The sequence below is a fragment of the Mytilus californianus genome, unplaced genomic scaffold, assembly GCF_021869535.1.
Source record: "Mytilus californianus isolate M0D057914Y unplaced genomic scaffold, xbMytCali1.0.p SCAF_5, whole genome shotgun sequence".
NCBI classification, from domain to species: domain Eukaryota; kingdom Metazoa; phylum Mollusca; class Bivalvia; order Mytilida; family Mytilidae; genus Mytilus; species Mytilus californianus.
The window spans coordinates 109165160-109307113 of record NW_026262701.1 but is presented as its reverse complement, the minus strand read 5'-3'; the positions used below and the strand labels follow the sequence as shown (position 1 = coordinate 109307113).

The window sequence follows — 141954 nt, the reverse complement described above, 5'->3', positions numbered from 1 at the left end:
AATGGAGAAACAGAACAGAACAAATGTACATGCGAGTTAAACTGCAAACACTCAAATGTTCTAAACGCAATGCGCAATATGAACTACTGTGCTTGTTATTTCTCTAGCTGTTCTTCACAGTATACCATCATTGTACAATAAGAGTTAATGTGATAACATGAAATGTCCATTGTAATAACTCGTACAGGAGACATTTTAGGAATAAGCATTTTCAAAATGAAACTGAGAGAAAAATTCCATAAAAAATAAAATATTCAGAGAGAAAAATTGCATAAAAAAAAATATTCCAAAATGAAGACCCCCCCCCTAGAAAATCCAGTCCCTCTTGTATCTTCTAAAATTGCACATGGTTTTCAAATTGTATTAAATAGTATATCAGAGTAACATATTTCGATTTTTTTTTATCGGAAGTCAATAAACTTATTTGCTGAAAAAAGTACTATTTCTTAATTCTTTTAGGACCTTTTAGAAATGATGGGAAGAGTACTATACTCATTGTATCAGAAGAAAAACAAACAAGAAACCGTTAAAAAAAACCAGGCAGTGTAACCCGCTAAAGCAGAGGAGGTGCTTGTTGCCAAAAGGACACAAAAAATGTATACGAAAAAATAATAATTAGAATGATAGTGATTTTCAGTTTGTATTCCCATTTCCCATAGAGATTTTTAGAATAAAAAAAGATATTTCCTAGTTTTATACTGAAAAATGATGTAGTTGACCCTTTGTCCATGCTGTCCATAACTTCTCCCGTTTCCCTTCTCCGACCATGATAATCGAAAACATTATATGAAGCCAAATATATATGGTAGGTAGGTAGGTCAGATACATTTTTTTTCAAATATTTTACGTAGACAATCTAGGGGAATGTTCTGAACTTTAACGGTGATTTACCAAACATATCTTGACTTTATCGATGCTATCAAAAATATGTTAGGTATGAATTGAAACAAAGGGAAGTTAGAAAGTCAGAATTCAGAACTATATATTTGCTTTGCCTAAAACGTAAATACAATAATATGAGTAAGGGCAGTTAAATTGTTTACATGTGGTAGTGTTGTCTAATGTCTCCAGTTCAGAGAGATTCATCAGTCATAATAGATTTTAAAAGGTTTCATTTTGACATGAGGTTAGATTACAGGAAAATTATCTCACTTCTCGCACAACATCATCAATTATGTATAGTTTTTTTAATCGACACATGAAACGATATTCCGGAAGCTTCGTTTTAATCTTCGTTCGAAAACGCTATGCCGCCTACATGAAGATTTCGTTGTATTCATCAAAGAAGAAACATTTGGATTCCAATAATAAAGTTCCGCCGTATGGAAAATACACATTATTGCTGAATTAAGTTGTGCTTCTTTGAAAATGTAAAATTGGATGAAAATCCGCACTTTTGTACTCAGTTATATCATAAAAGTTACAGATCAAGTTTGAGTTTCTTCTGGACGAAAGACTTTTGCTGATGTTTTGGCCAACTTTTTTGTGATTTCTGAATCAATTGATCCGGTCTTCAAATTTAGTTTTCGTAACAGTAAACTGCTTTTAGTTTAAACAGATGCCTCAGAGATTGGGTTCGGTCAGCAGTTGTAAGTAATGTCCCCGTCTTTAAATGAATATTCTGGCCCTAAAAATAATAAGATGAAAATTCCCTTCTACATTAGTAACAACATACTACGATATATTAGGAAGTGTAACATTATAGCAAACGCAGTACCATCAGAATGCTAGTTTATAAAATGTAACAGTACCTTAGCATAAGACAGGCAAGACCTATGTTTGACAAAAATGTCGGAGAAAGTACATGAACGAAAATCAACTGTATGCATTATCTCCTTCAAGCTTAACAAAAGATATCCCACATGCTTTGGTCATTCTGAAAAAAAACTATTGCTTCTTTGATTCAAGTTAGATGATACATAAAAATAACATGTGATAGCGAAGGTAAAAAGAAGCAATACCCTAGCATGATTTGAAGTTGCTACATGTACGTTGTTTCAGAGTAGAAGTTGACAATGGGGTACAATTAAGGACAAGGGGATGCTGAACGGACAGGAACCTCTACAGCACCTAGTGAGCTTTTATCATCATTGTGTAAAACCTTTTCAGCACAAAGTGGGCTTTCTGCATCATTTACGACTCCCTCTTTCAAGATCCACATATCTTTCTCTAAATGTAATATAAACGGTCAAAACAGTGACCTTCACATTCCTGCTTTCAACATGCATATGTAATGATATTTTAGTTGGATCCAAAAATGCCTATATATGACAATAAGAAGATGTGGTATGATTGCCAGTCTGTATCTGTATCACCTCCTTCATAGTAAGTTATAAAAGGGCCCCGTAATGACAAATTTAAAGCAATTCAAACGAGAAAACTAACGGCCTGATTTAAGTACAAAACAATTAACGAAAAACAAATATGTTATACAGCAAAAAACGACAACCACTGAATTATAGGCTCCTGATTGGGACAAGCACACACATAATGTGGCGGGGTTAACATGATTGCTGGCGCCAATTCTTCCCCCTAACCTGGGACAGTGTTGTAACAGTTCGACATAGGAACAAACTATAAAAGTTGAAAAGGGCTTATCTCATCAGATCGATACAAAGCACTTAAAAACCCTAACAAAACACAAAAGACACAAAGTACGGACCAATAACAACTAATAAAAAATCATGTGTCTAAGACTAAAATATCAATCAGTACACATCCAACATCTAATGGATTTAGTCTAAAGACGTCATTAACAATCAGAGAAGAACATGATTTTGTGCAATGTCAATTATAGGTATCGACAGATTGTAGAACCGTGAATGTGTATAACAATGATATTTAGTTTGGTCTTAAATTACTGATAACAAATCAATATTTATACCGACAAAAACAACAGGTACAGACTTCCAAACCAAATCTTTGTATCTATTGGATAATTTAGTGAAAGATTTAAGTAATTTGAGGTAACGAAATTCTTGACTCAATAATTTACCAGTAAACATAAATTACGTTGATTGAAATCCAAAAAGTCAATACAGACACGGGAATAGCGAATAAGATGGTGCAAAAGGAACATCACCTTCCAAAAAAGGAAAATTAATATTAGGAAACGAAAAATCGTCCCTGTTGTCGTAAATTTTTTGTAGGGTTTCACGTGTAAAACTAGTGTTATCAAATTTATCAATCAAATGCAATTTAGATAGATCTTTACTGAGGTTGGCCATAATCTGCGAATCATAACAGTACAGGAACAAGTTTGCTATTAAAGGGGCGCAATTGGAGTCATTGGGAATACCTACAACCTGTCAATAAACTTTATTGCCGAAATGTACATAAATGTTGTCAAGAAGAAAATGTACAGCTTCAATCATTTCATCTCACCTCCAGTAAGTATATCTAGCATATTTACCTTTCTCATTAGAGAAGAAGGCTTTATATGAGTTTCAGCAAATAAATTTGCAATCAGATTTTTCAAACGGCCATTTAATTAGATAGGGAAACGTTTGTTTGATAAGATTGTGTGAAAGTGTAGTGTAAGGAGTTGAAAAATCAAAACTGCCAACCGAATCAAAAGGACCATCCAAAGCACGTAATTTAACTAAAACATTGAATTTTTACAATCTAACAATAGTAAGTTCCACTATTTTCATATATTTTATTACAAAGGTTAATGATCATTTCTTTGACTAGTTAAAAGCACTTAAAGATTAGTTGTAGACCACTTACTAGATGCCGAAATGAACCGATATATATTTTACGTTTTTGTGTGTGCGTAGTTTAGGTAACCGATACATAGTAGTACGGACTTTCAAATGTCAAGAAGAGGCCTGAACAGTGGTTACGATAATAATAAATATGATCCTTTAATATATGACTCTCTGTGGAGCAAACGGACCTGGGTGTAGAAGAATCTATTTCTTTGTTAAGAACTTCCATGAAGTATTTACGTTATACCACGACCACAGTGTTGACTGCTTTGTCGGCCGGTACGAAAACAAACCGCTTTGCAAGTACTTGATGTGTGTTTCTTATTTTAGAAATAGGCGTCTTATGTACACTTTTATTTATTGCTAAATTATTTTCAAAATATGATATTCGAATATCTACAATATTCATACATTCATTTAAATAACAAACTTCAGATTTTTTATTTTGCAATAATACAATTATAAGGAAAGTTACATTTTTCATTGATTTATTAAAAATTATTGAATTAAAGCATTGAGTATTTGAATAACATCAACAATTTCATTCACTTACATAGAAAATGTATCATAGGTTTCATGTCTGTGGGAGAAATATGGAAGATGACAGTTTTTCTTTTCTAATTTGGAAATAAGACAAATAAATTTGTTTAAGAGATCACATTTCTCGTCCTCCTTATAAACGGTATCACCAATCGAATGCTCATTAATAAAGTTTTGTAGGAGTGGAATATATACAAGTACCTCTTTATGATTTACTCCAAATCCTTTCATTTTCTAAGTACCTCATTTGATAAATTAGCATTTTCATGTTTTCTACTAAGTTTTGGAATTTGAAACATCGTCATAAATTATATTATATATAAGTCATGCAATCAAATACATTTTGTCATATTAAAAGTGTAAACTAAAATAAAATATATATTGCTGACATACAATATAGTGTAATTTGCTTTAGAAGTGCCACGTGTTTAACACTAGAAACATGTGGGAGTTTGTCAAACAATTCTACAACTTGGGTGGGAATGATTGACCAAAAATAGATATATTGGAGGAATAAGCAATCCAAATTACTGTTTAACAGGTCAAGCGATAAACTTTATCAATCAATCACTTACTCATTTCAAATAATAAGTTGTTTCATGCATAATCGATGAATAAGAAGTGATTAACCATTAAAAATAGCGATGACCGTAAAAATACCGGTTAACCGATAAGAATAGCGGTAAGTCGATATATGAATAGCGATTAACCGTTAAAAATAGCGGTTAACCGATATATAAATAGCGATTAACCGATAGAAATACCTTTTGAACCAAATGGTACACACTAGATCGCAATATAAATACATGGCGCGAGCTAAAAAAGACAAAACTATCGCACATAGGGTTAAAACATAATATAATTTAATTTGGATGTAACACGTCTTCCGTTTGGGTCAATTATGCTTTCGCGTGAATCGGTCCGTTTTTGTTTTTTTTTTTGTCTATTGGAGACCAAGTTTTTTTTCGAGTAAAACTGTTATTTCTCAACTATAATTTAGTTTTATTCATGATTGTAAAACATATTTTTAATCGTATACAAGTGTTGAGAACATAGTTCTAAACGACGCATTACATAATTTCATTTCACGTAAAATTAAGTTTTCACCTTTTGAAGTTTTTTATGCCAGTACTACATTTAAGGTTCATCATAAGGTATTGATAAATATGGCCGTGTTTACACCATAAAACTTACTCTAAGTTTAGACAAACATGTGGATCTAAAAATGTTTTGAGGCATTTGTATCAGTCTTTGTACCAACTTAAATATAGGAAATACAAGAAGTTTGTGACCCGTTTAAAGCATCGACATGCTGCTAAATAAACCATAAATGATTATTGATGGAATGGTCACTGATCATTGAAGCCATTTTTATTTGTGGGTATGTGTTCAATGTTTGTCATCGCAAGAATGTACGCACGTCCCGAGCTGATCATTTACCTATATTAATGGTGATATTTATCAGATTTGACCATTATTAGGCATATTTCTTTTTTACTAGTTTTATTCGATGTGAAACATTCTATTCTATCCAACTTATGAATTTTGAATGTCCTGCGGTTTTTCCCTTTTATACAACGTATCGCCATTGCACAGAGCTTTCTGATACGCATTTACACAATCATGTTTAAAGCATGGTTGCCTTAGTTACCTTAACCTCCTTGTACATTTGCTACCTTTGGAATGGAACCACCACTACATAAATGTAAAAGACATTAAGGGGCAGTTTCATGAATATTAGTACATATACTACTGCATTTTACCTGTCAGAGTTATGAATAACGTGATTACCACAGATTAATGAAGTATTTAGAGCGTTTTATATTTAGAAGTGAGCATTGTATACAAAATAGGATTGCTTGTTATGTTAAAAGATTATTCTATTAATTTGTTTAAAACGAATTTTGAAAACAAATTTTTATTTCTGCCATACCACATCTTCTTATTTCTACTAAGTGCTTATAATCTGGTTTAATTTATATATTGCATATTAAGTATGGTATTATTGCGTGAGTATTTCTGTATTGGCCTGCTTATTGGTTCTTTGAACTGGAACTATTCATTTATAAACTGTAAAGTAATTTTAATAAACATTACTATATGAAATTAAAACAAAAGATCCAAACAAGAAATCAATCAAACAGAAAGAAAGAGAAAAAACATATTAAATTCGTCTTAATTTATAAGCTGAAAGGTCAAATATCTGGTGCTGTTTTGAGATATCATCGTTTTCAGTTTCTTAAAGCTGAGGATTTCACCCACTATAAAGTGTAACAACTGATATTTAGACGCAACACATAAATAATAGGCGAACACGTACTGCCATTACATGAGATACAGAAGGAAAGGAAATTAGATATACACACAATCGATAATGTTTGTGGTACTACCATATACAAATTAGATGATGTCACATGATTTCAAATGAGACAACTTACCATAGATATTAATATGACCAAAAAACAAAGAAGTGAACAAGTACAAGTCACCGTTGGACGTTCAATAATTCACAGTCGAGTCTTTGTCCGATTTGAAAGATAAATGACACCACCTTGTAAGAATACGAGAAGCGAAAGTAAAAAGACTAAGATCAAGTGACAGAGTAACATCTATAAATACGAGGTCGACACGTAATGAGCTTGCGGTAAAGTTCAGAAACAACAGACTCGTTGCCCAAAACTGCGAAAAATAGAGTGCATGCTTTCAACAATCTTACCTTAAATACATGTGCTTGTCTTCATCATGAGATAGTTGCCACACTGAATGTTAATGAACGATTTTGGTGTAAAAATGAAACCGCGTCTTGTTTCTGTTATTAATTTTACCATTATGTCTTCGTTTTTAATGTCGGAAAAAAGCTCTTGTGAGATTGTGTTTTTCTATGTTTCACAAACCTGACTTTGATAAAAGTTAATGTTATCTTATCTTTTCTATTCGACGACAATGTACATTAAATTGGGTTTCATATCGTGCGATCTAAAATCCAGAGACATTCCGACATCATGTATTAACGCTATCGAAATTCGGCCAATACGAAAACAATCATTATTGGCCGAGTTGACAGTTTTGTATGAAAAGACGTTTTTTTTCATATTTAGTCTAATAAGAGGGTAGTGAGTTAATTAACAAATAACAATATAGCCGGAATTTAGTATCGTTATTTTTTAATTTCTTATATTAATTTATATGAAAAACATAATTCCAGTTTTAGGTTGATGTGTAGTTTTTATGTGTACATATCATTGATTCTATGCAGCTGTTTGTTCCAACCAAAGATTTTTGGTGTGCACTAAATAGCTTCAAATTCTCATATACTAAAAATTACTTTTGCAATTCATTTCAATTAACCTTTTATCACGTCACAATAACAATCCGTAGATGTATGCATGCTTAGTTGATACAAACTTTCCAACATCGGTTAAATCGTCATGATTGATTGATTGATTGCTTGTTGGTTTCTTAACGTCCAGTGGCAAATATTTCATACATGTTCAGCGCGAGAACAACTTATAAAAAAATACAATAAGTAGGTCCTGCAATAGAGGCCGTCCAGGATTAAGGTCGGGAAATTTGGACTGCCACTGGAAAAAGAGGGTATATTGGATAGGGGCAGTAAAAAACAACAGGCTACATACAGACACTCAAAGACTTGTTACAAAGGTTCTTAACGTGCAGAGAGCGTTGCACTCTTTCTACATGAGGCATCAGATTTAACGTTCCCATTCTGACCGGACGTGGCTGCGTACTTGTACATCCCGCACAGCCAAACGGATGTCCCACTTTAGCAAGGGTTTTACCGCCGGTCGGAAGAAGACCAGTATTGACCTTATTTCTATTCCCCAATCACCCGTGGGGGGTAAAGCATTATGAGATCAGTGATAGTCTGAGTCCAAAGTGATTTAGGCCGAGTCAGGCATTTTTGACGTCACAAAGCCACGATCGGCATTTTATGAAGAGCTGAGTAGAGTAATGTAATTGGGTATTTCACTTTATAAATCAACACGCATTTAACGGCGAAAGTAGAACTTCTCTTTCTTTCAGTAAGAATTTCTTGTTTAGATTTTTTCTAAAACTTTATACAGTAATGTTTGAAGAATGTTATTATATACAGGTTTGGATTTCTTTAAGCATGTATACATCCATTAGACGAGGGACTATTCAACACCCCTTGTGTAGTGTTTCTAATATCAGTTTCAGTTGGCCGGTTTTGACAGGAAATGTTGAACAGCTGATCTCTTTCTTGTTTGGTAATGGCATTGCTATTCTTTCTATTAAAGCTTTATATACAGTGATTTACTTTATTATAAATTTAATAAAAAAAAACGTATATATCATTAAACTACCACATCGTTCATTAGCTTTCTCATTGTCATGTTAGTTATACTTTCCATTATCAGCACCATACTTTAACCTTTTATCATCCATTGTCTATATCATATTCATATAAGCGACGCTTCCCATTATAAGCTCCATGCTGTAATGTATATTTCGAACTTCATGGAACTGGTTGTCATAGCAACTGCCTGTTGTTTCGTAAATGATCTTCAGACAATGATATGTTACCTTTAAAAAAGATCACATTCAAAACTCTTCTTCTGCTTTCATGATTTCAAGTTGTCAGTTGGTATTATAGAAATTTGAATGGACTTTGGAAGATTTCCGGGTTTATCTTCCTCTGTATTATTGTTCTTTGACTTAACATAATGAACAACATTGTTAATAAAAAGAATCATAGATCCAACCAACATACCAACACCACCAATGTAAAATGCAACGTCATACCGTCCATTTATATCTTTAACCAAACCTAGAATACAAGAAATACAAATATCAAATTGATGCTGGAATTTAAATGTGCAGATTTGTTATTCATTATCATTTTCATCGTCGTATTGTCTAGGGGAGAGTTGAGCACTCCCTAACATGTTTAACATCGCCACACTCTGTATGTACCTGATCCATGTCAGAATCTTGTAATAAATCAGGCCTTTAGTTTTTCCATTTGAATTGTTTCACATTTTGTCATTTCAGGGCCTATTATAGCTGACTATACGTGTGGCTTTTTCTCATTATTGAAGGCTACGGTGACATATAAGAGTTTTAATCCATGCCTTTTTGATCATACACATCTACTTCTTTAATATAGATAGAAATAAAAAGGGAGGATTTCAAGCACAACTAAAAGAAAAGAAAGGATATAGGTTATCCATCCATGACACAAAATCAGTATGTGCACAGCAAAAAACACAAAAAGCAAATGGAATAGATTTTCCTGTAAAATTTTGCGTCTGTGCCATGTTTATTTATGCGCTCCTATTAACATTTTGTACTTGTACCAAGTCGGTCTATCTAAACCCGAATCAAGACCGTTAGCCAATATGTTTTTATGTATGGCCTTTTTTTATTTACTTGTAATTTGTTGGTGGTTTGCTTTTTGCGATATGCAACATACCGTGTTTTTTATCATTGTGTTCTTTTTTTTTAAATTTCTTTACTAGCTGGTGTTTTTTTGTATTACTTATAATGTGATTATACATACTTGGACGTGTACGCTCCCCATTATTACAAAAAGAGAGAGGAACAGTCTTGCTTTAGTTATTAAATGAAAATAGCACTCGTCATAGGGTTATAATGCGCTGGAAAGTATAAGACATACCACGAATTAAAATTACGGTAATCTTGTACTGAATCTTTGAATGCTTTATTTTAATGTCAAAGCGTGTCTCTCTAAAAGCTACTCATCGGAGTTAATGGAACAAAATATACATACCGGATAAAGGAGGTCCTATGAAAACACCAATACCTTGAAACATCATCAGGATCCCATAAGAATATTTAAGTTTATCCCTGCCTAGAATGTCCACGATGACCACAGATTTCTGTGCCGTGTATGATCCAGAAAACATGCCATATAACGCACACGCTATAGCTAGTTGAGTAAATGTTTTGACTGACGGTATCACAAAGGAAACTATAACAAGACCGAACATTAATGCATTATAAAGATATACACGGTATGGTCTAACAAGTCCACAATCAAATATAAAACCAGCTATTATCTTAGCAAAAGTGTTAAAAACAGAGGTAATGGCTAAGGTATATTCTGAACTAAAGTTTCCAAGGACGCCAATCTCCTCAGAAAATGCTGGTAAAAATACAAAAGCTGATTGTTCTGCCAGCGATGATAACAACATGGTTACACAAAAACCTAGAAATCTCATTTCTTTCAGTAAAGCAAAGTTAAATATTGGAGTTTTATTCCCATCAGCTATATCTTTCTCTGTGTTAATTTGTTCTTTAATTTCATTTCTTAGTATCTTGTTCTCAGGAATTGTTACAGCGACAGAAGACATATTACAACAGTTGTTATTTAATTCTGGTCGGATACGTGATCTGTAATGATATGAACAAATTACATATAAAATGCACATTGAAACAAAAATAGTATGCAAGCATGAAACAATTTGGCGACTTTCAAAGTTTAATTCGTGACATGTTTTAAGGTAAATGTTTAGTATGTCCTTTTTCTACTTATACTTCACAAAGGATGTTTGTTCTGATTGTTGTTTGAAATATCCATTCTATCGCATGGTGGGTTTTATTATATTCTTTTCATCCAAATAGGCCAGTGTTGCCATAACAAAAGAGTCTTGCTTTATAGCTGTTTGCTTGTAACTTCCTATAACGTCTGCTATTGTTAAAAGATATGACTATATATATACCTCGTATCTGGTTATTCATGATCAGTATTACTTATAAGACACATTGTATTAAAAGATTATAGTAATCTGCATAAAAAATAATAAATACCCTTTATTGGATTCACTGATCTTTTTGGTAACAGATAGAGGTCTCATCAGTGCTCCCATTACAACAATCTGTAGAGCGATTCCTCCCATTAAAATAAAGGCTCCTCGAAAGTCAAAATATCTGAACAACAGGGGTACCAAAAGGGACATTGCAAACCGGCCGACACCACAACCAGAAGCTGCAACTCCAGTCACAATACCTTGTTTTTTCTTAAAGTATATGCCTAGCATAACTATGGCTGGACAGTACGCAAATGATCTTCCGATCCCTGAAAATGACAATTTATCTTATATTAATTGAAATCTTTTATTATTGCTACTTGAATATGTTAATTACCACTTTACGCAGCCAATATAATATATAACATTTATTTTAGTTAGCTTAACAAGAAATGTGAAATGAGTTTGTTTATAGAGAGCTGCATTGTTTAGCTTGGGTGAAATACTGCTTTCATTATCTTAGAAATACACTGTTTTGTTTTTCATAATTATTCTCTCAAGCGCCTTCTGTTTCGTTTATATTGATCTATAAAGTAAGCTGATTTGATCATAAGAAAGAAGCATCATAAAGCTTATGTCATTTTATATAAAATTGTTGGTTATTTCAATGGATGAAAATGGGAGATCTTTCTTTTTTTTCTGTTTTGTTAAATGAATTCACAATTTGTGTAGACATGGGATGATTTACAGCTCGGTATATATAGACACCTGCCTATTGTTGAGGACTGAATATTTCTCTCTAGATGTTTTTGTTTTTATCAATTTGATTTGGCGTATGGTCGCTGTCTCATTGACGTATACCCTACTTCCTTGGGGTGATGGGAGTGCACTGTTTCTCTCCTAATTCTTAATTGATTACTTTAAAGAGAGTGTTTATTAATAAAAATAAAAGACAAAGGTTACATTGACCGTTCCTTGATTTACCATCTCTATAAATAACAAGTTGTTGATAGGTTAACCGTTCCAAGAAATGATCGACAATAGGGTCAATGAATTAATGTTTTATTTTAATTTATCATTAGAGTTGTAGAAATTGTATGACGCGATGATTTAGTCAAAGTTATTGTATTTCAGGAGTATATTTCGTTAGTTTTATTGTTTTATTTTAAAATGTTTTCAAACCTGTGGATCTTAACATTCGTTGACATGTATGTACATTTAGTTAGTTATTTAATAATAACATACCACAAAATATTCCAAAGCTAGTGAATTCATAAATAACATTTGGCGATAGCCCTGTCGGTACTATAGATAACGATAATAATAAACTTCTAAATATCCAAAACTCAGGAAGACATAAATAACATTTGGAGAAAGACCTGTCGGTACCACAGATAACTATAATAACAAACTTCCAAACATTCCAAAACCGAGGAAGACATATATAACATGTGGTGATAGCCCTGTCAGTACCATATATAACAATAATAACAAACCTCCAAATATTCCAAAGTTTAGGAAGACGTAAATAACATTGGGTGATAATCCTGTTAATACCATAGATAATGAAAGTATCACTCCACTGGCCATAATTAGAACTCTCTCTGTAAATCTATTGCTTAAACCACTTGCTAACGGACCTGCAAAAATAAAAGATAATAATACCAATGTGATCAAAATGATATGTTGGATGTACCTCAATGAGACAGCAATCCCATGCTAAAAAAAAACCAACACAGATTTATCAAAGGACAGATGTTTATACAATATGCCAAGCTTTAAATTGTCTAAGTAAAAAAAATAATAATTGTTTGCTGCATAACTAAAAAGTGATGTGGTGTATACGTAAATGAAAGTCTACATTGAAGCAATTTCAGTAATTGAAAAGGAAGCGACTTCATTTAAATATTTTAGTTTCTCTGAAATATTTTGAAATAATAAGTTTTTTTGACCGAAGTGAATATTGTAATAGCCAAAGGATAAACTGAAATAATATAGAAAGCAAACAGCTCATGAAAAGTCTACAGTTATATTAGAATATAAAATGCAGTAAGATTAGCAACTAAGTACATGTTTGGTTACGATGTATGTCTTGTTAACTTGATTATGAAAGTGTTACATCTTGTTTGTTTTCTATATGTTATATTGTAGATTTTTTAATGTCACCCCGTTTTCAATCTTCTACGGTCTTATCTCATTGATGCAACACTTTATTGACAGGTCATTGCACACGAGTATGAAAAAAAGCGTCTTGCTAAGTACCACAGACAAACCTGAAAAGAGTGGCACTCTGTGTGAAAACTTATCGTTGGTCACTAATTCGCTTAATGAGTTGCAGTTTCAGATGATTTCGATCAAATTGTTAAAACTAACCCCAATATAACCATTACGTTGTTTCTAGTTGGTGTAGATCATACGTGCTTCTCGTGTATTAAAATAGAAATATTCATCATCGCATAATAGAAAGGGATCAAGCTCGAAATGCCTGTGTTGTAAGTTAGTTATTACTATCATACCAAGAGACAGTCTTAATGCCGTTGCCAGTGAACCAAGCCAAGCTGTTATTGCAGCCGATTGTTTGTACCTATCTGTAAATTTTAGAAACAGGATACCAGATGCACCGTCAAACCCTGGAATGTACATAAAAACTATAGACATTTCAGCCTATATGAAATAAAAACACATAAATAATACTGCATAACAAAGAATGCTAACACTAGTATACCAAGTAACTTTAAACTGAAACTGTTATTTTTATCTAAACACCCCTTAAAAGACTGAACAATGAAATATTTAGTCATGTGCAGTCTTTCAGTCAAATATGAGACTTATCTACTAAGGTAAATTCAGTATACCGTTAAGAGAATTCGCTTTCAGTCAATTAAGATGTATTCGGTCTATGTTTAGACTATTCAGTAGTTGTTATTTATCTTTACAAAACAACAACATACTAAATTGACTGAACAGCTACTGAACAGTATTGAATTGACTGCAAGCCATATGTCTGAACGGTACTGAATTTCCAACATGAAAATTTCTATAAATTTACTTAAACTCTTAACAAGACGTTACAACGTTTATAGATCCAAACTTTTCTGATGTTGTTAAGATCAAAATGACCGTTTAATAGTAAAATCTGTTTAGGTCTACTATAAAAAGTGTAAAAGGTGCAAGTTAATGAATTGTCGTAGAAATTTTTTTTTTTTTCAAAATTCTAACTGTACTGGATGATAACTATTCAAATACGATTTATTTTTCAATTTGTCTTAATCAGTTAAGGAATTTTGTACATGATGGAATCTTTTAATGAAGGTTTATAACACTGGGATTACGATACACTCAATGCTGTAATAATAAATATTCTTACCAATTACAATAAATTGTATCATAAAACTGCTAAGTAAAACAAACCATCCCCATCCGCCATCTGGTACCTCCTTGTTTTTAGATTTATTAACGTTGTCGTTCTCCTCGAGTGGAATGAATTCCTTAGATAATAGAAACCCAGTCCAATGGTCTCTTAGGTTTTTATGATATCTTGATGTGTTTATAAAATCGAAGCTCCTACTCCTCTGTCCATGTTGATGAGGATTTTTGTTAACAATTGCGGTATCCGCGCTACTTTTACTTCGTTGTCTAACTTGAGTTTGACTGGAATGCTTTTGATTGAAAGATTTAGAATCGCATATATATGAATTATTTATTTGTCCTGAATTAACATCCATTGTAACTTAATTAAGTTTGTTTTTTTATATCGAGTCAAACAGCTACGACAAGTTATCTTGTGTTTAGGATTTAAATAATTGAAAAAAAACTTTATGAGATATAATTTATAGACATTGCTTAAGTTCTGAAAACGAAATGAGTGGATAAAAGTTGATGTAAACAGAAGTATCAGTCAACCCAAAAAAACAATGTTTCTTCCATGTAAATCACACGACTTAGATGTAAAGTTTGGTTCAAATATTATTGACATGGCTCAAAACTTCCGAGACAAGATTTACAGCAACTCAGTGACATTCTTGTATATTGTTAACAAAATGTGTCGTATGTACATGAAAATATGGTAAAGTTTACCTTTGTCGTCACATCTTACGTAGCTTTTGTCAACTTGTATAGTAGTATTACGTAATATAACAAGTAACTAGCAACCTATGACAATAATTTCCAAAATTACATGAAGTTTAAGTAGTTTACAATTCTGTGTTCCAAGGTCAACTCAAAAATATTTTTCACAAAGGATGACAACTTATTGTTAACATTCTGGTACATTTAATATGTCAGGTTTTAATCAAATAAATTCTTAATGGAGAGGAAAGGATAGGATGCATCAATTCATGACACAGAATCATCACTACATTCACATTAAAGAAACAAAAAAAAAACAAAAGAGCAACGCTTTACTTGTTGTTTTTTTAATTTAAAATGACAGTGCGGCCTTTAACATTGGAACAAAGACTCTCCCCTCACTACAGTTTGAGGACAACCCCGTGTACTATTTTGAACCGAATGATTTGCTAAATTTCGATCCATGCATTTAAAAATACAGCTGCGGTAGATAATCAACAAATGTTTGATGTTTTCCTGCTTTGTATCGATCTGATGAGTTAAGCCTTTTTCAACTGATTTTTATAGTTTGTTCTTATATTGTGCTGTTACACCACTGTCCCAGGTTAGGGGAGGGTTGAGCGGTCACAAACATGTTTAACCCCGCCACATTTTTATGTGCCTTTCCCAAGCCTGTAGTTCAGTGGTTGTCGTGGGTTCATGTCTGTCATATTTGTTTTTCGTTAATTATTATAATTGTTATAAATTAGGCCGTTAGTTTTTTCAATTGAATTGTTTCATATTTTTTATGTCGGGGCCTTTTATAGCCGAATATACGGTTTGGGTTTTTTCTCATTGTTGAAGGCCTTGTGGTGGCCTATATTTGCTTAAATCCACTTTGGTGGATAGTTGTCTCATTGGCAATCATATCTCATCTCCTAATTTTTATAAACATTGAATCATGTCTAGAAAATAAATCCTACAAATGTTGTCTGTCATAAATAACCCGACATTCAGACTGTATCATACGGATACAATGCAAGCATTTAGACAACACTGACCACATCAAAATAAATGATAGATAATTGTGCAATCTGGAAATTGCGTAAGAATATGACAAATAATTTGGGTTAACTGAAGAACAATTCCAATAAACAAACTGGGCAATAACGAGAAACTACACAACAAAATATACATTTCTTTTGCTATCAAAATTGATTGCAGGTTTGTATCTGATACGCCCCTTAAAAGAAAGTGTGGATGTTGAAAAATAATACACATTTTACTGTCTACTGTAAAAACTAAAAAAATCAACTGGAAATTGTTCTTTTTGTAGATTTTACTATTTTTAGAAGATCGTTGGCGTTGATAAAAGTTATTCATGGGCATACTGTATACCGTACCATTGTATAGACCTTGCTGAAATCCTTCCTTGATACGATCTGTATAATAACAAGTGAGTGGAAAACAATAGAAACGTATCACTCCTTGGGATTATGGTAAAAATTAATCAGTAGTTTGTATACCTCGGTTAGCAAAAACAAATGTATATTGAAGTCACAATTTTTTTTTTAGATTAACAGATTAACAAGTTTCATTTGAAATTTACCTTTATACATATTCTAGTACCTTCGTTACTAATCAGGAAAACATCATTAAAATAATGATCTAAAAGGTTCTCTAGCTAGCCGACAGCCCATTCATCAGTCCGCCTGAACATTCACTCCCAATAGCCAGAGAAAAATTCCAAATGAACCGACCACCATCTAAAGTAAGTAAGAATATTACATAAAAAGGATATGGCTAATTAGTTAGTGTATATCTCCTGCTATACCTTTTGGGTGAAAATGTAATAACTTTCCCGATGTAAGATGTGTAATTTTGAAATTTTTGGTTCACTTTACGACATTAAAACAAAATGTTGGTGAGAAATATCGTAAGATTTTAATTTTTCAAAATAAGTATTATATTTCAAAACAGACAAGGTGATGATAACAAATGTTAAACATTTTGTAAGAATTTTAAAGTCTATGATATTTATAACCTTAAGTGTTGATGTAAGGTTACGCTCGATCAGAACATATTCTAGCAAATCGTACAAGTTGTAAAAGGTATACATTCTTGGATGTGCCAATAGAAACATTGCCATCTAAAAAGGAAAGTTAACTATGGCAAAGTTGGAATCATATCTTTAGTCGTTTTAGTTATAATACAAATTTCCAATACAATGACATTTTTCGACATAACTAACCTATCTGAAAGTATCTAAGCCTGTTCGTTAAAGCATGTTTTAGCTAATATCTTTATTAAAAAACTTGTTTTAGGGAAATCAGTGTTAGCATTGCATGCAGTTTGATATCTACTAGTTATATGGTACATAATTGTCAAATATAAGAGTACAAGTGGAAAGCCTTTGGATTTTTTATAAAAATTCCATATGTTTAGCATTGAAGCAACAAAAGGTTACATCATCCTTATGGGTATAAATAATTAATCTAGTTACCGGTAATCAAATGCACCGATCATTACTTGGTTATTTCATTGGACCCATATATTTATTTCTCAAAGGTGAATTCTTAAAATTAAGTGTGAAAAAATAAAAATAATGATATCTGAAGCTAGATGGTATTCTCATTTTTTCTTTTTCCAGTTATAAGGTTCAAAACAGGAGTTCCAAACACGCCGGAACGAAAAAGGTTTACATGACTTACCTCTTTTATAGCATACTTCTATTATTTATTTTGAGAAACTTGTCAGAGGCAAAAATTCAGAGCACTGATGCATCTATCTGATAGTACTTTGTCATATTTCCGTAAAATTTTATTAAATGGAATTTAAGTGGATGTATCTTCAAAAAAAAAAATACACTTTACTTAATCAGTCATTTTGTTTCCTTCTGGTCTTTTTAAAATTATAATGATGTTTGGGTTCTAGGAAAAAGTTAAATAACAAAGGAGGAGAATGTACACATGTATCGTATGTGTAATATAACGTCATTGCTCGCAAATTGTTTTAATGAAATGTTGTGCGTTTAATTTACACAAATACGTATGAAAAATGGATATGTATGAAATGCTTGTTTGCAGTTTTGTTTAGTAGGATGATCCTTTTAGTTTTATGACCAACTTATGATAGCAAGGGGATAGTATATTTTCTGGTCTGTGCGTCTGTCCGTTCGTCCATCCCGTTCTAAATATTAAACTTTTAAAATTATAGTGGTTAACTGAATATGGAGATGTGATAATGTGAGGGGCACGGTGTCTTATAGCCATATATTCTTGTTTCAAGTTTTTTATTATACATTTTCATATATGTGTATCATCATAACCGCCTCAGTGGTCCTGTGGTAGAGTACTGATCTCGTCATTGTAACATAATGATTCTGGGTAGGGTTACATATCTTCTTGCGAACTATTAACCTGTGAACTAGCACGTTAAAAAATTATGATCAGTGTGTCAGTCTCGTACAACGTCGGGTTCATATTCATCTTCTTGTGCTGGATATGCATCCTGAAACTACATATGCAATGAACACTTATGGTCCTTCATCCTGTTAATACATATATTTTATCGTTGTGCAAAGTTGTGATCTTCTACACTGCATTTGGAACAAAAAGGTCGAAATGGAAACGAAAGCGTGCCGTTTTTGCTGGATTGTGCATCGAAATTTTATTTTTGCTCTATGTTTCTTACTTATGACACACGCAAGTGAATGATTAAGGCAGTAAAAACAAATTCGGTGACCCCCTATAAATTAGAATAAAGGGATAAAATACAAAACCTTAATGTACTTCAATGGATATAAAATAATTTTCCTGGAAATGTCATTTGTATTTGGACTGATATAGCATTTTAAAATGTCATTCCCGTTAAACAAAACAAAACAGATCAATCCATAATCGACCATACCTTCTGAAATTCAACCTATATAGAGATTTTGTTTTATGAAAAAGCTTCTCTTTTTAAATTCCTTGGTGGATTAATATTTTTTGTTGTTGAATATATCATTGATTCTATACCAAAAACTGTTTCTTGTGCTTTTAAATACCCCAGAGTTCTCATCTACTGAAAATTACTGTTGCAATTTATTTCAATTATTCTTCCATCACGTCAAAATAACAATCCGTAGATTTCAAGTTTATGCTACTTCTTTTTTATGTTTTTACAAGCAAGACTTTGTGTTTATAACACACAGGAAGGGAAAGTTAAAAACAAAACAATTGGTAAACTTTCTTTAGATATATATAGAATAGGATTAACAAATGCATACAGCTTTCACCAGGATACATTTTTATTTGTATGTAATTCGAGATTTACGAAAATTAGTTTTCGAACGTACATGATGGAAGTTCATGTCACACGTACCGGGATTATACCTTATAAAGTTTCCGGTAACACGTTAAAGAAAACGTACCTGATGAAGGTTGGGTAACACGTTTCGGGAACATACTTGATAAAGGGTCCGGTAGCACGTACCGGAAAATGTAAATTATCAAGGTTCCGGTAACACGTACCAGTAAACGTACCTGATTAACGTTCCGGTAACATGTATCACAGACGCACCTGATAAAGATTCGTATACCACTTATCAGGAACATACCTAATGAAGGTTCAGTAAAATTTATAAAAAAATGTACTTGATCAAGTTTTGGGTAACACGTATTGGGAACGTACTTGATGAAGAGTTCGGTAACACGTATCGGGAACGTAACTTATGAAGGTTCCGGTAACATGTATCGGTAAACGTACATGATAAACGTTAGGGTAACACGTATCACTAACGCACCTGATAAAGAATCTCATAAAACTTATCGGGAACGAACCTGATGAAGATTTCTTGTAACACGAGACGTGTCTGATTGGGTGTCTTGTAGAACGTATCGAGAATGTACCTGATGAAGATTACGGTAACAATTATCTGGAACGTACCTGATGAAAGTTCCAGTTATGCGTTTCGGGAACGTGTCTGATGAAATTTTGGTAACATGCACAGGGAACGTTCCTGATGAAGATTCAAGTTTTCGTATCGGGAAAGTATCTAATGAAGGTTCCACTCAACACATACCGGAAACGTACCTGATGAAGGTTCTGGTGGAACGTATTAGGAACGTACATCATCAAGGTTTCAGTTATCGTTTAGGAAACTTACCTGATGAAACTTTGGAGAACACATTATGGGAACGTACTTGATGAAAGATCCGGTAACACGTACCGGGAACGCACCTGATAAATATTCCGGTAAGACTTATTTGAGACGTTCCTGATGAAGGTTCCGGTAAAACATATCAGGAACATGTCTGATGAAGGTTCCAGTAATGCTTATCGGAAACGTAACTGGTAATGGTTTCAGTAACATGTATAGGGTACGTACCGAATAGAAGTTCAAGTAACTCATATCTGGAACGTACCTGATGAAGGTTCCGGTAACATGTATGGGGAACGTACATAGTGAAGATTTCGGTAACACAAATCGGAACGTATCTGATGGAGGTTACAGTAACAAGTATCGGCAACGTATCTAATGAAGGTTCCAGTAACACGTATCGATAAAGTTTCTGATGAAGTTTCCGTTACTGGCATCGGAATGTAGGTGATGAAGGTTCCAGTAAACACGTACCGGGAACGTATCTAATGAAAGTTCCAGAAAACACGTATCGGGAACGTTCCTGGTTAAGGTTCTAGTAATACGTATCGGAACGCTGAAAGTAACGATTATCATATTTTAAGCATATTGATTCTGATTAAAATATCAACTGCGAGTCCCAATTAGAAGTTTTTTGTCGAGTTAGTGCTTTAGTAGCTTATACTTAGATATCAATAGGACAAAATCTGAAAAACTATTTATGTGTTTTATATTATAGAATTATTAGTTTTTTCTAATTCGTTTTATCAGCAAACCGGAAGATAACTTGATTACTTCGGGTCCAACTTACCAATGTTAGGCAAAGTATTATGAGGACAGTTATAAGTCACAAAGCCGTGATAAGCAATCTTATGAAGAGCTGAAAAGGATTATGTAAGTGCTACACTCCACTATATAATCAACGAGTATTCAAATTCTATTTTCTTCCTATTTGTTAGAGCTTTCTGGATTTTTTTAATTTCATACAGTACTATTCCAAGAGTGTTAGTATTTAAAGGTTTGGATTCTTTATCTGTATAAAAAAACCATGGACAAGGGACTTTTCTAATTCCCCTTGTGTAGTGTGGTTCATGTCATCGTCAGCTGGCTTGTTTTGACAGAAAATGATGACAGCTGATCTCTTTCCTGTTTGGTATGAAGTTGCTATATTTTCTATTACAGCTTTAAATAAAACAATTTACTTCATTATAAATTTAATAAAGAATGTTTTATTTATATATCATTAAACTACCACATCGTTCATGTTTTCTCATCCTCACGTTAACTTCTCTTCCCATTATAAGCTTCATGCTGTAACTTTTTTTCATCCATTTTTTACCTCTTATTGATATAAGCGACGCTTCCCATTGTAAGCTCCATGCTGAAATCTTTAATCAAACGTTTAAATTAACGTTCTGATTTCATGGCAATTGCTGTAATAGCAACTGCCTGCAAACTCGTATATGACCTTAAGATAGTGGCATGTGACCGTCGGCAAAATTCTTCATCTGTTTTCATGATTTCAAGTTGTCAGTTGGTATAATAGATATTTGAATTGTCTTTGAAAGTGTTCCGGGTTTATCTTCCTGTGTATTATTGTTCTTTGACCTAACACAATGAACAACGTTGTTAATAAACATAATCATAGATCCAACCAACATACAAACACCACCAATGTAAAATGCAACGTCATACCGCCCATTTATATCTTTAACCAAACCTAGAATACAAGAAATGCAAATATCAAATTGGTGCTGGAATTTAAATTTGTAGTACTGTTACTCATAATAAAATTGTCATCGTCATATGGTCTTCGGAGAGAGTAGAGCGTTCACAATTATGTTTAACTTCGCCGCATTCTGTACGTGTCTGTTGTTCAGTGGTTCAGTGTTCAGTGTTCGGTTTGAGACAATGATCCCTGTTGAAGACCGTACTTTGACCTATAATTGTTAATTTTTAATACATTGTGACTTGTATGGAGAGTTGTCTCATTGGCATTCAGACCACATCTTCTTATTTATGTGTTTAAGTCATGCCTCTGATGAGAATTATGTTAATCTTGTACTAGGAGTTTGAATACTTCATTTTTATTTCATAGATTGTCTCCCCAAATTGTGTATAAAATTCATCTCATCAGAGTTAATGGAACTATACATACATACCAGATAAAGGAGGTCCTATGAAAACACCAATACCTTGGAACATCATCAGGATCCCATAAGAATATTTAAGTTTATCCCTGCCTAGAATATCCACGATAACCACTGATTTCTGTGCCGTATACAATCCAGAAAACATGCCATATAATGCGCACGCTATAGCCAGTTGTGTAAATGTTTTGACTGACGGTATCACAAAGGAAACTGTAACCTGACCAAACATTAGCGCATTAAAAAAATATACACGGTATGGTCTAACAAGTCGACAATCATATATAAAACCAGCTAAAACCTTAGCTAAAGTTATAAAAACGGAAGTAATGGCTAAGGTGTATTCTGAACCAAAGTTTCCAAGGACGCCAATCTCCTCAGAAAATGCTGGTAAAAATACAAAAGCTGATTGTTCTGCCAATGTAGTTAGAAGCATTGTTATACAAAATCCTACAAATCTCATTTCTTTCAGTAAGGAAAAGTTAAATATTGGATTTTTATCCCCTTCACATGTGTTAATTTGTTCTTTAATTTCATCGTTTATCATCTTGTTCTCAGGAATTGTTTCAGCGATTGAAGACATATTACAACATTTTTTATTTAATTCTGGTCGGATACGTGATCTGTAATAATATGAACAAATTGCATCAAAATGCACATTGAAATAAAATGATATATACGATTTTGAGATTTTCAAAGTTCAATTCATGACATATGTTTAAGATAAATGGTTAGTATGTCCTTTTCCTACTTATACTCCATAAAGAATGCTCGTTCTGAATGTTGATTAAAATATCCATTCTATCGCACGGTGGTTTTTATTTTGTTCTTTTCATACAAATAGGTCAGAGTTGCCACAACAATAGCGTTTGTCTTTGTAGCTGTGTGTAGCTTCTTATCAAACGTTTTTCATTGTTAAAAGACAGTGCTGTATATATATATAAAAGTCTTAAGATTTGCAACGGTACTAATATGAGATGATAATATACAAAGATGATGTTATAAATCTTGTTGACCAATATTTCGGCTGTATAAATAGCCTTCGTCAGAGTCAATGATTTTAACAGAACTATTTGTTTATGTAAAATAGCTCAGTAAAACAACACTCAACACTCCATAAACGTGGCTGCGTTTCATTCAGAAATTATTGCGAGATTTTTATTAATGCGAATAATGCGACTGAATGAGTATCGCAATAATAAAAACTCGCATTCTGATATCTGATACATACAACTGTATGCAGATTTTCCTGTAATCGCAATAATTCATCTCGCATTTCTGTCCATTCTTCAAAATTTGCAATAATAAATGCACGCAATAATTTCTGAATTTACAGTATACATTCAGTGCACCGTTTTTATTGGCTTTCAAATGAATTCCAATGCTCACGAATGCCACCGAAGCTGTTTTTAAGAGATGGGTTGTAAGTAAGAACACATGGAGTCCTTGGAACAAAGAAAAAAGGAAAAAGAAAAGGACTCCATATTTTTTTTTTTACCATCCATCTCTAAAAAGCAGCTTCGGTGTCATTCGTGAGGATTGGAAATCAGTTGAAAAGAATATATATATATCAAAAGTCAATACAAACGGTGCACAGAATGTATATATCAAAATTTGTAATTCGCAAAAACTACTTTTACATCAAATAATTAAAGTTCGTTGAAATAATGTCACTAGCGCTTTCATGCCTTTAGCAATAATGTATTCCATTCCAGTTGTGTCATGAAATTTACCTTTCGTCAAAATCTTTTTTTTTTGTTTTTTTTGGTGGATGCTGTTTACTGTTCAGGAATGTTCCCGTTGGGAATAATGTTTTGAATTTTTTAGTTTTTTGTAAAAATAGCAAGTTGGCTTTTATGACGTTGAATATGTCAGGATTGCACGGCTTATGAGTGCTTACAAACTAGGTGTCAGTTATCTTATAGTTTATATCTGTCTTTAAGTTTGTTCCATTTCCTAATATCAAAATATCCAGAAAGGGCAACCTACGCTCGTTTGATTCGATGGTAAATTTAATAAAAGGATGTAATGTGTTAATCAGATTGTGAACCTTCTCTGTTTTGTGACTTTTGTTCGAAATAATGAAGCAGTCGTCTAAGAATCGCTACCATTCTGATTTAACTTAGATTTTAAAAACTGTATCAAATTCATTTTCGACTTGTTGATACATTTAATCCTCTAGAAATCCCATCACGAGAGTCGCATATGTTGGAGTAACTTTTGTTCTTAAATTTGTAGCAGAGATCTGCAGATAATATTTCATATCAAAGAAGAACGTGTCATTTTCTAGTATGATTTTCAATGCTTCAATCAAAATTGTAAACAAAAATCTTTGGTCATATGATTCTAGCCAAAATTATACGGCATCTAGTCCTAGTGTGTGCGGTATATTGGTGTATAAACTGGTTTCGGCAAAACTTACCAATATTGCATTTTCTTCAACTTCAGCCGGTAAATGATTTAAAAAATCAAAATCATCACAGATAAAAGTAGGTACATATTGACATAACGGTTTCAAAACTACTACGTCATAAACGTTACCAATAGCAGTGTCATCAAGGATATTTTACATCGTCTTAACCTTTGAAATTTATCAAAGATCTAACGATATCCAATGGAAATGTCGTAATATAGTCTCATGATGCTGGATAAGCCAATCAAATCAACGCAGTTTACGTATCATTTTTTCGAATCACACTCCGTGCAGAGTGATACGAGATATATCTCTTCATGCAAGAAATAGATAACAGGCCACGACCATAAGAGAATGATCATTAATAAATAGATATGAAGTATATAATTTTTGATCAATATTAATCATAACACACATTGTTTTATAAGCGTACATTATTCTGCAAAAAATAAATAAATACCCTTTATTGGATTCACTGATCTTTTGGTTAATTGATAGAGGTCTCATCAGTGCTCCCATTACAACAATCTGTAGAGCGATTCCTCCCATTACTATGAAGGCTCCTTGGAAATCAAAATATCTGAACAACAGGGGTACCAAAAGAGACATTGCAAACCGTCCAACATCACAACCAGTGCCTGCTAGTCCAGTCACCATACCTAGTTTTTTCTCAAAGTAAATGCCTAACATAACTATGGCTGGACAAAAAGCAAATGATCTTCCGATTCCTGAAAATGACAATTTAACATGCATTTATTGATTTCTTTTATCCTCGTTCCAATGTGTAATTTAATCTAGAATAATAACAATTACACTTTACGGAACTACGTGTGCATCCAAACTGGATTCAATTCTGATATGATACATCCAGATATACATCGGATTACATAATATATGATTTGAATCTAGCATGCATGTGAACAGGGTATAAGAGTAACATTGTAACGCTGTAATAGTCGTACACATAATTTGTCGACGTTTTACACAACAAACAAAGTAATAGAATCCCATTCCGTATACACAAAGTCACTTATGAGATATAGATTATATGTTGTATTATTGATAGTTAGAAAACTATAGCAATCATACCACATCTTCTTATATTTATTTTTACAAACGGCAACTAACAAAATCAAATTAGTGAAAATCTGTCAAGCAAAATCATAAATGTTTTAAAAATTTTAAGAAAAAATACAGATTGGTTGATATTGAGATATTGAGATAGGATAATTGTAAGACAATTTTGGAACGTTTTATCAGTCCTCCTGTGTCTCTATTGCTTTGCTCAGTAGAGAGGCAAAATATACCAAAGGGACATTCAAACTCATTAGTCGAAAATAAACTGACAACACCATGGCATAAAAAGAAAAAGGCCAAAAGACAAACTCATCTATTCATCAAATAGCATATCAAGGATTTGTGATGTCCAATATGCTTGACCGGTACAACAAAGAAAAACTATTGTTTCGGCCATGAAAAAACATACAAATACAAAACGGTATATCGATTATCAGATTTTCCCCATAGAGATATTGTAAAATATCAGATGAGCCTATTTTCAGCTTTATACTGGGACTCGCAGCTGATATTTTACAGTATCAAAATGCAGAAACCATATAATCTGTATGTAATTACCTTTTTAAGAATATTGATAAGAAATGAACGTTTATTATTTCACATCAATGTTTTTTCTATTGTTTCATTTCATAAACTGCTTTGAAACCAGTGGATCTAAACTTTCATTAGTAAGTTATTCAACAATAACAAACCTCCAAATAACCCAAAGCTCAGGAAGACATAAATAACATTTGGTGATAGCCCCGTCAGCACCATAGATAATGAAAGTATCACTCCGCTTGCCATAATCAGGACCCTCTCTGTAAATCTATTGCTTAAACCACTTGCTAATGGACCTGCAAAAAAAAAAGATATAATTGTAATAAGAGCAAAAACTCACCAAAGATACCAAGCGTATACAAGTAATTTATTACGAGATGACATGTGGGTTATACACCAATGAGACAGCAATACAAAGACAATAACAACATATTTATCAAAGGAAAGGTGTTTATGCAATATGTCAAGGTCTAAAAGAGGGACGAAAGATACCAGAGGGACAGTCAAACTCATAGATCGAAAACAAACTGACAACGTCATGGCCAAAAATAAAAAGACAAACAGACAAATAATAGTACAGATGACACAACATAGAAAACCAAAGACTAAGCAACACGAACCCCACCAAAAACTGGGGGTGATCTCAGGTGCTCCGGAAGGGTAAGCAGATCCTGCTCCATATGTGGCACCCGTCGTGTTGCTTATGTTATTACAAATCCGGTAAATAGTCTAATTCGGTAAGTCACATTCGTGAAAAGGGAGGGTATTGTAGTTACGACTCTTGGTTTAATAGCTTCCTTGTGAGCAGCAATCCTCTATCAAGAAAATCATGATAGGAAACACAAGCCCGGGAATATCGTATCAATTGGGAGATATATACTCCGTATGCAGGCGCTGCTGGAATGTTGCTACATAGAAATGGAAAGTTCACAATTGGGAAGCTGAAATCATCTCTTTTGTCGTAAAGTTTTGTTTTCAACCTACCCTCATTGTCTTTTTCTAGATGTAAGTCAAGATATGAGGCAGACTTAACTGTATCTGTAGTATCCTTTATCTCTAGTTCGATGGGATAGATTCGTTCAACATAGTCACCAAATTTTGTATTATTTAGTGAGAGAACATCATCTATATAGCGGAACGTAGAGTTAAAGGATATTGCTAACTTCTTATCTTTCTTCCTAAGAAGTACCTGTATGAAGTCAGCCTCATAATAATAAAGAAACAAGTCGGCAAGAAGAGGGACACAATTGGTTCCCATTGGAATTCCGACTTCTAAATTGTCCAAGTAAGAACTTTAATTGAATACATTGAAACGTGATGTTTACATTGAAGGCATTTCCGTTATTATACAGGAAGCGATTTCATTTAATTATTCTACTTTCTCTGAAATACTTTAAGATAAAAAGTTTTTCATTGAAGGGAATTTAATGTATTGTAATTGGACAAACTATACAAAAAATAATAATAATAAAGCAAACAGTTCATGAAAAGTCCTTACAAAAACAACAATATTATTAAAATAGAAAATAACTTAAGATAAACAACTTTGTACATGTTTCGTTACGCTTTTTGTCTTGTTAATTTGGTTATTCAATTGTCACATGTTGTCTAAAACTGTATCGAAGATTTCTGAATTTTGTCCCGTTTTCATAAATCTTCTACGGTATTATCTTATTGTTGCAACACTATATTTACAGTTCTATCTACTCGACTATAAAAAAAAACACCACAGTACCACAGCCACTAAACTCATAATAGTTATCAGGATGAAAATTTTGTACGCCTAACGCGTACGAAGTTGAAGAGCATTGAGGACCCAAAATTTCGAAAGGTTTTGCCAAGTAAAGCTAAGGCAATCTATTCCTGGGGTATTAAAAAAAAAAGTAAAAAGTTTTGTATACAGTTAATTTATAATTATGACCATATCAATGATAAGTCATGTCAACACTGTGCTGACTACTGGGCTAGCGATTCCCCTTGGGGAGTTCAACTCCACCAGCAGTGACATCGACCCAAATCATGTGATGAATGGCACTATGCGTGATAACTTATCGTTGGCCACTCATTTCCTTAATGACTTGAACTTTAGAATGAATTCAAATTGTTAAAACTAACCGCAAGATAACCTTTACATAGTTCCTATTGGGTGGGGCTGACACGTGCTTCTCGTGTTTTAAAATTAAAATATATTATAAAGAGGTCATACTCATAGTACCTGTGTAGTAAGTTAGTAATAAGTGACATACCAAGTGACAGTCTTAACGCCGTTGCTAGTGATCCAAGCCAAGCTGTTATTGCAGCCGATTGTTTGTACCTATCTGTAAATTTGAGAAATAGGATACCAGATGCACCGTCAAACCCTGAAATGTACATCAAATACTTTAAACAATAAAGCATCATATGAATTAAAAAGACATAAAGAAAACTGTATAAAAAAGCATACCAAGATAATAATTTGTCTTAGAATATTTTTTTTATCAAAATGCTAACTGTATTCGACGAACCATTCAAATGCGATTTATATTTTAATTTGTTTTTATCAGTTAAGGAATTTTGAACATACTATTAATGGAATCGTTTTAATAAAATTTTATAACACTAATAGAATAGAGAATTGAAATAGGGAATGTGTCAAAGAGACAGTAACACGACCAAAGAGCAGACAACAGCCCAAGGCTAAGTTTACGATGCACTTAATGCTTTTATAATAAATATTCTTACCAACTACAATGAATTGTATCATAAAACTGCTAAGTAAAACAAACCATCCCCATCCTCCATCTGGTACCTTTTTGTTTTTAGATTTATTTACGTTGTCTTTCTCCTCGAGTAGAATGAACTCATTAGAGAAGAGGAACTCTGTCCAATGTTCCCGTAGGTTTTGATGATACTTTGACGTGTTTATATAACCGAAGCTCCTGCTCCTCTGTCCATGTTGATAAGGATTTTTGTTGACAGTTGACGTGCCCGCGATACTTTTACTTCGTTGTCTTACATGATTTTGACAGGACTGTTTTTGATTAAACTTTTTAGCTTCGTATATATATGACTTATTCATTTGTCTGGACTTAACATCCATTGAAACTTAAGAAAGTTTGATTATAATTCGGAAATCAAACAACTATCACAAAAAATCCGGTGTTTAAGATTTGAATATGTAAAGAAAACTATTCGTATGAGAAGTTACCGATATAATTTATATACTTTGCTTAGTATCAGTCAACCAAATAGAAGAAAAAAAAGTTTCATCCACGTAAAACACACGACTTGGACGTCAATGTGTGTTCAAATTTTATTGACATGGCTTAAAACTTCAGATACAAGATTTGCAGCATTTCAAGAACATATGCATATACTTGTATATTTGTTAACAAATTGTGTCTTAAGTACATGAAAACTGGTAAACTTTACCTATGTCGTCACATCTTACGCGGCTTTTGTGAACTTGTATTCTAGAATTACGTAATATAATAAGTATTTAACAACTTTTTACAATAAATTCTTAAAATACATGAAGTTTAAGTAGTAAACATATCTGTGTTCCTATTTCAACACAAACATATTTTTTAACAAACGAATACGTTCTCGTACATTTAATATTTCTGTTGTTATAAAAATTATATTCTTAATGTAAAGGACAGGATATGGTGTGTTAATTCATGACACAAAAAAATCACTACATGCACATAAAAGCAAAAAAAGTAAAGGAGCAGTGCATTAATTGCTGTTCTTTATTTCAAAGTTATGATGAGATAAATCCAGAACAGCGCTTCGGACGGATGGAATTTATAACGTGTTGTTTTCATTTTTTATGGTAAGGCTGGCAACACCATAGCAAAAAACGATTAAAAGACAAACAGCAGTTATACAAAACACATCATAGAAAACTGAAGACTGAGAAACACGAACCCTTCCAAAAAACCGGGCGAGATCTCAGGTGCACCAGAAGGGTGAGCAGATCATGCTCCACATGTGACACCCATCGTGTTTCTCATGCAAGTAAAAACTCTGTGATAAGTCTTATTCAGGGATGTCACATTTGAGGAAAAGATAATAGGATTGCGGTAACGACAATTGGAACATAAATATCCGTCGTCATCGATGAAACTGTAAAAGAGATATTTCATAATGGTCAACCAACTCGTGATGGCGTTAGTAAAATTTTTGAAGGGATGACTTAAACTTCACCACTTCGAACCCTTGATTTAATAGCTTCCTTGTAAGCAGCAACCCTCTGACAAGAAAATCATTATTGAGAATGCAAGCTTTAGAATATCGTATCAGGTACATATATCCTCCATATGCAGGCGCTGCTAGAATGTTCTACATAGAAATGGAAAGTTCACAATTGGGAAGCTGAACGCATCTCTTTTGTCGTAAAGTTTTGTTCTCAACTGATCCTCATTGTCAATTTCTAGATGCAAGATAAGATAAGATATGAGGCAGCCTTAATTGTATCTGTTGTATTCTTTATTTCAAGATAGAATGTATGTAGTCTAACAGATCAATGGTATTTTAAAGTATCCACATCTGATTCACATCGCTCCTAGAGTAGATAGTTTTACAATTAATCTTAAGCTGGCTTTGACTGCTGATAGAATTGATGTTAATAGTTTAGAAAGAGGTTTTGTTGAGCACTTAGAAGACCCAGTGATATAACGCAGCATGCAAGGACACTAATGATATCTAGGTATCCAATAAAGTGAAGCAAGATAAGGTGCTTCATCTTAAGTTGAAATTCCAAAGGAACAAAGAAAAGACCTAGGATTATTCAGGACTTCCTCTTTTGTGAGTGTTTTGTCTTTAACATTGGAACAAAAACTCCCATCTCAATACAGTTTCAAGACAATCTCGCTGTATAATACGAAAGAATTTAAACATTTAGACAACGCGGGCCACATCGAGATATACATATAATAAAATTTGGCACTAAACAAAGTACAGGCGGTGGTCAGACGATGTCATCGAAGCAGAGGATCGATCCTGCTGAGGGAAAAACAAAAATTTGCAGATCTAACATGGGTGTGCTTACTTTCAGACGATGTATCTATAAATTGTGGTGTTATCCCTATATAAACATACATACAAAAGTCTTAGATTTGTGTACTGATAACGAGAAAAAGATTTTTTTTTGAATACGGACAAAATGAAATCCAATCGTATAATTTCATCTTTTATCAGTATCGTTGCACAAATCGTATGACTTTTATATTTGTTTCTGCTTGTTGTGCACCGGCGTTAGAAGATCCGATATTTATCAAATTTGCTGGCTATTTGTTTTCTGAAGACTCTTATTTGTTTATTTAATTTTCAATGAAAGTTAAGATAATTTAAAATACTTGATAACATAGATTTTTTAAGACATTATTTGATTATACAATTATTGAAAAAAATGGAAAGTGAAAAAAAATTGTTCCTATTAAATGAAAAAATTAATGAAAATTGAATAGAGTTTTCGTTTTTGTTCAGATAAAAACTCAAAATTAATCAAAATTGCAGTTTTGAGCCATCTTTAATCATGTGCCTTGCATGTTTCGATACTACGGTTAGAAACTCAAAGATCGAATTTTTGTTGTGATACCGTTTGATTTAGTAAAAATAGAAAGACATTTGGAGACTGCCCTTGGTGTAGATTAAATTTCAGATTTATCTATTTAAAGAATGTAAAAATAAGGAGATGTGGTATGATTGCCAATGAGAAAACTATCCACCAAAGTTAAAATGAAGTGGATGTAAGAAATTATAGGCAACCGTACGGCCTTCAATAATGAGAATAACCCATACTGTATTGTCGGCTATAAAAGGCCCCGACATGAAAAATATGAAACAATTCAATTGAGAAAACTTATGGCCTAATTTATAACAAAACAATTTACGAAAAACAAATATGACAGACATGATCCAACGACAACCACTGAACTACAGGCTCCTGACTTGGGACAGCCCCATAAAGAATGTGGCAGGGTTAAACATGTTTGTGACCGCTCAACCCTCCCACTAACCTAGGACAGTGGTGTTGCAGCACAACATAAGAAAAAACTATAAAAATTAGTTGAAAATGGCTTAACTCATCAGATCGATACAAAGCAGAAAAAACATCTAACTAAAACACAAACCGGACGTGTTTTTATACATTCCTAACAACAAAAAAGACACAAAGTACAGATCTGAGAATACTCGCAGTTACTGACAGCTAATTCAAAGCCAATAACAACTTATAAAATAAATCATGTATCTAAGACTAAAATATGCACTTTCAGTACAATATCAATCAGTACACATCCAACATCCAATGAATTTAGTGTAATGATGTCATTAACAGTCAGAGAAAAACATGACCTTGTGCAATGCCAAAATAAAAGTATCGACCGATTGTAGTACCGTTAAAGTGCATATGTGTATAACTATACTATTTAGTATGGTTTTAATTTACTGATAACAAAATCAATATTTACACCAATAAAAACACTATTTTAAGATCTAATTACAATGTTGAATTGGTAACCTTTTAGAATAAGTTTATTTAAAGGATTGACAAGTTTACCTGGATCGTATATAAATTCCGGGCTCGGTAAACAATATCACCGTAAAATTTAGGATGTGCTATTCCGTCTGAAATAAGTATTCTGCAGGTACAACCAAACTTGCAAACCAAATCTTTGGAAGAATTTAGTAAAGGTTTTAAGTAATTTGTGGTAACGAAATCCCTGACTTAATAATTTACCAGCAATACACAGAATACGCTCGTTGAAATCCAAAACATCTACAGACACGGGCATAGCAAACGAGTTGGAATATATAAACACTGTAAGACAGTGCCAAAGGAACATCACCATCCAAAAAAGGAAAAAGGATAGAGAAAAAAGAATCATCCCTTTTGTCGTAAATTTTTGTGTAGAGTTTCTGGTGTAAAACTGAAATGTCTAAATCTGGGAAAGGATTATTACTGTTAATATTTGATTTATTTAAAGGAAGTTCCTGTGGGTAAATTTCGGCAGTATATTTAGAAAATTCTTGGTTATTTAACGAAAACATATCATCAAGATAACGGTAAATATTGTTGAATTTATGAATTTAATGGAATTTGGACGGGTCTTTACTGAGTTTGGCCATAAACTGTGATTCATAACAGTACAGGAACAAGTCTGCTATTGAAGGGGCACAATTGGTGCCCATAGGAGTACCTACAATCTTTCGATACACTTTATTGCCGAAACGTACATAAATGTTGTCAAGCAGAAAATTTATGGCTTTAATCATGTCATCACACCTCCAGTAAGTATGTTTAGCATATTTACCTTTCTCGTTTGGGAAAAAGACTTTATATGAGTTGCAGCAAATAAATTTGCAATCAGATTTATCGAACGACCATCTAATTAAATAGGAAAACTTTTGTTTGGTAAGATTGGGTGTAAGTGTTGTGTAAAGAGTGGAAAAGTCAAAACTGTAAACCGAATCAAAAGGACCATCAAAAGCACGTAATTTATCTAAAACATCCAACGAATTTTTTACACTCCAAAAATGGTTATTATTTTCATATGTTTTATTACAAAAGTTAACGATAAGTTTTTTTATGGTAGTGAAGGAATTCGTTAAAAGCACTGAAATATTAGTAGTAGAACACTTACTAGAGGCCGAGATGAAACGATATGTTACGGGTTGTTGTGTAGTTTAGGTAACCAATACATAGTGGGGACCTTCATATGTTCGGAGGAGGCCTTAAACTGAGCTGTGGTGATTATTTACTATATGGCTCTCTGTGGAGCGTACGACCTTGAAAGTAGTTGAATATATAATATTATTCTTAAGGACTTCCGTGTAGTATTTACGTCATACCACCACCACATTCTTGGCTGCTTTGTCGGCCGGTACGAACACAAAACGCTTTGCGAGTACTTGAATTTTGTTTTCAATCCTAGAAATGGGCGTATTACTTATTCTTTTATTTATTTCTTAATAGTTTTCGAAATGTGATATGCGAATATCAACAATATTCAGATATTTATACAAATAGGAACTAAGTGACTTTTTGTAAGATTTCTCCGTTTACATTATTTTTTACAATAGGATGAAAGAGCATCTTAAATAACCTGACGACACTCTTCCCAATTTATTTTCGACTGTTGACGATATGTTGGTCCTTTTTCGGAAAATTTATAACCTCGCGGTCTTGAACGATGTTGAGGTCCCCTGTAATTATATGGCTATAGGGATCATATCTAAACTTCTATGTATCACAGTCTCATGTCGAAGGAGCATTATTTTCTATACTGACGTCTGATGTAACTGACGTATAATTAAAAATTGGAATTCAACTGGTTTTTTTTATGCGAATAAGAAAATACAGGTGGCTCTATGTTATCAAAATATGGAGGTATAAAGTTTTGAACGGTAGAGTCATCATCAAAAACACTAGACAAATTAATAAAATCAATACCTCTATTAATGTAATTTATTTTTATGAAATACTATTTATGATCGTCAGGTTTGTCAATTTGAGGGAACAGTCTATGGTGACAAAAGGCTGTAATAATACGTATACACTCATATTTTGGACTGAGAAACGATACTGTATCACACTCGTTATAAATATTATGTAATTTAGTGATTGGCATTTGACCCAGTTTGCATGATAATTGATGTCTACCATTGTTTTTAAATATAGATAAAAAAAATCATGAAGTGTAAAATTAGAACGATGTTTATTTCGTTGATTGCGGTTAAAACAATTGCCATGAGACCTATGATTGCGTTGTCTTTTATCAACAATGTCATGATATCAATAGAGGAAGTTTGAGATATGTTCCCTTGACCCATGATATTGTCATTTAGACCTAGGGGCTACGCTGTCTGCGGTCTTTTAATCCAAGAAAGTTCGCAAAGTTTACCGGAATCTTCAAACTGATTATGTGATTGTCCAGGTTGTTTCTAGACGGTTTGAAGTGGTTGGAATTTTATAAATTTAATTTTGTGTTTTTCTAAATGTTGATAAATTAAATTTTTAATTTCTTATGTCTGCGGAAGCGGTATAGATGTTCTTGTGTTCGTTTGAAAAATTCACGTCCACTTTGCCCTACTTATTGAATACTACATTTCAGTTTTGTTCATGTTACAAGATATATGAGGCTTTGGGTTTTTCCAGTAATGTCATATGAAAAGGAGAGAGAAAAAAGTTCTTCCGTTCACTGATGACCGAACAGTATTATCTGAAGATATTTTAGAGCAGATTTGTCATTTTCTGGCATTGTACGGGAATATTTGTGAATATCCACGTGCGTTTTTGTTGAACAATCTAGCTGCAGAGGCATTGCCTCCTTCAACACAATTGTGAAATGTGCTAAAATGTGAAGGTGAATTTCGATTAGCGGCAGTTGAATTTATTTTATGAACGCCGTTTTTTAAACACGTGGATATTTGAAGTGTGGAGAGTTTTTTTGTTATTTTACCGTTTGCGTTGATAAAAGTTATTCACCCGCATACTGTACTATTGTATAGATCTGAGTGACATCTAATTCTTCCTTGATGTAATCAATATAAAAAGAAGTGATTTGAGAACAATGCAAACGTAACTTGTTATTATGGTAAAAAAGAAATCAGTAGTTTGCATACTTCGGTAAGCATTCTATTAAACAATGGTATTAAAAACACATTTGATTTTTAAAATTAACTTATTATGAAAATAAGAAGATGTGGTAAAATTGCCAAACTAACGGCCTGATTTGTGTATAACAAAGTGAACGAATTACAAATATGATATACAGCAACAAAAGACAACCACTGAATTACAGGAGTCGGTTTCACAAAAAAATTTACGACTAAGATTGATCGTAAGTCAGGAACAATTCAGTATACTTAGCTTACGATCAATCTTAGTGGTAAGTCTTTTTTTTTTTGCGAAACCGACTCTAGGCTCCTGACTTGGGACAGGCACATACAGAATGTTGTAGGGTTTCAACCAGTTTCATATGAAATATACGTTTATACATATTCCTCATTACTAGTAGAGAAAATATCACTATAGAAAAGGTCTAAGGGATCTATAGCTGGCAACCCATTTGTGTGGCGTTCCATAAGTCCACCCGAACATTCACTCACAATAGTCCGACAACCGACTAAAGTAAGTCAGAATATTACATAAAAAAAATTAGGATGGATTAGTTAATGTATCTCTACTGTTATACCTTTCTACTGAAATAGAAATAACTTTCCCCAAGTTTAAATATGCCATTTTTCAATATTTATTTCTATTTACGACATTAAAATAGATTGTAGAATTTTTATTTTTCACAACAAATATTATATTTACAAACAAGATGATGATTACGAATGCATAACATTTTTGTGAGAATTCAAAAGTCTTTAGTATCTGTAACCTTGTTAAAGTAACTTAAGTGTTAAGGCAAGGTTACGCTCCATGCAAATCATACAAGTTGTACAAATGTACACATGATAGGATTTGGCAAAAGAAGCATCGCCTTATACAAAAAAGGGAAGTTATTGAAACACCCGGTATCTATGGTAGCCAGATGTGGCCATTTCACGTTTTCACTTTGATCATTCAAAAACGTTGATAAAAACGCGAAGAGAAATTTTTGTTTTGCCTCCGTTTTAGGGAATTTACTATCCAATGAAATTGGAAAAAAACTGTATCTGCATTTAATTCAAGAATTGTTACAATTATAATTTTTTAGCGATGTTACATATTGATAACGTTTATCCCTATGTATGACACGTACATTGGTGTAGCTTCTGGGTTGGTGATACCCTTGAAAACAGCAAACAACATAAAACTTTCGGTGAATTTTGTCATAAGCCATTACACTTTATAGACCCCTAGTCCTTTAGAATCTATACCTACCGAGCCAACCTCGATAACTTAAGTCATGAATACATATAATATTGGCTACTTCAATTAAACAGCCACTAACGTCAAGACAATAGAATGTTTGTTTGATTTGAAATGAAGTGTGGAAATTATTTTTAAAAAAATGGTTAATTGCATGTAGTGACATATATACTGCACGCAAAGAGAAGTGCGTAGGGTTATCCAGCTATATCTATTCTAGGTTTTGTGTGTACACTTACTGTTTTTGCTAAGTTTTTCTTATTATTATGCGTATTACGTCTTCATTGTCGTACCTTAACCAGCCCATGGCAGTTTTCGAAAACCCCAAATCAGATGTATTTAACGTGTTACTGCATGTACTGTTTATAACTTTATATAATAAAATAAGGAGATGGGGTATGATTGCAAATAAGACGACGGTTAATTTTAGAACAAGGACAATGATGTATTAACTGTAGGTAACCATACGGCCTTCAACAATGAGCCATACCTTAAGCTTTCTTAGACTCGGGGATAACAAAATGTGAAAAAAAATTGAAAAGAGGAAAACATTGTTTATAAGCGCTCCACCCGCCTAAAAACTGGAACAGTGGTGTTACAGCATTAAATTAGACCAAGTTATATATATATATATATATACGAATTTAATGCACGAAAAGTGTAGTGCATTTAAAAATAGTTGATGCGTTAGGCGTGGCTATATATGATTAAGAGTATTAATGGACAACGATACTAGTCAAATGTTTAATAATGACTAATGACACTCAATTGTTGTTCTTTCCAAATAAACTATAATTATTTGATTATTACATGATAGATTTCATATCAGATGTATTATTTATGGTGGCCGGTTAAGGCCATTTCGCGTTTTCGCGTTTTCGCCCTTCATATTATATAGGGCAAAAACGCGAAAAACGCTAAATCGCGATATCAAAAAGGCGAAGTCGAAAACGCGAAAACGCGAAGTCGAAAATGCGAAATCGGAAAGAAAAAATATTTCGTGTTTTCGCGTTTTCGCGTTTTCGCTTTTTCGACTTTGCGTTTTCGCGTTTTCGCCCTCTAGAATATGAAGGGCGAAAACGCAAAATGGCCTTAACCATCCACCATAAATATTAGTCCTAGGGCATACCAATTGTAACAGCTGAAAAGCTGAAGGAATCAAGGGCTGATATCGACAGATTGATGATAATTCATCCGATATGAAAAAATTTAGTCTTATTTATAACACTACAAATTACGATTAACAAATATGACAGACATAAAACAACGATAACAGGGACAGGCACACAAAGTATGTGGTGGGTTTAAACATGTGTGCGAGCACTGAATCCTCCCCTTTACCTGGGAAAGTAGTGTAACAGCACAACATAAGGAGAAATTGTAAAAAAATAACTCAATATATAAGTACCAAGCACAAACAACAACAAAAATAAAAATAGTGGACACAAAGCACCGATATAAGAGTACTCGAAGTAACTGAAAGCTAGTTCAAAGCTAAATACAACAAAGAAAAAAAATCATGTTCTCCCAGACAAAAGTATCAACCAGTACACATCCAACGGATTTCGTGTAAAGACGTCATAAACAGTCGGAGAAACTGACATTGAACTTTTATCGCTGTCAAAATTTTGACATTTAAAAGCCTCAAATTTCAACTTTAACTCGTAATTTTATCTTTTAAAATCTTGACTGTTAATGCAAAAGTCGATATTTTGAGTTTAAAGTCGAAATGTTGAGATTTAAAGTAAAAGTTGAAATTTCGATATAAAAAAATCGAAATTTCGAATCTTAAAACCTCAAGCGGAACTTTTAAAATTTTGAAAAGAAAAAATTTCGAGATTTGAAAAGTGGGAATTTCGAGTTTTAGTCGATATTTTATGATTTAAAATGTCAAAATATTGACTTCGAAAAAAAAGTTCAATGAACAGTGTCAATCTTGTTTTTATCATATCCCTAATACGCTTCTGTAGATATACTATTGTACTGGTATGGTTAGAATTTTTTAAGACTTAAAATCGATTTGCAAGTAAAATATTTTCTGGATTTATTTGTTTGGAGGTAACTATAGTTATAATTAGAAACTGAAAATTTTAAGAAATGTGCCTTTCTCATTGCTATAACTACGACTATCAGTAGTATGATATAATACGATACTTTTGAACTGAAACTTCCTGTATTTTCAGTAGTCTGACCAATAAACACCCGTCCGATAAGATGTGTTTTGAAATAGTATTGTAAAAATGACATATTTGGTATATTTAGTGATAGGATTTACAAGTTGCATCTTTCAGGGTTTGTATTTCCAAAGTTCTAGATTTGAAACAGGGAAAGATCTACCCTATCATTTACATTCTTCTAAGTATTATTTAATTCCAAATAAAAAAGCATAAAACGAAACAAAAAATGGAATTCTATGTTTTTTTTTAATTTTGCATCATTAGATAAAAATTTAGCTAGAAACAGATTAAATTTAAAAAGAAAAACTTAAAATTGAAAAAAAATAATCACAATATAATTTTTGTGTGTACAGTAATAGAATCGACACATCAACCAGAGATAACAGTTACAACAGAAGTAACTGTTGGTTTTAGAGTAGATTTAACTTGTTCATATCCTGTTGAAGAAAACAAAACAAGAACATTTAAGTGGTATGTGAACGACACACAGTCAAGCGATTCCAGGTATGATATTGTACAACAGCACATTCTACGGTTTATGGTGAAGAAGATGGATAAATACAATGTCTACAAGTGTAAGGTAACGGCTACAGGAAGTCAGGGATACTATTATAAAACCATACAACTGCAACCAAAATGTAAGATTTTCTGATGACTACATATATTTAGATCAATTTTCTGAGTAAATCAAATGAAAATCCGACAAACCAGCCAACAGAAACTTAAAGAAATTTAAAAATGTATTCCATAGACTTTTGAACATTTAATCAGGCTGAAACAAAATTTATCCTTATTCCTAAGACTAATTAACTATTTTGTAAAGCCTAAGACTAATAAATTCACACTTTATCTTGATTAATACGGTTTAGTAGTGATTTTTTTAAAACTATGCAAAAGTTAATGAATAAATAAAACATTGTATAAAGTATCAAGCTGAATAGTAAACCAATAAAATATTTGACCTTTGTAGACCCACCTACTATTTATATGCAACCACTCTACATCTGTAACAGATTACAGAACATCAATTTGAGTTGTGAAGCGGAGGGTTACCCAGCCAAGTATACGTTTAGTAACTGGGAACATCGTGTTGGTGGTACTGTAATTAGACATATCCCGGGTGTTATCATTGACAACATTTCTTACCTGAAGTTACCACACTGTACTTATCAGGATGTAGGATCGTACTACTGCACAGTTGGGAACAATGTCTCTTATCCAAACAATACACAGACTACTGTTGCTTCTGCTGATTTTAAAGTTAAGGGTATGTTTTTTTACATAGACCATAAGAATATTTAGATAGAACACCCTAGGTTATTTTCTTGGTAGTTTTGATGTTCTATTTGGGATAAAATATAATGTCAAGTAGTTGTTATTCAGATGAGAACAAACAACGACACCCTATAAGGGGACGACCATTTGATATTCTTTGGGAAGGAGGAATTTTCATTTGCATCTGATTATATGCATGCTTATTTATTTATCCTCGGCTACACCTAATACATATTTGATTAATTAGATACGTGATTTTTCAGATTATCGTTTGAAACACTTTTTCAAATATTTACAAAAAAAATATTTAACACTTTTGTACACAGTTACTTTTGGTATTTTGTGTTGCAAAATTTAGATTATTTGAATTCATTTAGAAATCCACTCCTCCTCCCAACAGCATGCCAAGGCAAATGAATAATTTAAACATAACATTATACGCAAGTCTACTCTTCAAATGAATTTTTACGTACATGCCAGTATAAAAAAAACATGAATAGAAACAGTTAAATCAAGACAGAACAAAACATATCAATATCTTAAATCAGTCCAAAATAATTAAACAACTATTTCAAAAGAGATTTTAGCTTCTTTATTTTATTTAGGTTAAGTTATGCAAACATTGTTCAAAGAAACCAGGCTCACGATTAAGTCCGCGAGACGGACGTTTCGTCAACACGAAAACCAACAAAGATTATAAACATTACATAAAATTTATGTCAATAAAATGTTTTACTATCATACTAATTTCAACTCATGACTGTTAATTTCCTTCTTTAAATTTCAATTTCTCACTTGAAATTTCTAATGATCAGTGTCATTTTTCAGCTTGCATTTCATTAATGAGCATGGATTAAGAATTTTAAGCTTAGTAGGCGACTTTCTTATCACAAGACCTGCTTGACCTTATTTTGTATTTGACAATTTCGTCCCGAATATGCATTAACTGTTTGCTAATAGCTTTAAGCAAGTAACACTCTATCAATCAATCGATAATTAATCATCTTCTAGTGAAAAGATAATGATTAACAACAAACTCACAATTCATGACAAAACTTTGTTTCTAAAGAAGAGACATATGAACTTTAACTGAATGCAGACAATGAGCTGAATGTTTTATACCAGCTGAAAAGGATTCAAGAGACATTTGCTAAGTTAGTGAGGGAGGGAGGTGGTTGGTTGTGAAAAAAAACTCATCAAAGATACTAGGATTATAGTTTTGCCTATAAAAGACTCATCAGTGACATTTAATTCAAAAAAGATAAAAGGCCAAATGGAGTACGAAGTTGAAGAGCATAGAGGACCAAAATTTTCGAAAGGTTTTGCCAAATACAGTAATGGTAATCTAGTCCTGGGGTAGAACATACTTAGTATTTCGAAAAATTCGAAGTTTTGTAGACAGTTAATTTATTAATATTACCATATCAATGATATTTCATATCAACACAGCAGTGTTGAATACTGGGCTGGTGATACCCTTGTGGAGCAAAACTCTACCAGCAGTGGCATCGACCCAGTGGTTGTTAAAAACTCTTCATAGATAGCAGGATTATAGTTAAGTATACCAGACGCGTGTTTTGTCTATATAAGATTCATCAGTGACTCTTTAAAAAAATAAGTTAAAAGGCCAAATAAAGTATGAAGTTGGAGAACATAGAGGATACACAATTCCGAAAGGTTTTGCCCAATACTGCTAAGGTAGTTTATTTCTTGGATATAAGTACTGACTACTGGGCTTGTAATTAGGATTACAACAAAGATTGTCTGTAGCACATCAGAATGTGTAAATAAACAGTGTCCACAAATTAGTGTCAACACTTTTAACAGAAGTGAGAATGCTTTACGTTCTATTTTTTGAAAATTATAAATTTGTGTTTTAATCGCTTTTCCGAATATATCTTTATGAAGAATGTTCAAACATTTGAAAGCTAGGGATTTAAAAATACGTAGATACTTTTGCTCGGATGTGATCAACAGAATATACTTATCACCGGGATGGTATTTATGAGTAACAAGACAGTTGCCACATGTGGAGCAGGATCTGCCTACCTTTCCGGAGCACCTGCGACCAATCCCGGTTTTTGTTAGGGTTCGTGTTGCTCAGTCTTTAGTTTTCTGTTATATGTTGTGTACTGTTGTCTGTCTTTTGATAGTTTTTCGTTTTTTTGTCATGCATTATCAATTTGTTTTCGACTTATGAATTTAAATATCACTTTGGTATCTTTCGCCTTTCTTTTAGAAGCTATATGACCAAAAGGGACCTACAAGGAATAGCCATATTCATCTCAGGTCAACTGTTCCTGAAAACGATTTTCGCTAAGAGTAAAAAAAATGGCTATTCTCTTTGTTATTAATGGTGTTATAATAAATATTCCTTTGTTTTCCAGAAGGAACTATTTGTGAACGCCTGATATGCGTTATAACACCAAAACTATTCCGTACAATATTCTGCTCTTTGGTCGAGTTGTTGTCTCTTTGACACATTCCCCATTTCCATTCTCAATTTTACATAAACTTCTACATTCTGACATGCTTGGATATATAAGCCACCTCTTTTGTTAGTGAGTTTTGTTTTGTTTTGTGAAGTTCAGGATTTCGGATTAAATCAGTAGTTCAAAATTAACCTGTATTACTGGCTTATTTTAAAACATAAACACCTAGTATTGTACTACATTTGATATATAGAGACATTGACACTAACGAAGGCTTTTTGCTCAGCCAAAATTATTGTCAATACGATTTTATAGCATCCTTATCATTAGTTACAATCTTATATTAGTATCATTGCGCAAATCTTAGGACTTTTATAAATGTTTTCCGTACCTGCGCAGTATCGCCTATTCTTAGACGAATTAAAAAAAACATGGCGAAAAAATTACAAAGGGAGGCCATACCCCAAGCGCCTATGAATGTAACAGTGCCATTTCAACTCTGCCGTTAGTGACACTTATCATTTTTGGACAACGATACATTGTTTCCGATTTTGTCAAGGGGCCTAGCTTTGACGGAAACAATTTGAGATTTTACCTCGTTACCTCGGAAACATATGTCATTAAAGTCACCAGACTTACAAGTATCATACTGTTATTTATATAATATTTATAAGAGGCTTATTTAAATTCTTTATTTTTATACATTTTGGGACGAATAGATTGATATTTATTATTTTTTTAGAATTGGAATGCAAGATAACAGCTATAGGGACAGAATACAAAGGCCAGATAAACATCACAACATCAGGCCTTCAATGTCAAAAATGGAATACTAATTTCCCTCATTACACTAACTACAAAGATTTGGTTGGTGACCAGGAAAATTATTGTCGCAACCCCGACAATGAAGCAGGAGGTCCTTGGTGTTATACAGTGGACCCGAATTTAAGATGGGAGTGTTGCGACATACAATACTGTGGTAGGTATATAGTCAGGTTATCTATATTCATAATCATCCCATGCACTGAAGTAGAGTTAATCCTGCTCAACCCGAACCAACACTAGATTTTGATAATTAGATAATCATTCTGTTTACATAGCCGGGATAAATAATTAATGAATTTCAGTGTATGTTCTCACATGAAAGTTAAATTTAGACCATTTTTTACAAAGAATTTGGTTCAGACTTATTTTCTGTCAAGTTTATAGAGAGTTTGGTTACAACAGAACCTTTTTTACAGATGGTTAGTTGAAACATGTTTTCTTTTATAATGAGTGTTCGGTTACGACCGGTTCTGTGTTATGTTGGCCCCCACAGGTTTTCTGTTTTACGGAGGTTTCTGTTAAGTTTTACTGTCGTTACAAAAACACAAAAACCTAAAGAAAAAAATTATATGAAGGTTTTAAGTCACCAGAAACTCAGATGAGTTCGATAGTAAGACAAATCCGAATTGGATTAACCATTCTAATTATATTGCGATTTTGGGTATGTACTGTACTTGAAGTCCTTTATCAAAATACTCAAAAAAGCTCAAAAACATCAAACAAATGGAAAACAACTGTCATATTCCTGACTTGGTACAGGCATTACCTAATGTAGAAAATGGTGGATTAAACCTGGTTTTGTAGCTAGCGACACCTTTCACTTGTATGGAAGTCGCAGAGACTTCCATTATATTGACAACAACGTGTGAGCAAAACAAACAGACATAATTGGTAAAAATGTCAAAAATAATTGGGGTACAGCAGTCAACTTTGTGTTATAATCTTAACCACTATAAAAATAAACAAATATGTCAACAAATAAAAACAAAATGGCATAAAGACACTCAATAGACAAAACACATATGCAAAAAGGAAAGACAAGAATACAAAAAATGACCATAGCACAACAGTACAATGGCGGGATGTATAAATACCGAGCCAAACAAAAAGATACTACCAAAAATCGACTTAACAGTAAAGGTTAAAATTATACAAAGACAAATGAAAAGAACACTTCATCACGTGATTAAGATACTAAAATACGTCAATACCTAGAATCTTTATTTTAAGACTATCGTGTATTATTTGTGAAATTGATACGGAATATTTATCAACATGGTCTTGGTATTTTCCGATGAATTTTTTTTTTTTTGAAAAAGGACGAGACGTTCTTTGACATCCTGTTTGAATGCTTTTACACTAGTCATTTTTGGGGCCCTTTATAGCTTTCTGTTCGGTGCGAGCCAAGGCTCCGTGTTGGAGGCCGTACTTTGACCTATAATGGTTTACTTTTTACAAATTGTGACTTGGATGAAATGTTGTCTCATTGGCATTCATACCACATCTTCTTATATCTAATAACCCTAGTTCATCAACTTTCTGCTCAGACTTTGGTGACGTGTGATAAAGTCTGAGCAGCAGCTGCAAGCTCTTGAATACCGGATGAGTTGCGAAATGTATATACCATATGCAAGTGAAGCTGGTATATTGCTGCTAAGGTGGGGGAATTTTATAGTTTCAAAGCTAAAATGAGGCAGAAGAAACCGTGTCTGATGTTTCTTTAATGTCTAGTTCTGAAGGATATAGTAATGGAACCCAATCAGAAAAGTTTGGATTTATAATTGAAAGAACATCATCAATAATCTGAATGTGACATTAAATGATCCGCACAGCTCGTTCCCATAGGAATTCCAACAATTTGTGGAAAAAGTCTACCTCCAAATTCAACAAATACATGTATGTTGTCAATAAGAAACTCCAGCATACTGATCACTTGTTCCTCGGTTTACCATGTTCTACCTTTTTGTTCACTATTAACAAAATATACCGTATGGTATCCCGAAGCAATAAATTTATAGCGTATGCTACTATTTCTATATTGAAAAGCATTGAGGATTATTTTTTTAGACGATTTTTCAATTTCATACGGGGAATGGTGGTATAAAGAGTTGAAAAATAAAAGGTTTTCATGGAATTAATTTCAGAGAAAGATAGGGTAGGCTATATATGATTTAGAATATTAATGGACAATGACACGAGTCAAGGGTAAAACACTGATCAATGACACACAATTGTTGCTCTTTTCATGAATAAATGAATAAAATATTATCATATAGTTACTTGACAGTTTTTATATCGGATCTATTACCAACCCCGATGTCATGATACATGTTTCAGTCCAAGATCTGAAGACTCGAGGGCTGATATTGACAAAGGTTTGAAAATACATCTGAAGTGAAAAATATCACGTACAGTCAGCTATATAAAAAAACTCATCAAAGATACCAGGCTGATAAAAAAGGCTCGAGCATGAATAATGTGAAAAAAATCAAACAAGAAAACTAACATTTTAATTCATAACACATTATAATTTTCAAAAAAAAACATATGACAGACATAAACCAACGACCAATTACAGGCTCCTCAATTCGGACAGGCACATAAATAATGTAGCGGGATGAACATGTCTATGAGCACTAAACCATCCCCCTAACCTGGGACAGTGATGAAAGAGCAAAACAAAGTAACAAACTTAAAAAATCCGTTGCAAATGGCTTTACTCAATAGATTGGATTGAAACACAGAAAAAAAAACACAAAAACAGTAGACACTCGCATTTAATGAGATCTATTTCGAAGGCAATTACAACTAAGAAAGAAATCATGTTCTTCCAGACTGAAGTACACATCCTACGGATTTAGGCTAAAGACATCATAAACAGTCTGAGAAATGCATGGAATCGTGCAATGCCAAAATTTAAAGTCAAAAGACACAAACTAATCTTACTTGCTGTGTCATTTCTGGATACGAAAAGATCAATACGGAGTTGTTCGCTATCAATCCAGGCGCGAGACGTTTGCGCTTTTTTATAGGACATTTGCACTTCTTGAAATTGACATTTGCGCTTTTTTATAGGACATTTGCACTTCTTGAAATTGACATTTGCGCTTTTTTATAGGACATTTGCACTTCTTGAAATTGACATTTGCGCTTCAATTCTAAGGACATTTGCGATTTTTGAAATAGGTCATTTGCGCTTTATCAACATAAAATTTTACTGTTGGTGCTTGCTGATTTCACCCCTCATTTACTCGCGCTTGAAGAAATTGATCAAACTATTTTCCTACTTCACATGTTCAATTTGTACTCTTAGAGAGTCCCTGCTCATGTCAGATGAAAACGACAACACTTCATCGAATACAAATAAATTCATAATAACAATCATGACTCTATTTTCAAAGTCAACATCAACTGTTAACGGGGGAAAAAACCTTATAAATTTCGGCGTGTGTCCTAAGTGCTTTTCTGGATTTACGTTCATCAGGAATGCTCAAACTCAGGCATATGAAAGCGAAGGATGTATAAATATGTTAAAAAAACAATGGAATGAATAAAAGAGGAATGTTATTTCCGTTTTTTAAAGCGATGAATGGTACAAATATAAGTTGATTTTAATTTGCGTAATGATTTAAACTCATCAAGATTTTATAGGTAAAGGCGCAAATGTCCTGTCCATCTAGCTTGCCTTTCAATATATAGGCTTGGCTTCTATGAGAACAATAGGAGATAGTTTGCCATCTATTCAAAATGCAATGCAATGTATAGATCTAGGTTATAAATAACCAAAACGAGATACCTTACAACTATTCAAGTAACCATTCATTATATATATAACTATGTGTTCCCCCTTCATTTATTGTTGTATTGATGTGATATATAAAATGGAAGCGCATTATGTACATGATAAAAAGAAAATTTACATTGATTTTTTTTAAGAGTCAAAATATTAACATTAAAAAATCTTAAAATTTCGAAATAATATCTTTTCAAATCTCTAAATTCGGACTTTACTCAAAATTTTTACATGTAAAATTTTAGAATTACGACTTTTAGAAGGTTGATTTTTTCAATTTTAAGAGTCGAAATTTCGATAGTTTAAATATCAAAATTTCTATCTTTATTTATAAGTCGAGTTTTTAAGATTAAAGTCGCAATTTTGATATTTAAAAAATCGACATTTCAAGATTTTAAAGGTTTATTTTTAAAAGCCAAAATTACGAGAATTGAAAAGTGAAAATTTCGGTGTTAGTCGATATCTTAAGACCTTAAATATCATTATTTTGATTTCGAAAAAAGTTCTATGTCAATCTTATTTTTATCATGTCCCTAGTACGCTTCTGTAGATATACTACTATCCTGGTATGGTTTGAATTTTTTACATTGGTGTAGCTTCTGGGTGGATAATTCCCTTGAATACAGCAAACAACATAAAACTTTCAGTGAATTTTGTCATCAGCCATTACACTTTATAGACCCCTAGTCTTTTAGAATCTATACCTAGCTAGCCAACCTCGATCAGTAAATAACTTAAGTCATGAATACATATAATATTGGCTTCTTCAATTAAACAGCCACTAACGTCCTGATAATAAAATATTCGTTTTAAAATTTGAAAATAGTGTGGAAATTATTTTTTTTAAATGGTTAATTGCATGTACATGTAGTGACATATGCCTGTGGCAGTTTTCGGAAACCCAAAGTCAGATGTATGTTACGTGTTTTGCATGTACGGTTATAACTTTATATTATAAAATAAGGAGATGTGGTATGATTGCAAATAAGACGACGATTAACTTTAGACCATGTAATAACTTTAGGTAACCATAAGGCACTCAACAATGAGCAAAACCCATACCTTAAAGTAAGCTTTATTAGACCCGGGGATAACAAAATGTGAAAAAAAATGAAAAAAGAGAAAAACATTGTTTATGAGCGCTCCATCCTCCTCAAACTGGAGCAGTTGTGTTACAGCGTTATATTACTAATCTTACTCGAAGTTACATTTCTGGATGATACGAAATGATCGATACGGACTAGTTCGCAATCCATCCAGTTTGCCTTTCTATATATAGGCCTGGCTTCTATGAGAATAATAGGAAATGTCATGCAATGTAATAGATCTGGCTACTAAAAAGATCAATACCGGCTACCTTGCCATCTATTCATGTAACCATTCAATGTATATATATGTTGTTTACTTTTTTATTCATTGTTGTATTGATATAATATATACGTAAACGTATTTAGGACATAATAAAAACAAAATTGACATTAAACTTCTGAAAGTTTTGACATTTAAAAGCCTCAAATTTAAATTTAACTCGTAATTTTATCTTTTAAAATCTGAAAATTTTGACTTCAAACTGTAGAAGTTCGACTTGAGTTTTTAAGACTCGAAATTTCGATTTTTCAATGTCGAAATTTCGACTTTTTAATTTAAAGCTCAAAATTTCAAATGTAAGTTCAAAAATCGAAATGTTGAGATTCAAATTAAAAGTCTTAAAGACTCAAGTCAAACTTTTAAAATTTAAAAAGTCAAAAATGTCAAAACTATAAAATTGGGTATTTCGAGTTCAAGTCGATATTTTATGATTTAGATGTTAATATATTGACTTCGAAAAAAAAGTTCAATGAACAATGTCAATTCTATTTTTATTATGTCCCTAATACGCTACTGTAGATATACTATTTTACTTGTATGGTTAGAATGTTTTAAGAGTTAAAATCGATTCGCAAGAAAAATATTTCCTGGATTTATTTGTTTGAGGGTGACTATAATTATAATTAGAAACTGAAATTTTTAGAAATGTGCGTTTCTCATAGCTATGACTATGACTATCGGTAGTATGATTAAATACAATACCTTTGACATCAAACTTCCTGTATTTTCATTAGTTTGATCACTTAACACCGATAAGATGTTTTTTTGAAATAGTATTGTTTAAATGACATCTTTGGTGTATCTAGTGATAGGATTTACAAGTTGTATCTTTAAGGGTTTGTATTTCTATAGTTCTAGATTTGAAATAGAGGAAGATCTACCCTATCATTTGCATTCCTCAAAGTATAATTTAATATCAAAAATACTTGTTAAGAAAATTTTTTTTTTAAAAGCCAAATAAAATATTTGAATTCTTTGATTGTTTTTTTGTTTTGTGTCATAAGATATAAATTTAGCTAGAAACAGATAAAATCAAATTTAAAAAAGAAAATAAATAATACAAACAAATAATCGCCACTTTTTATTTTTTTTGTACAGTAATAGAATCGACACAGCAACCAGAGATAACAGTTACAACAGAAGTTACTGTTGGTTTTAATGTAGATTTAACTTGTTCATATCCTGTTGAAGAAAACAAGACTAGAACATTTAAGTGGTATGTGAACGACACACAGCATAGTATTGTACAACAGCGTATTCTACGGTTTATCGTAAAGAAGACGGATAAATACAATGTCTACAAGTGTGAGGTAGAAGTAACTACTACAGGAAGCCAGGGAAAACCTCGGTATCATAAAACCATAAAGCTGCAACCAAAATGTAAGATTTTCTGATGACTATATATTAAGCTTATTTTTCTATGTAAATTAAATGAAAACAGGAAATCAAGCCAAAATAAACTTATTGAAATTCAAATATATATTCCATAGGTTTTTAAATATTTAATCAGGCTAAAACACAATTAATTACCATTCCTAAGAATAATTGACTTTTTTGTGAAGTCTACGATTAATTCACAAGCTTATTTTGCTACGGTTTAGTATCAAAATTTAAAAAGAAACCTTTGCCAAAGTTATTGAATAAATAAAACATTGTATAAAGTATCATGCTGAATAGTTAACCCATAAAATAGTTTTCCTTTGTAGACCCACCTACTATTCATATGAAACCACTCTACATATGTGACAGATTATTGAACATCAATTTGAGTTGTGAAGCGGAGGGTTACCCAGCAAAGTATACGTTTAGCAACTGGGAACATCGTGTTGATGGTACCGTAATTCGACACCTCCCAGGTGTCAACATTGACAACATTTCTTACCTGAAGTTGTCACGCTGTACTTATCAGGATACAGGAACGTACTACTGCACAGTCGGGAACAATGTCTCTCATCCCAATAATACACAGACTTCTGTTGGTTCTGTTGATTTTAAAGTTAATGGTAGGTTTTTATTTACATAGACCATATACATCTTTAAGTAGAATACCATAGGTTATTTGCTTGATAATATTTATGTTCGTTTTGGAGATTAAATATATTGTCAAAATCCGACGAGAACAAACTACGGGGGGATGGAGGCAGAAGGAATTTTCATTTGTACCTTTTGATATGCATGCTTATATTTTTTTCTCGGCTACTCCTCGAGAAAATTATTTTCACGTTTGTACACAATTCTTTGCTGCTTTTTGTGTTGCATAATATTAGTTTTCATCTGGTCTTAGGCAAGATTATTTATTCATTTAGAAAATCCGCCTTAACGAAAATTAATTGGTCGTCCCCTCGGTTATTGCAAATGTGATCATTTTCGTGTATAAATCAAATTCGGGACAAACCTACGATCCAGATGTACTGACTAACACACTTAAACGTGTTACTTATTTACAGCATGCCAAGTCAAAAGATTATTTAAATATAAAATTATACGCCATTCTACTCTTCAAATTAGCCTTTACGTAGACTAATACATGGAAACAGTCAAATCAAGACAAAAGAAAACATATCAATATCTTTAATCCATCCAAAATAATAAAACCCAATTTAATCGAGATTTTAGCTTCTTAATTTTATTTTGGTTCAGTTATGAATTTTTTTTTTCAAAGATTCCAGCCTTATGATAAAGTTCGCAAGACGCGCGTTTCGTTTACATAAGGCTCATCAATTGGCCGTTTCAGAATCTAAAGGACAATGGGTAATTGTATTGCTCGTACCCCAAAATGAAAATAACATCATGTCATTGGTTGAATTTCAATTGTTTAGGACGTTTTTAACCAAACACGACGCTTTGGTGTACACTTTTGAAAATATTTCCCAGAATGCATTAGATTCTGAAACGGCGAATTACGCCGTGCAATGTATCCATTAATGTGTGTAATTGTTTTATGTATCATTTGAATATTAATAGTAAAAGACACCAACACGAAAAGCAGCAAACATAGTTGTTTGTTTTTTGGGCATTCTATTTTCTTGCAATGGCGTTGTCAGTTAATTTTCGACTTATGAGTTTGAATGTCACTTTGGTATATTTCGCCTCTCTTTAACATTACATAAAATTTAGGTCAATAAACTGTTTTATTATTATACTAGTTTGATCATGACTGTTTGTTTCCTTCTTTAATTTCAATTTCCTACTTCGAATTTAAACTGATCAGTTTAATATTCAGCTTACATTTTGTTCAGAAGCACGAATTAAGAATTTTAATTTCACAAGACCTGCTTGAGCTTATTTGTGATTTGATTATTTCGTCCTGAATATTCATTAATTATTTGCAACTGGTGTTATCAAACAACACCCAATCAATCATTCAATTTATGAGAGATAGAGGTAATAAGTGGCAAATAAAGTTGTATGTCGCTAAAATTTGGCAAAATGCCAATGGAGAAAGCCCAAATATAGCCCCTCTTACCAGTAAAATTTTCACAGATTAGTTATATGTCAGTCAATACTTCACTACAAAAGTCTAAAAGTCTGAAAAGACCAGTTTTTGTCTTAATTTGCATGAGCTTTTACTCGACATTCTCCAAAAGTATGACTTGTGTCTTGATTCTTCTTGACAAATTCTCATTTATATTAAATTTGTATGAAATTTACTCGACATATTCTCGACATTCTGAATATGGTCTTAAAATTTCTTGACAAATCTTGACATTTGAATACTGTCTTGAAATTTCTCGACATATTCTCAACATTCTTATTTTTTCTCAGTATGGCTTGACATATTCTGAACATTTTGAATCGTGTCTTAAATTTACTTGACAGTTCTGAGTTTTACAAATCATGACCAATATTCATGATATAACTTTAATCTTTATTTCTCTTTATATGATATACTGTTGTTTCAAGTTACACTTCTTTACAAACAATTTCAATGTGGGTTTTTAAATAATTACAAATTTTGATTCCTAAATCTTATAAATTAAATGATTCAAACCAATCATACTGTAGACATATTTCATTCTACATTCATAATATTCAATGATGATATGGTAAATAATTATTATACCAAAATGTGGTTTATATAAATAGCAAATAATGATGATATACAAATCATTCATTTAACAGAAGAAAAATTTGTGTAATGTCATCTGTAGGAATATATTAAGTATTACACATGGACAGGATGTTCCCCATAAAATTAAGGTATTCCACACCGCAGAGTACACGCAACTGTCAAATAGAAGTTATTGCTTTACCTGTAATCAGCCATACAACTTATCAGTTGACCGACCATGCCACTACAATTTAAATAGTTTGTTGATAGATGAAAATGAAAATCATCATTTTGATGAAAAAAAATTGAATTGAAATGGATTTTCTTCATCAAAATTATGAAGTTAATTATTTTAACATAAAAACAAATTGAATAATTCCCAAAGATTAAAACTTTAAAGAGAATTATTATCTACTCCAGGAATAATAAAAAAAATGTATTTATAATGGGTCCCATCAATGATTTCTATAGAAATCATCAGTCTTATGAAATGGTTCTCAAACAGACATGCATAATATAGATCTAAACATTTTTTTCTTTTCAGGTTTTCAGGAAGGAGTTATCACAAATATTTATTTTTGATAAAAAAATTATAAAATTCAACACTCAAATTTGAATAAAAAATGTTTTTGGGTTGTTCTAAAAAATGAATAAGGTTTTTGAATCAAGATGGGAACAAATTCTTTGACCTAAACGAAAGCACCCCCTCTTTTTTTAGCCACACAAACCCAAAAGATGAATTGTGGGGTCCAAAAGAGATACAAGACACCTATTTTAGTAAAGCAAATTTGACTGGCAGTTTTGCGAACAGCAAAAATCTAAATGCTGTTTGTCAATACCTTTGACTTATATTCCAAGTGAAAACAATTACTTAAATGTTTAATAAAAATAAATCAAAATTAAACTACATGGGGGATTATTCAGGGTATTCCAACTTAGTTGCACCAAAAGGGTATCTTACTATACCAAATTAATCCTTGATTCTTCAAAGTTTAGTTTAGCCATAATAAAAAGGAGTATACAACAGCAATAGAATGTCATAAACAGTGCAGAATAAGTCTGGTCACATTTCAGGCGAAATTTATACTGTTGAGATAGTGTCAAGACATATTTAAGACTGTCAAGAATGTGTCGAGACATATTCAGACATTATTTAGAATGTCGAGAATATGTCGAGACATATTCAGACATTATTAAGAATGTCAAGACTATGTCAAGACAGATCGAGACAAATTTAAGACAGTCAAGAATTGGTCGAGACTAATCCAGACTCTTATCAGATGATACAGGAAGTGTCGAGAAATTTTAAGACAATGTTCATACTGTCAAGACACTTGTCAAGAAAAATCAAGAACCTTTTTAGACAAATTCATACTATGTCAAGAATTTTTAAAAATTATTCAGACAAATTAAGAATGTCGAGTAAAAATTCATGCAAATTCAGACAAAAACTGGTCTTTTCAGACTTTTTGACTTTTGTAGTGCTTCGTACCATAGTTACAAATGTAAAACATTTAGGAAACATGTTTTCTGGAGATTTACGCTTCAGTATTGTTTATGCCGACAAAATTAGAATAGATATCAATTTTCCACAAAATTCTCATAAAACCATCCACCTGCCATTTATTTTTAGGTCCCGAAAGGCATTATGCAAAAACACCGACAAAAATCGTTTAACATTATGATTGTTATAAAAAAAATACCATATTGCTTGAGTATCTATACATAAAGAGATGGGGTTTTTAAATCATGATATATACGTTGTCTAGGTCTAAATGTATTTTGAAATTTATAGAGTTATTATAAAAAGTAAATGAACAAAAATACCGAACACCAAGGAAAATTCAAAAGGAAGGTCCGTTTTCAAATGGCAAATTCAAAAGCTCAAACACATCAAACGAATTGAAAACAACTGTCATATTCCTGACTTTGGTACAGGCATTTCCTTGAGTAGAAAATGGTGAATTAAACCTGGTTTTATAGCTAGCTAAACCTCTCACTTGTATGACAGTCGCATATAATTCCATTATATTGACAATAATGTGTGAGAAGAACAAACAGACATAATAGGTAAACATGTCAAAAATGGGGTACCGCATTCAGCATAATGTTATTATTTTAATCACTATAAAAACAAACAATTGTGTCAACAATGAAAAAATGGCATATAGACACTCTATAGATTAAGCACATAAGCAAAAATGAAAGATAAGAATACAAAAAAACTGAACATAGCAGAATAACACAATGGCGGGATGTATATATACCGAGCCACGCCAAAATGATTTAACCAAAAATGAACTAAGCAGTAAAGGTTTCAAAAAAAATGTACAAAGACAAATAAAAAGAACACTATAACACGTAATTAAGATGATAAACAACGTTCATAAGCATGAATTAAGAATTAAAAATTCTCCAACATCTTTATTTTCTGTGCTATTTTAGTTGTAAATTTTTATGAGAACAGCTCAACAGAATACGTTCTGTTCCACTTCTTCGGATATATCTGCATCATCTTAAAACACCTTGCATTTTGAAATAATAGACTTAATATTTTGGGATTAGATAGGACACTTACAGCATTTGCCCCTAATAATAAAATCCATTCAAGGTGTTTCTGATACATTTGCAATTTTTTCAAGAGATAACAATTAGATCATGCTTATAAAGATTGCTTGATTGGTTGGTATTAAACGCCACTTTCAGCACTATGGATATTTGTGACGGTCAGGTTTTTTTTTGTTGAGAAAGCCGGTTTGCCCGGAAAGAACAAACAATCTTAGGCAGAAACACTGACAATCCTAGTCAATTGAGATTAGAGTCGAGCACACCAGCCACGTTCGGTGTTCGAACTCACAACCTCAGTGTTGACAGGCTAGTGATACAGTAGTTGAACTACTTAAACCACTCGACCACCGAGGTCCCATGCTTGTAACGCATGTTTTCATTAGTTGATAATGATTTAGTCTAAAGAAGAAATTGCTGTTATAACTGTTTAGGAACTTGACAGTGATGTCAACTTTGTCGACAATACTGATATTACTCGCTTAGTTGTCTATTTGAAGATTACCATTACACGGTTCAAATGCAACTGGCTTGATTAAACATAACACATTGTTTTCGATTATAGTTTGAACTGCTTACTCATGTATGTGGACATATGGTGATTTGATGACAGATTTATTCTATATTACAGATTATCCTGTAGTTATAGGACATAGCATAGTGAACGCCACAGACAGTTTTGATATTATGATATCGTATTATTCATATCCAACGGTGATACATCAAAAACTATACCGTGATAGCATAGAACTTGTCCCCCCCAAATTCTCTCAAAACCTGGACATCCCATTCTTGATTCATAGAAAAATTGTACCGATAGAGGGCACTGTTCTAGTGATCAAAGTATCTAACACGGGGGATTACAGATATGTTATCCAGAACAATTATGGATCGGTAAATGGAACAGTAGATGTTTGGAGCAGAAAGACACAAAACGTTCCTTCAGGTACATATACGAAACACTTAAAACAAAATAATTTTATGTCATGGAATTCGATGACAATAATCAAAAATAAGGTTATTGTTTTATTTCACTGTAAACTGGGCGACATAATTTGAAATTATTTATATTTTGCAATATCTGTTGTCTTGTTTTATTGTCTCCAGCCTTCTGTTCAAAAAGGACAGGCAAGAAAACAAATATTTCAGGGGAAATTCAAAAATACATAATAGAATATTGAGTTGAACATTTTTCTTTATTTTCAGGTGAGATTATAATGTTGAACGATACAGGATTTAATGTAACAATGTCTTTATTTTAGTAGGAACAACAACAGAAGAATTGCCATTGTGTTCGTTTATGTCCCTTGGATTTCAACTTCAAGTTGTGATTATTGTTGTTGCTGGTATTGTGGTATGTGTTGTTGTCCTGGCTGTTGCTATGATAGTCATTCGTCGCTGTGGAAGCTCTGGTACATACAATAATAAATTAATCGTAAGATTAGATAAAATGTTAGACACAATTAAAACTAAAAGAATTATAATAAAGCTACAGTGAAGCGAATAACAATAATAATCAAATAATAATAATTATTAAAATAAAAAGGAATAATGCTTGTCAACATACAGACACTTTAATTTTTATTTTTTATTGTAAAATACTTCGTCTGGTAAAAACGTAGGTCATTCTTTTATAAAAAGATGATCATTTAAAAAGCATTTGATTGAAGCAAAGATAGCAAATTTGATTTTCCCTACCCTTTGTCAGAACCATAAATAGAAGACAGTCACTATGGGTATCATCCGCCTAATTATCTAAGAGGATATCTGCCTAGGTATCCATAAGGACAACTGCATAGTTATTCATGAGGATATCTGCCTAGTAGCCCTTAAATGTATCATCATTATCATTTGTCTCTAAGGAAACCGTAACCAAGATCCTAGCGATTTCAATCGCCAAGTTATTCATGACCACAACGTTCTCCAAGTTGACCATAATAATGTCCTTTGTTCATGAGAGTATCATTTGCCAGGTTGCCCCTGAGTGGATCAACCGATCATTTGTCCGTGATGTATCCTCTGCGAGTTGTCCTTGAAGGCATCATCCAGCTTTTTATTCCTGGTGATATTTTATATCTTGTGGTTTCAATTGTTCAGTTAGACCTGGTTGCATCATCTGCCAAGCTGTTTTTGAGTTTGTCACCCCCTATGATTTGTTTTGAGGGTATCTATGCCCAGTTTTTCCAGCGGGTATCAGCTATGTTGTTGCCCTTGATGGTATTATCTGCGATTGGTCACAGAGTATACAGTCGTTAACGAGATTTTACTTCACTTGATAATTGATGTTTTCATACTGTTATAATGTTTTACGTAAATAGCTTTTTCACATGTTCTCGGTTGTATTTTTATTCTCTGTTGTAGTTAATCAAAATATGCACATCAAATGTATTAAAATCGTCAAACATTTCTGTTACTGAGTATTATCCACATTTGCCTTACTTTTATCACCAGTCAGGTTGTTCTCAAGGGTATCATCATTAAGTTGTTGCTAGGATTGTCATCTATCCAACTGTTAATAAAGGTTATCATCTATCCAGCTACTACCGAAGGGTATCATCAACCAACATTGTCCCTGAGTAAATCATCCACCCATGTATACCCGAGTATCATCAAAGCCCATTTGTTCCTAAAGGTAACATCTGTCCAGTTGTTCTTGAGTATAACTCGCATATATTTTCTTTAGGGTATTATGCGCCCACTTGTCCCTGAATGTGTCATCCTATCATTGTCACTGAGAACATTATCTGCCATGTAGTACCTTTTTGGATAATCCGCCATGATGTTCATTTGTTATAATTCGCCAAATTCTCTATGCTGTTATTATCTTCCAAGTAATCTCTGTTAGTATTATCTGCTCAGTTGTTCCTCTGTGTATCATCTGCTTAGTAAACTCTGTTGGTTTCATCCTCCGAATAACCCATTTTTGGTATCATCCGCCCAGTAATCTCTGATGGTATCATCCACCCATTTCTACCTGAGTATCATCAGCCCATTTGTTCCTAAATGTAACACCTGTCCAGTTGTTCTTGAGTATAACTCGCTTTGATTTTCTTGAGGGTATCATGCGCCCACTTGTCCCTGAACGTGTCATCCTATCATTGTCACTGAGAACATTATCTGCCATGTGGTACTTTTTTGGATAATCCGCTATGATTTTCCTTTGTTATAAATTCTCTATGACGTTATTATCTTCAAAGTAATCTCTATTAGTATTATCTACTCAGTTGTTCCTCTGTGTATCATCTGCTTAGTGAACTCTGTTGATTGCATTCTCCGAATTAATCTTTTTGGTATCATCCGCCCAGTAATCTCTGATGGTATCATCTTCTGAGAAATCCCTGTTGATATCATCCACCGAATTGCCCTGAGCTTTCACTTATCCAGTTGTCCACAATGGTATCATTTACACAATTTGTCCCTAATTATATCATTCTCCCAGTAATAACTTTTGGTATCGAACCCCAGTTGTCCTTGAGAGTCCCCCCGATAATATATGATGAGGGTATCATATGCCTAGTTGTCAAAGTGGATATCCCAAACCAAATAGTCACTGAGGGTATGTTGGTATCTGCCATTTTGGATTGAGGTATCATAAACCAAGTAAACTCTGAGGGTATCATCTGCTAAGTTGACTCTGATGGTATCATCTGCCAAGTTGACAATGAGGGTTTAATTTTCCAAGTTTTCTCTGAGGTTGTCATCTACCACGTTGTCCACGAGATTATCTTCTGCCTAGTTGTCCTAATGGTACCTACGTCATATTGTCCATTTTTACTTCTTCTACTGGATCACTTTATGTATATTTCATACCCCAAGAGTATCGTCTACCAATTAGTCTATGTTTTAACTCTGACAATAATTAAAATATGATTATTGATTTACAGCAAAGTTGACCTTACTAGTTTATTGCTATCTTCTTTATAGATTATTATTAGTTTTATAGCCTTGTATTGATATATTCATACTGGGTTTCTAGACATTTTCTCTTATTGCTAAAATATTAAAATAAAACAAGACATGCACATCGAATGCAGCAAAATTAGTATATTTTATTTGGTTGGGATTTCATTTGGAAAATCTATAGATACTAGTGTCATCATCCTTCGGAAAGTCGGCCTTATATGGTTCTTTCTACTCTTTTTTGTTCCATTTATAGTTTAAAATTATAAATACTATATAGTAACCAGGTAAAGCATTGGTGTAATTGTGTTTTCTATCATATTTTTACAGTTATGGTTTAATTTCTTTGAGAAAACGTCTCTTACGTGTAGTACAAGTATTTCATTTAAATTCGTTCAGCCACTTTGTTCATCCAAATTGGTATAAGACCACCTTGTTTATCTGTCCTATTTATACAATATTTCCAGCCAAATTATCTAACGTTTATCTCGATGTGTCCCGTATTTGTCTGAATGATTGAATTAATCCTGTATTTTGAGAGAACAATATAAAATTTATGACAGTGTTTGTTAAGTTTTAGTGGGTATGCTGTTCTTACTTTGTTGTTAAATAATTGTAGCTAATCTATGCGTGAAGATTATTACAGAGAGGGAGAGAGATACTCATACCTAATATAAATAGCTATGATGTCACGGAATATTCTACTGTTTGAATCATTTCGCATCAAAAGTGATCATCAAATGAAGTTTCAAATGAACGTTAAAAGAGTTTCTACGGCTCAAAGGAAACATTCAAACGAAGGACAACCTGTAAAATGCAAACTATCTCTTCACTTCCTGAAAAATGCTAATTTGTATCCTTATAATAATAGATAAACTTATTTATCATTCTCTACTTAACGTCAATAAGCGTTTTTTGGTAATAATTCATCACAGATCCTGGTAAATCATCATAAGAAAAATCACTCCGTATCAAGATAGCTGGTTTGTTTATTTTTGATTTTATTAAATCATTTAGAATTATCCTGTTGTTTCTACTTCTCAAATGATTTTGCAGTTTGAAATTGTTTTGTAAAATACGAAAGGTTAAATTAAATCTGCTACAGTTTTTTTTTTTTTATTTAGAAACTTCTCGTGACAAAACAAAAGAAACACAAAAGGAAAGAAGATTAACACGGTAAATATTATATATATATTGTGTATAAATCATCGTTTTTTAAAGGATTTGTTTTATTGTCATAAAATTGTCTCATACTGTGGTACGTTATTTACTTGTTTGCAAGTCATAGACGGAAATTGGATCAAATGATTGACTCGAGTATAGAAGAAGTTTTTTACATTCACCAATCCAGCATAAACACCCATGCTAAAGATTGGCGTTCGTTTTACTGTGCAGATAGTATAATCACGCAACAGTGTGCGATCAGGATGGGGACATCAAATCTGATGCCTCATACAGGGAGAGTTTCTGTAGATTTAAGAACTTAAACATTTGTTGTGTTTTGCATACTGTTGTTTGTCGTTTGATCTTTTTTCTATTTTTGCCATGGCATTTGTCACTTTATTTTTCGACTTAGAAGTTTAAATGTCCCTTTGATATATTTTGCCTCTCTTTCGAAACAACTCTTTGAGTGGTTAGTGGGTTTCCCGTTGTAAAGCAAATTTCCTCTCCCTTTCCAACATACTTTGTCGTTTTCTGCAGTTTTGCACAGAATGCAATAATTTAGAAATCCTCGAACAAATGTGTTACAAAATTCAAAAATATGAATACTGATATCCGAGAGCCTAAAAAGGTATGTATATCTGAAGAATGTTATTAGGAAGATTTGTACAAAATAGTTGCCACATCATACGTTTTCATTTAAAAAACAAAAGTAAAATAACAAAAATACCGAACTCCAAGGAACATTTAAAACGGAAAGTCCCTTAACAATTGGCAAAATCAAAAGCCTCAAACACATCAAACGAATGAAAAACAACTGTCATATTTCTTACTTGGTACAGGCATTTCCTTATGTAGAAAATGGTGGATTAAACCTGGTTTTATAGCTAGCTAAATCTCTCACATGTATGACAGTCGCATAAAATTCCACTGTATTGTCAACAATGTGTGTACAAAACAAACAGACATAATAGGTAAAATGTCAAAATGTCAAAAATAGGTGTACAGCAGTCAACATTGTATCATAATCTTAATCACTATAAAACAAACAAATATGTCAACAAAGAAAAACAAAATGGCATATAGACAAAGCAAAAAAGAAAGACAAGAATACAAAAAATGAACATAGCACAATAATACAAGCCCTACTTTGTAATGAAATAACCCATTGTTTTATATAATAGTGTGTGGAATTAAGTGAAGTAATATGTGCAGGTAAACAGAGTGCTGAGACTTTAAACATTGATTAAGTGTGACTTAAATAATCCACATTATATTTTATGTTTTATAGAGTAAGAAGTGTACTGGAAGATGGGACGGTAGTTTATGATGAAGTCGATGATTCAAAATGGGTACAAGGTATGAATTATGTCACAGATATAAGTATTTGATTAAACTATTTATATGAATTCAGATGAAAACAGTTTTCTTGAAAAAGTGAATTGCTTTTACCTCTAAGCTTTCTTCTCCTAAAATTTGAATTTTCAAGAAAAAAATTGTCAAATTCGAAATAAAACAGTACATTTATATAATTCTGTATTTAGATATAAATTCATTTGAATACCTCTACTTCATTTTCTAACAGAAAAAAAAGAAAGAAAAGCAAAGAAGAAAAAAGTTGTGAACTGGTAAGCTATTTTTAAAACTGTTAGAAAGATTAACCTTAAACTCGGGAAATAATATGCATATTTTATTTTTTTTAATGGATAGTATTGGAAACAATATATTGGTATTACATATAAAAGTTTATTGTCGGATATTTCTTTGCAAAAACACATTTCAGTATACGAAGAATAACATGAATCGTGTATCGTCAAGAAAGTCTGTAAAACTTCAATTATGAACTTATGGTAAGAGTTCCATATGGCACTCCCACCATACTAAAAGAACATAATAATGTATTACAGTTTATTCCGTGTGGGTGCCATATGGAACTCTTTCCGAAAAAACGTAGATTTTACTTTGGCTAATTGAGTTAACCTATCAACGAGTAGCGGATCTAGATAAACAGATATTCAAATCAAGTTCTACGAAGGCCAAGCTTGAAATACAATACAGTTATCTCCATTCTAATGCCATATATAAAAATAAGTTCCATTTTATCAGATATTTTGTCTTAAAGAACACAAAATACTTTGAATTGTTAAAAATGAAATAGAACAACCATAAAATAATCTACATTTTAATTTACTATGGATAACCAACCTGAAAACATATTTTCTTTCAATTTTGTGTAGTAATGTACCTGAGGCATATGAGGATGTTGGTGTAAAGAATCCCGGACAGAGTTATGAAATGCTACATAAGCACAACAGTAAATCAAAGCGTAAGAATAACATTTATTATTTTACTTTATTATTTTTCATATCTAAAATGCCAGGTCTTGATTGGTTAATACGAGGGAGATAATGTACTCTATTCCATGGCTTATATTCTTTTATCCATCACGGAGACGCTTGATCAATTGTGCGCTTTATTAAAAACGAATGGTTCTAATGTACAAGACTTCACAGTTTATTACTTTCAATTTAAAATTTGAGGACAAAAATATCAACAAATTCAGTATAATGAATTAAATAGCTCACAGTTGAGAAGGGGATGGAGCAGAGTGTTACCCGAGAAAACAGCGCCAACCGAGACGAAGCTATGTGTTATTTATAAATGTATGCTCCAGAAGTAAAACCAGTGGTTTAATTTAACCACCTATATATCTGTCCACTCAATAATCTATACCAAATCCAAACAATCTTGATTGTGATTCACTACAAGTCTTTAATTTATATATACACAGTATGATGACATGTTTAAATTATAAAAATTAGGAGCATTATTATAATGATACAAAAAGTATTTACGTATTGAAATAGTCTCTAAACAAAATTTGTGACATTGAGCTCTATTAACAGAACATGCTTAGGTTGTTAAAGATGTAATATTGACATATGTGATAATGAGAATTGGTTGCAGGTTTCCTGTTAATAAAGCGCGGATTAAAATATATCAAGCAAATCTGCGCTTCATATAGGATTTATCCGGTCCACTCTTTTCAAATATTTTGAAATTATTTTCAGCATTTTTCCGCAAAAAGTCTTCAAAAGTTGCAAAAAGGTGAGTAATAAAACAAAAGTATCCATATTATAATAGATCAGTGAGGATTATTGTGCAGACTTGCATCATAGCATTGTTATGATTTAAATGAAACATTCAAGGCATAAAAACAAAAACAATTGCAAGTACTATAAATAAAGGCAACAGTAGTATACCGCTGTTCGAAATTCATAAATCGATTGAGAAAAAACAAATCCGGGTTACAAACTAAAACTGCGGGAAACAAATCAAATACAAGAGGAGAACAAAGACACAACTGAAATACTAAAATGCAACACACACAGAAACGAACTATAAGATAACAATAGCCATAATAGCTATAATAATTTAATAATTGCTAATAAAAAGTAAAATCACAAAAATACTGAACTCCGAGGAAAATTCAAAAAGGAAAGTCCCCAATCAAATGGCAAAAGCAAAAAAACAAACACATCAAACGAATGGATAACAACTGTCATATTCCTGACTTGGTACAGGCATTTTCTTATGAAGAAAATGGTGGATTGAACCTGGTTTTATAGCTAGCTAATAACAACGTCTCGTGATATTCTTCATTTTTGTCGGTCGTTCATTCACTTGTATAACTAGGGAATATTATTTGCTTTTCCAGCGAATGTTATACGAAGAAAGTAGCGACCATCAATACCACTAGTTGTCCTTTTATTGTTGTTCTATTTTTGCTGTTAGGTTGATGTGCTACTGGTTTATACGCAACTTCTCATCGTTATCAAGGTTCATTTGCGTAACTTAGAACTTTTTTGATATCATAAATTATAAAACTGCAAATTTAAAAATATGTTTTTTCCCAACAGGATGGAAATACTGACAACTAGCGGTCCATCGGGCACTCAAGAAAACCTATACTCAACCAATTCTTCAAACTCCGATCACTACGACAATACAGCGATTAAACCGGACGTTAAAACAAGTTTGTCTAAAAATAAAATATCCCTTCCAAAAAGAGAGAATAAGGGTGACAGTATTGTTGTATACGATGATGCGATTTCCAATGACAAATTAGTTATAAGCTGCAAAGCTACTGTTCATGAACCCTGCGAGTATATCACTATGAAACCTAAGGATAAGGAGGATAGAAGTATGATGAATAAGGAGGATAGAAGTATGAAGGATAAGGAGGATAGAAGTATGAAGGATAAGGAGTATACAAGTATGAAATCAAATGGTAAGTTTATCTTCTCCTGTAAAAGAGAGGAGAAAGATACCAAAGGAATATTACAACTCATAAGTCGAGAACAAACTGACAAAGCCATGGCAAAAAAACGAATAACTACGAAAAAACAAAATACAGTACAAAAAACACAACACAGAAAACCAAAGACTGAGCAACTGTAGTTGACAATATCGACGTTTATTCTATTGTTTTTTGTCAAGCGCAGAAAGCTCAACATAGGGATAGTGATCCGTCGGCGGCGGCGGCGGCGGCGGCGGCTACGGCGGCGGCGGCGGCTACGGCGGCGGCGGCGTTAGCTAACTTCTTAAAAGCTTTGTATTTGAGAAGGTGGAAGACCTGGATGCTTCATACTTTGTATAAAGATGCCTTATGTTACGAAGTTTCCGCTTGTCACATGTTCATTGTCCATGACCTCATTTTCATGGTTCAGTGACTACTTTAAAAAAAAGTTCAGATTTTTTGTAATGTTAATTTCTCTCTTTAAATAAGTAATAGGATACTATATTTGGTATGTGCGTACCTCGCAAGGTCTTCATGCCCGTCAGACAGTTTTCACATGACCTCGACCTCATTTCATGAGTCAGTGAACAAGGTTAAGTTTTGGTGGTCAAGTCCATATCTCAGATACTAGAAGCAATAGGTCTAGCATATTCGGTGTATGGAAGGACTGTAAGGTGTACATGTCTAACTGGCAGGTGTCATCTGACCTTGACCTCATTTTCATGGTTCAGTGGTTATAGTTAAGGTTTTGTGTTTTGGTCTGTTTTTCTTATACTGTATGCAATAGGTCTACTATATTTGGTGTATGGAATGATTGTAAGGTGTACATGTCTAGCTGGAGGGTGTCTTCTGACCTTGACCTCATTTTCATGGTTCAGTGGTCAATTTTAAATTTTTGAGTTTTGGTCTTTTTTTCTAATACCATAACAATAGGTCAACTATATTTGGTGTGTGGAAATATTTTATGATGTACATGTCAATCTGGCCGGTTTTATTTTATCTTGACCTCATTTTCACGGTTCAGAGCTCAGTGTTAAGTTTTTGTGTTTTGGTCTGTTTTCCTATTACTATGAGCAATAGGTCAACTATATTTGTTGTATGGAAGGATTGCAAGCTGTACATGTCTGCCTGGCATGGTTCATCTGACCTTGACCTCATTTTCATGGTTCATTAGTCAATGTTTAGTTTTCTTGGTTAAGTCTGTATCTTAGAAACTATAAGCAATAGGTCAACTATATTTAGTGCATTGAATGATAGTAAGGTGTACATGTATTTCTTGTTTGGTTTATATGACCTTGACCTCATTTTCTTGGATCATGTTAACTTTATGTGATAGTTGTAGTAAAGCTACATATTTAGAACTATCAAAATAATATCAATGATTAGTAAAGAAGGCGAGACATTTCAGCGTTTGCACTCTTGTTTATATCTATTCTTGGTTGTATAAGTCACAAATACTGATTGACAATTTAAAGTGGTAAATGTTAAAGTATCAGGAGAAAAAAATGCCTAACTGAATGGTATATGCATTTTATATCAGAAATTATTTCGGTTACTCAGATTGCTTAGGAATTGTAATCCTTTGAAAAGTTTTTATACCATAAAGACACTCTTTGTAATAGTACACATCTGTTAAGCTGTTTTTCACTTGATCCCTTTAAAAAAGAATCACCTTAAAGACCAATTGTATCATAATCTCGTCTTTACGTACTTATTTATTTGTTGTACTTATGGTGTTCTAGATACGTCGACGGTGGTCTAGCCAATACTAAAATAGGATACAGTCTTCTAAAGGCAGACAAGAAAAATGTAGTTTTTGCCAACGTTTTTGCATACATATCTTTTGTGAGATTTATACTCTGTTTTGATTGTGAATTTTTTTATTTCAGTGACACAAGGAAAGGACGATGGAGATATTGAAGAAGCCTTATATGTTAATTTGAAGCTTAGATAATGTAGTTGGTTGCGATTTCGATTAAAAAAGAAGTATTATTATGTATATCATAAATTAGCATTTCTATTTATAATATAATTTCTTTTCATCTACACCGGGATATACTATCGACAAAATACACGTCAGTTCATGTTCAACGAAAATCATTTGCATCAATGATCATGAAGTAATCCCTTTATTATATTTTACACATCAGTATAAGCTTTACATATTACATTCTTGATTTGTATTAGAGTATTAACTAGATACTCTTACGGATGTTAAAAAGAAGTGTATTAGTCTATTACCTAGACACGTTCAGTGTGGGGTATATTTTGCTTTCTTTTTGACGTTTCAACAGATGGAATCTTTTAAAATCTGTCATATGAGAGTAGCAAATCGGACCAAGCTGTGTCGGATGGGCTGTTCGACTTTGGTATCTATTCCCAGAATTGCATTTTTGCACAGAATATTTTATTGAACACGAGTTTGAAATCTTGTGGTAAGCGGCAAGTTCGAGCGTTATGAAAACACATGAGCATGACTTTATCCCATTGTCCTAGCTTTTGTAATCAGTGGTATATGTATATATGTTTTTTTAATCAAGCTGTAGACAAAATTACTCATCAAAGATACCAATCTTTTAATTTTGTACGCCTGACGCGCGATTCGTCTACAAAAGTCTCAATAGTGACTTAGTGCGATTCCTTTTCGAGATGTCTAGAAATTTTGAGTTACTCAGGAAAACAATTTGTTCCTTAGTTTTGTCCTCTAAAAATGGTACAAGGAGAGTTTGATTGTTTACAAACTTTAGCAGTTTAAATCGCGTTTCAATTATTTTACTCAATCGCTACCTTATCCCATCGATGTCTTCATAGATCTATATCGCTTGGACTTTTTGACCTCTTTGAAAAGACATGGAATTGGTTTAGGGAACTAGAGAAGTTATACTTTTCTATCTCTTGATTGTTCCGCCTTCTGGACGGTGTTACACTACCTTTCAGTTTAACAAAGACATTATAAACACGACTTTGTTGTACCTTTCAGATCTTAGGTTATTAATACAAAGAAAAACTATCTGGATTTCATAAATTACGATCGACTAAAATGTACAGTTTTTTAAAGTTTCAACTGTTGTGTTTAAAATGCTTTATTTCTGTTATCTAATGAGATATAAAGACAGGTAAGATGTAAAGACAAATGTGAAAGTACAAGAAAGACAAGGCAACAAGCCTGTAAAAACACACTACTACTCTTATTACAATATAGTAAGGAAATATTAAAAAGGAGCCATATTTGGAGAAAACTTTAAATGTTTTTTTAAATTTCCTATTTTCATTATTAGCACTTTCACTTATTAAGCAAATAGTAGTTATTATTTCCACAAATAAACAAAACCCTGTCAAATTACGGAATAATGACTGATTCTATTTCCGTGCCAATTACCTTATAAGTTGAAAATAGGACAAAAAAACTATTTAACATGAACTGCCTGATACACGGTTTCATAGCATTTGTTATGGTCTTTATGATGAAATAAACACACATTTAGCTGACAATTCTAAATTTTAGAATAAGATGGTATAATTTCGTTTTCAATTGTCTTCTAAATACGGTCATTGGCAGTTTTGCAAAATCTTTTAGAACTTCTTCTTGGTATCTCTCCCTAAATCAAGTACTTCACTTATCTTAATATTTTGTTTTCAAATTACAAACTTAAAGCTATTTCAATACAATCAGTCAAAATTTAACTAGAACTAGACTGTTGTGCTTCCTAAAGAGGGGTTAATATTAATGATAAGATGAGTCGTGCATTACATAAATAATGCAATAGATGCATATGTTTGTTTTGGTAGATCACCCAATTTTGTCAATATAACGGGACTATAAACAACTGTCATAAAAGTGAGAGGTTTAGCTAGCTATAAAACAAGGTTTAACCAACCATTTTCATCGGAAAATACCTATACCAAGTTATGAACATGACGGTTGTTTTTCACTCGTTTAATTGGTTGATAACGTTTTATTTTGCCAGTTTTTACGGACTTCCCATTTTTGGATTTACCTTGGATTTCGGTATTCTTGTTTTTCTTTTTTATCAAGAGGAGTATGGTGTTAGTGGTTTGTGGGGTCTGTTGAAGTGCCCAGTTGTTAAACGATTCCTGTTTTCTTTTAGGCTGAAATACTTAGGTTGAATCCATTTCAAGTAAAATTAACCTTCGACGATTTATCGTACGCACCAAATTTATAAAGTGGTACTTTCTTTTTTTTTGGCTATTCAGTATAGGACCATTCGCTTTTGATGTATTTGGATACTAATTTTGGGTCCATAGCTGAAATAATGTACAGTGTTTGTCAGATAACTCACCATACAGTTTTTAAAAAGTTTCCATGAATTTAAAAGAGACACTTAAAACCAATCTCTTACTATTAGCAAACTTATACTTTCACCGTTGTGTGTTGTTGATGTAAATTCTACAGTAAGTATTACTTGACGTAAACCGTCATATGCATATATTGCATTATTTATGTTATGCACGACTCATCTAATCATTAATATTAACCTCTCTTTAGGAAGCAAAACAGTCTAGTTCAGGTTAATGTGACAATAATTGGGATCCAGAACTTTGTACACATACTTCACAGACATTCAACACAGCTGTCTAATCCAAACAAACATCCAAACAAACATACAAATAAATCTAACAAGGATGCCATCAAAAAAGATATTGTAGTTGCTAATAAATTTGACACAGACTCCAGCAAAAAATTTTGTAGTTGATAGTATATTAAGAAGGACGCCGATAAAAAAATGTTTTGTATTTGATAGGACATACCGTATATGGTATACAATTTCTCGTTAAAATACAAATCAAGTAAGAGATAAATACAATGGTAAACAAATTGGAAACACACATTAAAAAGGTTTTGCGTCCAAATCGCACCTCAGGTCTCACCTGTACCAGGAACGCACATGTTTGACGTTCAAACAAAGACAAACAATAACGAACAACATTGGCTTAGATATCTTGACTTGGTATAAATACACAATTTGGTAGGGTCAAACCAGTTTTCATGCACACAATATTAGATGGATTTGGAAAAACTGTTGCAAATGAACAAATAATCAAAAAAGTTAAAAAGGCAAAAAAAAAAAACTAAGTTGAAAAGCATTGAGGACCCAAAATTCCGACCGTGTTTGTCAAATAAGGCTCAGGTAATGTATTCCTGTGTAGAAAATCCGTAGTAATTTCGTAAGATTCATAGTTTTGTAAACAGATCATTTATACTTATGACCATATCAACGATAATTCATGTCAAAACAGAAGTGGTGACTACTAGGCTGGTAAAATCCTCGGGGAGGAAACCTCCACAAGCAGTGGCGTCGACCTAGTTGTTGTAAACAAGCTCATTACAGATACCAGGCTTTAAAAAGAGAGGCGAAAGATACCAAAGGGAAATTCACACTAATAAGTCGAAAATAAACTGACAATGCAATGGCTACAAAAGACAAAGACAATCAGACAAGTAACAGTACAGAAAACACAACGTAGAAAACTAAAGACTTAGCAACACGAACCCCACCAAAAACTGGGGTGATATCAGGACTCCGACAGGGTTAACAGATCCGGCTCCACATGCAACACCCCTAGACGCACGTTTCATCAGTGACGCTCGAAAAAAAAGTAAAAAAAGGCCGTACAAAGTTAAAGAGCATTGAGGATCCAATAATCCGAAAGATTTCGCCAAATACAGCCAAGGTAATCTTTTTCTGTGGTTGAAAAAATTTCGAAAAATTCAAAGTTTTGTAAACAGATAATTTAAAATTATTACCATATCAATGATAACTCATGTCAATACAGAAGTGCTGAATACTGGTCTGATGATACCCGCGGCGAGGAAACCTCCACAAGCAGTAGCATCGACCCATTTGTTGTAAATAAACTCATAAACTAAATGATGTCCATGTTGAACCATCGACTACCAATTTTGTTAATTACAAAAAAATAAAACGATTTTGATAAACGACTGTATCAATATATTCGAAGTATGTTTTGTCACCTGATCTATAGTGTAGAATAATTGTAGTTGCTTGAAATTTTGACAAATATTATTTCGAACAGCGGTATACTACTGTTGCCTTTATTTATGTAGTACAATAAATAATCTTTAAAAGATAAGCAAAGGTTAGTATAAGGTACCGGCTTAACAAGTGCTGTTTCTTTGGCAGGGTTATATGTACAAAGATATCTCTGTTTTTACCTCTCTGCTGTGGTACTTGCCAGAACGTATATAAATTTTTTTACCTTCACAGGGACGTTTGATTGTGTACACGCTATGATAAATGCGGTTGGCTTTGCTACTTTCTTAATGGCGAAATTTTATACGGAAATAACTGTGAAATATTTAACTAAACCATCTCTATTGATATTCGGTGTTATTAAACAGAAGTAGAGCCAAAAAGTCTTATAATCTCTACTCAAATTCACAGTTTCACAGCCCTATGTGTAAACAAACTTCAAGGTTTTAACAAAACTATATCATATTTCAGTACAGGTTACAAAATTGTAAACGCCTGAAGATACATGTAGATCAAAACCGATATTAAGACAGGTTATGTAGGTTTGGAGTATTTATCATATAGATAATAAAAATTCATCAAACATACCATACAAAAATATATTCCTGAACAAACACAAAATTCTGTCGGAAGTAACACTATATATTGTCTTTTGGGTTCACTTCAACTGCGATGCAATATTTTACAAAAAATGAAAATTTACATTTTTGTTCATAATGTCTTCAACGCCACCTATAGCGTTTTTTAATAAATGGAAATATTTATATTAAAATAAAATAAAGAATTAAGTAGTTTATATACATATACTCTTAAATATTCATTTTGCAGTGGGATTTGAAAATGTTTGAACCCTGTGAGTGAATAAAAAACAGAGCAAATCAGTCCTACCTGTTTCATATAAAATTGTTTTTACATTTTATCAATATTTCGTTTCTGAAATTATTGTATTTAAAACAAAAGACACCGTTGTAAATATTTTGAACAAAATATTTAGATATACTTATAGTTTAAAAAGTTTGATCGCAATGACAATATAAACACGCAATTACAAACAATGAATACAAATGACTACAAAATGTACATCTTTTGAACAATGGTGCGTTATATTTTGTACTTATTATTCTTCAAAGAACAATGCCTGATCTTCTTGGTCTGATAATTATTATTTATTATTTGCTTTACCATAATTTAGTTGATAATAACCTTAACTTCCCTGTTAACTTTCGACTTTCGATTCGGGATTTTTTTCGGAAGACATACATAAAATGACAACTATAAGTGTAAGAAATATCCTACTATTAGTTGGTATTATTTTCTGTATTCAAAGTAAGTAATAAAGCTATATACTATGCAGAATTTTAAAGATACAATTTTTAGAAAAAAAATATGTAGTAAAAGAGAGAAATGAATTATTTTCAGACGGCAATTTTATATTATTTGACGAATAAAAGTTCCTCGTGATAAAACATTAATTTATTTCAGTTTTCGGTTTCGGAATTCTTTTTGTCCAAGTGAAATAAAACGTAAAAAATAATACGAATATTAAAGAAAAAATAATATTAGAACAATAATAATCATAACAATACCAATACAAGTTACAATGTAAAGTGTGGTAATATGAAAGTGATGGAACATATGAAAATGACTTTGGTATAACGGTTAACTTACTGTTTAGGACTCGTATATGTGTGACGGTGCACGCACAGGACGAGATGATCACCCATTAGACGAACCTGGTCTTGCTCCGTTTGGGATTAAGCGATTCAATTGTTTCACTGACATATTCCCCGTTTTGTACCTGAACTTTTTATGAAAATACGGATATTGTTTTGATTGAAATGTGCTGTATTAATTTTTTGGAAATCATTTTAAATCAATAGATATATCTCCCTCATGCAAAGCTCTGATTCCTTGTCCGGATTTGGCTATACTTTAGATCCTTTTTGGTTTGATAAGCTCTTCAACGTTTGTATTAGGTTTTGAATTTGCAAATGTTTTGGCCTCCAGCATCAATGAAAATACATAAGTGCACATATAGTGCCTAGTGCAGTAAAATTGGTATCGTTTATGTTATTGAAATATAGTGCGAAGTAAAACCTAAAAATAAATTCAAGAAAATGTGAAATTTGAATACTTTATGGTTGTGGCCTGTTATTAATTGCCTGCATCAAGAGTTATTTCTCGAATCACTCTGAACAGAGCGTGATACAAAAATGCACTAAATTTGTTGGCTTATCTTGCAATGTTTTACAAAATTTCGAGATTTCCATTTACTATGACGGCTTTCAAAGATCACAACTGACAATTAGTCACCCTTGGCAACAGCATATTGTTAATTCTTCAATAATATGAAAACATTCGCATGTTTCACCTGGAATTATTCTTTTTATCAAACGTTAAGGGGCATTAAGGCGCTTTTTGGTGCCAAGAAATTACTTTTTGAGATCTTTTTCAAATCTAAACATAATGTATAAAAATGCATAACCATAATGTAAATCCTTTACATGAAAATGAAGGAAAATGCTGAAATCATGCAAAATCTTTTAAATTTGAGCTAGTACTTTGATTCCATTCTGAGGCAAACAAAAAACTTGAAAACATCTAATATTAACAGTAGTCTAGTCTGGGTTTCTGATACAATATTTTCAATTATATTCAAAGTGAAATCGAAAATTAGTTACCAGGACCCCCAAAAAAATCCCTTAGACAAATATGTTTAACAACTCGTGATGATTAGATATCGCTTGATATCATCTTTCACTATTTAATTTCAATAATTATAATAAACTCCCACGGCACATTTATTATCAAATTAAAATGCGTTATAGTATTTAATTATTCATTTTGCATTAAAGGAAATGTTTGACTGACAGAAATTATGTTCTCATTAGCTAAATATCACGTACTACACAGAAAGTTAATCACCCTGCTAAATTCAAAACCTCACGCAGTACTCTAGCCCTAGTTTCTAATTTGAAGGACAAGCATTTGATTTATATAACTAAAAAGTTCTTAAAATACTTGATTTATTATCCATTAAAATATTTCTTATGATTTCAAAAAACATCTGGTTTTTGACTCGACCAATGTTTGGTTGAACGACGTAAAATAAACACTTAAAGGAAAATGCGTCCTGATTTTTTTTAAATAACGATAAATACACACATTTATAAAAATTGTATAATTTGCAGTATCAAATGCAAGTGGAGATTTAAATAAAAATCTTCAAAATGGCTTAAATACACTAAGCAGTTTAAAGACTAGACTGTGATGTTTATGAATACAACATGTAAGTACAGTGTGATGACAAATATAATTTAACCTGGTCTTCTTATAATATATTACGTTGTAAAATTCATTAACTCAAAAGTGAGGGATAAATAAGTAATAATATAACATTTTGTTTCATATGAAAAAATTTATTTCCTTGTTTTTGAAATAATTCTTTCAATTTAATAGTTCCATGACTGAATTTTTCTGAAAAGAGAATATAATACAAGTCAATATAAGAAACACAATTACAGACTAAGAATACACTTTTAATGGTAGTATTAAAATATTTGCTACAATAAAAGCGCTGTTTACTTTGTTTTTTCTAGTTTGTGCAGCAGACACGATTTAATACACTGGACCCTTCCTTTTCTTTGTAGACAAGTGTTAAGCTAAGGGGTTACCATTTGATTTTTTGGGGAGGGGCGGGAGGATTTTGGAAAGAAATGGCCTGGCCTACTAGGAACTAAAAGAAAATCATTTGCTTAAGACAGTATGAAAATCAATATTCTGCACCACAAAACGCAGGAAATCAATTGTGTATAAATGTGGAAATAAATAAATAAGCCGACATAGCAAGAGGTTGAAATGAATATTCCACCCGCAAAAGTTCATAATAACTGTGATATGTAACCATTTATTACCTTTTTCTGTTTAGTTCAAACAGCGTCAGCACAATGCTCTCTTCAGACGTTGTGTATAGAAATGAAAATAGTGGTGATTGGTTGTGGTACTGTTGCTGTTGCTGCTATCATAGGCTTTGTTGTTCTTGCATGTAGAGGATCCAATCGTGAGTTTTCTTTATCATGGTTAAGATTTTAAAGTAGTGATTGAATTTTAGCCTGAAAGGATTATTTTGATATAAAACAATCTGAAATACGTTTACAGAAAATTCGTCACTTGTTAAGATATTGAATTATTTATCAGATATTTTCATAACGTAGTATTACTGTCTAAAATCTGACTGAAAAATAACTGAAAGAATTTCACTTTTTTTTTTGCACTAATTTTGTTTTTATTATAGGAAGAGAAACTCCGAAGAAGCAACAACCAAACGTTAGAAAGTCCAAGTACGTTATTTCTTTAAAATTTGGTGCCGCACATTAAATACTCTCCGAGTCACAGGTTTCCAATCCACTACGGTTTTTTTCTAAAAACATCGCAAATTCTAGCGAGGTAGAATTTTTGTAAAATGTAAAAATATTCGAAACACTATGGTTTTTCTACCCAAAGGCATAGATTGCCTCAGTCGTGTTTGACACAACTTTTAGGAATTTTTAGTTTTAAAGCTCCTCAACTTTATTTTTGATTTGGCCTTTCAACTGTTTTGAGCCGATCGCCACAATTGACGTTTTTGTAGACGAAACGCGCGTATCTGGCGAACCAAATTATAAATCTCCCCATTTAACGTGCATAGAAACCTCGCCTTTAGCCTATCTAGAACTATGTCGGAAAAGACAAACCTGCACAATTCATCTTCCAACTGGATGACCACCTGAATAGGAAAATAAAAGACGGTGCATAATTGAGACAGCAGGGTCAAAGCATGCTCGCTCTAGCTAAAAAGGAAGCTACAGCTGTTGGTGAATACTGTCTCTCAAGAAAAGAAAGAAATCATATAAAACACTTCCTATAGGTTTCATTAAGTCTAAATATAAAATTAAAATAAAATCGGCAGTACTTTTGAGAGGCCCGTAAGAATCTAAAATCGTTTTGAAAAAAGGGAGGGAAAAAGGTGTATTTATTTTATTTTATTTCATCTGATAAGTCAAGCCTTTTGCAAATGATATTTACAGTTTGTTATAATTTGGTTTGCAACACTATTGCCCCAAGTTAGGAAGTGTTGAGGGTTTCCCTCTTTATTAAAGATTAAGTTTTAACGAAAACATAACAATACAAAGTAGGGTGCAAAATGCAGTTTAACATTATTTTACGAGAAACAATACATTTACAGACAAGATGATGATAATGACTGTTAAAAGTGTTGAAATAGTTCAAGGAATTTATTACTTGGATTGTTAATTATGGCTTGGAGAGGGTAACAAAATTTTATTAATTTTTAAATTCTATCAAGTAAAGTTTCTGTTTAAGGACAGAAATGAACGCAGAGAATATGTCAAACAAGTCAGATGCGTTTAGCTTGGGATATGTAGAAGTTCTGTTTATAGGAAGTGAAGTGAAAATGTAAAAAAAAATTAAGACCTGCTTTCCTTTTTTTGGAGAATACATAATATATGGTATACCTGTACATGGTTTTTTTATTATTTCAGAATAAAAAGCGTTGTTGTCTACGATGAAATTGATGAACCAACAGTTAACGGTAATATACACTTTTATAGTATATTGTTTGAGGAATAAAATTATCTGGTATTCTTTTATTTGTTTTAACTATTTCAGTGCCCACAAAATATCATCGTTCAATATTAAGAATATTTCAAATAAAACCCCATTTTATGTGTTTGCATATTGCGTTTTATAACAAATACCTGTGATAATATCAAACTTGTAAAATTACACCTATTTCTTAAATAGTTGTTTCATGTCGACGAATAACTCATTATTTTAATAAACGACTACACATTACTTCAACAACATTAATCCCGTATAAAACGAATGAAAAATGAGACATCATAAGGAAAAAAAGTTATCGAGATGCCCGATCATAGAACATTCATACTAAAGGTAATAATGTTTTATATGATGGATCAGTTCAATGATCACATCAAAACTATGGACGGGAAAACAGTCAAATCATATATGTTATAATGGAGTGGGACCAGTGAAAATGTCAGTTACAATATCAGATAAACATACATGAAAAAACTTTTGAAACCAATCTTAATGCGCCTCAACAATTGTTTTTGGTATACCTTCATAAATACGCTCGTGACCAAAAGTATGGAAACCAAATCATTCTAGTGTGTAAGCTTCAAGTAAAAGCATAGTATATATCGTATTACCTGAAGCGGAGGAAGATGGTATAATATATATAATACTCTTAATATATATATTTATTACATCTTACATCGTTAATGGACAATTAAAAATTACAATCAATGACAATTGTATGATTGCAGTATGCCCTCGAAAAACTTTTCTCTTTTTAATAATTTATAATTGTCCATTAACGCCAACTTTTTAAAAGATGTTTAGATATGAAGCTGACCATCTCGTCTCTGTAGGATTAGTTACTGTCATACACGTGAAAGATTTAGCTAGCTTTAAAACCAGGTTTGATCCACCGTTTTCTACATAAGGAAATGCCTGTACCAAGTCAGGAATATGATAGTTGTTTTCCATTCATTTGATGTGTTTTAGCTTTTGGTTTTTCCATTTGATAAGGGACTTCCCGTTTTGAATTTTCCTTGGAGTTCGGTATTTTTGTTATTTTACTTTTTACTTCAAATACATTTAGATATTAGTACTCAGAAATAACTGATAATTTAAGCTTGATTGCAACGTCAGTTTACCGGAAACTTATTTTTAAGGGTTGTCAGAAGATTTTTCTTCTTGATTTTAAACAGTTTTTCATATGCCTTGCTTATTATGAAAAGAAAGATAAGGCGATTAAAATGGTGACATAATTTGTTATAGAATATTATTATATTTAAAAATGCTGTTGTGTAAAACGCCACTACAAATAAACTACCTATTTTAAAAGCTAACTTGATTCTACGTGCATGTGTGACATCATGTGTGAACTGAGTTCAAACATAAATTAAATCGTTCATATGAAACAGCACATTTGTTTTTATTTCTATTATAGAAAAACAAAAGAACAAGGAAGATAACAGGTAATCAAAAAAATTTAGGAAAGTTTTTTGTTTTTTGTTCGTTATTGCTGTTAATTGATGGTGTGTTCTGGTTTATCTCCGTCGGTCAATCCGTCCGTCTGTACGTAACACAATCAGTTGCATTGTTTCAAACACTACAAGTCGTTCTTACTTGATATATTGGACCAAGCTTCATCTGGATTTGCTATATTGTAAGACATGTTTGCTTCCTTCTGGACCCAAACATATATTTAAGATGTCAAATTTGCAAAGCTACTACAAGTTCATTTGTTAATATATGTGTTGTAAAAATAGTGAACGAACAATATTTCACAATTTAACTTTTTTTTTAGCTTTATATCATTTAGAAATGAAAAGAGTAATAAACCAAAATATATTTAATGTGAACATTAACATACAGCTTTTATAAAAAAAATATTAATATAATAATGAAAAAAGGAAATAAATAAGCAGTATTTTAATTGTCAACATTTTCTATGTAACTATATCTTAGTTTGAATTGAACAAGGTTTTTTTTTATCCTATAATTGAATTCTAAAAAAACCAAAATATTACATTCAGTATTTTTGTATTACACATGCAATTTCGTAAGCAACTTGTGTGATTTTTTTTAGAAAGTGTTCATCTAGTTATGCTGCTAAGGTGATTTTCATTTATTCATTATTTTAAACTTGTTTTCCAATCTAATATATTATAAATTTTTCAGGTATAGATATGAAGAAGTAGTTATCAAAAGAAATAGTGGCTTGAACTATGATGACCTCGTGCATAGACGACGTAAATCTAAAAGTAAGCTTGCCATGAATGATCTTTAATATGTGGCCGAAACGGCAACAGGAGTTGAAAGGCAATGCCCTTTTTTGCTAATGTTTCATTTAGAATGTTAAAATCATTAACATGAATTTTGTCTTGAAATCCATTCAGAACAAATTTGATTTGTATTGTATTTGAATGACTACGTATATATTACTTTTTCAAAAATAAAACAGTCAAATACATAATCTTGTACATTTTACCAATAGTAATTTTTTTTTATTAATAATCAAAGATCATTGGTTTGATAGTATCATTTGCACCTCGATAAAATGTTGAATTAATTGAATGAAATAAGTTTCATAAAAAAGAATGAAGACGGACGTAGATAAAACAATATTGCGTCTGAGGAAAGGAACAACTATTCTTTGTGTAATTAACCACTCTGAATCTAGAAAAATATTTTATACAAAGACATAATAAAAAACATATTTTTTATTGAAAACATATTTGCTATGTTTGGCTGGTATGATAATCAAACGACAATCGGCATTCTTGTGAGTAGCACGACGGATGCTACTAGTAGACCAGGAACTACTGATCCTTCCGAAACAACTGATTTTACGGATTTTGGCGGGTTCGGTGTTACTCAAATCCTTAGCTTTCTTTTAGCGTTTTATTCACCTTTTTTTATATCCTAATACCAGGGCGATTGTCCTTTTTTTTCTCCGTTTTTTTTTTTTTTTTTTTTTTAATTATGCACTGTTCATGAAGCAATGGTACTTTACCGAAAGGTTGACAGATCTGTTTAAGAAATCAATTCTATTAATTTTCACTCTCAATTACAGTAGGAGATCAGATTAACAGCACACTATTTTAACTTGTTTGAATAACAACTGTTTTTTTATCACTGCTATTTCTTTGTATTACAGTTCCAACACCAAAAGGGCTTTTCAAGAAAAAACGAAGGTAAGTCATTAATAGTATATTTCAGTTTCATTAAAGAAAAAATATAAAAAAGCAATGATATTTCAATGGTCTTTTTTACGATGGATTATTAAGGGGGAACACACACTAAAAACTGCAACGTAGAGTACTTTACGATTGGTTCGAAAAGAAAAACAAACATTCACAGGGACCAATTCAATAACCTGGAACCAGCTGTCATACTCCTGATAAAGGTATGGTCCTGAAAATGTGGTGCAGCCCGAAAAGGTTAACGGAAAATGCCTGTAGCAAGTCAGCAATATGACAGTTGTTTTTTATCAGTTCCGTTGGTTTCTCATGTTCAACGTTCGATTTTGTCAGGTTTTATGGACGTCCCCTCTACCTTGGAGTTCGTTATATTTGTTATACTTTTTTATACCCTAAACCTTCCACTGCGTGACAATAACTACAACTACTCCTATACGAATTTTATATAGTATTAAATTAATTCAAGTTCAATATTTGAACTTTTAAGATGAACAAATTACAGGTCAGCGTCGTCTGACAGTTTTAATTTACATTTTGAATAAATAGGTACTTGTAATTAAAAGGATTATGTCGTATATTTAGACCTGAATGCATGTTAAGTTAGTCTAAACTGATGCAAGATCAAATGCAGTGGCAGAAGCGTTTTTTGCTTCAAGTGTGAGATGTCACGTTGTGACATAAATAATTTTTTTTATAAAAAAAATATTTTCAAAACTATAGAAACTATGAGTACAAATCAATTCAATTAACTAAAATTGTTCCAGGGGCATACGTAAGATTTATTCACTCAGTATAAAGAAAAGAAAAATAGATCGTTTCTATATAGTTTTGCATACAACCTACACACTGCACACTCTGGATAGTATCTCGGTTGAAGTAAAATCAGTCTGGAAGCAAAGATATTTAACAAATATGAAATAACAATGAAGAAAGAAATACGAAAACGGCAATATCAGATCTGATATGTGCTGTTTACCTGTGCAATGAGTGTAACAGCGTTATGCATGGTTGGTTTTTTTAAATCCTATCCTCTAATGCAGATAATCCGCTATCAACATGGATTTACCAGGGATAAATTCCATATCATAATGTTGAAATGAATAAATACACGTAAAAATTTCCAAATCTAAGTACTAACTTCCATCTTTTTTCTTTTGGGGGCTTGTAGCTATGGATATCAGGTTCCCATACTCAATATATTAATCAAAACCCTTAAAATGTTTACCCTTTTAAATATTTTCGATAACAAGAAACGTATAGCCAGTCACAAGAGCCTTAACAGCATTTTTGGAGTAAAAAATATTAACTTTATCATATATTTTATTTCCATTTGACACGAAAAAAGAGAGGCGAAAGATACCAAAGGGACATTCAAACTCATTAGTCGAAAATAAACTGACAACGCCATGACTAAAAAAATAGAGCAACATAAAAACAACATTACACAAAACACGACATATAAAACTAAAGACTGAGCAACGCGAACCCCATCAAAAACTGGGGGTTATCTCAGATGCTCCGGAAGGGTAGGCAGATCACATTCGATGAATCATATCCGTTGTCATCTGTGAAACAGATATCCCATAACGGTCAACCAACTCGTGATGGTGTCCGTAAAATTAACCAAATGATAATTTCAACTTCACCACTTGGAACTCTTGGTTTGAAAGCTTTCTTGTAAGCAGCAACCCTCTATCAAGGAAATCATGATAGGAAATACAAAACATGGAATATCGTATCAACTGGTAGATATATACTCCGTATGCAGGTGCTGCTAGAATGTAGCTACATAGAAATTGAAATTTAACAATTGGGAAGTTGAAATCATCTCTTTTGTCGTAATGTTTTGGTTTAAACCGACCCTCATTGTCAATTTCTATTTGTAAGTCAACATATAAGGCAGAGTGAACTGTATCTGTTGTATCCCAAGTTCGATGGCATAGATGCGTTCAATTATTTAGTGAGAGAACACCATCTATATGATTCTATATAGCGGACATTGAAGTTAAAGGATACTGCTTAATTCTTTTCTTTCTTCCTAAGAAGTTCCAACGTAACAAATATGTTGTCAATCAAGAAATCTATTATCTTGATAATGTCAGTTTCAGAGAATTTTTTGTTTGAATCAGTGTGATTTTTTACAAAGTATGATTTATCACGAGAAAATGTGAGTTATTCTGACAGGTCATAAATGCAATTCAACATATAATTAAAATGGGATAAGTGTCTGTTGTATTAAATAGGTTTTAGTATAGATACAATATTATTAACAATGACTGCGATGGAAACCAAAAATCGCGGTATAATTTAGAATCACAATATTGCCATTCTTGTGTCACTTTCAGAAATATCACTATATTAAAAAAAAGGCGTTTTAACTCATATCATATTCATGATCGGTCTAAGAAGTCAGTGAGAATTTCAGATGGGAACCAAATTCATAATTTTAATTTACACATCTCCTGATTATCATATGTAAAATTTTGATCTAGATATATGAAGAGTAATAAAAAAAATACTAGAGGCTCTAAAGAGCCTATGTCGCTCACCTAGGTCTATGTGCATCTTCAACAATGGATACTCTACATCTTTTGTGGAATAGAATAGAATTCATGACAAAAATCTCAAAAATGTAAGTTTCTATCTATCTATTATAGTTTTGTAGATATTTGGCAAGAACACAAAAAATTAGTAAAAATCGTCATTAAAGAGCAATAACTCCAATAAGGGGTTATCAGACCATTTCAACTATGTTGACCTATTTGTAGAACTTATCTTGCTGATCATTTTCGCTAAATAAAGTTTCTCTCTATCTATCATAATTTTCAAGATAATAGACAAAAATTTAAAACGTTGGTAAAATTCGTCATTTAAGGGCAATAGCTCCTATAAAAAGACGTCTGAAGTAAAGGGACAATAGGTAGATCTCATCATTCAAAATATTTCTGCCCTGTCAGATTTTCTCTATTTATACTGGTTTAAAAGATAATAGACTAAACTTGCAATTTACCCCTATGTTCTATTTTTATCCATGTCGGGGATCTTGGTTGGCAGGCGGGGTCATCGATAACATTTTCTAAACTAGAAACCCTAATGATGATTGTGGCCAAGTTTGGTAACACTTGGATCAGTAGTTTCAGAGAAGATTTTTGTAAAAGTTAACGACCACGGACGCCAAGTGATGGGAAAAGCTAACTTGGCCCCTTGGGCCAGGTCACCTAAAACGAGACGAGAAAAAAGAAAGGAATAAGAAACAACACAAGTTCACCGATGTTCGAATCTCGTAAATCCTTTATAAATATACAAACCAAATGAAAACAACAGAGGAATCAGCAGGGTAAGAGTCTCTCTTTTCAGAGTATAACAATACGGAATGGTTACATAACAGTAACAATATCAAAGTGTAGTTTCCTATTTCGGAAGGTACGCATAAAACTCACCGTGCTCTTTTTCCGATTTGACCGTTGAAGTGTAATCTAGACGATACTGTTACAGTAATGTAAAACTATATGAAAGAGCCTAGTAATCTTAAAGTTAAAATTTATAACAGAATATTTATAGAATAACTAATCCAAGAATTCAAATATAGAATATATTCAATCAGTGACCGAAAAATTTATGAGTGCCCGTAGCGCATGAGCTCATTATCAGTATTGTTCGGTCATGATCACGAGTTGAATATTTTTGATACTATCATTTTAATTCTTGGATTAGTTTTTCTTTTTACTTCATTGACCACGGACTATATGATGGAAATAAAGTCGAAAATGAAGGGAACTATATCTTTTTTTACGCATTTTCAACAGTTTCAATGCAGCGTCATCGACAACATCTCAACTTCACCTATTGTTGTTTGACGCAAGAGGAGCGAAATTGTCCGATTATTTCACATGTGAAATTCTCGTGTTTTTTTTTTTGTTTTTTTTTTTGTTTTTTTTTTTTATTTCCCTGGTGAATCACGGTAATTCATTGCAACCAATGTAATGAATGGAATGTAACCTCATTTAATGCTTACATGTATATATTATTATGTTTTTAATTTAAGGGTGCAAGTCTTGAAGTCGGTAGTAACAGCCAAAGAAAATGTTTACTCTGTAAATATTCTTGAGAATGAACACGACAACGAAACAACATCAGACAACAGAGATGACGAAAAACAAGTTGTCATTGAGCTAGAACAGTTTGATGCAAAAAATAAAACACGAGACACCATTATTAGTGAAACAAATACCCAATGTTCTTTCGTAGAAAATGATCCAAGTGATAATGCCGTACAACCGAATGGAGATTGTTCAATAAGCAGCGAAATTGCAAGCACAGAGACATCGAGTTTAGATTCTTTAAAAATGCAAAAGCAGGAAAATAAATTTGATAAAATTGCAGACGAGAGTTATAAGCTTAATGGAAATCAAAATGGTAAAAATGACAGTTGCGAAACTGATGAATTGAATGAGACGGACTCTAAAACAAATACTGCACTCCGCGAGGAAAGAGAAGTTTTGACAAATCTAAAAATTCATTCAAGCGAAACATCAAACTATGACAATTCTTTTGAATTCATGAAAGATAGAATTCATCGGAAGCCGTTAAAAAAGGATAAGCCTAGTAACAGCACAAAAAATAATTTTACTGATAGTACACATAATCAGAGGAAAGCATTCACACAACAGGACAATGAAAATGAAAAGATCACTGATAAGAAAAAAGGTGTTTATACATTATTAATTGAAATAGACGGAACAAAAAAATACCTGTTAATTTAGGGCTTTTAACCTTCAATGAAATGTGCATAATCTTTTTTCATTAACTTCAGGTTTCGTGATATAACTGTAAAGTTGATATTTCCTCGTATTGAACTTAATGCTGATATTTTTATATTTTGTTATAATTTTTTAATGTTAGTCAAAGATTTTTTAATGACATTTTTGCAGCAATTTGACTATATTTTTCAGACATCATTGACCAAGTAGACGACCGAATAGAGTATGTAAATCTCAAGCTGAAATAATAACAATCCAGACCTCTAGAATAGTATAGTTTTACCAAAACTATGACATAGTAATAAGTTGTGATCAATGAATTTAATGCAGTCTTATTTTACCGTTTCCTCAATATACTAACTTACTATCGCAGCAACCAGCACGTACAAGACCAGAAGTATGGAGGAGTATACACAACATCATTGTCGTTTAAATATTAGACAGTCATTTAAGTCATCATACGTCATTTTAGTTTATATATTCCATTATAGACAACATTGCATTCAATACTGACATTTTAAAAGCTATTTTCCTTCTTTACTATTTGATTAAATGCTTGATGACCAGTTCACCAAAGAGGCTAAGCGTTTTCCATGCCATTATGAAAACATCTCGTGTAAACACCGTATTAGTCTCTTGAAATTCACAAAACATATTACTTAAGGAACGTAAAAATTTAACAAGGTAAAACAATAAGATATAGTTTGATATATATTCCTCGTAAAAATTTAGGTTACTGGGAGTGGTCATTAGAAACCTTTATGAGATATTCAATTACTCTGTTCAATATAGATTTATGAACGAAGTGATAGTTTCCCTTGTAAGTGTATGTGCCAGTAGAAGAATGCAAACATTTTACTGCTTTCTTAGAATATGTTTTCAATTTGGCAAACAATACGTTTATATGCAAAACATGTTAGCAAACCAACTGAAATAAACTACAATTCATCAAGGAACAAGGTATAGAAGTATGTCCAGTGGTGGAAATAGTTTTAGAACAAATATAATGCAGGATATGCAGGATATCTTACTAGAGAGAATAAATTGAAGATCAATACAGAAATATTTTGAATGAAGGTCATTCCAATCCGGTATTCTAATTGAGTGTTAATCTTACTTGGAGTTTTTTATATATCAAAATCATTTTTTCTAAAAGCATTTCGAATGGATTAGAGAACGAGGGTTGAGTGTGAATACTTTAAATATCTCCCATTTGTTTGGCCTCGGTCAAATGAGTATCTTAATTGTTTGTTTCTTTACCATTTGACTTTTACTTTTGCAGTATCTTCTTTATTAAAGCACATCTTACCTATTTATCATCACTGCTTTTAATAAAAGGAAATTCACTAATAGAATAGTGCATATACTTGAAAAACTTTCTCCAACAAAAAGTTCAAGAAAATAAAACTTTATAAATTTCGTGCGTCCGAAACGCTTTTCTGGATTTTACTTCATCGGGAACGATAAAACCTAAACATTTGAAAGCAAGAGATGTATAAAAACATGGAAACGTCAGAAACCATATGACCAAAAGACACACAGTAGAAAAAGCAAATTCATCTAAGATCATCTTTGCCTGATAGCTATAAAACCAGGTTTAATCCACCATTTTCTACATAAGGAAAACCATGTACTAAGTCAGGAAAATGACAGTTGTTTTCCATTCGTTTGATGTGTTTGAGCTTTTGATTTTGCTATTTGATTAGGGACTTTCTGATTTGAATTTTCCTCGAAGTTCGGTATTTTTGTTACTTTACTTTTTAAACCTTAGCTTCTAAATAATTTCTTAATTTATCTACGGGGAATTTTAGAAAAGACTAATATAAAATATGTCAGTATCGAAGCACTGACTACTGAGGTGATGTTACCATCGGGGACAAGCACCAATGCAGTAGTATCGACCTAGTTCTAGTAAATAAAATAAAGAATTTATAAATTTCGTGAGTCTAAGATAAACTTTTCCAGAGGGAGTTGGAACCTTAGTCTCATACTAAATTCATCAACTGGGAATTTACAACAAGTATGTTATAAATCATGTTTTACCGAACATTGACTACTGACTTGACGATACACACTGACACTGGCAGTCAATCAGCATCGATATCAACAAGGTTTTGAAAAAATTAAATAATGAAAAAACTCGCTTTTATGGATTGATCAAGAAATCGCAAAACACAAAGATTTGGAATATAATTATGTATAAGTACTTGTAAGACATGATACCTTTGACCAAGAGATACATACAAAAAATAGCCAAATCCATCATAGGTCAATTTTAGGCAGAGGGGGTTTGAATTTAAAAGCTCATGTTAATTTCTCATTTATCAACGAGGGATTTAAGAAAAATGTTAACCGGATATTTTTTGTGACAAGGACATACATTGTCCTAACACAAATTTTAATTGTTATAAAACTTTCAGTTTTAATTTCCCGCATTTTGTTTTCTTCTTTTTAAAGACATAATTACAGAACATGGCCTCGTAAGGAAACAAATATTCAATCAACACTGAAGAGTTTTGTAGATTTATTGACCTTCTGTTTTTCTCTGTTTATTGTTTAAAATAGATTACTTTCGTGACATGCATTTATTCATTTCTTTTCTTTTTAGTATTTGAGAAGGTGAAAAACTATATTCTTCCTGTTCAAACGCTCTTGATAAAGATTATTTGACAATCTGTTTTTGTACTTATTAAAATAACCTTGAAAATGTTTAATCTTATTCATTTCAATCTTTATTCAAATCGATGGCACTGATATTAGCTATGATTGCATGTCTCTCGGTTTCCAATGACTGTCTCCTTTATTTCCCATATAAGCATACCATTGTTGTTTATCAAACGGAAGTATTCTACTACAAATTTGACTTTCTGTTAAATTTGCACAAGAACATGTCAATCTCAACCTAAAAATAAAAACAGAAATAAAAAGAATATGAATCATAACAAGAGGCTCTCAAGAGCCTGAATCGCTCACCTGTAATTTTTTGCTTAAATCTTTCATCAATGATTATTTTTTTTTTCAATATATGTTAATGAGTGGCTTAAAAATGCCATTTAAATGTTCCTTGTATCTGTCATATTTTCTTCAAAAGCAAACAATGCATTTTACCCCTATGTTCCATTTTAGCCATAGTGGCTGTGTTTCTTGAAGTACAAGGAAATAAAATACAAAATTTATACTAGATACTCTGAAACTCATTCAGCCCAAGTTTGGCTGAAATTGATTAGCAGTTTCAAGGGAGAAGATTTTTAAAGAAGCAAACTAGATGAACAAATTGTGAAAAGTTGTCTTTAAAGGACAATAATTCCTTAAGGGGTCAATTGACAATTTTGGTCATATAAAAACTTATTTGTAGATCTTAATTTGCTGAACATTTTTGCTGTTTACATTTTATCTTTATTTATAATAATATTCAAGATAATAACCGAAAACTGCAAAACTTCCTTAAAATCATCAATTCAGGGGCAATAACCTAAAAATCAGATACCCGATATGGCTGATAATTTCAGGGCAGGTAGACCTTGACCTAATGAATCGTTAACTTCTTGTCTGATTTGCTCTAAATGCTTTAGTTTTTGAGATATAAGCCAAAAACTGCATTTTACCCTATGTTCTATTTTTAGCCATGGCGGCCATGTTTTCTGAGGAAACAAAAAATAAAACACAAACTTTATTTTCGATAATCTAAGAATCATTCAGCTTAAGTTTGGTTTAATTTGGTTTAGTAGTTTCAGAGGAGACGATTTTTTAAAGTAAGAAAACATGATAAACAAATTGTGTAAAATTATCCTTAAGGGGTCAATTGATAATATTGGTCATATAAACTTATTTGTAGATCTTACTTTGCTGAACATGTTTGCTGTTTACAGTTTATCTTTATCTATAACAATTTTCAAGATAATAACAAAAAACTGCAAAATTTCCTTAAAATTACTAATTTAGTGGCAGTAACCAAACAATGGGTTGTTAAATTCATCTGAAAATTTCAGGGCTGATAGAATTTAACCTAATGAACATTTTTACCCCCATGTCAGATTTGCTCTAAATGCTTTAGTTTTTGAGATATAAGCCAAAAACTGCATTTTACCCCTATGTTCCATTTCTAGCCATGGTGGCCATGTTTTTTGACGAAACAGAAAATAAAACACAAACTTTATTCTAGATACCCTAAGAATCATTCAGCTCAAGTTTGGTTTGAATTGGTTCTGTAGTTTCAGAGGAGAAGATTTTTGAAATAGTTTACGACGGACGCCAAGTGATGGCAAAAGCTCTAATTTCCTTTGGAAAGGTGAGCTATAAATGATTATCATATATTACGCTAACAATTCAGTAAGTAGTAAGTTGTACATGCAATAAGATAAGAAAGGGAAAAAAATTATTGACTTATTATTGTATTGTAGGATTATTGTCTAATGGTCTAATTGAAGTATTCCCCAGCTATGCTTGATGATATATATGAAAGAAAGATCAACGAGTCAACAAATTACCTTAATCGATAAAGTTTCAAATTTTTAAGTTATTTCTTTAACAAATTACAAAAACTATTCCAGACGCAGCTGTAACACTTGATTATTTTGGTTATTTCTAAAATCCAAGTTGTCTAGGAACTGGAATTTGCATTGTTTTATCAAATTCTATCATAGTATATTGATAATTCATGATTCAGAAAAGGCAACTATATGTGCTTTCCAATATTATTATACAATATCAGTTAATCAAATTTCAGAAATTTAGAAATTACGAGACATTTTTTTAAATTATGAAACTTTGACGTATAATTAACTAAGCTGGTATAATAAATATTATTCGGCTGTTGTCTGCTCTATGGTCGGGTTGTTGTCTCTTTAACACATTCCCCATTTCCATTCTCAATTTTATTAATAGATAATGACCTCGATACCATGTACTAAAATGATAGTAAGTCTATGCTTTAAAGATTAACGTACCTATAAACAGTCATCTGGCCCATATGCACATTGTACGGATTGTATGTCGTTTGACTTTCATACGTTCTGTCTTCATGGTCTTCATGTCCTCTTCCACTCTTTTTTAGGCATTCTTGTGTGATAACATGCTCATAAGCGTCATGATCCATACCATAATATTCACCTAAAATATATATCAACTATTTAAATCTAATATTATAATTATACAAGTTAGCATGATTTCATATTATTATGAATAAACAGTTGTTTTGTCTATCTAACCAGATGACAATGTTGTGCGCAGTGCAATTGGTATCATTTTCATTAGGGTCAGACTTTTGTTTAGAAAGTATAAATAAAAAACAAAGAATGTTGAATACTGTATTTTGGGAATATCAACTCCAATACTGGGGATGCAGAGTTGTAGCCGTATTGAATATTCAATTCCTTAAATAGAAAAACAATGGCATTTCTTTTTCGTTGCCCATTACTATAAGTATCAATATTCCCACTACAAAACAATCCAAGTATGAATTAATTATTTTTACAAAATATCACCAACTGAAAAGAGGTTGACACTTTCGTACCGATATATCCGCCATAATAGAATGCAAGTTCATTATTTGTATGGTACATGTCACTATTTTGATAGTTTTGAAATTTATATGGAAGGTGTTTGATTTTCACTTACTCCCAAATGGTCGATACCTCTGCCGGTGCACTACAAGTCCAAGGAAAATATCGCATTCCACTGTTCAGAACTTCGAATTGAGATTTTTCATTACAAAAAAATGTGTGTATCATTTGTAATTCTGATTAAAAGCCAGATTTGAACTTCTTCAAGCAAAGTCGGGTTTATAATCCTGGTACCTTTGATAACTATTTACCTGTTTTTGGTAAATTTTGTTTTGTTGTTCGAATATTTTTATCTATTTTTATTTTCTGTCACTTTCTGAAGTTTTAGCTATGAACGTTCGTAGTGAAAAACATAAAAATGCAATGTATAGTTTTTGAAATAGGTATCAGTAACATGCACATATATCACTCTTACATGTTATAATACAGGTTGGTGTACATTCTGTTTACAGCCAAATCAAAACCAAACCTTCGGTACTTACTTAATGGAGAAAACCTTTGTTTTTCTTGTGACAACTTTTTAGATATACATTCCTTGTCTTTCGGAAGTACCACGTGGGTATCCGCGGGAAAAAACCAGTATGTTCCAAATATAAATTCTATCGAATGATTAAAGTCGGGATGATTGACATGTAGAGTGGTAGGCGCCAATGTACCAGTCGACAAGAGCCTTTGCAGTCCTTCATTATCATGTGGACCCACATGTCTTCGTCTTCGGCCACGTTTGTAAAGTGTCTTTTTATCTTTAGAATATGTTTTACTATTTCTCCTCATATGTGGATGGTATGAATTCTTATTATTTCTATGTTTTCTATCAAATCCAGAATTTTGTTTTTTATATAAATCGTCATAAATATCACCGAAAGATGGATAACGATTGCCAAGAACGTCCCCATCTTCTTCGTAATCAGAGAAATCCCTAGGGTCATTGAAACTATCATATTTATATTGAAATCCTTCATTGTTGGATTTTCCCCTAGAATCGTCATTGCTGTCTGTTTGTAAAGGCGGTTGATAAACGTATTCTTTCTTTCCTTCATTTTTCAATCTGTTTATATCCTGAAAGCGAATATAAGATGTAACAAAATCTGTTGTTTGTTCTCAAGACTGGCTTAGAATCGACTTGCACATGGATATTTCTATATTGCATATAAAGATCTGACAATAAATGAGACAAACTAATTCGTTTCAAATAATACTAAAGTATGTTCGAAGATTACAGTAAATTCAGAAATTATTGTGTGCATTTGATATTGCCATTTTTAAAGAATGGACAACAAGGCGAGACCAATTATTGCGATGTCAGAACAAATCTGCATACAGATATATGTATCAGATGACAGAACGCTAGTTCATATTATTGCGATACTGACCCAGTCGCATTATTCGCATTAATAAAAACCTGGCAATAGTTTCTGAATTTACGGTATCTGTGTAACTAAAATATTACAAAAGAGATGATTTCAGCTTCCCAATTGTAAACTACCCATTTCTATGTAGCACCATTCCAGCAGCGCCTACATACGGAGTATATATCTCCCAGTTGATACGATATTCCAGAGCTTGTATTTCCTATCATGATTTCCTTGATAAAGGGTTGCTGCTCACAAGGAAGCTATTAAGCCAAGAGTTCCAAGTGGTGAAGTTGAAGTCGTCCCTTTGTTAATTTTACTGACGCCTTTACGAGTTGGTTGACCGTTATACAATATCCGTTTCACAGATGACAACGGATATGTTCTAATTGTCAATACTACAATCCCGTCCCCTTTTCCCCGAATGTGACCTACCGAATTAGACTTATCACCGATTTTGTACTAACATGAGCAACACGATAGGTGCCACATGTGGAGCAGGATCTGCTTATCCTTCCTGAGCACCTAAGATCACCCCCAGTTTTTGATTGTTGCTCAGTCTTTGGTTTTCTGTGTGTTGTATTTTGTGTACTGTTGTTTGTTTGTCTTTTTCTTTTTAACGATGGCGTTGTCAGTTTATTTTCTACTTGTGAATTTGAATGTCCCTTTGATATCCTTCGCCTTTCTTGAATCTAATACAAAAACGTGTTTGATATACCTAACGGGATTGTTGCAATAATGCAACTATAGTCTTGATAACTACAATGTTTGTTAGCTATAATATCTACCAGTCAAGATCCAAGTTATTCAATTGTAAATATTTAGATTTCATACTAGCTTTTATCAAAAAAGACTGCACCATCTGTCCAAGAGAAGATGATTCTTAAAATCACATATGATCTTTTGTTTTATTGCTTTAAAAAAAATGCACTTAACATTAATAATGAGATACTAAAAATTCAAAGCGTTTAACACTTGCAAAATATCGACCAAAGTGTGTAAGTTGATGATCAAATCTAATAGTCAGAAGTACATCAACATACATCAGCATTCACATCATATTGCAAACAATTATTTGCCCTCTGTTAAGACATGTTGATTATCTCAATCAGTCGTATAACAAATACTTCTGGTGAAAAACTATCAACAAAAATAAATCAGAAAAAGTACATAATAAATGACACAATACCTTAAACCTATCTATAAATACTTCTTTTTTGTCCAGGTCAGAATTCAGTTTATAATACTCATAATCTTTCTGGTGTTCTGGATGCTTCTTTAGGAAATTTAATGCTTCTTGCGTAGTATTCACCCATTTCGAATGTTCAAGTTCTTTCCTGTCAACTAAATGTTAAGTAGACATAAAGTAAATAAATGTAAACTAAACAGCAAAAATCAAGTGAATTGTTTTTTTGAGTGTTGACAACATTTATTTTCGTTAACATATTGTACACTGATTAGATGCAATCAGCTTCAATTACTCATTGCATATTATCAGAAGTCCATTAATGGACTTCTTATATTATATTACACAATTTATGGTTTTCTAAGTGAAAATATATCTAATGTAGTAAAACGTCTACCTCATTATTAATGTTATATATATATTTCTCTAATTCTTCGTCAATTTATCCCTTTCTGCACCCATTGTATAAAAGAAAATTTAAACAACGTGTGGATCGTTTGATCTCAGTTCTTCATTGGTCAAAATCCGATTATGACGTCGAATTTTCTTGCTTTCCTTTGAATATCCTATTGTGACGGCATGAAAAAAGGTGACCATGCCTGATGACGTCACATAGAAAGAACACATCTTTTTGCAGATCATTCGAAAAGAAGGAATAAATTTGCCTGCGTATTGTTTGAAAATCATTAGAGAAACAGATTCCACCACCAAATCTCGTGTAATACGATATTTATCCACTCTCGGCAGTTAAATTTTAAATATTTAAAACGCTCGGCGAGCCTCGCGTTTTAAATTTGAAAATTTAACTGTCTCGAGTGGATAAATATCGTATCACACTCGATGCAGTGGTAGAATCTATATATATATACGTCTGAACCAGTGACAAATCTACGACAGATTTTGACAGTGATGGTGATACAAGCTTTTGGCTGAAAACACATTCTGTATACATAATTCGTCTAAATAACAGCCCAACAATGTTAGATCTGTTTTTGTTCTTCCCTGGCCGGGATTCGAACTCATGCTACTGAGTATATATATATGAATACCTCTTTAATATTTGAAACTGTTGGCTCTGAGAGTTAATCAAGAAAACGCTTCAAACAAAGAATGCTTGGTATATTTGAGATTGATTTACTACCACTGGGTAAATTCCAATGCTGATGTTAATCAACGACAGTATTAACTGCACAGCATAGTATTCGTGATTTATCATATACATTTCTCAGTTAAATATAATTGCATATCACAGGCTGCAATATGACAAAATTAATTATTCATTCTTTATTTTTATCATGTATTTGGCCTTTTTTAACGACATTTTCATAGCTCCCCGTGTATAACATTCCAACAGCGCCTGCATATGCAATATTTATCTCTCAGTAGGTACAATATTCCAGATCCTGCTTTTCCTATCATGATTTTCTTGAAAGAGGATCGCTCCTTACAAGGAGGCTATTGAACAAGGGAATTATAGTGGTAAAGTTGAAGTCATCCCTTCAAAAGTATTAGGGACGCCGTCATGAGTTGGTTGACCGTTATAAATTATGTGTCAGAGATGACCACGTGTGTGTTTCATTGCCGTAGCCACATTTCCTCGATTGTGACATCGCCAAATGAGACTTAACACCGAATTTATACTTACCATGGGTAACACAATGAATGTCACATATGGAGCAAGACCTGCTTACCCTTCAATTTTTTGTTGGGTTCGTATTGCTCAGTCTTTAGTTGGTATATAGAGTTTTGTATACTTTGTTAGTCTTTTCGTCTTTTTTGTTTTTTGCCATGGTTTGGTCGGTCTCTCTTCGATTCATGACTTTTGATTCTTCCTTTTGTATTTCCGACTGATTTTTCTGAAATGTTCTTTATTAGAAACGGTAAGTTAGAAAAATTTGGAAAGTCAAAGATATACCATGAGTCATATTTTCAACAGGAACAAATAAAGAATAACCAAAACCGTATTTTTTTACTATTAGTTTATTTGCAAGAGTTTGAATCCTATTTTTCAAAATACTACATAAACACTGATCATAAATCAAAATGCAATTAAAAAACAAATTTTCTCCTTGACAACATTTATGTACGTTTCGGCAATAAAGTTTATCGACGGATTGTAGGTATTCCTATGGGCACCAATTGTGTCCCTTTAATAGCAGACTTGTTCTTGAACTGTTATAAATAACAGTTTATGACTAAATTCAGTAAAGACCCGTCTAAATTCCATTCAAATGATAAATTCAACAACACTTACCGTTATCTTGATGATATTGTTTTCGTTAAATAATCAAGAATTCTCTAAATATACTGCCGAAATTTACTCAAAGGAACTTACCTTAAATAAATCAAAAATTAAGAGCAATAAATGTCCTTTCCAAGATTTAGACATTTCAGTTTTACACCAAAATCTTACGATAAAAGGGATGATGTTTCGTTCCCTATTGTTAATTTTCTTTTTTTGGACGGTGATGTTCCTTTGGCACCGTCTTACGGTGTTTATATATCCCAACTCGTTCGCTATGCCCGTGTCTGTAGTGACGTTTTGGATTTTAATGAGCATAATCTATGTATAACTAGTAAACTATTAAGTCAGGGGTTTCGTTACCACAAATTACTTAAAACCTCAACTAAATTCTTTCATGGATACAAAGATTTGGTTTGCAAGTTTGGCTGTACCTGTAGAAAACTTATTTCAATAGAGAATATCATATGGCTTTTTCAATATCACATCCGTATCAACCCGAGACACCAATATAATCCCAAGAGCTCTGCTCGAGGGATTATATTGGTTGAGGGTTGATACGGTGTGTGATATTGAAAAAGCCATATCATATACACTTTATTATATACATATACCTCACGTAGATGTTTTTTTATGTGAAATGACTTCATACAGGTAAGGAGGTTTGAAATGACGTCATACAGATTATAGGTTTGACATGACGTCATACAGATTATGGGTTTGATAAAGCCTTTGCAACAGTGACTGTAATCGATGACGTGACGTCATACAGATTAATATAGTATTAATGTATAGACTTTTTCATATTGGCCCTGTAACATGCCCGAGGTATTAATAATGGCCAAGGATGGTTGTAATGGCCCCGAGGCAACGCCGAGGGCCATTACAACTGTCCGAGGCCATTATTAATACCAAGGGCATGTAACAGGGCCAATATAAAAAAGTCCATGTATTGAAACTTTTATTAACCAACTTCATTCAAGAACAGTCAGAGTCCATAATTAATATTAAGGAGTTTTTTATGCTTCTGTTGACAAATTTTATGATTAAATATGTGTTTGTTCATAAAACATGGCATTATTTTTTAGATGTAATTGTTTTTTATGTGTGCGCACTTGTTCTTTGAGTTTCATTTTTGACAACTGGAAAAGACCATATATCAATTATTCTTTTTGCATTTACTGTTAACCGTTGTCTGTTGAGTTTGAATCCCAATGTTGAAGGCCTTGTAGAGAACTCTAAATATATAATGTTGTATTGGCTTACTGTGCCCATGGACATGATGGAAGATAAGGAATGAAAATACCATTGATTTTTTTAATTAACATAAACAAATAAATCAATATAACAATGTGTCACTGAATTGTTATTTTCAAATAATGGAATATTAGTTGATTTTCAACCTTCATAAATTAAAAAAAAGTTGTCACTTATTTAAAGAAATAGACGACATTTTGATTTAATCGATGTCCCGTTTCGTCTGTTCATAATGCATGGCTGTGATTTCGTAATGCACGGGTGTGGTTTCGTAATGCATGACTGAGATTTCGTAATGACTGGCTGTAGCAATTTCTCCGTTCATAATGACCAGTTGTCGAAATTTTCCATTTATTAAGCATGGGCATTTCTATACATATTGTAGTAAGTTGGTTAATAAAGGTGTGATAAAGCCTTTGCAACCGTGCTGATATCGATATCATCACGAGTGGCTGATACAGCACGCTTGCCAATGATTGTATTACACATACAATTTATCTGTATTTACTACTAAGTATATAATAAAACGAAATAACACATCCTTAATTTTACGGTGATATTGTTAACCGAGCCCGGAAATTTAGGTACGATCCGGGTAAACTTATCAATCATTTAAATAAACTTATTCTAAAAGGTTACCAACTCAACACTGTAATTAAATCCTTGAATATTGTTTTTATTGGTATAAATATAGATTTTGTTATCAGTAAATTAAAACCATACTAAATATTATTGTTATACACATATGTACTTTCACGGTACTACAATTTGTCGATACCTATATTTTGGCATTGCACAAGGTCATGTTTTTCTCTGATTGTTAATGACGTCTTTACACTAAGTTCATTGGATGCTGGATGTGTACTGATTGATATTTTAGTCTTAGATACATGAATTTTTTAATTAGTTGTTATTGGTTTTGAACTAGCTGTCAGTAACTGTGAGTAATCTCAGATCTGTACTTAGTGTCTTTTTTGTTGTTAGGGATGTAGGATGGATAAATACCCTGCCACGTCTGGTCTGTGTTTTGTTTGATGTTTTACTGCTTTGTATCGATCTGATGATTTAAGCCTTTTTCAACTGATTTTTATATCATATATATTTGTTCTTTTGTTGTGCTGTTACACCGCTGTTCCATGTTAGGGGGAGGGTTGAGTGCTCACAAACATGTTTAACCCCGCCACATTCTTTATGTGCCTGTCCCAAGTCAGGATCCAGTAATTCAGTGGTTGTCGTTGATTCATGTCTGTCATATTTGGTTTTCGTCAATTGTTTTGTTATAAATTAGGCCGTTAGTTTTCTCAATTGAATTGTTTCATATTTTGCATGTCGGGGCCTTTTATAGCCGACTATGCGGTATGGGTTTTCTCATTGTTGAAGGCCGTACGGTTGCCTATAATTGCTTACACCCACTTCATTTGAACTTTGGTGGATAGTTGTCTCATTGGCAATCATACCACATCTCCTTATTTTTATAAAGGTCAGCTCTGAAGCAGTGACTAATAGGCGAATATGACCATTGGCGATAAATTGTAAACTCCCAGGACTGACGGTCAAATCTAAAACCTCTCATTTATTCCGTTGGATAAATACTAATGTTGAAAATACAAAACCCGAGCGACTGTTATAAAGGATTTATAATAAACAAGGTGATATCCCATAAATATCGCTTGAATTCTTTAAGCCTTGTTCGATATGCTATGCCAAGATATCGTCTGATTACAAAAACATAATTTGCAAAGGGAAACATTTAATCAAGCAAACTACTATTCTCAAGACTGACGGGTTGTAATAAAACAATGGTTGAATTTCAGAAGAATACACAAGAGGAGCATTAGAAATAAAAATAAAACAGAATAAAAGACATGAGGGCATTACAAGACTAAAACAATTAATTTATAAAGATGAAATTATACACAAAAACAAAGATGAAAACTTAACACTGAACAATTTATTTAATAAACTCGTGGGAAAATTTAAACCCGCTCTTGAAGGCTAAAGTACAACCGGTGTTAATTGTATCCTTTATTGTTTAGATACGTAGGTAACGGTAGGAACTCAGAATAATGGTATGAAATTGGGTATCATTGTTTTACCAATAAATAGTAATTATACTAACTAGAATAGTAGACTGTTGTTCCAGGTGAGGGAGTGTTATCATTGTTATACCAATAAATAGTAATTATACTAACTAGAATTGTAGACTGTTGTTCCAGGCGAGGGAGTGTTATCATTGTTATACCAATAAATAGTAATTATACTAACTAGAATAGTAGACTGTCGACCCAGGTGAGGGAGTGTTCTTGCTTATGGCATATATCTTGCTATATCCTTGGGTTTTATATCTCAAACGGCAGAAATCAGATCTACTTTGTTCATGAACATTGGTTCCTGAAACAAATGTGGTTTTTATTATCAAAAACTAACAAGCTTCAACTTTTCCATGCGAATGGTTTATGGTATTTTCGAACAATCGAACATTGATTGGATATTGAGAAACAAGTTGTCATTAACGCCTGCAGATTTAAACACTTTTCATTGTTTTCTGAGATGTAAATTTTTAATTTCAAAAATATTTGATGTATTTTTGTTGGTATCGGTATTGGCGTCAGTTAAGTGACACTATTTAAACTGTATATTGTCAGTTTGTAAATTTGGTAATAGTAAATATACTAGGATGTAACTGCAATTACCATAAAAGGTACAAAGGAGTAGGTTCGGTAAGGGCCGATTTTGGCCTCAAAATTCAGGTTCATCTGATGAAAGATTTTGGACACTTTTTAAACACTTAACGTCACAGTACCCAAATTGCACCGAGTACCCAAATTGCACCTACTGAACAAAAATAGCTGCGGAAATCTTACAAGTTTTATTTGACACTAAACAATTTGTATTTGTATGATTTGACATTATACATATATTTCAGCATAAGCAAATATATCTAAAAATGAACAAAACGTTCACAGTATATCTCAACAGATAAAGTATTTACTGTAAAAGTAAAATCTACGTAAACGTCGCCATGCGACGTTCACAAAAGGTCATCTTTTAAAAATGAGCAAATAAAATATGTTACAAGCATCCATTTCTTAAAAAAAGAATAGTATGCATGGACTAATGTCAAATTGTTCTAAATATTTGAAGAAATAGAACAAAACATCTGTTATACGATTTTTAAGGATGTGAATTTAAGCATGGATGCAATTTGGGTACTCCCCATTACAGAATCATGGATCGTTTGGATGTCAAATAGACCCATTTTTCTATGACTCAATATGGATTCAAAATTAAATCGGTGTAACTATATAGTAAATTAGGATACATCTACAAAATAAACCCAGAATGGAAACTTTTGTTTGGAGCATAAAAAAACGTAGGTGAAAAAACTGTCAAAATAGGTGCAATGTGGGTACCCTCACGTTAAGTGTCTACTTTAGTCGATTCAATTAGTTTATGTGAAAGATTTGAACTGATTAAAGACGCTCAAATTCAAGCTTAAATATGAAAAATCTATCAAATATGCCATAATATGTCACTTTTCAGATGGTTTTTGTCAAAAATGAAAGTGGCCGCATCCGTGTCCATTCTCAACCTTTATATATGTTATGTATTATCATCAAATACAACTTACATTTAAATATTAAGAGTGAACACAAATGCGGCCACTTCCATTTCAGACGGAAACCGTCTAAAAATTAACCAAAATGCAAAAATTTTGAAGATTTCAGTAATTTAGCATGACTTAATGATGCTAGTTAAGAAATAATTCTTTCATGCCATGCTTTATGCTCATTTTAACATGGGTAGGCATTATATTTATCAATATCTTTATGCCGAGCGTTAGCGAGGTGTAAAATATTGACAAATATAATGCCTACCCATGTTAAAATTAGCATAAAGCATGGCATGATAGAATTATTTCGATTCTGATAGGAATATTTAGAACTTTTGTACTTCGAAGCGGACCTATAATACACATCCAAAAGGCAGCCATTTTGATTTGATGAACCAAAAACGTTATAGAAAATCAACAGTTGAACGATCTAAAAATTAATATATAAACGTAAACTTACTTTTAGAATGATTTTATTTAATTTCCTAGCGAGCAACACAGACAAAACTATCCATTTCGACCTCCGGCGTTGTTCAAAATACAACTGACGTTGCAATTTCAAGTTCATATCAAGTTGCTTATTTGAATATTATACTAAAGAAATCGGATACGGGTCACGGAAATTATATTGAAATGATAGGGAATTTTGAAAAAAAATGTCTGTTTTAACTTTAATTTAAGTGATAGACAGGTTGCAGGGACAGAAAATAAATATACACAACAATGTACACCATTTAAACGAAACATAATGACTGTCGTTGCAAAAATCAAGGTTCCTGAGCTATTTTAAAAATCGAAGCGAGAGTCTTTTAACATTGCAGTATAAAATACAGGCTAAAATGGCTGAAACGTCAAATTTGCAAACTTCGTGTTGAAAATTGGCTAACAAGGTCATTACAAAAACAGGTTGCGGGGATGAAACTTGAATGTCCAAAGAATAAGCAAGTCCAAACCTTGTATGTGTAGTCGTTGAACTCTAGGTTCCCACGTAAAGTTAAAATGCCCCTATTTCAAGAAGAATAAATTCACGAAAACACGAAAAATTCACTAAATTTGACGGCCTGACGACTTTACGGAAATATCAGAGTGATTATAAACAAGGACTCTGTGAAGGGCAACTTATTATATCCGTGTTTTAAAGATTTTAATGATATCAAGCCAGTCCAGTTCAAACTATTATCACGTGGTACAATTCTCATTTACATATTATGAATATTAATTAGCAAAAGTACTACTAATTTCTGGCTATGTGTGACGTCAGCCCATGTTTTATTGTAATTAGAACATGGCTTTGTTTCTAATTAGAAAAGAGGGACGAAAGATACCAGAGGGACAGTCAAACTCATAGATCGAAAACAAACTGATGTCAACAACGCCATGGCCAAAAATAAAAAGACAAACAGGCAAATAATAGTACAGATGACACAACATAATACCCGATACATGTGCATTGTATTGTGAAAAACAGCCCATATTTATGTAACAGAAGTATTCTTCTTTCCAATAAATAGCTAAAAATTTACCATTTAACAATTTTGTAAAACTGCTATATTTTGGGGCCAAAAGGGGGTCTCACTGGGCCTACTCCTTTACTGCACAAGATGCACATTGCAATAATTTAAAATGTCTCTTCGGTGATGCTCGAGGTCAAAATTTTGCAAAGTTGATCTTATATGATTCAAGTCGTTTCGTCCAAAAACAGTTGGTCTTGAGCGTACCTAATAAATAATATTCGGCAGGCGATCGAGCGCGGGACATATATGGCCCTGATTAGAATATGAAAAGGAAAGATACCCTAACAAACTTCGTGTATTGTTTTGTACATAAATCAGGCTGTTAGTTTTTTCTCGTTTGAATTGTTTTTATTTGTCATTTATGGGCCTTTGCTATACTGTATGGGTTTTGTTAATGGTTGAAGGCCTCCGGTGACCTATAGTTGTTAACTTCTACGTCATTTGGTCTTTGGTGGAGAGTTGTCTCATTGGCAATCAAATCAAGACTTTTTGATCAGGTGACTTGACAATATCCATACAAACTTCAGGTTTGGCGACAAAATTAAGAGACAAGGACTGTTAGTTAATATGTAAGTTTTGAAGAGTGGACAATATATTTATTTTGAGAATTCAGTTTTCAGTTCCAACTGTTTGCACAACGAAACAAAATAACGTGTACGACACGCCGTTCATACAAAAAATGTAGCGGTCATAGGGTAAAACAACGGCAAGGAAAGTTTTCCGACAAACTCATAATTGCATAACGTTAAAGATAAGTGATGTGCACGACGCGTCGTTCTTCATAAACGCTTACCTTTTACAAATTCAAATGTCCCTCCTTTTCCCTCAAAATTGAGACAATCAGACATCCAGTATAAGAATACATCATTGCCATATCCTTCTACACTTATTGCAAGTGGAGATGATTGAGCTCCAACAGAATCACGCATAGCCGGGTTTATTAGGGGAAGACCAGTTTTACCATCTAAGATTGTAGTCTGAAGATAAACAATGGTATACCTGAGTTAAAACCATTATAAATCTTTATAAAAAAGTACCATTCGTGGGGTTTTTACAGAATAGAATATTTCCTTAATTTCCTTCTATAGAAAAACTGTCCTGATGGAAAATTGATAAATAATAGGAAATTAATGGTTGCCCATTTTGTCTTTTATAAAGTGACATGTACAAATGGAGACATATCAAAGTATTGTGTATGTAAAATAGTTTGACTGAAAATAAAGTAAGATCCTGTGTTACAAACAAATTTCTGCACTTTATTTTGAAAGAGGTGATGAAGGTTGAATTTCGGTATACAATGTACCTCAACATAAAAGAAAATTTCTGTTCCTATTTTTCAGTTCAGCTGTTGAATTGAGTGTTCCTAAAGGTAAAGTCTTAGCTATATCTTCCAAAGTTTTACGGACACTGCGTAGCAACAATCACGTCCGCTCGATTCCTCGATTGCCAACCCTTTGGGACCCCTTGCGATGACCCCCGTTTTTTGGTAGAATTCATATTGCTCAATCTTTAGATATCTGTGTAATCTTTTGTGAACTCTCGTGTTGTCTTACTATCGTTTTTCTTTTGGCCATTGTGTTGTTGAGTGGTCTTCGTCTCTAGGGTTTTTGCTTGCCCCGCTTTGGCATATTCTCCCTCTTCGTCTCTAGGGTTTTTGCTTGCCCCGCTTTGGCATATTCTCCCTCTTCGTCTCTAGGGTTTTTGCTTGCCCCGCTTTGGCATATTCTCCCTCTCTTTTTCAGTCTGTTGAATAATGACGAAACAATCACATTCACATTGGGGTAATGATTTGGAAGACTTCATTAACTCGTGCATGAACAAACTAACGGTTCGACATTTATGTATTTTGTTAGCATCCAAATGTTCTTGTCGGACTCCAGATCAATATAAATATATTCTTGTTGTATTCCTATACTAAACAATTATCTGATAAACCTCAATATTGCGACAAGTGTAGTAATGATCAATTTATAACTCAATTGTAACTTAATCATGCAGTGAAATATTAGTAATTTGGATTTAGATTAATTTTACTACTTCCATGGGAAGCCAATAAAGAATGAAATGCTTACGTCAGAAAAGTAGTATAACGGAAATCCTGGACCATTGGCGTATTTAATCATAAAGTCTGGTATATCGTCCTCATTGTAATAACCAGGCGCAGGCGTACTGAAAACAAAAATGTAAAATTAAGGCTAGGGGTCGCTTCATTTCACTTAATAACATAGTTTATCTATATTCGGGCAAATAAAAATAAATCATAATTTGTGTAAGTTCGGAGTTTTATTAAAATGCCTTATTCAAATACTTTCAAACCATATACATCCCTTAATTTAATATTTTATTCAGTTTTTAATATTGGTTAAAACCTGCCTCGTCTCAAACGTAATAGTTTTATCACGACATAAAATACCAGACATACAGCTAGAACTTCATTACAAGGAATAAAATCACCGACTGTTTGCACATATGTTTAGGTTGCCATGTAGTATAGATTTACAGTATATAACTTTAATTCATTAGTCCGCCTACATTGAGTTCCTTTGTCTCCAAGCTAATGTTGATATGCAATCTACATGTTTAAATATTTACAACCATTTTCATCTGTTACATTATTAGTGTTTATTACTAGATTTCTCACGTTATGTAGTCACCTACACAGTATAAAATTTTTGCAACAACTTCAGCTGAACAACTTCCCTAGTATCTGCAGCCGTTACAGACTAAAAGATGTCTTTGAGAATCAATTACATTTATAAATTTATCAAATTTGCCCAAGGCACTCTTTAATAATTTAAAGTTTCATTCTATTCAACCAGATACTTAGAACAAACTGCTACTAAGAAAGTAGCAAGGGACGTCATGAGACCAAAAGTCACGCGATGTAGTCGACGTAAATTGAAAGAAAAACTCTTCTGTTATGATTTAAAATAATCTTTCTGAGTTGGAAAAAAATTAAGATTTTTTTCAAAAAGAGCTAACATTTAAGTATTTGAAATATTGATTTGTTTTATACAGATTTGCAGTGAAGAAATGCGTAGTAATTTCATATTAGAATTACTCCATTGAGGTTTGTAACGACTTCTATTTTATTTAATTTAAAAGTGAAAATATTATATTAAAACAGAAAAATGTGAATTGTTCGGCGAAAAAAAAAACGAAATTTTTTTTTATGCGACAATTTTCAGATGCAAAATAGGTATAAGAAAAAAACGAAGATACTTTTATCAACTCATCTTCTTTATTCTATTATCATAATTATAAATCAATTACTTCCTACATTAATCCATGCAAGCGTTTCTTTTTACACAACATATACATGATATAGCACCATCTGTCATTATAATGTGAATAATTAACAAATCTTTAAATAAACGAGGAAAAATGGATCATTTTCTCGGATGGAATATCAACATATGTATGTCAATTTCCGTGTTCACTACACGAGCTGGGGACACGTGTAACTGGAGACCCTTCTTCGGGTACGTTTGAGAACAAAGGTTTGGGAATAGAGTCCTACATTAACTATATAATTTTCATCAGCTAGATTTATTTTTATCTTGGTGTGTCATATCACAAGATATACTTACTTATAAGACTCAGACATTGGATGTGTGTAATTCCATATGACCTTGAATGACATTCCATCTATTGCTAAAACACTAGAATTAAACATTGCCATGACAATATCTTCAACGCCATCTCCCGTTAGGTCGAGTAATACTGGTGGTGTCATTACACCTTTGAATTCATCCGAATAGATCTTTTGTGCCTGAAAAATAACTCAAGGTACTTAAAAGATTGTACAAAAAGTTAAAGAGAGGCGGTCGGATCAAAGGAAAAATGTACAGATTGCCGATAAAGTAGACTATATAGATAATATTAAAATGCTAGTATTGCGGTCCAAATTTATAGATGGTCAATCCTAATTTATTTATCCAGTCTCTTACAATGTTGATCCATTTATGGGCAGTTTATGTGATTACCTTTGACTTTTTTCTAACCTTGATTTGTATTTTGTTTATGGATTGTGACTTAAACGTCGGCATACTACTGTTGCCTCTAATTTCTCTACATTTTTATAGATTTTATAGATTTATGAATCAGTTGAGTTACAATATGAATTAGAAATTCTATAGCTGAAAGTAGAATTTTGAAATGCAGAGTTCTATTTGTCTTATCTCGACGAGCTGCATTTGTTGTTTTGCACTGCTCTCCTAGAATTTATTTTACAATTTTGGGGTGATGGTGGGAGGGTCTGTCTCATTACATTACATTATAACCAGCATCACCTTTGATTCATAATGTTGGAATCTTTAGTGGTACAGTTGACTTTTTTATTTCGATATATGATCAAATGTTTTGGTTTTGAAAAAAAATATGAATTATTATTTCAGACTTCTGTCTGCTATGTTACCTTGTCAATTTCTCCTTTGTAAAGGTTATCCAATGAAATATACCACAATGATCCACCGTGTGTTTCTCCTCCTGTTCCAAATAAAACTATTTCTAATCCGTCTATTAATTGATAAACTTGAGGAGAATAATAAGATTCCTTGTCGTCGGGTACTCCAACCCATTGTAGTACTTTTCCAGTTTTCCCACTAAAGAACACAATTCTCCCCGACAGTCGGAATTTACTTCCTGGGTCCTGTAATGGATCTCCTCCGTGAATGGCTAATATGTCTCTAACACCATCTCCATCAAGGTCTTTAACAATTTGCGACGTATATAAATTCATTATTTCATTTTTAGCTTCCTGTTTGTCAAATGTCCATAATAAGGTTCCATCTTTCCCACTGACAGCATCAAATGCCTGTAGGTATTATACATTTTATTTTAGATGTGGAGATGTAGTGCATGTCATTTATTAAAGACCCATTGGCTATTATCAAAGACTCATTGGCTATTATTAAAGACCCATTGGCTATTATTAAAGACCCATTGGCTATTATTAAAAGCCCATTGGCTATTATTATTTTTATGTCATTTTTGGTCATATTACTCTTCAACTGTTTCGGTTCTTAATTCCTTGGTTCTCAAATGCTTTGAGCGTTCCTGATGAAGGTAAATCCAGAAAAGTGCTTCGGACGCATGAAATTTATAAAGTGCTGTTTTCAAGTTTTTTACAGCACTGGGTTCATACCGCATGCTGGTGAACTATCAGTCCCCAATGGTATCATCAGCTCATTAGTATGAACTTCGGGACTGATATGATTTATAACAAACCTTTCTTATATTGTCCGTTTATAATTTGAAAAATATTAAGAAACTAAGGTTCCAACTCCCTTAGGCAATGAAGACCTTAGATGGATTTGGCTATTCTTTTTAGGTTCAATTGGATCGTATACTTCTTCAACTGTTTTGGTTCTTATACATCCTTGGCTATCAAATATTTGGCTTTGAGCGTTCCTGATGAAGGTAAATCCAGAAAAGCGCTTCGGACACATGAAATTAATAAATAGTTGTTTTCATTTTTTGAGACGCCCTGAACATTATATTAGTAGTTAATTAAGTTAAGACAAGCTTTGATATTTAAAAAAAAACAATATAAGATACCAAAGGGAGCAAAATAAACACAGCTGCTCGAAGAAAAACTAAAACTGTGCAATGGTTGAACATTTGTTCGTGTGAATTACATCACTAGTTGACGACTCTAATCCATCTGATAAATAATTGTAAAAGAATCTCTATTCCGCTTGAAGCAGTGAGATATCATGTGTTTCTGGATGTACACTGCTTCTCATTTAATGAAGATTAATGCTTTTTTCAAATTTTTGCTTTAAATATGCGGAGAGATAAAGATGATAATAAGAATAAAGACACGATGTAATGACTTGATTTTGTTTCATATTCTATCAAGGTTCGTTTCGTCGATCTATCTCTTTAAATCCTCTAAAGTATAGTTTTGAAATTTGTCATAGCTTTTTCTATGCAACATATCCATTGAAAAATGTTCGTGCAACGATATTATCCAGATAACATTAACTAATCAGTTTATACAATGGACAAATAACAGATTACTTCAATTTACGACCTTCATTAACAATATTAACCCATAAGAATCTGAATGTGAAACACTTTTAATGAAGTTGCCGAAGAACAGCTAAATTTCAAACCAAATCTTTACATCTATGGTTTTGATAAATTTGTGATAACGAAATCTTTTGCTTAAAAGAGCATAAGCTGTCAAATTCATGTTCACCGATTTGACTCAAATTCTCATATTTGATTTACAAAATACTAAAACGTATACATCCAAATTACAAAAAGTCAAATATAAACAATTTACGATGTGTGGACTCGATAATATGTATCAGAATTTCGTGTGCATTTTAGTCTAGACGCAATCTAATCAACCATCGAGATGACCTCCGAATAATACCGACGGTCACATAACCCGATATAAACATAAATATAGATATAAATAGATAGCGAAGACGTGTAACTGGATTTTTCTAGGTCTGTTTGATTTCATATAGGTTAAAAAAATATGTTAATCGTCGTTTTTTCTTGTATAAGATGAGTTGTTGTGGATGGAATCAGTCAACCGAATGGTTTACCCATGTTTCACTTTCAATGTTGAAATTAATTTCCTTTTAATAGCTGTACACGCCTACTTTATGCGTAAACCATCTCTAGACACGGGGTTAAATTGAAAGTCACATTAATACGGATTCATTGAGGTCGAACTATTCACTTGCAAGTGAATGATTCATCAGCAATGTTTCTTAATTTATTTCAACAAAAATGTGTTTTGTTCACTTCGTGTTTCTGTTTAGTTGTCGAAATGTACTATATTGTATTGTTTATTTGCGTAATTCTCTGTCCCGAATGTTCTTGCATTTATTTGTACTGCATTCCTGTCATGTAATGGTGTCATTTTAGTGTTATATTTAACATTACCATAAAAGTGCGAGGTTTGGCTAGCCACAAAACCAGGTTCAACTCACCATTTTTTTCTAAAAATGTCCTGTACCAAGTCAGGAAATTGGCCACTGTTATATTATAGTTCGTTTCTGTGTGTGTTACATTTTAATGTTGTGTTTCTGTTGTGTCGTAGTTCTCCTATTATATTTGATGTGTTTCCCTCAGTTTTAGTTTGTAACCCGGATTTGTTTTTTTCTCAATCGATTTATGAATTTCGAACAGCGGTATACTACTGTTGCCTTTATTTGAACCAAACTGGCTGCTAAAAGCGAATTATTATTTCACTATTTCACTTAAACTAATGATTGAAAAAAAACAAAAACAAATCATATTTTATTTTTTTTTATATCTCGTAGCTAATGGTAAATGCCCCTTTAATAATTTTCCAGATCATTTCAGTCCCACATCAAACAAACTGCAATATGGACACAGTGTAAGATGGGACCAATGGAACATCCCCGGCATGCTTGCAAAAAATCACTACCTTAAAATGTTATCAGAACCACAGTGTCCTTTGTACTATATTTTGAAATCATCAAAATCAAGAGAGCTTATAACCTTTGTATTACCAAACTCGCAATCAGAAGTTTCATTTTAATATTTTAAGAGCATTTTAATTTTTGAGTTGGCGTCTTTTGTCATCTTTAACAGAAATATCAATTATCGAACGCAAGCTTACCAAAAGTGAACACATGAATAAAAAAACGCCTTTTGGTCTTAATGTCTTAATGCTACAGAAGTTTTATGTACTTAGTTTCCCAAACGTTTGATTTCGTACTTTGCTTTCGTTCATGCATCATGATGATTTTCCTAGAACATAGTTATCATATGTTTATATTACCCCTAGAACATAGTTATCATATGTTTATATTACCCCTAGAATATAGTTATCATATGTTCATATTACCCCTAGAACATAGTTATCATATGTTTATATTACCCCTAGAACATAGTTATCATATGTTTATATTACCCCTAGAACATAGTTATCATATGTTTATATTACCTCTAGAATATAGTTATCATATGTTTATTTTACCCCTAGAACATAGTTAGCATATGTTCATATTACCCCTAGAACATAGTTATCATATGTTTATATTACCCCTAGAACATAGTTATCATATGTTCATATTACCCCTAGAACATAGTTATCATATGTTTATATAACCCTAGAACATAGTTATCATATGTTCATATTACCCCTAGAACATAGTTATCATGTGTTTATATTACCCCTAGAACATAGTTATCATATGTTTATATTACCCCAGCTCTTCCGCCTCCAGTACAGTCAAGAATTCCGTCATTGTTTAAATCTTCATTACAATTAATCCCGAAAAGTTCGTGTATGGAATAATGGCGCCATAGTTCCTTCCCTGTTAAACCGTCTAAGGCCATCATTCCTCCAAAGCATGGAGCTTTAACACCAAAATATATATCACAGACAATATCGGACACAAAGTACCCATCGGCACCTGTAAATTAAAAGGCCGATTAACTACAATATCGGATCCAAAGTACAAATTGAACACCTGTTAATCAAAAGGCCAATTAATTAACGTTTAAAACATAAAGAAAAAAATAACAAATAGAAAATAATATGTGTTTAAAACTTTCGATTTTGCGAGCTTAGTGATTGGTAGACAATATCAGAGGATAATTTCATGATATAGTATACATATATACCAAAGAAAAAATATCGGTATAGATCTATCATAGTTACATTTAAGTTAAACGACAATGTGTGGAAGGTCAGTATTAAGGTATTTTCCTGATAACACAAAATTAAACCTTGCAAACCTAAAATTTGATTAATTGCATATATATATATAGAAAAGTAATTTGTGTTGATGTCATTGGAATGTTTAATTTATATTTAACTTCCCAAACTCTTGGTCTTGGGAGTATCACATGAAACACGTATCGTGCGGCTGCCCATTGAAATCGATGTTTATACAGTAAATGTATGATGGCGAAGTATACGTAATTGGGCGATGTTTCGTAAATTTGTATGAACTTAAAGCTCGTTGAACTGCATCTAGATATCATGAAAATGATATACATGAATGTAGCATTTATACTCCAAACAATCAGTTTAAAATGTGTGAACTAAGTCCTATAAATTATAGAATGCACGTAAAAGCGCATTTTCAATTCAAATATGGCGTCTTCTCGAAAACCTATCAACAGAATTTTGTTTAGAAATGACATCTAATTGCTTTGAACATTTCCTTTATAATGCTATATTAATAAGCCTTTATACGAACGTTTAACTTAAGTGTCTTAGATCTATAGATACTAGCATAGTCGTCTGATCTGTATTTAACTGAGGTGTCTTAGATCTATAGATACCAGCATAGTCGTCTGATCTGTATTTAACTGAGTTGTCTTAGATCTATAGATACTAGCATAGTCATCTGATCTGTATTTAACTGAGGTGTCTTAGATCTATAGATACTAACATAGTCGTCTGATCTGTATTTAACTGAGGTGTCTTAGATCTATAGATACTAGCATAGTCGTCTGATCTGTATTTAACTGAGGTGTCTTAGATCTATAGATACTAGCATGGTCGTCTGATCTGTATCTAACTGAGGTGTCTTAGATCTATAGATACTAACATAGTCGTCTGATCTGTATTTAACTGATGTGTCTTAGATCTATAGATACTAGCATAGTCGTCTGATCTGTATTTAACTGAGGTGTCTTAGATCTATAGATACTAGCATAGTCGTCCGATCTGTATTTAACTGAGGTGTCTTAGATCTATAGATACTAACATAGTCGTCCGATCTGTATTTAACTGAGGTGTCTTAGATCTATAGATACTAACATAGTCGTCCGATCTGTATTTAACTGAGGTGTCTTAGATCTATAGACACTAGCATAGTCGTCCGATCTGTATTTAACTGATGTGTCTTAGATCTATAGATACTAACATAGTCGTCCGATCTGTATTTAACTGAGGTGTCTTAGATCTATAGATACTAGCATAGTCGTCTGATCTGTATTTAACTGAGGTGTCTTAGATCTATAGATACTAGCATGGTCGTCTGATCTGTATCTAACTGAGGTGTCTTAGATCTATAGATACTAACATAGTCGTCTGATCTGTATTTAACTGATGTGTCTTAGATCTATAGATACTAGCATAGTCGTCTGATCTGTATTTAACTGAGGTGTCTTAGATCTATAGATACTAGCATAGTCGTCCGATCTGTATTTAACTGAGGTGTCTTAGATCTATAGATACTAACATAGTCGTCCGATCTGTATTTAACTGAGGTGTCTTAGATCTATAGATACTAACATAGTCGTCCGATCTGTATTTAACTGAGGTGTCTTAGATCTATAGACACTAGCATAGTCGTCCGATCTGTATTTAACTGATGTGTCTTAGATCTATAGATACTAACATAGTCGTCCGATCTGTATTTAACTGAGGTGTCTTAGATCTATAGATACTAACATAGTCGTCTGATCTGTATTTAACTGAGGTGTCTTAGATCTATAGATACTAACATAGTCGTCTGATCTGTATTTAACTGAGGTGTCATCTATAGATACTAGCATAGTCGTCTGATCTGTATTTAACTTAAGTGTCTAAGATCTATAGATACTAGCATAGTCGTCTGATCTGTATTTAACTGAGGTGTCTTAGATCTATAGATACTAACATAGTCGTCTGATCTGTATTTAACTGAGGTGTCATCTATAGATACTAGCATAGTCGTCTGATCTGTATTTAACTTAAGTGTCTTAGATCTATAGATACTAGCATAGTCGTCTGATCTGTATTTAACTGAGGTGTCTTAGATCTATAGATACTAGCATAGTCGTCTGATCTGTATTTAACTGAGGTGTCTTAGATCTATAGATACTAACATAGTCGTCTGATCTGTATTTAACTGAGGTGTCTTAGATCTATAGATTATAGCATAGTCGTCTGATCTGTATTTAACTGAGGTGTCGTAGATCTATAGATACTAGCATAGTCGTCTGATCTGTATTTAACTGAGGTGTCTTAGATCTATAGATTATAGCATAGTCGTCTGATCTGTATTTAACTGAGGTGTCGTAGATCTATAGATACTAGCATAGTCGTCTGATCTGTATTTAACTGAGGTGTCTTAGATCTATAGATACTAGCATAGTCGTCTGATCTGTATTTAACTGAGGTGTCTTAGATCTATAGATACTAGCATGGTCGTCTGATCTGTATCTAACTGAGGTGTCTTAGATCTATAGATACTAACATAGTCGTCTGATCTGTATTTAACTGATGTGTCTTAGATCTATAGATACTAGCATAGTCGTCTGATCTGTATTTAACTGAGGTGTCTTAGATCTATAGATACTAGCATAGTCGTCCGATCTGTATTTAACTGAGGTGTCTTAGATCTATAGATACTAACATAGTCGTCCGATCTGTATTTAACTGAGGTGTCTTAGATCTATAGATACTAACATAGTCGTCCGATCTGTATTTAACTGAGGTGTCTTAGATCTATAGACACTAGCATAGTCGTCCGATCTGTATTTAACTGATGTGTCTTAGATCTATAGATACTAACATAGTCGTCCGATCTGTATTTAACTGAGGTGTCTTAGATCTATAGATACTAACATAGTCGTCTGATCTGTATTTAACTGAGGTGTCTTAGATCTATAGATACTAACATAGTCGTCTGATCTGTATTTAACTGAGGTGTCATCTATAGATACTAGCATAGTCGTCTGATCTGTATTTAACTTAAGTGTCTAAGATCTATAGATACTAGCATAGTCGTCTGATCTGTATTTAACTGAGGTGTCTTAGATCTATAGATACTAACATAGTCGTCTGATCTGTATTTAACTGAGGTGTCATCTATAGATACTAGCATAGTCGTCTGATCTGTATTTAACTTAAGTGTCTTAGATCTATAGATACTAGCATAGTCGTCTGATCTGTATTTAACTGAGGTGTCTTAGATCTATAGATACTAGCATAGTCGTCTGATCTGTATTTAACTGAGGTGTCTTAGATCTATAGATACTAACATAGTCGTCTGATCTGTATTTAACTGAGGTGTCTTAGATCTATAGATTATAGCATAGTCGTCTGATCTGTATTTAACTGAGGTGTCGTAGATCTATAGATACTAGCATAGTCGTCTGATCTGTATTTAACTGAGGTGTCTTAGATCTATAGATTATAGCATAGTCGTCTGATCTGTATTTAACTGAGGTGTCTTAGATCTATAGATACTAACATAGTCGTCTGATCTGTATTTAACTGAGGTGTCTTAGATCTATAGATACTAACATAGTCGTCTGATCTGTATATAACTGAGGTGTCTTAGATCTATAGATACTAACATAGTCGTCTGATCTGTATTTAACTGACGTGTCATCTATAGATACTAACATAGTCGTCTGATCTGTATTTAACTGAGGTGTCTTAGATCTATAGATACTAACATAGTCGTCTGATCTGTATTTAACTGAGGTGTCATCTATAGATACTAACATAGTCGTCTGATCTGTATTTAACTGAGGTGTCTTAGATCTATAGATACTAACATAGTCGTCTGATCTGTATTTAACTGAGGTGTCATCTATAGATACTAACATAGTCGTCTGATCTGTATTTAACTGAGGTGTCATCTATAGATACTATCATAGTCGTCTGATCTGTATTTAACTTAAGTGTCTTAGATCTATAGATACTAACATAGTCGTCTGATCTGTATTTAACTGAGGTGTCATCTATAGATACTAACATAGTCGTCTGATCTGTATTTAACTGAGGTGTCTTAGATCTATAGGTACTAACATAGTCGTCTGATCTGTATTTAACTGAGGTATCTTAGATCTATAGATACTAACTTAGTCGTCTGATCTGTATTTAACTGAGGTGTCTTAGATCTATAGATACTAACTTAGTCGTCTGATCTGTATTTTAACCGGTTGTGTCCTACTAGCTTCCGATTGTAAAATGTTGACCGAGTGTGGATTCGCATGGCGGGTGACGAATGCATAGCTGGGGACACTTACCATATTATGGAAGCACCAGGTCTTGCTCATTTTAGAGTACATGCGATTTCTTCAGTTTTGTTTGTAACCTTCAGTTGTTTCTTCCTAATCGATTTATGAGATTTGAATATTGGTAAGCTATTGTTGCCAAAATAGCGTGGTTCTTCGATTATTTATGAATAAAAGGAGATGCTGTATATAAACCAATGATACAGAAACCCAATGACAAAAATAACAAAAAAACATCTAAGGGGCAACATATAGTCTGGGTTTCTACAAAAAAAAATTCTTTCAAAAATATTTTAATCATAATGTACTGACCGTACCGAATCTGCCATCACTGTGTACTCACCCGTTACAAATCTGCCATCTATGTGTACTCACCCGTTCCAAATCTACCATCACTGTGTATTAAATTTACCCGTTCCAAATCTACCATCACTGTGTAAATACCCGTACCTAATATAATATCATTGTGTACCTACCCGTACCAAATCTACCATCACTGTGGACTTACCCGTATCAAATCTACCATCACTGTAGACTTCCTCGTACCAAATCTACCATCACTGTGGACTTGCCCGTACCAAATCTACCATCACTGTGGACTTACCGCACCAAATCTACCATCAATGTGGACTTACTCATACCAAATCTACCATCACTGTGTACTCACCCGTTCCAAATCTACCATCATTATGTACTTACCCATACCAAATCTACCATCACTGTGTACTTACTATACCATATCTACCATCACTGTGTACTAATTCATACCAAATCTACCATCACTGTGTAGTTACCCGTACCAAATCTAAAATCACTGTGGACTTACCCGTACTAAACCTACCATCATGATGTACTTACCCATACCAAATCTACCATCACTGTGTACTTACTATACCAAATCTACCATCTCTGTGTACTTACCCTTTACCAAATCTACCATCACTGTGTACTTATTTATACCAAATCTACCTTCACTGTGTAGTTACCCGTACCAAATCTAAAATCATTGTGGACTTACCCGTACTAAACCTACCATCACTGTGGACTTACCCGCACTAAATCTACCATCACTCTGTACTTACCCATACCAAATCTACCATCACTGTGGACTTACCCGTACTAAACCTACCATCACTGTGTAGTTACCCGTACCAAATCTACCATCACTCTGTACTTACCCATACCAAATCTACCATCACTGTGTACTTACCATACCAACTCTACTATCACCATGGACTTACCCGTATCACATCTACCATCACTGTGGACTTACCCATACCAAATATTCCATCACTGTGGACTTACTCATACCAAATATTCCATCACTGTGGACTTACTCATACCAAATCTACCATCACTGTGGACTTACTCATACCAAATCTACCATCACTGTGGACTTACTCATACCAAATATTCCATCACTGTGGACTTACTCATACCAAATCTACCATCACTGTGTACTTACCATACCAACTCTACTATCACCATGGACTTACCCGTATCACATCTACCATCACTGTGGACTTACCCATACCAAATATTCCATCACTGTGGACTTACTCATACCAAATATTCCATCACTGTGGACTTACTCATACCAAATATTCCATCACTGTGGACTTACTCATACCAAATATTCCATCACTGTGGACTTACTCATACCAAATATTCCATCACTGTGGACTTACTCATACCAAATATTCCATCACTGTGGACTTACCCATACCAAATATTCCATCACTGTGGACTTACCCATACCAAATATTCCATCACTGTGGACTTACTCATACCAAATCTACCATCACTGTTGACTTACCGTGCCAAACCCAAGGATAACACCAAATAAGCCAACATTATTCACTTATCTGCGCCAAATCCAAGAATAGCATCCAATGAAACAACACTATTTAATTACCCATGTCAAATCCAAATATAACATCCAATAAAACAACATTACTTACTCACCCGTGCCAAATCCAAATATAACATCCAATAAAACAACACTAATTACTTACCCGTGCCAAATCCAAAGATAACATCCAATATTCCATCACTATTAACATCCACTAATCTAAACGAGGATTCTGTATTAAGTTTAGATAGACCAACAGTCCACACGTCTTCAACTTTAATGTTATTACACCCTACCAAATTATATCTTAAACTATCTGTTTTAGATGTCTTTATGTTTAAGTTCTCACTCTTTATATCGTTTGTATCATTAAAATAAAAGACAAGTAACGTGATCATACATCCAATGGATGCAATCAAACAGAAACAACAGATCACAGGCTTGATATTTTTCCTATTCCTACAGGTACAATTGTCGCAATGATATTTAGCATATTTCTTTAGTTTGGGTCTATTACGGGGATACATTAAAGGTTTAGAGTAATTATCAATATGTATCCCTCCATTTATAAACACTTCGTCTTCTTCGTCTGTATAATACTCGTCGTCGGTTTCATTACCAGTTCCCCCGGATGACGCTCGAAATCGGCCATTGCACTGACTGTCTGATGAGCTCCGGAGGTTTCTGTGAGAATGATTTTCTGTTGCAAGAGGTATATTTCCGTCAAGAGTGAAATCAGACGAAACGAGAAGTTCCCTGTCGATGTGACTGTCGACAGGAACAAGCAACGATCCATTAGTTTGTGTATAACCATTTCTACTCTTTGTGCCTCTCTTGAATAAAACTTCCGTTTCCAAGTTCAATGCCATTCTAGCACTCTATTTCATCTGAAAGGAAGAGAATAATATTATGAAGCAGATTTGAAAATTGAAGGACATGGCTATTTCTTGCAACAACAAAAAAATATTTTAAAAACGTGTCTCGCCTGCGATTGCTGCTGTCAGTGTAAAAGTGCAATCTTGGCTGTAAAAAGTAAATCCATTTATTATTAAAACACAGATTTTTATGTTTTTTCATACGCATTTTTCTTGATCTTGAGGATTAGCATCTGTCCAAGTTTCATAACCATCCATGAAGGTTTACAAATTTATCATGTAAAAATAACTTAATCTTTAATCCCAGACTGTCTGTAAATGTTAACAAGCAGTCTATCAGTAAAATACTGAAAAATGTCAAAAATATTTTCAAACTTTTGCTTTACCTCTTAATCATAAAAAAACTGCCAAAGTTTCATAAAATTCGATGAATGTTTAACAAAGTTGTTGATGACTGAAAAACCTTAACCTTAGACTGCATCTGAGTGTTAACTGTAAAAAAACTAAGTCAATTTATCAGTAAAATAAAATATTTTCAAAATTTTGCTCATGATACTATCTTTTTGTCATAAAAAAGCTTCTGTCCAAATTTCATCAAATTCCATGCAAGTTTGACAAAGTTACTGATGTCTAAAAAGACCTTTAACCACAGACTGAAACTAAATGCTGGAACGGCCGATGACGACTGAATGTAGGATCGGGCACGACAAAAACACCACAAATATTTGTCTATTTCAGTGATTCCATGAAAGGATATCTTCAAACTTTATCGTTTGTTATTTTAATCATGACAAGCCTCTCTGCATGTTGAAGGTCAGTAAGATTACGCATTAAAAGACTATATTCTAATGACTATTACATGTACAAATGCCAGTGATTTGAAAGAGATTTACAGTTCTTTTAAAAGATTCAAAGAAATCCTAGGTCCGGGCAGTTTAATTTTTAAAATTATAAAATAGTTTCTTGCTTCTTTAACCAGTTATCTGACCTCAGTTAGATCTACATTTACTATATAAGTAAACATAAGAAAAATGAAGAAACAATTAGAAAGCATATTGTCTTTGGTACATAAACACTTAGAATAATTCAATATTAAAAAAATGTAAGTGCTTAAAACGGAAGTAATATCACCTTCCGTCTGCATTGTTACAAAAAATTATTTCAAACGGACTAGTTTTAACTTTGATGTGTTCATACAGAAAAAAAAGAGTTAAATATTTGATAGCCGTGTATTGAAACTAAAAGTGTAGGCCATGTGACTATATATAAAATGAATTGCAGCATTAATATTCATGCTCTGCGGAAATGGCCCTATCAATCATTCTTTGTGTTGTTGTTCGGTGACAAAGAAAATACAAATCCAGGCTACCGTTGGAGTTAACTGTTCTCTATGTAGCTTAATCAGAGTTTTACGACCTGTAATAACTTTATATATTGATCGTGTGGATGTCGTGACGCTGCCCACGCCGGTCCGTAAGTCACTCGTTACCAGCTTTTGTTTCTCATTACGGTATATTACAGGTTGCAATGTAAAACAACTTTCAAAGCATCACATGGCTTTAGTTCGAAGAGCGCGATATCAATTAAAAAATAATAGGAATAAAAGGAGTTCTGGGGTGTACGTCAACCCGACAAAAAAAGAAAGACATCAGAAAGACAACATAAAGGCTTAAAAAAACGAAATAGACCAATCTAATTAAGATATAAAATCTATCGTAACTTGCGTCTAAGTCGTATGAGTATCAGAGATCTATATTTTAACTTGATTGGAAATAGACAGGCATTATACTTATCTTTTAAATTTATTTTTTAGCAAATCCGTTTTTCAAAATCACCAATATTCATAAAACGTTAGCTGTAACGTTGTTGCACCTACGATGCTTGTTTGACTATGAGTAATACTTTATGAGGTACGTTCACAGTCAAAAGGTATGAAAAAAACCAACAGTAACAGTTTAATGGTCTGATACCCTTGAGGACCAATAATCCATTAGCAGTTGTATAGACTCTGGAGCACCTGAGATCACCCCCGGTTTTTGGTGGGGTTAGAGTTGCTCGGTCTTTAGTTTTTCTATGTTGTGTTGTGAACATTTGTTTGCTTGTTTGTCTATTTTTTTTCAGCCATGGCGTTGTCAGTTTATTTTCGACTTATGAGTTTGAATGTCCCTTTGGTATCTTTCGCTAACCTTCTAAAACGTTCCAATTTTCCTGCGTTCGGTAGGGTGGGGAGAGTTCTAAAGCCAAAGATGCATATATACAAGTAGACCTATACATAACCGGAACGGGCAAATCAATACAATATACTGATAAACTTGTTAGTAGAGAGAGGTGTCATCTTTATTACTGGTTTTGTTTACAAATACAAAACGTACGAAATATGACATATTATCGTTGTGAATTATGGTCATTGCCAAAAGATTATTAATTAACCTCTGTGTGGATGATTCCCTTGGGGACATACAGTCCATTCCGAGTTGTAGTAGAAATAGTAAAACGTGCTGATATTTCACCGTTGGGCAATTTTGGATTTACAGAACGCTTAGAACCAAAAGTTTTTTTAAAGGTTATTAATACCTTAGTGCGTACAACTATATCAAAATAAAATGTGTCATTGTTTTACTTTTTTAACGCTTTCTTGGTTTTACCTTCGTTAGGAACGCTCATAACCAAAAATAGAAATAAACTGATTAAAATTAACTTGGGGCTATATTAGCAACAAACTCAAAGTAAAATTCAAATTAAGGCAGCCAAGAATATAAATAAAATCACCCAGTCCTACTTAGGTCTTTACATTATTCCATATATTGAACCTGACATGCTTTCATCAGATTTTGATGCTAAATTTTCTGTATATATATATATATATATATATGTGTGTGTGTGTGTGTGTACGTTCTACATCTTTACGGTTTGTTTTTTTTTTTCATCATGAAACAATGAACAGGAATTCTATATTCCCAGCACATTAACAGAAGCATGGCAACTTCAAAATCGTTTGGAATGTTGTATTTCAAAATCCGTTGATTCTAAACAATGTTTTAGATCACTATTCTTCCAATTATCTAAAATCGATTGTTCATTTTCTCATTAACCAATATTCCATGTAATATTTCAATTAACTCTATTCCTTCGGATTATTTGTTTGGTTTTATTTATAAATATATAAATCTATTTATTTTTTTTTAATCTGTTTTCAATACCTCTGAAAAAACATAAGATTATGATACAAAAGATGTATTACATACACTTACCCCTATTGTATCTAATCTCCTTGTCCTTATAATGTTGTTCCAGTACACAAGTTCGTGTTATATTTACTCTGTTACATGCCGGGATCGATTATCATAAATCGATGAGGACACTGCAATATTTACCGTTTCGTCTCATCAGGAATTCTCCATTTATCAACAATATTTTATTTCAAAAGAATACTGAGAAGTTAGACGAAATCGATTTTCTTTCCGTGAATTCAGTTTCTATATTTATCATTTTATACTACTCAAAGAAAGTTTTGCAACACTTCCATTGAGACTATAGTGGTGGTCAAACTTAAAGGGCTCACATCTTTGTAGAAACTGCTAAAAAAAATATCTAAAATTAACAGCATTCCTGTTTTAAAGGATGTTGAATTGATTACAGAAGAAAACAAACAAAAATATGATAAAAATTTGGGGGCTGGGGAGTGCCCCTCACAGTTTTTTTTAGTTTTTTTATTATTATTATTTAATTTGTTGTGCGATGGAAATGTTAGTTTCTGTTTATATGTAATCAGTTATGCCATCAGATTCACCACTTCCTCAATCGTGTGCGTTGTATGAATTTTTTAATTAGAACCCTTCACTTAAAGTTTGAGAACAGTACGTTTAGCTGTCTGCAATTTCACCATCATAACTGCAGTACTTTTGAATACACAAATAGTTGAGGATTAAGAAAACACAAACTAAAGATAAATTTATTTTACTTTTTTTCAGTCAGAACTTGTGTTGCTAAACTGTTTTTACCAGAATATATACTAATACTTTTTTAAGATGGTGCGTGAAAAGAAACAAGTAAAACAGTATTATAGAGATACAAAAACAACTGTGTTGAATGTAATATAACACAGGACAGCATCCAATTAGTCACAAGAGTGCACACGCTAAAATGTCTCGCTTCTATACTGACCATTGATTTTATGTTGATAGTCCTACATATAAAGTTTTACTACAAGTATCACATTAACATTTATGATCCAAGAAAATGAGGTCAAGGTCAGATAAACCAAGCCGGAAATACATGTACACCTTTAATACACCTTAAAATCATTCCATGCATCAAATATAGTTGACCTATTGCTTAAAGTATCTATGGAAAAAAGTTAACCAGGAAAACTGAACATTGACCAATCAACCATGAAAATGAGGTGAAGGTCAGATGATACCTGCCAGACAGACATATACACCTCACAATCATTCCATACACCAAATATAGTTGACCTATTGCTTAAAGTTTAAGAAAAACAGACCAAAAACACCAAAACTTAACATAAGCAATGAACCATGAAAATGAGGTCAAGGTAAAAAAAAACCTGGCAGACTGACACGAACATCATCAAATATTTCCATACACCAAATATAGTTGACCTACTGCATACAGTATTGGAAAAACAGACCAAAACACAAAAACTTAACATTTAGCAATGAACCGTGAAAATGAGGTCAAGGTCAAATAAAACCTGCCAGACTGACATGTACATCGTTAAATATTTCCATACACCAAATATAGTTGACCTACTGCATACAGTATTAGAAAAACAGACCAAAACACAAAAACTTAACATTGAGCAATGAACCGTGAAAATGAGGTCAAGGTCAAATAAAACCTGCCAGACTGACATGTGCATCGTAAAATATTTCCATACATCAAATATAGTTGACCTACTGCATACAGTATTAGAAAAACAGACCAAAACACAAAAACTTAACATTGAGCACTGAACCGTGAAAATGAGGTCAAGGTCAAATAAAACCTGCCAGACTGACATGAACATCGTAAAATATTTCCATACACGAAATACAGTTGACCTATTGCATACAGTATAGAAAAACAGACCAAAACACAAAAACTAAACTATGACCACTGAACCATGAAAATGAGGTCAAGGTCAGATGACACCTGCCAGTTGGACATGTACACCTTACAATCATTACATACACCAAATATAGTAGACCTATTGCTTATAGTAGCTCAGATATGGACTTGACCACGAAAACTTAACCTTGTTCACTGATCCATGAAATGATGTCGAGGTCAAGTGAAAACTGTCTGACAGGTATGAGGACCTTGCAAGGTACGCACATACCAAATATAGTTATCCTATTACTCATAATAAGAGAGAAATTAACATTAAAACAAATTCTTAACTTTTTTCAAGTAGTCACTGAACCATGAAAATGAGGTCAAGGACAATGGACATATGACAGACGGAAACTTCTTATCATAAGGCATCTATATACAAAGTATGAAGCATCCGGGTCTTCTACCTTCTGAAATATTAAGTTTTTAAGAAGTTAGTTAACGCCGCCGCCGCCGGATCACTATCCCTATTTCGAGCTTTCTGCGACAAAAGTCGCAGGCTCGACAAAAAAGGACTTCATATGAAAGAATATGTAGGATTGAAATATTGGTAAAATAAAGAGAAAATTTTGTACAAAAAAAAGGGAACTTTAATTTCTAAAGATTTAAAAAGGATGAGAAATGTTGAGCGAAAGGATAGAAAAGTCGAACGAAAAATCAAAGAAGGAGTAAGCTTATATATATTCATCAAAAGGATAGACAATGTTATTAATCTCCTATACGTAAGTTCTTTATTGATAAATGCTCTGTAATAATGGTCGAATAAAGATAGAGTTAACTATCGTAGCATCATGAAAATAGTTACACTGAGCTAGGAATATCCAACTTTCCAATTTGTAAGCACAAGAAGATGCTCGTAAATTCAGATTCAATTTCATTGCAAATCAAAATGAAATAATGGAAAAGGTGGAAAACATCTAAAAAAAAAAGTAATTTTGAACTATTAAAGGGATAAACGATTACACAGATATAATGAAACTTTTGTTCAACGAAAATTACAGTTTAGATACAAATGGGTCATACATGTAAGAGTTCGTAAATATAAAGCTGGGAAACGAGTTTATTACAATGTGGGTCTGGATTTAGCCTCACATAAATTCTCAATAAAAGATGTGGGTATACGTCAATAAGACAGCTCACAAACAACAAATACAAAACAAAAAAACTCTATAAAGGTCAACATCCGGTCTTCAATAACAGACAAAAATTAATGTCAATGGAATGTGTCAAGCTCTTAATCGCCCATAGTCGAAATTGTCAATAAATTTATTCTTTTACTTAGGGGTTAGGGTTCATTTATAGTTATGGTTGGGTTAGGGAATGTCCTTGGTTATGGTTAGGGCTTGTTTTGGGGTTATGTATGGGTTGATATAAGGTTTATGGTAAGGGATAGATAAGTATAGCTCTATATGCTTTGGGACCCCTGAAGTAAAAGAACGCCAATGATAGAATACTTATCCATAAAACTTTCATAACATACCAAAATATCCAGAATTCATCATACTCTTCGTTTCCGTGACATCGTCAACTGCATCAGTTACATTTGCCAAAGAATCTGTGGCCAATGAGAATCAATTTGAGTTAGATACAGTATCAGGGGTAGATAACTCATAAACAGACGTTGTTTTCGCGACGTTGCTAATGATAGGGATCTCCATTTCGCGGTCAATTCACTTACGTCATGACATCTAACTAGTGCTTCTTTTATTGTGTGCTGGCAAGAAATTGTCTATGGTTTTCTACTACAGTACTAATACTTGAATGATTTTACAATTATTTTTATTGCTTAGGTAATAGGCTTCTTTCCCTTCCTTCTTAGGCTCTGTATAAGTTTGACTCTAATCAAGGAAGGATAATAAAGTTACCCAGAAACAATTTGTTTCAGACACAAGGACGGGCGAACTAAGCGATTACTATGTGCCTGACGATTTCGGATAATTGACTTATTTGTATATCTTTTCTTGCTGATCATATTTTCTATCTAATGTGTCTACTAAAGTTTTCAAGATAAAAGGCAAAAAATGCAATAAAATTGGTAAAATTCACAATTTAAGGGCATTTACTCTTATGAGAAATCATGTGACCGTTTTGATGTAAAAAGACAATAGGTAGATCTCAACATTTTGCCCTATCTAAAGTGGTTTTCAAGATCATAGACACACCTAACAATTTACTCTACGTTATAACTTTAGCTATGTCGGCTACGATGGTTGGCAGCCGGGATCATAGGACAAAAATTTTAAAACTGGATACCCAATGATGATTGCAGCAAAGTTTGGTTAAATTTGTTTCAGAAATTTCATAGAAGATTTTTGTAAAAGTTAACGGTCAATGACGGACACCAAGTAATGATAATAGCTCACGTGGACCTTTGGGCCAGGTGAGCTAAAAACAAAGTCAGCTATCTACATTTTTAAGTATATCAATAGCTTATATTGGGTTTCACATTGGACCCATATTCTATACTCGAATTACCGTCCAAATTTCATTTCACAAATGTTGACCTACAATTCGTCTTTTCACACAGAAGTAAATTCAACTTCATCAATCGTAGAAAGTCGAAAGAGTAAACCACATTTTAATTGTTAATTTTGTAGGTTCATTTTTGTTCAAACGGTTGTAGTTATTTCTGTTTTTAACCTAAGGTGAGTTTGCCCATTATGATGGGTTGTTTTGTCATATTCATGTGGGTGCACTGTTGTCAAGACCTTCATGTTGGTATATTTTTTTTTCATTCAGATAAGTTGTGGTGTCCTATTGCCTAGAAATTTTAATGTTTTTATTTGTCAAATATTACATTTATCAGTTACTTAGTGTTGTTGTTTGAATGTTTTAGTGGGTTTTAGTCATATCATTTCGTCTAAAGAAATACGTAACTTTACAGTACATTCCGGAAATAACATATTTCCATGGAATCTAAAGCTTAATAATCATAAGGGCGGATAAACTCCTGCCATATATCCCCTCCCCCAGAAATCAAGAGAATCCATACACAATAATCAATTCTCCATGATTTGCAAGATTTTTATCTCACATTACTAAATCACAATTTTCTTTGGTTCCTATCCAAAGACCAGTTTGGCTAACAACAAGGAATGTAAACTAGAGACTCTTAAAGAGCCTGTGTCGCTCACCTAGGTCTATGTACATATTCAACAAAGGACACTCTCATCGTAGACGAGAATAAAACGCATGACAAAAATCTCTTTAATGTTGATATTGTTATGCTGATCGTTTTGTCTGTTTAGTTTCTCTCTATCTTCTTTAGTTTTTGCTCAAAACACAAAATAGGGTAAAAAAAAATCGTCATTTAAGGGCAATCACTCCAATAAAGAGTGGTAGTCTACTGTACCATACTATATCTGCAAAACTGACTTCTTTGTAGATCTTGCCTTGCTGATCATTTTTGTTATTCAAAGTTTCCATTTATCTATTACAATTTTGAACATATAAGGCAAAACGCAAAAAATTGGTAAAAATTTACATCCAATAAGGAGTCGTTGGACAATTTCCTCCATATTGTCTTTAATTGTAGATCTTGTCTTCTGATCATTTTTGCTTATTAAAGTTTCTATCTATCTATTATAATTTTTAAGAGATAAGGCAAAAACGCAAAAAATTGTTAAAAAAACGTCATCAAAGGGCAATAAATCTAATAAGGAGTCGACTGACGATTTTGATCATGTTAACTTATTTGTAGATTTTGTCTTGCTGATAATTTTTGAAATATAAAGTTTCTCTGTATCTATTTTAGTTTTTAAGATAACAGGCAACTAGACAAACTAGAGGCTCTAAAGAGCCTGTGTCGCTCACCTTGGTCTATGTGCATATTAAACAAAGGACACAGATGGATTCATGACAAAATTGTGTTTTGGTGATGGTGATGTGTTTGTAGATCTTACTTTACTGAACATTCTTACTGCTTACAATTATCTCTATCTATAATGAACTTGGCCCAGTAGTTGCAGTGGAAAATATTTTGTAAAAATTTACAAAAATTTACAAAATTTATGAAAATTGTAAAAAGTTGACTATAAAGGGCAATAACTCCTTAAGGGGTTAATTGACAATTTTGGTCATGTTAACTTATTTGTAGATCTTACTTTGCTGTACATTATTGCTGTTTACAGTTTATCTCTATCTATAATAATATTCAAGATAATAACCAAAAGCTGCCAATTTTTTTTAAAATTACCAATTCAGGGGCAGCAACCCAACAAAGTGTTGCCTGATTGGTCATAAAATTTCAGGGCAGATAGATCTTGACCTAATGAACAATCCTTCAGATTTGCTCTAAATGCTTTGGTTTCAGAGATATGAGCCAAAAACTGCATTTTACCCTATGTACTATTTTTTAGCCATGTCGGCCATCATGGTTCGCGGGCGGGGTCATCGGACACATGTTTTAAACTAGATACCCTAATGATGATTGTGGACAAGTTTGGTTAAATTTGTCTTAGTAGTTTCAAAGGAGAAGATTTTTGTAAAAGATTACAAAAATTTACGAAAAATGGTTAAAAATTGACTATAAAGGGCAATAACTCCTTAAGGGGTCAACTGACCATTTTGGTCAAGTTGACTTATTTGTAGATCTTACTTTGCTGAACACTATTGCTGTTTACAGTTTATCTTTATCTATAATAATATTCAAGATAATAACCAAAAACGGCAAAATTTCCTTAAAATTACCAATTCAGGGGCAGCAACCCAACAACGGGTTGTCCGATTCATCTGAAAATTTCAGGGCAGATAGATCTTGACCTGATAAACAATTTTACCTCGTGTCAGATTTGCTCTAAATGCTTTGGTTTCAGAGATATAAGCCAAAATGTACATTTTACACCTATGTTCTATTTTTAGCCATGGCGGCCATCTTGGTTGGTTGGCCGGGTCAAAGGACACATTTTTTAAACTAGATACCCTAATAATGATTGTGGCCAAGTTTGGTAAAATCTTACAGAGGAGTAGATTTTTGTAAAAGTTTACGGACGACGGACGCCAAGTGATGAGAAAAGCTCACTTGGCCCTTTGGGCCAGGTGAGCTAAAAAGTGATGCCCCCGCACTCCACTCCTGAAGTAACTGTATTATAACAAAGTCAATGTAGGACTTTCTTTGAGGTATTATAGTGTCTGGAAGACACAAATGATGCCCCCGCAGATGCAAAGTGTTATTTTAAAATACACAAAGTTGAGCATGGGAGCAAATAGGTCTATGGTTCACTGTAAGAGGAGTTATCCGGAAACGCTATGCACCTCTTATGCAAGTATATACTCCAATAAAATGCTTCGCCGAGCGCAGCCTGATACGACCGCAGAGGTCGAACCCTGAACAGTTGGGGCAAGTTTGGACACAATATTCAAGCTTGATACTGTCTGAATTTGGATTGTGAAAACTGATCAAAATTTTGACATAATATAGATTTCTGACACAAAATAAATGTGGTCAAATATCTTAAAAATTTGAAATGGGACATTTAATTTACCTAGTATGGTCTGATATCCAAAATCTAACAACATGGTTAGATTCAGCATATAAAAAAACACCAAAAAATTTAATTTTAGTTGAAATCAAACAATGTTTAATTTTGGACCCTTCAAACCTTAATATGGACTAATTTGAAAACAGGGCCCAAAATAAAAAATCTAAATGCACAATAAGATTCAGCATATCATAGAGCCGCGATAATTCAGTTTTTGATGAAATCAAACAAAGTTTAATTTTAGACCCTTTGGACCTCAATGTAGACCAATTTAAAAATGGGGCCCAATATCCAAAATAGTAATACAAGGTTAGAACCCCCAAAAATTAAAGACTTTTAATTAATCCCATTGAAATTGGTTAAAAGATTTGTATTTATTTTCAATTGAAGATTTCTTGCTATTGCGCAATAATGTGCTATTGTACAATACTGTGCAATTGAAGATTTCTTGCTATTGCGCAATACTGTGCAATTGAAGATTTCTTGTTATTGCGCAATATTGTGCTATTGAAGATTTCTTGCTATTGCGCAATACTGTCCAATTGAAGATTTCTAGCTATTGCACAATACTGTGCTATTGTGCTATTGCGCAAAACTGTGCTGTTGCACAATACTTAGTTAATCTGTTATATATGATAATTTACACACCCTGTTTGGTGTGTTTCTCCTGCCATATCAGTATTTGTTGCTTGTATATATAAATCAGAAAAAATCAATGTAAAAATGGAAAATATTTATGAAAAAAAACCAAAACATTATGAAAAAAAAAATCCTCATAAAATTGTTTTTGGAATTTTGAAAAATCTTGAAGAAAAAAGTATGAATCCCCCCCCCCCCTTTTGGAGTAATAACCCCCAAACTCAATCATAGGCTTCCCTTTGTGATATGGAACCTTTTAGTACATTTTCAGAGAGATCCATACACTTAAACACAAGTTATTGTCTGAAAACTAGAAAAATGCTTGTTTTTTGCCCTTTTTGGGCCCCTAATTCCTACAAGTTTGGGGCAATTATCCCCAAACTCAATCCCAGCCTTCCCTTTGTGATATGGAACCTTGTGGTACAATGTCAGAGAGATCCACACACTTACACACAAGTTAGTGTCCGGAAACTACAAAAATTGTTGTTTTTTGCCCTTAATTCCTAAACTGTTGGCCCCATAACCCCTTAAATGAATCCCAACCTTCTACTTGTGGTATTAAACATTGTGGTACAATTTCAGAGCAATCAAAACACTTATACATAAGTTAATATCCTGAAACTAGAAAAATGCTTGTTTTTGGCCCCTTTTGGGCCCCTAATTCCTAAATGGTTGGGACCATCATCCCCAAAATCAATCCCAACCTTCCTTTTGTGGTATTGAACCTTCTTCATAGAGATCCATTCACTTAAACTAAATATATTGTCCGGAAACCAATGTGTCTTCGGACGACAACGCAGAAGACGACATCATACCATTATACGATCCCAAAAAAATTTTTGCGGTCGTATAAAAACTAGAAAAATGCTTGTTTGAATTGGTTATATGATATGAATTTATATTCAAATAAATGGGGAATGTGTCCATGGGACACAGATGATGCCCCCGCTCGCATGTAACGTAATAAAGGGATATAACTCAAGAACTGTAAAAGTGACACTACCCAAATTTGTACTTGATCTGAGTTTTGTGGTAATAAGCATTGTGCACAAGTTTCATAACATTTGGTTGAGGCAAACTAAAGTTAGAGAACAGAAACCAAAAATTCAGCAATTTTTCCATTTGTAAAGGGGCATAACTCTAGAACGGTAAAAGTGTCGCCACCCAAATTAAAACTTGACCTGTGTTTTGTGGTAATAAGCATTGTGTATAAGTTTCATAACATTTGGTTGAGGCAATCTAAAGTGAGAGAACGGAAACGAAAAATTCAACATTTTTTCCATTTGTAAAGGGGCATAACTCTAGAACGGTAAAAGTGACGCCACCCAAATTAAAACTTGATCAATGTTTTGTGGTAATAAGCATTGTGTATAAGTTTCATAACATTTGGTTGAGGCAAACTAAAGTTAGAGAACGGAAACCAATTTTTGGACGTACGTACATACGTACAGATGGACAAGGGTAAAACGTAATGCCCCCTCCGCTATTGCGGGGGCATAATGAAGATTACTTGCTGTTGTGCAATACACTGTGCTGTTGCGCAATACTTAGTAAATCTGTTTTCAGACTATATACAAAGAATTGGCAAAATAAATTGTTTCTTAATTCTTGAGGGGAAAAAAATTGACCCCCCCCCAATAAAAAATTTTTTTTTTAACCCCCCCCTCTAAAAAAAATAATGGAAAATTGATAATTTCTTAAATCTTCAGGAAAAAAAATTTATCCCCCCCCAAAAAAAAAAAAATTTGAAGAAATGTTCTTTTTGTAAAATGTGGTACAATTTAAGAGACATCTATACACTCTATACACTAAACACAAGTTATTGTCTGAAAACTAGATAAATGCTTGTTTTGGCCCCTAATTCTTGAACAGTTTGGGCAATTACCCCCAAAATGAATCCCAACCTTCTACTTGTGGTATTGAACCTTTTGTTTAAATTTCATAGAGATCCATACACTTAAACTATAGTTATTCGTCTCCTATAAGAAGTCCCCTAACAGTTTTGACGTAATTGGTAGAGCTCAACATACTGAACATTTCTGCCCTGTCAGATTTTCTCTATTTATTACGGTTTTCAAAATATTAGACAAAACTTGCATTTTACACCTATTTTCTTTTTATCGCCATGTCAGCCATTTTGGTTGGCAGGCAGGGTCATTGGACACATTTTTTAAAGAAGATACGGATGACTCTAATGATGATTGTGGCCAAGTTTGGTTAAATTTGGTCAAGTAGTTTAAGAGGTGAAGATTTTTGTATAAAAGTTAACGGACGACGACGACAGACGCCAAGTGATGAGAAAAGCTCACTTGGCCCATTGGGCCAGATGATCTTAAAAAGATGTGCTATGATTGCCAGTTATATACTGACTGAATGCATTGTATTTCCAAAAATGTTACACACCTTCAAGATGATTTAAACAAATGTGTGAGCTTTAGTTCAATCTAATTACCCTCCAATCTTGTGTAAGATATCATCAATATCAAAAGAGCAGCCATATTATATTGGATTGTTGGATTGTGTCTTTAATATCCCATTATTACACAATATTAACTAATATATACCAGCACAAAAACTACAAGAAAGGCTGAAAACAAGTTAAACATTTAAGTGAAGTTTTCAATGTCCAATGTTCATAAATAGGTCAAAAGAAGATTAACCAGAAGGAAATTCACAAATAAAATAAATGGAGAATGTTACCATGGGACACATATGATGCCCCGCTTGCATACAACGTTATAAAGGGGCATAACTTGAGAACGGTAAAAGTGACGCCATCCAAATTCGAACTTGATCTGTATTTTGTGTTAATAAGCATTGTGTAAATGTTTCACAACATTTGGTTGGGGCAAACTAAAGTTGGAGAACGGAAACCAATTTTGGGACATGCGTACAAACAGACAAGGGTAACACTTAATGCCCCCTCCTGTGACCGCGGGGTTCATGCCCAGATCACACTATCACATATGGGTCAAGACCCTAATTTGGCATATATTTTTATATAATTTCACATTATAATGAAAATGTGTACCAAGTTTAAGTTAATATGACCACAACTTAAGGGCATACGATACAGTTACATGGACGGTAATGATGTTGCTGATGTAAAAAGTTATTTTCGCGACGTCTAACTGTGAGGTATTAGGAAAAGATGCATTTTTCAACTAATTTTATTCATTAGCTTGGAAACGAGTACATTGAACCATCTTTTCTAAAATGACGTTGGTTTGATTTTGTTTGAAGATTATTTGTACCATTTTTTATGAAAAAATCAGATTATTATTTAAATTAGATAAATATACAACAAAAAATGCAATTTTTTTTCTAAAATCATGAAACTTTAATTAATCTAATTATTTCCAAAGCATTGTTATACAAACTAGAGCTTACTTATGTCAAGATTTTCCAAATGTTTTTGCAAAAAATTGCTCGCGTTTATCTTTTGAAATGTTAGGCTTTTACCCGAAGGATAGAAATGTCCAAGAAACCGATATTTTGAGTAAATGTCTAAAATTCCGACCCCATTCATCTCTAAAAGTAGCACATGAAGATATGTGTTTTATTACATATCTAAATTGACTACATGTAGGTAATAAAATGCTCCGCTGGGCGCAGCTTGATACGACCGCAGAGGTCGAACCATGAACAGTTGGGGCAAGTATGGACACAACATTCAAGCTTGATACAGCACTGAATTTGGATTGTGATTAAATATTTGACACGGCATAGGTTTCTGACACAGAATGAATGTGGTCTAAGAACTTAAAAAAATTTAATTTACCTATTCAAACCATATCATTATTATTTGCTTTTATATATAAATCAGAAATAACCAATTTAAAATGGAAAATTTTAAAGAAAAAAAAGGAACCCCCCCCCCCAATTTTTTGAACCCCCTTATGATTCATCACCCCCTAACTCAATCCCAGCCTTCCCTTTGTGGAATGGTACCTTGCAGTACAATTTCAGAGAGATCCATAAACTTGAACACAAGTCATTGTCTGGAAACTAGAAAAATGCTTGTTTTTGGCCCCAAATTCCTAATATTTAGGGCAATTACCCCCAAACTCAATCCAGCTTTCCCTTTGTGATATGGAACCTTGTAGTACAATTTCATAAAGATCCATACACTTACACACAAGTTATTGTCCTGAAACTAGAAAAATGCTTGTTTTTTGTCCCTTTTTGGCCCCTAATTCCTAAAATTTTGGGGAAATTACCTCTAAAATCAATCCCAGCTTTCTCTTTGTGGTATGGTACCTTGCAGTACAATTTCAGAGAGATCCATACACTTACACACAAGTTATTGTCATGAAACTAGAAAAAATGCTTGTTTTTGCCACTTTTTTGGCCCCCAATTCCTACAATTTTCAGGCAATTACCCCCCAAAATCAATCCCAGCATTCCCTTTGTGATATGGAACCTTGTAGTACATTTTCATAAAGATCCATACACTTACACACAAGTAATTGTCTGGAAACTAGAAAAATGCTTATTTTTAGCCCCTTTTTGGCCCCTTATTCTTAAACGTTATGGGCAATTGCTCCCAAACTCAATTCCAGCTTTCCCTTTGTGATATGGAACCTTGTAGTACAATTTCATAAAGATCCATACACTTACACACAAGTTATTGTCATGAAACTAGAAAAATGCTTGTTTTTGCCCCTTTTTTGGCCCCTAATTCCTTAAAATTTCAGGCAATTACCCCCAAAATCAATCCCAGCATTCCCTTTGAGATATGGAACCTTGTGGTAGAATGTCAGAGAGATCCATACACTAACACACAAGTTATGTCTGGAAGTTACAAAAATGCTTATTTTTGGCCCCTAATTCCTTAACTGTTGATACCATAACCCCCAAAATCAATCCGAACCTTCCTTTTGAGGTATTGAACCTTATGGTAAAATTTCATAGAGATCTATTCACTTAAACTAAAGTTAGAGTGCGAAAACCTATGTGTCTTCGGACGACGACGTCGACGATGCTAACGTCATACCAATATACGACCACAAATTTTTTTTTTGCGGTCGTATAAAAATTGCTTGTATGCAAATTTTCATAAAAGAAATCACTGTGTGATCAAAACTGTATCGTATGCCCTTAATGGTCAATACCTTAAACCAAAAACTTTTAACTAGATATGTGACAGACAATTGGAGGCAGAGACTGGAACATAATGCCCCCTTACTATCATAGATGAGACATAAATATCAACTAGTTATTATGCAATAACTGCTAAACAAATGAAAAATCTGTTATTCTAATGCAATTTTCAAAGTAAAATTACTTCAGAGGTAGACCACCTTGAACAGTATAATACAGACTCCGTACAATGTATATATATTTAACTTATCATTTCACAATTATATACTGAAAATTTCATTTTTACAAAATCCATGAAAAAACTACCAGTTTGCCTGTTTACCCTCAACTCAATATTTCAAGTATTGGTGGTCATATCTGCTGATCAGCTGGATCTCCAGATTTTTTTTAATCTAAGACACCCTATAGATGATTTGGAACAAGTTGAAATCGATCGAAATAGGGGTTGGAAATATTTTTGTAAAACTTCAGACAACATATGACAAGAGAAGACATTAGCTTTCACTGGCACTTTTGACAAGCTTCACTACACTTAGTAAGCATTGTCATAGTTCAATGACATTGTCAAAACAAAACAAAAATACACTTACCAGAAGCCAAAAGGATTGAAATAAGGCCTATAAAGTATACCCATGATTTTGCAGAAAGAACATGGAAACAATGTCTATAGTAGCAGACAAAGACCGACTCCATCTGATTAAATTACAGATCCTGTGTCCAACCTTTGCTAACAAGGATCTGACAACACAGTTCTACTTACTGTTCTGGCAATTATTACATCAGCAAATGAATTTTCTGCCTCCAATTATTTGAAGGTGCATATCATTACGACAATAAAATGCTTCGCTGGGGCGCAGCTTGATACGACCGCAGAGGTCGAACCCTGAACAGTTGGGGCAAGTATGGACACAACATTCAAGCTTGATACAGCTCTGAATTTGGATTGTTATTAAATATTTGACACAGCATAGGTTTCTGACACAGAAAGAATGTGGTCTAAGAACTTCAATTTTTTTAATTTACCTATTATGGTCCAATATCCAAAATCAAAATACATGGTTAGATTCAGCATATCAAAGAACCCCATATACTGTAGATTCATTTTTATTCGTGGTATACAAATTTTCGTGGGTTTCGTGGGTAACAGCGAACCACGAATTTAAGAATTCAACGAAGAATAATCCCGAGAAATGTGCATGGAGTCGGATGTTTATTTCCGGTTATGTTATGCAGGTTCTAGTATAGTGTTGACTAGCGATAAACATTATAACATAACACATGTTTTTATTGAAAGAAGATACAAGTATTTTGATTAAATCAATAATAAATATATCGAATATCATTGATAATTTACTTTTTAAAATTGATTAAAACTGTTCATGGAAAATAACTGCAAGTTGTTAATTATCGTGTCAAAGTTTGGTTTACTTGTGATTAAAAATCAATAGGATTAAGTACGGGGATATTGCCTGTAGGTAATATTGTTTATGACAGGAACATTTATTTTCACACATTTTACTTATATGACTGTTATATCGTGATTAAGGAAATGAGCTTTCAATCATAGTGTTCGAATGCCATATAAAATTCCGGCAAGAATTTATAAATGTCAACAAAAAAAACCAAATTATTAGTTGTCTCTGTCCATTATTGTAATATAAGTTTTCAATGAACACTTTAACATAGAATGACCAAGCGAGGATTTTGACAATTCCAACCTTTTTCAATGAATTCCTTCTTTTTTGTTTGTTTTATTATTAATCAAACCAAGGAGGTTATATGATCTAAATAAAAAAGAAATCAACGAATTACGTATCTTGATTTTTTTTTTGTAATCAGCGATCCACGAATTTACGTATACCACGAAACGTCTTTTTTTCTCTATCCACGAAAATTGATACCCACGAAAATAAATGAATCCACAGTATTCATTTTTTGTTAAAATCAAACAAAGTTTAATTTTGGACCCCAACTTGGACAAACTTGAAAACTGGGCCCATAATCAAAAATCTAAACACATGTTTAGATTCAGCATATCAAAGAACCCCAAGAATTCAATTTTTGCTAAAATCAAACTAAGTTTAATTTTGGACCCTTTGGACCTTAATGTAGACCAATTTAAAAAACGGGACTTAAAATTAAAAATCTAAATATACGGTTAGATTTGGAATATCAAAGAACCCCAATAATTCAATTTTTGATGAAATCAAACAAAGTTTAATTTTGGACCCTTTTGACCTCAATATGAACCAATTTGATAGCGGGGCCCACAAATAAAAAATCTAAACACATGTTTAGATTCAGCATATCAAAGAACCCCAAGAATTCAATTTTTGTTAAAATCAAACAAAGTTTAAATACTGGACCCTATCTTGGACCAACTTGAAAACGGGGCCCATAATCAAAAATCTAAACACATGTTTAGATTCAGCATATCAAAGAACCCCAAGAATTCAATTTTTGTTAAAATCAAAATAAGTTTAATTTTGGACCCTTTGGACCTTAATGTAGACCAATTTAAAAAACAAAACCCAAAATTAAAAATCTAAATACACGGTTAGATTTGGCATATCAAAGAACCCCAATAATTCAATTTTAGATGAAATCAAACAAAGTTTAATTTTGGACCCTTTTGACCTCAATATGAACCAATTTGATAACGGGGTCCACAAATAAAAGATATAAATACATGGTTAGATTCAGCATATCAAAGAACCCCATATATTCAATTTTTGTTGAAATCAAACAAAGTTTAATTTTGGACCCCAATTTGGACCAACTTGAAAACTGGGCCAAAAATCAAAAATCTAAATACATGTTTAGATTCAGCATATCAAAGAACCTCATATATTCAATTTTTGCTAAAATCAAAGAAAGTTTAATTTTGGACCCTTTGGACCTTAATGTAGACCAATTTGAAAACTGGACCCAAAATTAAAAATCTAAATACACTGTTAGATTCGGCATAACAAATAAATAAATGTGATCAAAGATTTTACAAATCTAATGTGCCATACTGTGCAATTAAAGATTTCTTCTTGAAATTTTTCAATATTTGAAATTTGAAAAAAAAATAATATTTGAAGAATAATTCTTTTTAATTTCTGAAATCTGAAATGAGAAAAAATTGACCCCCCACAATTTCTTTTTATCCCCCCCCCTTTTTCCCCCAAAAAATTCTTTCCCTCAAGATATGGTCATAATCTCAATTCAAATTTCCAATGGAGTTGGCAACCATAATTACCCATTTAAATTTACCATAGTGCTAACTTAATCTATTTTATAATAGAATTAAAAATATAGTGTCAAATCTTTCATATGGATTTTTTTGGAAAAAAAAAGATGCAACATTTGCAGATATTTTTACTGGTCTTCCTTTATAAATATGCATTTTTTTAAACATAATTTAAAAGCAGTGTAAGGGAAGTAACCAAAACGTTGTATTTGGATTACCTCCCTTACACTGTTTTAAATTATCTTTATTGTTCATTAACCATTACTTTATACATAATTTAAAAGCAGTGTAAGGGAGATAATTTCAATGATGTATTTGATTTATCTCCCTTACACTGCTTTAAATTATGTTTTGTACTAAAGTATTTGTCCATTAACCAGGACAACCTTGTTTTTCCCCCTTTTTTGCCCCTAATTCCTAAACGGTTTGAGCCATAACCCCCCAAAGCAAATCCTAACCATCCCTTTGTGGTATGGAAACTTGTAGTATAATTTCAGAGAGATCCATACACCGTTCCACAGTTATTGTCTGGAAACTAGAAAATGCTTATTTTTGGCCCCTTTTTGGCCCCTAATTCCTTAACTGTTGGTACCATAACCCCCAAAATCAATCCCAACCTTCCTTTTGTGGTATTTAACCTTATGGTCAAATTTCAAAAAGATCCATTCATTTAAACTAAAGTTAGAGTGCGAAAACCAATGTGTCTTCGGACGACGACGACGACGCCAACGTCATACCAATATACGACCACAAAATTTTTTTGCGGTCGTATAAAAACCAGAGGATATTCCAAACAAAAAGTAGACAGAACCTCTTCCGAGCATGATCAAAGAATCAGTCAGATTGAAGACAACTTGGATGACACCCCCATACTATCATTACACCATAAAAATTTTAGTTATATATATAACCATCTAAGGTTAGAATCTTAATCAATGCCATGATTTGACTGTGTCAAGAATTGAACAACTATAGATAAGTTTCTATACAGAAACCAAGACATATGACGAGCTAATTAGTGACGAGTCAAACCAACTGTATTGTGGTCATATTCTTCTTGGCTAACTCCATTATATTCTGGTATGACGGGGAGTGATGTATATATAAAATCCCTAACATGTTATAATCATAGAGCAGATTAATTATTTCTGCAATTAAAAGAAAACAGGATATCACTTCTCAGTCCTTTATTTTACATTTAACTGTTTTTACAACAGCTTTGAAATTTTGGATTGCTTTTCTTTCACTTGGGCTGCAATTCTGTCCAAATCTTTTCTGCCTTGAGCAGTAAGCTTTCTACCAGAGTTATTGGCATCCTTTTCCACAAGTTTCAGTGATTCGAGTGACTGTAGAATTTTACGGGAAACACTGGTGGAACTTCTGCAAAAATGGCTGGGAGCTGTACCGTTCCTTTTTCTTCCTATAAACAAAATAAAATGTTTTTCAATCTGTAAATAATTCACATCTTAAGATGCCAATGATTGTATCAGCTGTAAACACTAAACTATAGTATTCTACAGTCCTAATAAGTGAAAAGGAAAAAATAAATGGGGAATGTATGCCCCCACTTGCATATAACATTATAAAGGGACATAACTCAAGAACAGTAAAAGTGACACCACCCAAATTCGTATTTGATCTGAGTTTTGTGGTAATAAGCATTGTGTACAAGTTTCATAACATTTGGTTATGGCAAACTTAAGTTAGAGAACAGAAACGAAAAACAAATTTTCCATTTGTAAAGGGGTATAACTCTTAGACTCTAGAAAGGTAAAAGTAATGCCACCCAAATTCAAACTTGATCTGTGTTTTGTGGTAATTAGCATTGTGTATAAGTTTCCTAACATTTGGTTGAGGCAAACTAAAGTTAGAGAAACCAGTTTTGGGACTTTGGGACGTATGGACGTCTGTACTGAAGGACAAGGGTAAAACTTAATGCCCCCTCCCCTACGGCGGGGCATAAAAACACCCACTTGTTGAATTACATTTGTGCTATCAATTTTTCAAGATGTTTCCTCTGTCAGCAATTATGAAGTCTTGGTGTTTATTCATTTATGTATTGTATAAACAATTTGTTTTTTCATGGACCTACGACTATTTTGAGTAGGCTTCACAAGTCTGACACAACTGAAAAGTTTGTAAGTGGTAGATTCTTAATATCTTTAATGCACTTCTCATGTTCTAAATGAAAACACATCCGTTGTTAATTTGCTTTTTTTTTCATAAGCAAACAAGATCAAAAATGTACAATTCTTATGTACATATAATATTTAATGAAACCCAATTCTTTATGACCTAAAAGGCAGGAGATTCAGTTGCCATGGAATCATACATCAATACTGGAGATTGCCGTAGAAAACTCCATTGTGTAGCTGATAAATATCAGTTAACTTACCTCCATAGATTTTGGTGAAGTTGGCTACACCACATGGAGACCTAATGTACAAATGTCTGCAGATTGAAGCTGAAAAAGAAAACATACCATTAAACAATAGACAATATAACACATAAGGTTTCAATGGTTATATTTTTAGACCAAAAAAATGTGTTTTGGCTATTTCAATATAACTTCTAAGCTCACAGTATATATTTTGTAAGCACCCATGTCAAACGGATCCCAAAGTAATGTGCAAAGATGAAAAAAAGTCTGAGGTTAAAGACACAATATACTAGGTTTGTTGTTCCTTGTTATTGCATACTTATTGTATGTTCTAGGGTGATTTGTGAAAATTACGAAAATATTAGCATTAAAGTCTTGTCCTTGGTCACTATGACACTTTCAACTGTTTAAGGTGGGTGTCTTTTGCCATCTTGGATTATAAAATAGGATACAATAGGTCTAAATTTTCAGCCAAGTCAGCAAATGCAATAAATCAATGTGAATTTTAATTCAAATGAACACATTTTTTGTGATTTTACTTACATTTACTAATCTTTGTACAAAGGTAGATTATTTTTGCTTGATTTTAATTGAAGGAAAATCTATTGGAATTTCGATATTCCCATTGTTGTCATACTTTCCTGATTTAACACAACTTTTTGATACTGATACCACAACCAGCGAAAAAAAATATATCGAAACTTAGTCTCTTGGGAATGAAGCTTTCTCAAAGTGTAAAAAAAAAATATTCTAAGCATACAATTTAACAACTAATTCAATCTGTTACAACTACAAAGATGAAAACAAAAAGTCGTCATTTTAATTTCTATCCTCTTTTGTTAAAAGTACCATTTTTGATGTATACAACATAACAAAGCATACAGTGAAATATTCCAATGATATAGTATCTGTCATAAGAAGACTAATATCCCCTCTTTTTGTGTGAAATGGATGTTCCTATTTAGTTGAACTGATATCGATTAAATAACAAAATGCATCTTGTTTTCTTAATTTTGTCTCTGCTCTACCCTCTTTTTTGTGTGATACTGTATAATAATAAAATGAGAACAGTCTTCAAGCTTAGCCACAGGCCCAGCAGCCCAGGCTTGAAAAATTGCTTTTCGGGCCTGTAAAAGTCATCTCTACAGGCCAACAGAAACTAAAATTTTCCAATTTTAAAAGTTTATTGTGAAGACTGTCAGAATATCCATATTTCTGAACACCAAAATTAAACTGATAATAAATATATTTCTTGCAACTTGTCACTCCTTCTGTTCAATTTAAATTTTAACCTAAAGTCAACCATTTGAAATCAAGTATTTCTCAGGTAAAACAGCTTCCCACAGTCCTACCTGAACAGTTTTTGTTTCAATGCCTGATAGGTTAAACCATCTGTTTTTAAATTAAAACAGAGATTACAAATTACTAGAAAATAAGTCTTGAAAACAGTAAATGTAATTTGTGTGTTATGGTGTTGTTACCTGCACGAATAAAGTACCAGTCCTCATCGTAAGGTGCTAATTCTTTAAATCTGCCTAATTTGATGATGATAGCCCAATCTGGAACCTTCATCTTTCCAGATCTGTTGATAAATAAATTCATTAAAAAAGCTCGTCTTTACAGACAATTCAAAATATCAAGAAAACATTTGAATAAAACAAAAAGATGAGTGTTTCATTTCTCCATACCTTGTCCATTTCCAGTGACTACTTTTCCTAACTTTAATCCAACAAACACTTTGGTGTATGTTGCCAGAAAATATCAGATTAGAATATGACAAAGTTTTTTGTTTTTATTTGAAAATGATATAAAATTGTTAACAGAAGTCTCGGTCTTGATATATATGTCATTAATGTGTGTAGGACTTTGGCTAGTACTTGAAATTTCAACAATTGGCAAGTGAGCTTGTTAGAGAGTATCAACCTTTGAAAACTCATTCAGAAATTATGGCATCACCTAGCAAGTAAGTTTGTATATAATAAAATTGAGAATGGAAATGGGGAATGTGTAGAGACAACAACCCGACCAAAGAGCAGAAAACAGCCGAAGGCCACCAATGGGCCTTCAACACAGCGAGAAAATCCCGCACCCGGAGGTGGGCTTCAACATGTTAATGATTTTACAGAAAATTCATTTTGTTGGAGAATCATTTGGTTTCTTTTTCAACCTCCTTTATAACCTACAAGATAATGATTTAACTTTTACAGTTCTATATAAAAACATTTCAAAATCTAAATTAACTAACTGTCTTATTTATGAATGGGCAAATAAGTGTTATTTTCAAGACCCCAAAATAAAATAATTTCAAACTCATACATGTACTTCTAAACCCCAAGTTTGTACATTGCAAAAGGAAATATTGATATGTTAAAGCCCCGACTCATACAAGCATCAAAATTTAGGTGACAAAGCATACTTTTAGCAGGATTTATAGAGGACCTGTCTCCTGGAACCAAGTGAAGAATCAATACTTACTTCTTCAAGAAGGCAGCAAGTGCCTTTGTGTAATCATGTGGATCAACATCCTTGACTGAGATACCCATGTCTGAAAATTAAAACAAAATATTTATTTTGCATTTCATGTGTTACAGATCTAAAGAACTTTAAAACAAAAGAAAATAACATGGCATAGCCTTTTCCTAATTTAAATAGCATCTTAAACATGCCAACATGTCTTTGGCTGTAAAGAAAGTTGTCAGTATAGCTGAATACGCTACGATTGAATGTTCATTTAAATAATGTACCAGTACCATTAGCCAAGAATTACAATATCTTAATACACTGTGGTTGTCTACATATTGTTTCTGTATTTTACAAGATTGTATGGCAAATCATGACAGTATCAGCCTATTAGATTCTTTGTCCATTAAAGCTAGCAAAGAATTCCACCCAAACTGCCCTTACAGAGGCTGTTTAAGCTTGCTGTGAGATGAATAAGTTAGGTTATATTTAGCCCAGCAGGTACAGACAAGATTTTTGTAAA

General features: G+C 32.8%; 4 protein-coding genes and 1 long non-coding RNA gene across 7 annotated transcripts; 3 read left to right on the top strand and 2 right to left on the bottom strand.

Annotated features, from left to right (window-relative positions):
- The first annotated feature begins 49760 nt into the window (after positions 1-49760).
- LOC127700553 (uncharacterized) lies at positions 49761-67040 on the top strand. 2 transcript variants are annotated; one of them, XM_052204095.1, is made up of 12 exons: positions 49761-49900; positions 50163-50444; positions 50771-51067; positions 56312-56626; positions 56946-57092; positions 60705-60756; positions 62033-62100; positions 62327-62369; positions 62979-63067; positions 63813-63849; positions 64662-65032; positions 66931-67040. In XM_052204095.1, the coding sequence occupies exons 1-12, from the start codon at positions 49849-49851 to the stop codon at positions 66993-66995; spliced, it is 1818 nt and encodes a 605-aa protein (XP_052060055.1). In that variant the 5' UTR covers positions 49761-49848; the 3' UTR covers positions 66996-67040. The 2 variants fall into 2 exon arrangements, with proteins under 2 accessions (XP_052060055.1, XP_052060054.1); XM_052204094.1 differs by having other exon boundaries at positions 56943-57092.
- A 5212-nt stretch (positions 67041-72252) lies between these two features.
- LOC127700557 (uncharacterized) lies at positions 72253-85670 on the top strand. Of its 2 annotated transcripts, none has more exons than XM_052204105.1 (9): positions 72253-72381; positions 74984-75115; positions 75350-75395; positions 76596-76645; positions 78092-78119; positions 78826-78908; positions 79805-79841; positions 83893-84554; positions 84800-85670. In XM_052204105.1, the coding sequence occupies exons 1-9, from the start codon at positions 72321-72323 to the stop codon at positions 84853-84855; spliced, it is 1155 nt and encodes a 384-aa protein (XP_052060065.1). In that variant the 5' UTR covers positions 72253-72320; the 3' UTR covers positions 84856-85670. The 2 variants fall into 2 exon arrangements, with proteins under 2 accessions (XP_052060065.1, XP_052060066.1); XM_052204106.1 differs by lacking the exon at positions 72253-72381 and adding an exon at positions 74253-74344.
- A 1448-nt stretch (positions 85671-87118) lies between these two features.
- On the bottom strand, positions 87119-120346 carry LOC127700551 (uncharacterized). The gene is made up of 12 exons (XM_052204092.1): positions 120271-120346; positions 116308-117031; positions 109532-109740; positions 105750-106148; positions 104923-105104; positions 103405-103501; positions 102126-102309; positions 98471-98596; positions 92710-92864; positions 90651-91227; positions 89554-89716; positions 87119-87509 (listed from the first exon to the last, which is right to left on the bottom strand). Exons 2-12 carry the CDS (start codon positions 117011-117013, stop codon positions 87368-87370), a joined length of 2940 nt encoding a protein of 979 aa, XP_052060052.1. The 5' UTR covers positions 117014-117031; positions 120271-120346; the 3' UTR covers positions 87119-87367.
- On the top strand, positions 110548-111278 carry LOC127700568 (uncharacterized). Its single transcript, XR_007981644.1, has 3 exons — positions 110548-110596; positions 110756-110808; positions 111233-111278. It is a non-coding gene; the product is annotated as an uncharacterized LOC127700568 (long non-coding RNA).
- Positions 120347-137763: 17417 nt separating the features above from the next.
- On the bottom strand, positions 137764-141579 carry LOC127700545 (40S ribosomal protein S19-like). The gene is made up of 4 exons (XM_052204091.1): positions 141447-141579; positions 140453-140553; positions 138987-139055; positions 137764-138011 (listed from the first exon to the last, which is right to left on the bottom strand). Exons 1-4 carry the CDS (start codon positions 141512-141514, stop codon positions 137800-137802), a joined length of 450 nt encoding a protein of 149 aa, XP_052060051.1. The 5' UTR covers positions 141515-141579; the 3' UTR covers positions 137764-137799.
- Positions 141580-141954: the final 375 nt, after the last annotated feature.

Bases quoted from the DNA above. Each gene is read 5' to 3' on its own strand.
- LOC127700545 (XM_052204091.1), bottom strand. From the start codon at position 141,514: ATGGGTATCTCAGTCAAGGATGTTGATCCACATGATTACACAAAGGCA. The intron at 140,554-141,446 runs GTAAGTATTGAT...ATTTATCAACAG, and splicing joins CTTGCTGCCTTCTTGAAGAA to ATCTGGAAAGATGAAGGTTC. The intron at 139,056-140,452 runs GTAACAACACCA...TTTCTTTTTCAG, and splicing joins CTGGTACTTTATTCGTGCAG to CTTCAATCTGCAGACATTTG.
- LOC127700551 (XM_052204092.1), bottom strand. From the start codon at position 117,013: ATGGCATTGAACTTGGAAACGGAAGTTTTATTCAAGAGAGGCACAAAG. The intron at 102,310-103,404 runs GTAAGCATTTCA...GTTTATCTTCAG, and splicing joins CGTTATACTACTTTTCTGAC to ACTACAATCTTAGATGGTAA. The intron at 91,228-92,709 runs GTATTGTGTCAT...ATTCGCTTTCAG, and splicing joins TATTTATAGATAGGTTTAAG to GATATAAACAGATTGAAAAA.
- LOC127700557 (XM_052204105.1), top strand. From the start codon at position 72,321: ATGACAACTATAAGTGTAAGAAATATCCTACTATTAGTTGGTATTATT. The intron at 76,646-78,091 runs GTAATATACACT...TTTCTATTATAG, and splicing joins TGATGAACCAACAGTTAACG to AAAAACAAAAGAACAAGGAA. The intron at 78,120-78,825 runs GTAATCAAAAAA...TAAATTTTTCAG, and splicing joins AAGAACAAGGAAGATAACAG to GTATAGATATGAAGAAGTAG.
- LOC127700553 (XM_052204094.1), top strand. From the start codon at position 49,849: ATGACATCTTTGGTGTATCTAGTGATAGGATTTACAAGTTGTATCTTT. The intron at 57,093-60,704 runs GTACATACAATA...TTTTTTATTTAG, and splicing joins TCGTCGCTGTGGAAGCTCTG to AAACTTCTCGTGACAAAACA. The intron at 62,370-62,978 runs GTAAGCTATTTT...AATTTTGTGTAG, and splicing joins AAGAAAAAAGTTGTGAACTG to TAATGTACCTGAGGCATATG.